Below are 144,179 nucleotides of genomic sequence, written 5' to 3' on the forward strand. Positions count from 1 at the left end.
ACACTATTTGTCAGTCACTCAACAGAGAGGGTGTCCCGCTGGCAGTGATTAGAAGATTGATCAGGGATGTGAACTAATACATGCCCACTGCCAATGTCAAAACACAGATGGCATGACTCAATTTGCAGGCTTCTAAAATAGATTGTGTTTAATCTTCTCTTATGGATGAGTCCGTCCAAATGACATCCAGGGGGGACGTGCAGCATCTATTTGTATTGATCTCCATTAATTGCTTTGACAGTGAAATATGAAATTAAACATGAGGCGATGTGTTATTCTGAAAAATAGCACTTATCTCCCTACAGTGCGGTCACAAAGGCAGGGGAAATGCATACGCACATGTGCACTCGTACACGGACACACAACATCTGTTTGGTATGCAGTGGCATCACAAAATGATCTTCCTGGTAGGCAGATGATTTGGCATCAGTGTGCTCAGGTTTTCATAACCTTTGGATGCCGCCCATCCTTGTCCTACAGAGAGCTGAGGACAAAGCTCTGCCCTATTAGAGATGAATAATGAGCCTGTTGGCAAAAGAGACGTTGCTAATGTTTTGTCCAAATATCTCAAATCTGTCCCCAATGATAATGTATTCTGTGGCAGTGCCAAATTGCTCTATATTTGGAGAGGTGATTTCATTGCAGATATGCCCTATACAATCCTTAGATTGGAAAAGGAAAAAGAAAATCCCCTCGCATTTGTAATGTCTGGCGGGTGTATGGGCATCATAATAAGAGCTTAGTTTGTTTTCCTGTAATTGATGCTTTGCCTGTGTGTCGGCATAGCTTTGTTTGTTTATGCTAATGGCTGTGATGACCTGTTGGTCCCCAATCTAGCAGGGAAATGGCAGCCAATGCTTTGGGGAGTGAGCCATTGATCCCTCTTCAGTGCCTCTTTCTTCACAGGTACTTGGGATTAACCGAGCCAGAGCAAGACAAAAGGAAAACGTTACAAAAGCAAGGAAGAAAACACTGAATTACTTCTTATGCATGTATAGCACATCAGCTTCAGGCCAATTGATGCTTGTACGACTCCTACCAGGCTGCCTGGTGCAAAAGTGCTCACTCTGCTTCCCTTATATCACGCTCTTGAGACTTGATGCTGCCTAAACAGCACAGCTGTAATTCCCCTAAGCAGTGCACTATGCAATAACTGTTATACATGAACACACAAACAAAGAGGTGGGCTGTTATTGATGTGCTTCTCCAGAGAACCTCATAATCTACTGTGTTGCTGTGGCCAGTTTTAGAAGTCTGGGTATATCCATGATAGAAATAGACTCACGGAAATACCAGGTCTGGTATCCAGGGTTGCATCAGAAAATCACTTTGTTGTAAATTGTTGAATAGTGACTAAGCTTATTTTAAGCCACGTTTTCAACAAGTATTTCCATTTCAAATGTTTGAGAGTTGTTCCATTACGTTTTCTATTTGCATTGCAATGACATTTTCATTATTTGTTAGGATGATTATTATGTTATTGATTATTAGTCTGTTGATTTCCATAAATTGCTTTGATAATTTGAGAACGTAAAATGATTCATGTACATGTAATATAATGTAATGTAAAACATACTTTTGTGTTCCATTAACAGGAAAACTATCATCTCATAAGTTGTTTCAACAACAAAGAACTATGTGATTATGAGTTGAAACTCTATATAACTGAATACAAAGATTACAGGCTTCGTTTGTTTTACTGTTTCATTGTGAGAGTGAATTCAGCAAACTCAAAACATAGATTCATGAAATAAATATTTTAAGATGTAAATAAATCCGATTCTTCTGATCATTTCTGCCTGCGGAAGGTTAAGTTCACATTATGTGATCAGAGGCACAAATGTCAGCTTCAGAGGAGTCAGCAAGGAGTTTCCTCTTTAGGACTATGACATTTTACAGTTTTTTTCATTTCAAACTTGAAAACACAACATGAGGAAAGTAAGAATAAGGGGACCAGGCTCACAAAGCCTTTCCCCGGGGTGGGTTATTGCTTGGGAACAGGAACACTCTCTCTTTCCACCGTCAGCTCTCGCTGCTGGATGCACACTTTTTGAAATGTCAGTTCTTTAGGGCCACATATCTAATTTTTGTTTCACTCAGTGTAAGTAAATAGGTCTGACTGTGAGTTTTTGTTCACAGATCCCTGGAGAGTGGCTTGCAGCACAGCAGAGAGACCTCTCATTGCAACCTCCCTCTAACATATTGATCAGGAATGGCTATTGGCGTTAGCCCTGTGAATAAAATGCTTCGCTGCTGAGTTCAATTCCCCACTGGGCAACTGAATAGAGACAAAACCCTTTTAGCTCTTTTTTTTTCTGGACTTCTATTTAGCTCGGATCTCGGGTCTAATGACATCGCCCTCAGGCACAGACGAAGAGAAAAAATTGGAAATGCCCCATTTGTTGACCGCACATTCTCACACTACTTCATATATACCAGTTTTTCTTCCTGCCACTCTTACGATTCTGCAGCAGACTGAGAAGAGATCACATGGAGATGCTTTATAAAAAAAAACCAAGGGCAGGTAAATAGTGTTGTTTTCAGGCGTTTCGCTCAAACTTGTTTGTTGACATCAAAGAGAGGAAGAGGCTTGACATGTCTAGATACATTATCCCGCTGAAAGCAACAATCCCCTTGACATTTGAAATAACTGGAACATGAAAAAAGACAATGTTTATACAGATTCAGAATACAGAATGTGCAGCGTTTTGTATCCACATAATAGGAACAAGCATTTCCTTTTTCTTTTTTTTGTGACTTCTACTATTGTATGAGGAGGGGAAAGGACCTCTCCATACCTCATTTCCAATTTAGAACACTTAAATACTCTTGTAAAAATGATTGCTTTTATAATGTCTGTCATTGTTTCATATGATTACACATAGGGAATCCATTCAGTGTTTTTTTTTTTTAACATCAGAACAGGCACTAACCTTTTGGTCCACCAAATTTTCATCATAGTGATCTGCTTTCCTTCATTTCATCGAGTTTTCCCTGAGCCTCAGAATAACTTTAGGTAGTCGAGTGATTTCCCATATATCATTTATTTATTTAGTAATTAATTTATTTGTGTATTAATCTATGAGCTATGTATTTAATATTAAATAATGCACAGTCCTCTTCATGAGCTTTATGATAAATGTAGGGCTTTCTCAGTGGTCCTTTGTTTTCTGTTTGGTTGGAATATAGGGCAGTACAGTTTGGGTGCTCTTGTCAGAGACAGTTTGTGTGCTGCTATTTCGTAACAGTTTTTTGCGGCAGCCCGGGTTTAAGAGACCTTTCCTGGGTAGTGTGTGGGCTCCCATCGTCCCCTTCATTGGCGAGGGAACATAAGAAGGGTCCAGACAGTTATGGAGGAGTGAGTGCTCAGAGGAAGAACGTTTGGGGCCGACTGAGCTCGACAGGAGACTGGGTTCACCTTCGCTATCTGGTGTCGCACAGCCGCTCTTGTCCTCCTGTAATTCCTCCTGCTCCTCCTCCTCCTCGTCATCATCACAGCACAATGCGTGGTACAGAATTTTGTCACTGAAGCGGACCCTTTCTCTTGTGCCAGAAGTACGAGAAGTCTTGTGGCTGTGAGTGGAGCTGCTCGCCTCCTCGCTGGATGAGTCTGGAGTAATAATGCGGGGCCCATTGGGGATGGGCAGGCCGCCGTTCATCTGGGAGTAGACAGAGGCAGTGGAGGGGGGCGGGGTGGGGGTCTGCGTCTGGGTGGGGATGGTCCCGCGGCCCATCTCCGTTCGCAGATCTCCTGGTTGCTCACCAGGAATGCGGCAAGCACCGCCAGCAGCCTCCAGGTAGCTGCAGAACTCCCAGCTATCAGAGAGCACATCTGCATTGAGGAAGTCCAGCCGGAAGGCCTCTCCCAACCCTCGCTCACTGCTGGACGTGCTGCTGGCTGTGGCCACCGTCCAGTCATCTGGCTCCAGGTCAAAGTCAAAGTCGGACGTTAGTTTATCGATCTGACCCACCACCTGCAATAGAAAAAGGTGGAAAAGCTGATGAGATACTGTATAGAGAAACCATTTTAGTACCAGAGAGAGATTACATACAGAACCAGATGCTTATCTACACATTTATTTTTAGCGACATGGCTCTATTGATGGAAATATTGGTCTGTTTGTCATGCTTTTCACCACTTGGGACCAGAAATATCAACTTCTGGATGGATTTGCAACAACATTAGGTACAAACTTTTGTTTTGCAGGTGTTATTTACCTCGCCTGGTAACGTGAAAACAGTTTCAAGTGGCCAAAAAAAAGAAGCAATTATTTCTCACAGTTTTGGTTTGATTTTTACATGAAAACACCATAAAACAGGTATTTTGGCAACACAATTGCATTACTAGTTCTTTAGAGCTGTTTTGCAATCAGTCAGTTCATGTTGTTCTACTATTACCTTTATAAACGGGTGCCAGTTACACAGCAAGATATGCAGCAATGCTCCCTGAAAGGCAGGGAGGAACAAGACGGCCAGCTTTGTTCATGCAAGATTTAAGATGCCAGCACAATCACTTCACAAATGCTTCATGATAAAGATAATATTTTAGACCTACAAAATACACAAGAGGTGTTTGTGAATGTAAATATAGCTAGTGTTTGTTTGCAAGAAAACTCTACATGGCCCCGTTAATGTTCACAGGGGGTTCATTATAACCTCCACCAGGGGGCTAATGTTTTCGTCTGGGTTTGGATTACAGAGAAACTACTGGCCTGATTTTTATGAACTTTGGTGAAATGGTGAAGCATGGGCCAAAGAATAACCAAGTCCTTTTTGAGTTTCACTATCGTCACATTAGGCATTGTATTACATTCAAGGGCTATTGAACATGAACATTGCTATTACTGTGTTGTTCAAGTGCTCTGAGACATGAACACAAGGCTTGTAAGTCTGATTTAACAAATGAATGCCAATTAACACACCCAAGTACTGAAGAATGAAATATATATTCAGTTAATTGGACCATCAAACAGTACGTGAATGCATCGATGAGTCTTGCGGTGGTCTACGCCCTCTAATGCTATACTCTAAGAAGCATTACATATTCAAATCTCATAGATATTTTGCCTTCTACTCTTATAGTATGCAAATAGACTCACACTGATGACAAAAGTTAAGAAAAGTATGAAAAAGAAATAGAAAAGTTTTAATTATAAATCTCCCTTTTAAAATAAATCTCTCTGACAGCTTACTGGGTACGCATTATCACATTTCCAGATGCTTTACATACGATATACGTGTCCCCTACGGGCAGTTTAACAAAGGCTCAGATTTAGTCACAGCTGCGAATAGATCTGTGTTTGCATTTACAGCTTGCCATTACAATAGTTTCCATCTTTAAATCTTTACTTGTTTGTTAATGGTTTGTATTTATTTCTGCCAAGGCCTCCTATGGACAGATGTTGTAAATTAGCTTTATGCTAAATCAAGACAAATGTAAATATCGACTGGAATGTTTGTTTCAGTGAAGATTTGTCAAAGATACTTCTAAAGCTCTGAGAGAGAAAGGAGACTTTTAGATGAATGGTGAAAGCAGTATTTCCTCAGCACAATGGCTCATTCATTTTGCCTTGATGTTGTACTGCAGCTACCAGGATGAATGAGCTGAACCTACACAGCTACACAGACGTATAGCTTTATGGCACAAACACTTAACCCAGTGCTTTTTATGCTTTTACATTTTAATTTCAGTGCTCTTGTAATGTCCATGTCTAACTAAATAAAATCCAAATGTCCCCTGCTGCATGGAAATGTACTTGGTAAAAGCATTTCATTCATGGTTAGTCAAAAATTAACCTCAATGCTTCAGTCATCAGCAGCCACAGCGGTGAGTGTTTGATGAATAGAAAGCACTTCAGTGAAATCACACTGGTTTGCTGACAACACCTAAAAACCAAGCCCTCTATACTTGACATTTTAGCACCTTCAATCAGCATGTTCTGCTCTCAACAACAATCTATTGCAAAATGCAAACACCCAGTGTTCGTGTGGCTTGTAAATGATACATTTCCCCAAACCATTCAGGAGGCTTGTCATAATAATTAAGTTATTGACTTAAAGCAAGATTTGGACAGGACCTCGATCATTTTTATGTTAACTTTCCGTCCGCAACTCCGGTGTGATTAAGGGTTCAAGTTTTTTTTATTACTTAAATCTAACATATAGTTGATATGTGGTTACTTTGCACTTTATGCCAACTCATTCCTAACCTTTAATAAACTGGATTAGCATTGTATATTCTTGGCACTTGAATAGAGAGTTTCTGTTATAATGAAATATTAATATAGTGTCATTACATCCATGGGATAAAATGACAATACAACCATTGATTATTGCAGTTATTTCACAGTCAATAGATCGTCCAACAAGAGTAGTTATTGTGACACGCTTAGCATTTAGCAATAAGGCCCAGAGAAAAGCAGAGAACATGTAGCTTTAATCTGAGATTTTTAGAACATAATTCTTTGTGTTTTGGACTCTGTAATTATTTGTTGTGTTGGCTCTTTTCTGGTTTTAATAACTGCTGGTGTATCCACAACACACATTATTATCTGTGCCTATAATTAAAGTCCTTATTCACTCTCCGTCTAACTTCAAAAGAGGAATTATGAGTTGCAGACTGTAAATGCAAACAAATGTTCACCAAAAGATCAAGTGTTCTCCACTGCAAACATGGTGTACTGGTCTGGGTGGATCTGAGCAGCAATCCCACTATCCAGTTCAGCTAAACTAATTGTCAATGAATAACTCCATGAAGCAGGGTGCCGATTATGAATGTTTACTCAAATTCAAAGAGTGAAACTGAAACACAAATGTAAATATATATATCAGTTACGAAACTGGATGCACTAAAAATACAAATACACAATATAACATATTGCAATAACTAAGTGCACAAAGGTTGGAGCTTTGCTGTATCACTCCACAGACAATAAACAGATAGGGAAAACATAGCTAGTGCCGTATAAAGTGGTACAAATCGACCATCCAATAACCAAAACAATGCTGTTGATGCGTAGCTAAGGACCTAACAAGCTGCAGTACTTACAAACATTGCGATTATACAGCTAGCAAGACGAGGATGGTGGAAGATATGATTTTTAGTGTTACGGTAGCTAAGTAGGCATTGGAATCACTTCCTGAATAGCCACTTCCGGTTTGACCGGAAGTACTAACAAATAAATGCGACTCGATAAAATAAAAGCCACAGCTTAAAAAAGAATAGGGTCCAGAACACTCCCCCCCCTGGGGTCTCTAACGAGCCCAGATAAAACCAAAAGTACTAGTCTTGTGGAGAAAGGAGGAGGACCACTTCGGTCACGGGACGGGAGAAGACTCTCTGGGTGCCTTCCTTGACGACTCTGATGTCCACTTTCCTCACGACCCCGTCCTGGCTTGGAAGAATCTCCATGACAATAGCCATAGGCCACTGGTTTCTCTTGGCTTGATTGTCCTTCATCAGGACGATGTCTCCTACTTGGAGGTTGGAGAGGATGGGGAGATGGATTCCGAAGAAAGGCTGGTCCGGAGAGCCATGTTGTGCTGCTTAATAAGGCCGCTGGGATAGACCTAGACCCGTGGTCAGCTGGGTTGTGGTCGGTAGGCACATGCCTCCATTGGTCTGGGGATGTGGTCTGTCGTATCCGTTGAACTCTGTTGTTCACGTAGACGAAGAACCGCCTTTCTTGATTGTGAATGTACCCAAGGACTACCTTGCTGTCTGAGTAGTATGTGATACGGTCGACCTCCAGGTCCATCTCTTCCACGATCAACTCTGCAATCTCGACTGCAAGCACTGCTGCGCACAATTCCAGTCTAGGGATAGAGAGGTCTGGTTGAGGCGCCAGCTTGGCTTTTCCAAAGACGAAACCGACCTCAGTCTGTCCCTCTTTAGTGGTGGCTCTCAGATAAGCAACTGCTGCGATGGCCGTAGTAGAGGCGTCCGCGAAGACACAAAGCTCCTTGAGGAGAGTACTAGAGGGAGAGAAAGATGTGTAGGTGCGGGGTATCTGGAGCACCTGTAGGTCTTTTAATGAGTCTCTCCACCTGGTCCACTCAGCTTCCCTGTTTCCGGGGAGGGGTGAGTCCCAGTCCTCGGCTTGCTTGGTGAGGTCTCTGAGGAGCAGCCTGCCTTGTATTGTGACAGGGGCTAAGAAGCCGAGGGGGTCATACAGGCTGTTTACCGTAGACAACACTCCTCTACGGGTGAATGGTTTGTTGTCGTCCATGGCCTGGAATGTGAAAGTGTCCGAAGCAATGTTCCAGGACACTCCGAGGCTGCGTTGTAGAGGGAGGTCATCGGTGAGGAGGTTGAGATCCTTGATATCCTTGGCACGATCTTCTGGAGGGAATGCTTCTAGCACAGCAGGTCTATTGGAGGCTATTTTATGCAGCCTGAGGTTGGACTCTGCAAGCATCATTCGAGCACGTCTGAGGACACTGATGGCCTCTGCTTCGGTAGGGAAGGACTTTAGTGCGTCGTCTACGTAGAACTCTCGTTCGATGAACCTTCTTGCGTCGCTGCCGAAGTTCTTTTCTTCTTCCTCGGCTGCTCTCCTCAGGCCGTAAATGGCGACGGCGGGGGATGGGCTGTTGCCGAAGACATGGACGCACATTCTGTAATCCACAATGTCACTGTCCGGGTCGTTGTTGTGGAACCACAGGAAGCGGAGGAAGTCCCTGTGGTCTTCACGCACCATGAAGCAGTGAAACATGTGCTGAATGTCGGCAGTGATGGCAACGGGTTCCTTCCGGAATCTCATGAGCACCCCTAAGAGGGTATTGTTGAGATCAGGGCCTGTGAGGAGTACGTCGTTGAGAGAGACTCCTTTGTAAGGTGCGCTGGAGTCAAACACCACACGGATCTGTCCTGGCTTCTTTGGGTGATATACTCCAAATGATGGGAGATACCAACACTCTTGGCCTTCCTGTAAAGGTGGAGCGATCTCTGCATGCTTGTTGGTAAGCATCTTCCCGACAAACTCTAGGTAGTGGGCTTTCATCTGTGGCTGCTTGCTTAGAGTGCGGCGGAGAGAGTTGAGACGGCTTTTGGCGTACTCCCTGTTGTTGGGCAGTCGTTTTCGTGGGGACTGGAAAGGAAGAGGTGCAACCCAACTTTTGGACTTGTCTTGTCGATACTCGTCGTCCATGATCTGCAGGAACCTCAGGTCATCCATTGAAGGAGCGCGCTTGTTGTCATTGGCTGTGTGAAGGAAGACTGACTGACCCAGGTTTTCTCCATCGAGTGTCTGTGTGCTGTCTGTGGTGTCCAACGCTGAGTAGTTGTGGGCGAACGTCTCTTTCACCTGGATTTTGCTGTTGCATCGGCTGAGGAAACTGGGCCGTCCACTTTCCAGAATGGAGGTTTTGAATGTTCCGACATGGGGCGGCTTGTGCGCTCCCCTGAGGCACACGTCGCCGACAACGACCCATCCAAGGTCCAGCTTTTGGGCGAATGGGGCGTCATGTGGACCGTTTATTTGGCTTCTTACTTTGTGTACTCTCAGAATGTCTCTACCGAGCAACAGGAGTATGTGTGCATCTGGAACCAGAGGTGGGATCTCATCTGCGATCCGTCTCAGGTGTCCGTGGTGTCGAGCAGCATTGGGGGTTGGGATCTCCGAACGGTTGTTTGGGATTTGGTTGCATTCGAGGAGTGTGGGGAGAGGGAAACTGACCTTCTCGTTGGCTGACTCCACAACATAACCACGGGCCTTTCTCCCAGCTGTCTCCTTGAGTCCTGAACATGTCCTGAGTGTGTATGGCGATGGACTACACGCCACGTTGAAGATGCTGAAGAACTCCGACGTCGCCAAGGAACGGTTGCTTTGCTCGTCCAAGATAGCGTACATCCTTCTAGACTCCTCCCTTCGTCCTTCGGGGAAGACATTGACGAGGCAGATCTTGGAACATGCCCTGAGACTCATTCCATCTCCGCATACTTCCGTGCACTTGGTGGTGACTTCCTGGTTGTCCGCTTGTTCTCCCTCCTCCCCGTTCTCTGAAGCGGGGGGAGACGACTTGGACTTCCAGGGAGCTAGTCCTGGGTGGAGTGCTGAGGTGTGGCGGTTGCTGCCGCATTCCTTGCAGTCTACCTCTGTGACGCAGTCCCTAGCTAGGTGGGCTGTGGAGGAGCAGCACTGGAAACATATGTGATTGTCTTTTAGGAACTGCTTGCGCTCTTCTAGGGTCTTCTCCCTGAAGCCTCTACATTTCCTCAGTGGGTGGGCTTTGTCATGGATGGGGCAGTGGTTCCCAGGGTCGATGTTTACAGGTTTCTCTGTGGGGGACACTTGCGTCTTGTGTACTGATATGGCTGTCTTCGTATGTCTGTCTAACCTCTCTTTCTTTTCGGTTGCTGTGCGGGAAGGTGGGAGGTTGAAGCTGGGATCTGTTTTAACTCTGGCTTCCCTGCGGATGAAGTCAGCAAACACAGTAAAGGGGGGGAAAGCCACATTGTTCTTTTCCTTGTATTTGGACCCAAATGAAGCCCATTTATCCTGGAGATTGAATGGAAGCTTGTCGACGATGGGAGCCACTCCTCTGGAGGTGTCTAGGTAAGACAGGCCAGGTAAGTAGCCGTCCATCTTCGCAGCTTCGAGTTCTAGGAGCAGATCGCCCAGGTCGCGGAGCTTGTGAGGGTCTTTGTACGTCACCTTCGGAAAGTCTTCCAGTTTATCAAACAGAGCCCTTTCAATTGCCTCTGGTGAGCCATAGTACTCTTCCAGCCTCTGCCAAGCCATCATCAATCCGACCTGGGGGTGCCTGATGTTGACTGCTTTGAGCCTTCTTGCCTGTTCTGAGGACTCCTTGCCAAGCCATTTGATGAGGAGATCAAGCTCTTCTCCTGCAGACAGGCCCAGACCTGTGGTGGCGCCGTAAAAGGTGGACTTCCATCCCCAGAAATTCTCTGGTTTGTCATCGAAATTGGTTAGCCCTGAGGTCACCAACTGGCTCCGTGCGAGATACCTGGCAAGGTCGTTGGTGATGGAGGTGTCAGGGTTGCTTTGGTTGACCGTTCTGCCCTGGTTGCCATGGCGATCGTCAAGGGGTCGCTGTCGACCTCTTCCATCCATCCCTCGATCGTTCTGCCAGAGCGCCTCTGTTTTCATAGGCAGGGGTGAGTAAAGCATGGGTGTAATAGGCTGCTTTATGTCGCTCGTAACTAGTGGTAACCCCTGATAAGATGAGGCATGTGGATTGTGTGAGTTAGACTTCAGGCTGAGTTGGTCCTGTACATAGTGTTCTGTACGCTGGAGTCGTGTCTGGGGTGAGAGAGAGTTAGAACCTCTACTGCGGTGTGACTGATGGTCTGAGTCTATCAAACCTGACTCCAGTATTTCTGCTTCTACCAGTGCAGCATCCATTTCCTTTTCTGCTTGTAGAGCCTCTAGGGTGGCGTCCAGGCGGACCTTCTCTAGTTCGAGGCGGGCCTTCTCTACTTTGAGTTCTATTTCCCTCTGAGCGTAGGCAAACTTGGAGCGTCCTGCTTCTGCCTTGGCTCGGGCTTTGATGGCGGTCTGGGTTGATGAAGAACTGCGTGATGCTTTTGAGGAACGAGACCGTATTGACTTGTGGTCCTCTTCTTGGAAACGTTCTTCAGGCACTGTGGTGTATGCATAGCCCCCTTCTGCCATGATGAGGCGAGATGTGTGTGTTCACTGAGGTTAAGACGTCAGGGGAGGGTGTCGTGGAGGCTTGCTCGGGGCCTGTATGACAGTCCTTCGGTCTTTTTTCCAGCCGTTCCTTTCTTACAGCTTGATGTTATGCTGTTTTTTCACTGTACTGGTCTGGGTGGATCTGAGCAGCAATCCCACTATCCAGTTCAGCTAAACTAATTGTCAATGAATAACTCCATGAAGCAGGGTGCCGATTATGAATGTTTACTCAAATTCAAAGAGTGAAACTGAAACACAAATGTAAATATATATATCAGTTACGAAACTGGATGCACTAAAAATACAAATACACAATATAACATATTGCAATAACTAAGTGCACAAAGGTTGGAGCTTTGCTGTATCACTCCACAGACAATAAACAGATAGGGAAAACATAGCTAGTGCCGTATAAAGTGGTACAAATCGACCATCCAATAACCAAAACAATGCTGTTGATGCGTAGCTAAGGACCTAACAAGCTGCAGTACTTACAAACATTGCGATTATACAGCTAGCAAGACGAGGATGGTGGAAGATATGATTTTTAGTGTTACGGTAGCTAAGTAGGCATTGGAATCACTTCCTGAATAGCCACTTCCGGTTTGACCGGAAGTACTAACAAATAAATGCGACTCGATAAAATAAAAGCCACAGCTTAAAAAAGAATAGGGTCCAGAACACATGGCAACTGACATCCGTGAGGGTGATGATCTTTTGCAAAGATCTCAAGATGATGATTTTAATCTGACAAAAATCTGCAAACAGGAACTTTAAATACACTGATTTATATCACAGGCGGCACATTTAGTAGAAAGAAACTGTGACGCATGGATGGATGCTGCTATTTTCCTTACTAGTGCGTTTTATTTCTTTAGAGGTACTTTATACTTTTAGGCATGTATATCTTGCTGCATATTCCTACACGCATGGCATTGGCAAATTTGTCAATGAGCTTCTCTGCAGATCTGCCAGTTGTGGCATCGTACAACTCACGAGTACCTGGACCATGCTTCTCTATTGGCAGACGGCCTGGAGGGAATTGGGCTCTATGAATCCTCTAATCCTTGAATTACTCATCATGTTTGCGGTGTGATTTGCTGACTTTGTTCTCATGGAGTTGTTAATGTAAAACGTTTCTCAGTACCAGAGGGGGCTGAAATCTTGAGTCAGGGACTTAATTTAATCAATGAGTTAATAAATGATCCTTCATGTACATTACAAGCGTGCAATGACACAAAAATATACTATTTGGTTGGTTACTGTAGCTGTCAAATACAGAAGGTCCTTTTTTAATACATTTCTTTAGATGTGTTTAAGAGAGTTGCATAAAACATTGTACTGTGACATTGGAAAGGGAATTATACGCACTTTCTGGTCGCTAAACATGGGCAAACATGTGGCTGTTTCTCTGCAGTGGATTGTGACCCTGCTTATTTTGCATTGTAATGCATTCCCGAGTAATAACGGTAAACTTCCTCTGCCGGTTATCCTGACCCCTGCCTGTAGTATGTAAGATAATTTAGCTTGATAAGCTTCTCAGCTCAAAGGGGTTCTGTCAAATCTTTCTAGGTCACAATGCAGTACACCTTCTATGCACCAATAATGAACACTCTATTTTTCTTGTCAAATAATGTCTGATGAAGGAGCTATGGAGTGAATTGGAGGAGCAGATTGCTTTAGCACAAAGGATGCATGGACACATGGTCATTGACTATCTGCCCTACAAGTGTAAAATGAATTAGTCAAAAATGGACAGTAACAGTCTATGTGTCTTTAATCACTTTACCTGGGATCATGTCCATCCCATACACCATCATCAGTGTAGAAGGTACCAAATGTGTCTTTGAGATTATCCCATGGTGTTTGTCATAGTGAAACTATGTAGTTACAGGCCATTTAAGAGTAGAGAATTAACCAAACATTGCACGAGTAAACATGATTAATCCGGTGCTCATTTCCTATGCAATTACCAGCTCATGTTTACTGCAGCAACTCTTCATGATCCTGTGCACGAGTTTAATCAGCCAGAGTAATTGAAAACACCTGTGTGGGTGGAAGACACACTCGACATGTTCAAACTGACTGATGTCTGCACACTGACTGACTGACAGTTTTGTATCATAGCCTCTTACAATGCCTGCAATGTAGGCCTATTTTATTTCTTAGTCAATACTAAATTATGGCAAAGTAACTTGGATTCTTCCTAGTTTATTTCCCCATTAAAATATTTAGTATAAGCGGCTTGAAGCTTGGTATAAACCTCTCGAGTTGTGCTGTGTATCCCCCTGTTGGCTTTATGACGCTAACACTCTACAAAGTTTATGATGCATCGATGGCCCATCCTTGTGACTGAAAATACTCCATTTGCAACACAGTTAAGCAGTAATGTATGGTATAAGCATGAGTATAAGTGCTGGGGATGTGAATTTATCTTAAGTCTTTAATTTTCTCTCGATGCCGCTGCTGACAACTTAACTTGCGTTCTTTACTGTAAATGGTGTCTAGTGGAAGCTACTAAAAACTATGAGATTGAATATAACCTTGTATGACTCACATATGTGAGTGTTAAGCACACAAATCATAGCTAATAACATTTTCCTTTCAATGTTTTAGAATAATTATGATCTTTCCACTGTAGAAGCACGGTTACCGCGTCGTAGCAGTACGTGGTGCTGTTACATTGTTCTTCTGTTTCTTTTTCACTGCACACTATCAGCCGGCAGCCGCGAGTCAACTGTGGTCACTGCACCTGATCAACAGCGAGTTCAGTCATTTCAGAGCTCTCAGAGGTGCTTTAAAAGACAGGCAGCATCAGGCAAGGGTTTATTACTGTACCTCAACACCTGTCTGAGATGATTGGGCCGGGTAATTGAGGGTCAGAGTGAAAGAGGGCACTTGAAGCCTTTTCTGTGACAGAAAGGTACAGTGATGGAAAAGACAGACAAGGATAATCTTACACTGAGTGATGGTCAGTAATGTAAAAAATCTCAGAAGAGCCTCTTCTCAGGCGGAGTAGTGATTTGGGAAATAGATTCCATACGGTCCACTATCATTACAAGAGTCCTTCTCTGTAATATTCAGATCCAACTGGTATCATGATTTATTTATTGCCGGTGTGGTAGCTGTTTCTTTTCCCCCAAGTCAGCGCCTGTGCTCTGTAGATGCTTTTTGAAAATATACTGGAACATCAGTACTGGAATACCTTATTCCACTATTAATGTTTAGTGTACAGGCTGAGGTCAAAATCAGCAAATGTGAACATGTGTGTGTAAAATTACCTCTGAGTAGGGGAATATTTACCACATGTTCTAATCACTCTGTTGATCTTTAAACAGATGTTTAAAAGGAATAGCTTGTTTTGATGTGCATTGATGGCTTTCTGTATCAAAAGATTTCTGTTTTCTGTCTAGTAAACAGATGGAGGTTGCCATCCTTTGCATGTCTTATGGACATAAAAGATGTAGAAGTGAATCTTTAACATGTTTTTCATGATCACACTTTAATGCGTGTCCCGTCTTACATATTCTAGTATTTATCAGCAAATCAAAAACAACTCAAAAATATGGTGAGAATGTTCCCTATACATATGTAAAAAATACATCAGGTGTGAGTTACCAAAATAAATGAGACATGACACCCTCACTGGGTTCATTTGAAATGCACGCTGTATGAGTGAATTTTCTGCGTATCGCTTCATTACGCTGTGTTCAAGTGGCCTCTCTCCATCTGTTCCTGCACCACCCGTTCTTCCAGGACTCATTTTCAGAGAAGACTGAGGGAAGTTTGCTGTTCTTCTTTTTAATTATGCATGGCTTTGCTTATCTTCCTGGGAAAATCTAAAATATGTTTAGTGGAGCCATGCAAACACATCTAAGTGTTATTTCTTTCTCAACATGTCATAATAGATTTCCAGCCCGCCCCTGCGCAGCACTTCCAAAGCCTAAAGCGGTTTATGCCAGTTAGGAAGTCTCAGCAATTATCAAAATAGCCTTGCATGCTGGTTTGTAAGTAAAACGTTTGCAAATATTGTTTTAATGCAGTTAGCTCCTGCAGTTTTGCAGTTTCTCCTTACCCCTAGCTTACTTCCCCTCAATCTAATTCCCCTCAAGAGTTGAAGAGGGAACCATCTTAACCACTTACTACATGGCGATATAGTTTATCGTATCCCCCAGAAGCTAATTTATCATCCCCGACCTACTCTGAGAGAACATATTTACAGGATTCACTAGAAAAATTGTCCTGTGACTCGTAAACTTGTGTGCAATCTCTTCCAGACACCACATTCACTATTGGATGAAACAGCACTTTGGGAGCATTTACAATTTCTCGTTATGAACTTAATATTACCCAGCAGTATGTGAACAACATGCACAACGGTGCAACATCCGAACAGTGCTGTTGGCCCGTTAGCTCAGGGCGGATTTGTGAATCAGGACGCTGACTAGCACGCACTGACCAGTGCAGATGTTTACTTGTAATCGCAACAAGGTCATGTACAATGACCATGTTAAGACTTATTTTGTTAATAAATGACGGTAGATGGATAGCAATCAGAGTACTATATTATGCTCCAGTAGTTTAGTTTTAGAGGTGATTTTGATTTGAGTTTCTTTCTGCCTTGTAAAAGGACTTGAATTACTAGATGTAAAAATGCAGATTTTTTGTGGACTATCACTTTAACATTGCTGTGCATTTCCTACAGCTGTGCCTAAAATCCCATTGGTCAAAATGTTTCTGCAGCAATGCCAGCAAGACTAATTCCTGTATGCAAATCATTAACATTGTGTGGTTGTGACTCTAATGCAGTTGACTCTGCAGAGGTCCAGTGGGTCCGTGGGCGGGACACATTACAGACGAGCAACGGGGACCTGATTTAGGTCAGGCCATCTTGATTGGTGAGATGTGTTGCGTGGTGTTGGCACAGGGATGAAGTGTCCTTTTGAAGTGTTCGCTGGAAGCATTTGGTGTAATTATCCTGTCATGAGAGGGGCTATAAGCCTGAGACTTCATTAGGCACATGCCCCCTGCTTTTTCATCTTTTCTCAAAAAACACTCATCTTTATGAAGGTCTTTAAAGTGCTAAACAACACTGTGATGAGCGTAGAGCCAATACCTCCTGACAACACACTAATCAAAAGCATCATTACAAACTTCACTGCATAATGGGCCTCATTTATCCCTCTGCAGCTTCAGAAGAGGTGGGCTTCTGCAGTCCTTGAGGTCTGGAAAATCAACCACTTTCTTAGCCAAATTTAGGTCATTTGACTGGGCAGACGCATCCACCTGCTGCATGGCAAATTTGGAAGGTTTATACTATTATGCCGGAGAGTTTATGGGTTGTACTATCAGTGAGGGAGCAAGATGGGAACTCTGTCTTCTAGCAACAGGGAGGCAGCAGATGCAGCATGCGTTGGTGCTGGCAGAGCACACTGATCATTTATTGAGGTTCTCCTTCATTGCTTCTATCCGTGTTGAGAGGCCTAGCTCCGGTAATGACCAGAAAAAGATGGTAGTGCCACGCTACGGGGCTCCTCAGTCTGTCTGCTTGCATGAGATAGCGCTCGGATTAGGCCCGAGCGCTATCAGGTCGCACTGGTCACACGTGAGGAAAAAGAGGTGTGCATGTGAGCGCAGCCAGGACACACTGACCTATTTTAATGACTCAGTAGAGTTTTCATTAACAACATGGTGTCTTCCTGTAAGAGGCCAGTGAAGGTTTAAAGTGATTACAGTTTGTCAGAGCACTGGAAATCTATGGTTAGATGGTAAACAAAGTTGACCTATACTGGAATAAGGGGAGAATCTCACCAGGAACACTACAAGCATCAGTATATCCTTGACCCTGACTCTTCACACTACCCCTTTGTCTACAGGCCAGCAAAAAAAGAAAGTACAGATCCATAGCTCTATAGATATCCCAATTTGCTGACTAATGCTACTTTATTTTTACAGTAGTTAAAGTAAATTGTTAACACAACAATACCTCAGGTAATTCTGAATACAGTGCACCCCATTCCACGGCATGGTATACAAATGTGTGAGCTGTCAGAGCCTGTTTGAATCAGATGCTGTGAATAGCTTTTAAGTTATTGGTGTTCCTGTTGTAATGGTTCTGTATACGACAGAAAATCATTTAAACTTCAAAGAAAGTAAGCAACACTTTGAATTGTGTTTTATGTTTGTCTCAACCACAGAAACTGAACCACTTTTAACCAATTTTCTACAAAAGGGCTAATTTAGTCCAAGGTCTACAGCCAAAATGATTTGACTCGTATACATTTAAGCTTACAAGATACTGAGACCAAAACATATTCATATATGGCCTTTTAAAAGTCTAATTGAAACAGCAAGCATCGATATACAGTATGTTGTCAACTTCAAATAGTTGTAATACAAAGAAAGAATACACAAATATGGAAGGACAGAGAGAGACAGCTAGGCAGCAAGTGAAAGACTGGCTGGCAAGAAAATTATCTTTCTCATGAGTTATTTTCTCTTTTAACTTACGCAGCTTTTTAGGATCTGATTGGCAGCTTTGTTCTCCCTTTTGGGTCCATAAGGAACATTCCTATCTTTAAAAAAATAGCCTTGATTTGAACCTTACTCAACCTTACTCAGCATTATCGTATGCAGTCACACACAGCCATCAATGCCTTCATCATAAGTAAGGATGAAGCTGCAAACTCCACATTCAGCAAAACGTTTTTTCCGCAGTAGCCCATTCCGTTCGGAGCACTTTCTATGGTTGTGTAAGAACCATGGTCCATGTCCAGTGTTACCATTCGACCTACGTACTCTGTTTTTGTTATTAAAAATATTTCCTGCCAAACTCTTGATATGCCTACTATCAATGTCTCTCTTCTAGGGCTAGAGACAGATGATATTGCCTAATGACAGTTTCCAGGCGGCTGCAATGGGTGTTTTACAATTCCAGGGGTGTAAATGGATTTACACACCCCCAAAAATCTAGAATAACACACCAAGGTGGCAAAAAAAAAAAAAAAATACCCCGAAGGCTTACAGTTTTTTATCAGAGGAGAACATGTTCTCACTGTTTTTCCTACAATATCTGGCAGTTAGATCTATCTGCTCTGTTTGTGGTGAGGAAAAAAAAAACAAGATGTGAATATACAGACTGTTGCCGGAGGATCAGATGTGTGGATGTGTAAAATTGGACAACTCTGCCATGCGGCTTAGTGTTAATCACTCAGGTATCCATGACAGCTGCCAGACTGTTTTCAGCTGTTGACAACATTACTGTCACCCATGTCAACAAGTCACAGTTTTTTTTGCGATCGTCTAAACACACTGTTTATAAGGAGGCACATGAAGTTTTTTTATTTCTTACAAAATGTGTGAATAACATCATGGTTGATTTCTTTATTGCCAGAATGTGTGTTGAGTGTCCATACTGTCACTCTGTCTGATGCAAGCTGCTATGTGAAGCAAGGAGGGCTGCTGATCCTGTCGCTGAAAGGTGTGAGCTTCTAGAAAACTCTCTGAATAAGATAGTCTAAAACAACCAGTATAAGGGTTTCAAAAGTCTCTTATACAGCAGTTTGATCTCCCAGTTAGGAAGCAATGACTTGATTAAAGTTGTAATCCTAAAGACTTGTCCCAATTTTGAGATCTTTGGTAACATCAAGCATGCTTAACTACTACTGTAAACACTCCGTAAGTAAGACACGCATGTGAAGGCGTAATTACTGAATGTAAATGCATGGCTATTGCTGAAAGAAACAAACCTATCATTTTTTGACATTTCGTGACAAAATGTTCACTTTGAAAATACAGTATAAAACTATCCAAACAATAGAGAACATGCGTTAATCCAAACACTGCACAGTAAGATATACAATTAGAGGGACAAGAACTAAAAGCATTAATGCCATTTTTTGGTCTGAAAGTGGAAAACAATTATCCCCACTTTCAATCATTTTAATGGAGCGAGAACAACTTTATACTTTCATTTGAAGGGAGAATTATCATTACCCCAATAACATCAGAAAGTCCAACTTCTTTTTAAAATAAATAATTTGAGGCATTATTTCAGTTTGATTCATAGTGAAACCTGAATAAACATATCCACACACATAGATACACATGCTAAGAAGTTTGCAGTGAATGAGTACATAGAATATACTAATAATTTGGAGATAGCTGTTAGCAATGCAGCAGAAATGCTGACATATACTGTCCATGACTACCCAAACCATTCAGCATACAGACCACATCTGCAGCTCTGCTTTATTTGCAGCAATGTATTACGCTGTAATAAATTCTGTTGGCATGTCCCCGCTTTTATTAAGAAATCAGCCATGAATCTGCTGTGCATGGCTGTAACTTTTTTATAACTGCACTGGTTAAGTGTGTAGCAGCTGTAGTCGTTCACATGCCGAACTCATACACACTGATCAAATAAGACATATCCATCAACAACATGCCAAGTGTAAATCCCTCACTAAAATGTAAATGAACTCTCCCTGCCTCTACCAGACAGAGCAGCTCAACAACATGCTCTGGACTCTTCTTTGTGTTGTAGCTCTCTGTATTAGCATGTTGAAAGTTAATGATGCTAACTTAGCTGGCACCTCGAAATATACACAGTATAAAATGATTGATCAACAGCCAATTTTAATTTCTAATATTTGTGCATGTTTCAAAAGATACATTTTTGCCTGTTTGTGGATTTCCATGGTACATACAGCATAGCGAGATTTCACAGGTTTAAACCAAGCCCATTGAGAAGTCACAATGAATAAGCTAGATATCACACATTTTCCCAAAATATTCCATCACGAACAGTCTGTCCTTAGTGAGAGAATGATACGATTTTTTTTTCCCTGACAGATTTAATAACCATTAAAGCGTAACATTGAAACAATAGAGAAGACTGGCTTAAATGTATTAATCAAAATGTTATAACTAGAATTTCCACCATAATTCACACCTACTATGTACTGGTATTCATTCCAATTGACTGTCATTGTCTTTAAAGCACTTCTACCATTTTTCATTTGGTCAAAAACGTTGGATTAGTTTTAATTGCTGCACACTGTTGTCGGGCCACGACTGTGGATGAAATGTTCGCGCTGTGAGAGCAGCAGCTAACCCCACTATTAATACAGGGCATGCAATCAATATGCCACTGGCATTTCTAGGTTTCCTTGGCCCGCAGCGCTTATCTTAATAGGAGTGTGCCCCCATTTTCTTTCATTGTATGAACCCATATATCATTACCCAACAAATATAGACGGATCTACCCTGCTGAAGTAAAAACATTGAGGCTCAGAGAAAAAACAACAAAAAATACCTTTTTGCAATTTAATTTATTCTAACCTTCCCTTTGCTGCTCATAGCATTGGTAGACCTCTGAAATGTATCCACAGATATTCAATTTTTGCTAAAGTTTCTGTGCATTTCCGACAAATGTTCTCCCAGTGTTTGCAGTCGAGTTGTTTTACTCATGAACCACATCATGTCAGTAGACAATGATGTGCTGTATGTTAAGTGCTTAACATACAGGTATCAAACATGTGTATGGACCAAAATTGTCATAGTTCCTCATGATATTGATATGATACACATTTACCACTGAAGGATAATGGCCTTGAAGAGATGCATCTATTCAAGGTTGCATAGCACATTGTGGTTTCATGAAATCTTAGCTGTTTGCAAAGCAACCAATATGGTTTTCAAGACAAACATTTCTTGCAAAGCGCATCAACTACATGTTTAATGGATGACACCGACCTGTTATCTCCATGTCACGAAAAACCCTGAGATTCGGAATTCCCCTTTTTTAATGATGTCGTGCTCACAAGCCTATACTTGCAGTTATGTAACAGGAGTGAAACCTGGCAGGGTTAACTGCTGTTATCGGCCAATCGGCACGTCCAGGATTTGATGGTCAGTGTTTTTTCTTGGATGTCTTTTCTCACGCTGTTGTTGCACTAAGTATTACTTGTGGCCACTCTGTTAGCTTGAACAGGTCTTTGCTGACCTCTCATCAACAAATCAGTTTCGCCCTCGGGCCTGTGACCATGACTCACTGTCTGGAGGAGTGAGCTGTTTAAAATAAGCAGTCTGGTTTATGTAATGGTGAGGGGTATTCTATAATGGAATCTATTTTACAGTGAGGTATTATACCAAGGCATTATTGACTATTAAAGTAGCACTACACCTATAAACAATTCTAAAAAAAGAGAACTGCTATTGCCTCATGAACACGCATGTATTTCAGTAAATATAAACTGTAAATCTGTGATGATAGAAACAATTATAAAATAATCCTATGATTTAATCCTTAGACTATCTCCCAAGGTACAGATGGGAGAGCAAAAGAGCTCGTAAGTAGTGAAGACTTCAAGAGATTAAAAAAAACCTGTAGCTGCTCTATTAAAAATAATTGGAGATTGAATTTGTGTACTTGTAAAATTTTTGTTTGAGCTTTTACACCCAAATGAGCTTTATCTGGTGTGGTGCTAGCAGTTATGAACCAGAAAATGTGCCCATATCTCCGTGAAATCACCCTGGCTTCTGTTACAGCGTTCACAATGTCGTACTCGCACTCACTCAGTGGAGCAGATCAAGGATTGCTCTCTTGATGACATAAAGAGAATCTTGACTTATATTTTTCTCATAATAGAATTGTTCATGTGCACATTAGGGCCGTCCCCAAAATCATGAGGTTTAGAGTCGTGCATTGATTCGACTCCCTTGCCCACTTAGTGTCAGTTCAGCGCACAAGCCACATTAAACTCCTAAATAAGCCTACCTTAGTCTCATGTTTTACCTAAAAGACCCAGGCTTTAAAGCTGTTTATATACATTGACATTTGCTTCCACACAGAGGTAAAGGTTTGTTTCCTGGTCATAGTTAAGTCATAACATCGTAATGCTCGGTAACTATAGACAGCAGTGGATTAGGTGGTAGCAGCATCTGGCTCAAAAGGAGTTTAGTCTTCTTCATCGACAGTCAGCACTGGAGCTGATCGTCCTGCTGTCTAGCCTTGCGCCTTTATCCTTTTTTACTGCAATCAAAGTTTGTTTTGTGCTTCGCTCATCTTGAGACTCAGTTTGTAAAGTTTACAGCCTGCAAATGAAGTCGGTCCTAAATGGGTGTGTATACAACGACACAGCTAAAAAGTGAAGTCATTCAACAGACAAAATGAGAATCAATTCAGAGTCTTCTCCACTGATTACTCGGATCATAGACTTTTAGGAGACTTACATTATGAAACTATGCTCTACAATGTCAGTGCAGAAAGAAAAAGTTAGTTTTTTAATGGATTAAGAGAACCTTATCCCATCTGCTAAAACCCAATTATCTATGTAAACAGTTTTAGATTACATCCAGGTAACTAAAGCCCCAAACATCTCTAACCTAGATGAACGTTATAATAATCAATCGTCTTATGACAAATTATGAATGTGTGGCAGTGTTTCGACAACAGAGACCCTGCTGTATGCCTGTGTTTGATTTATCTTATCTTGCTATTTTTGGGATGTATTGGTCTTCAACCTCAAATATAAAAACTTCAACGTCAAATCATAAGCACAGATCCAAACGGAAGCTACGGAAATGGAGGACACATCGTCAAAAAGCTCGCAAATATAGCCAGACTTCAAACGCATTCCAACACTATATTGAGTATGTGGTTGGTTTTCACTTGCCGATGAATGGGGGCGTGTACCTCTCGTGTCATTAAGCCTAGGGAGAAGAGGCAAACTTTGAAGTGTGTCTTTAAAACCACAACCAAGCTAACCTATCATCCTGCCTTAACGTTAAATGTTGAGTGTTTTGCGTTTTTTTTCTAACTGATCGTTCTGGATGCAGGAAATAATGAACATCAGACCAATGTGCAGTAATTTCTATCTGCAGTAAGAACCTGGTTTGCAAGTAATTATGACACATACTGTTAAGAGATGAGAAGCAAAGATCTTGAGTGACGGCATGCTCCCCCTCTTCCCCACGACCATGCTGAAGTAGGCCACAGATATTGACATGAATGACTCTCTTTCTTCTTTTTCTCAAAACAATTTGTCATTGCTTCCAGGGTTCTGCCATTTCTATCTGTGACAATCTGTAGGGCGGTCGCCTCAGAGAGTGACAAAAGCTGTCACAGTGCGTCACTTTCACTCTCTCTCGAGCAAGCGGCGGGACATCTTTGAGTCTGCAGCACCTTTATCAGATATGGCAGTTCCTAAAGCTCTGCCTATAACAGCAGGCAAGTTGGAGGAGAGGAGACGGCGACTTTACAGAGACCTATTTGCAAACAAAATCACTGGGAGACATTCCCCACAAGGCACCATCTGGCTGCCACACATACCTGCCCGCATCACTCCCTCACCATCACCAGTTTCTCTATTTATAGACTGCTCTCCTGGCCACCCACCCACACATTGCATCTTGTAAAACAGCAAACAGAATGTAGCAAACTGAAGAATCTCCTTCAGGCAATCAATCATCAGGGTGACAGATGTCAACACAACTCTCCGTAATGTGTGGATAACATCTTCCTAACAGTCTGCCGTCGCTAACAATAGAAATGAACAATCATCCGCCTCCTTGCCAGACCTTGCGGAGATAGCGATGCCGGCAATGACCTTCTTTGTCATTATCTGAACTCTGCGTATTTTAGCTTGCCTGTGTTAGAATAAGTAATCGGATGAGCTATGAAATACAATGAGGCCACCCAAATGTGAGGTAAAAACGTACTGCGACGACAGGTGGGAGCAGGTGGTGAGGGTACTGGCCGTGATCTAATCTGTGTGTATTGCAGGTTGATACAAGAGTAGTTTTTAACTGATGGAAAAACATCAACCATCATCAGACTTATCAATAAAGTAATTAGTGCCTCCTCTCTGAGGGGAGTCTGGAGAATTCTGATTGTAGGTATTATGTTATTGAACAAGTATTCCTCAGTGAGGGAGTGATATTGAGAGCCCTCATACAGAGTATGCAAGCTAGTCAGGCATTTGTTGAATTTTGATAAGGTCCGCAGTGACTGTATTTTAAATTATTTAAGAACTCCTTACAGCAAGTGTACTTCTTTGATTGCAGTGCTAAAATGTCACATGTAATTAAACTTATGCAAGCAAGGAGGAAAACACTGCCTCACTAATAGATGTTTTTTCTCTGCATCCCGACATAAGTTATCCCACATTTATTTGTGCATTTAACATATCCTCATTCCATTTATGCTCCAAGGTTTAATCCTTTTTAAAGCACGAGTACACTTTTGAAAAATTCTGCAGTAAAATACAGCCTTTGAATGTGAAATAAGCCATCAAAGTCCAGATGTGCAGGCAAGGCTCCCCATTAAGAAGCTGCAACAGCTTTTGTCTTTCTCTCCTCTTTTTTTTTGGGATGGATTTCATCCGTCATCTTGGAGCGAGAACAAATAGTCAATGCCCATGGATCACCTCCTATAATTACATATTGAAATATAACTCATAAGCTTAAAAACATATTGATTACTTGCCTGAAATATGCAGAGAATACATATATGATCCCCTCAGAGCAATACCGCAGCACATTTTTCTTCCAACAATTCTTTTGATTTGCATTCTAGTCTGTGTGTTCTTGATAATTATAGGCTGCAGGGGTGGCATGGAAACATGTTGGTGTGTGGAGAAGAACTACCTCACTTACACAAGTCCTTCTGGCAAGAGGAGCTTGGTAAACAAACTTCAACAAAGTGCTTTGTAACTAGGGCAGTGTGCAAGTGACATGTTTCTATTACTTTCTAGATTAATTTCTAATAGTTACATTTGCATAAAGGTTGGGGGTGTGTGGACGAAAGCTAACCACAAGATAACTGTCTTCTTCTTCAGTATGCATCAATCATAAAAAAAACGACCATGTTATTTAAATTCATAAGGACTTAACTAAAGCCCATTGTCCATTGTCTCTCCCGGTGACAGGGAAATACATGCAACTCCATAATAGATAAATCTAGATGGAGCCATAATAAACTCCATTCCAGCATTCATCATCCACCTATCAGATTTCCTCCCGTCTGCTCCATTCTGCTCTGCCATCTTGTTAGAAGAAGCAAAACACAGCGGGGTTCTCTACCTGCATTCCCCAGAAACATTAAAAGGAACAATTACCTCAGACAAATAAGCAATGTACAGTGAAGGTGAAGGACAGGAGAGGCAATTTTCCATACTTCTCGCCTCTCACTTCATCTCTTGTTTTCTCACTTTAAATTGCCAGTCCATAAACAGTGGGCCCATTGTACTGTGCTGTTGACACAAATTGGGAGGGCTGAAGAATGGAGATGTATTGTCCCATGTAAAGCATATTCATCTTTTGAAAATAGTTTGGCATTTATAGGGAAGAAAAAGTGTGAAGTCAGGCGCAGAATGTAATTAGCAGGTAGAGGTATGCTACGGACGCCGCATCCAGCCATCTGTGGGGAGCATTTGTGAAGATTTGTCTGACTGAGCTTTCCCTCGCTTCCTTGTCTTCACCTTGCATTTCTCCGTGACCCTCTTCGCTAAATCCCCACGTCCAATACCTATTGTAGCGCCTATTTGCAAGTCTGCGTAATGCAATAACCGGTGTTCACCAAGGCACCTAATGGCGCAAGCTGCTTGCTTTTTACACACTAATTCAAGGTTGTTGGAAACATTCGAAAAGGGGCCAAATTAATAATTCATGCCTCTGTGTCTATTCATAAATGTGGTGGCAACCTACAAGTACAAGTCCTTAGTTGGACACTGTTTTGACACCTTTCAGGGTTTCTCCCTCTCTCTCTGTCGCAGCCAAGCTTTGATTGATGACAACAAAAGGGGTGGTGAAATCTGAGGGCTGGATGGAGAGATAACTGACTGGCTGAGAATGACTCAGTCTGTAGCAGAGAGTCAGTCTGCGGCAGCCTGGAGGAAGAGAGCGAGACAGGAGTGCAAGAGCGCGAGGGAGCGGGGAAGGTATCAGGGGGTAAATGAGGCCTTGCAGTTTGGTAGTGAACATAGCTTCATCATCCTCGGCTCATGTTTGGGAGGCAAACATGACTGGGCTAATGTCGCTTTATTTCAGACGAAAAACACCACCGACAGTCAGAGTGATGTGGCCAAACACGCAGTGGGGGCCCTGCCAACAGCTTTCTATCTAATCAATTGACCGTGGGAGGACAGAAAACACGCACAAACAACGTGCATCTACGCAAGCACACACACACACACACACCCACAATACAAAAAAAAAACTGCAATTCAAGCGCACACACTCCCTTACACACAGCCATCTCATATATTCTGGCAGAGAGTCATACACCCACGCAAACACATGCATCAATCACTAGCTTTTTTCCCTCTCAAATAAAAAAAACAACGTCATACACACGTAACTGATACATATACACCACACACCAAATCAGTCTGTCTGCCTGTCTGGCTCTTGCTGCTTTGATCCTGATGGAAAACACTGATTCTGATTTCAGCTTGAAGAGTTCAGAGAGTTTTATTAATAGGCCCTCACTGAGCTTTAAAATGGGTACGGCAGCTCTGCATCTCTGACATTAGACATATACCCTCTCGTGTGACCTTGGCTTTTATGTGGTGAATCTACACGGATGCAAAAAAACAAAAACGTGATCAGGTCAGCCACGGCAGAGGAAAATGCCCCCTCGCCCTTTTGTGTCCGTCATTTGTGCTTCCATCTTTTTTTGTCACAAGGTGAAGGCTGCCAATGATGTCACAGTAGCAGCGAATGCACTGTGGACACTGGCATCGGGGGCTTTGGCGTGCGCTCCCTCTTTAAATAGCCCCAGATCTAATCTGCAGACAGCAGCAGAGTTCTGACAGATCCTGCCTCGGTGCCTCCTCCCACTAGGTGACACATTCTTTATTTATTTTTCCTCTCCTCCGCTCTGGTATTCACTCCGTGGAGCACAGGCCCCTCAAGCTATTGTCAGTTCCGTTCTCCTTCCATGTCTGAAAAACCACATGGATTTACAGAGTTTACTGTCAACCCCTCCCTTTTTCTGGGATCATGAATGTGACACAGTCTTCCATTTCCACTCTTTTATTTCGACGCCATCCAATCCTTTATGAAGACTTGGATGTCCTTCTTAGTATGGGGCACTGTCGCTGTGGCACCAGCTTTACTTTGTCAAAGCTTGACTTTCACATGACATCATAATGTCTTGACCTGTGTTCTAGCGCAATACAAGATCGTCACAGCAGTCACGACCATCATTAAGTCTTCCAGTAAATCCGAATGGTTTGAACCGTTTTAACCTTCATTGCTTTTCTGCTAAGACAGACAGGAAAATGGAGAACATACTCTGGAATAAACTGCCCTAAAAAAAAGAACAACTAATGAATCAAAGGCAGGTGACAATATAAGAGTGAAAAAGCCCAGGGAGGGGAAAAGGCTGAAATGAATGGGTTAACAAACCACCAGACCTACAGTATGGCATTTTTGTATCTGTAATGACAATTGTCACTATAACATTTAAACCAAATTGTGGACTTTCCCTGGCCAAGTTGTTCTTGTTCCTTAAACAAACCTCTCTTGTTTTGAACAGTTTTTAAGGGTGTCATCGTGCCAATTGGGTGGCCATACTTACGTGTCGTTCTGGTTTGGAGTCATGTTATAGTTTAACTTGGAGGCAAAACAAAATCAATTCTAATTTGAGATGGTAACAAATTGTGGAAAATCTCAACGTATTCATCCCTGTAAAACAACGATGACCGGAAGCAATGCATTAATACCACTTTTCTTATCTGATCTGTTTGGTAAACTTAATCTGCTGCCCCTCGATTGTAGTTGTACTCTTGGCCAACAAAAGAAAATGATTCTCATACAGATCAGCTCCAATGTGAAGATCATGAATGCTTCCGGATCCATTTAATCCTTTTACTTTGGGTTACAAAGCGATTATCATGTCAGAGCAATGAGTTATTTGCCTCATATCTTCAAACTTATGAAGTGTCTTGATACATTATCAGTTTAAGTTATAGTGCTCCTGAGATTCATTGAATCACCTTTGGCTCTATAACACTGGAGTCTTTTAATCGAGACATAAGTTCTATCTATATCATGATAAATGAGTGCAACTAAAAGTAGCTCTGACTTTGAGCAAAGAGGCTGATAACGATTAATGTTATTGTAAGAATTGACCAAATGATTGTTTCAAAGGATTTGGTCAGGCGCTGAACTTTAAATCCTGTGGTCAAATGCCTTATGATAGTTATTTTATTATGAAGGCTTCGGAACAAATGAGATGCCATAGTCTATAATGACAATGGGAAAACTTTGACCAAAATCAGGACACTTTATTTGCCCAAATTATTTTTTTTCTTACCCCAACAACAATGGCTATCATAAAACTATAGGCTACATCCCTTCTGAAACATATTAGTAACACCTCAGATGTCCTTTCAAAGTTTTACATTTTATTTCTCAGTATGCAACGTTTTTACCAGCCATTAACAAGGCTAGACATCCATTAATAATTCCTGTCAGGTTTCACCTCGTGACTTAAGTGTTTAGGCACAAGTTGGCACTGCAGTGCAATACTTCAAAGCCATGGGATAATCCCAAGGCAGTACTCTCATCATATGTTGGCTTGCATAGCCATTTCAATGTAAATACCGTGCATACCCACCCCTCCACACCATGCTGACAAGCCTGGAAATGAGCTCATACGTAATGTTGCACCACGTCTGTGCTCTGCATCCACTTTTCTTTAAGAGGCAGCAGCCGTGCGGACTTAGCTGGGATCAAGAAGGTGAAAACTAAAAATCTAGCTTTACTTTATGCAACGGTGTGATGACATGGCGAAATCCATTTCCATGATATCGTCTCTCGACCCTCCTCACTCCATGCACAATTAATTTGATACAAGCTAGGAGCGTACATTCTAGATGATTATGCTGTGTTCAGGACGACAGCGATGGATATTTTCATCTTCTCAGGACTCAAGAAGAGCAGGAGAAAGGGAAATTAGTGTTGTTGTATTATGTAGACGCTGGCACATTCTGCAGCATCGCAGTATTCATCAATTGAGGTTTATGTGTGCTGGATGGGTGGGTCAAAGTTATGAAAGTAAAAAAAATATCACTAAACATAATTTTAAGTTGTTTTTTTCCCGCAAAATAGATATTACATTTTAACGACGGCAGGTGTTCTTTCTGTGCATAGTTGTGTTTCTCCTGAGCAGTGAACCTGTGAGGCGAGACTCGGTAATGATCAAAATGTAAATGTAATCATAGCAAACCCCCCCCCCCCATCCACACCCAGAACACACGCACAATTAAAAGTGCAGTCGTTCAAGCTGGAAAGTGGCCAGCTGTTCTGGGTTAATAGATGGGTTTGGCCAGACGTCTGCGAGGTGACCGCTAGCTGGCAGTCGGCTGGATAAGGTTGCAGATTGTAAGTGGACCTGTACTTTGCTTCCCTCTGTGTGCAGTTGTCACTGGAGATGATGAAGCACCCTGAATCTTCCTCCTTCTCCGACTTTAGCACTTCTTCTTGCCTTTATGCTAACCTTCCTAACCCTTTCTTTCGCTCTCCAAGGCCAGCGCAAATGTAGCGTCACCCTGATTTTATACCCCAGGGTGAAGTATCTCTATTGACTCAGGGGAGTTCAAGGACTAGGAGAGCATGATGGAAAGAAAGACGTAAATAAGAGGGAAGAGACAGCACACTATGCCCTTTGACAACCTGTGCCACCTCTCTCAAAAATGACCCCACACAAACTGTGCTTACTTTGCACTGCCCTGCTTTAATTTTTCACTCACATGCCCTAAAACTGGATCCATCTAGCAATCATATCAGGCACAGGCCCTGACCTGCAAAGACCTGAAGTGGCTTGCTAAAATATGAACATAGCTCAAACTATTCACCCAGTGTGATTCTGCTATGTCTTATTTCAGTGCTGCTCTGCTTAGTGGTTTCATTTGGCATCTGCTCTCATTTTCTGAGAAAAAAGGAAGGGAGCAAGATGGGGGTTGGTGTGCTCGGTCAGCCACAAATGTTACTCTGGCTTTTCCTGTAATCTTTGGAGTAGAGCCGTGTTATTGATGTTAAACAGAAATTGGTCAGAAATGAGCATTAACAGTCTACTGGACATGCTCCCTCCATACGTAGTCAGTAAAGCTTCCCATTGAAGCACTTAATGGAGCATGAATTATCCATGTGTTGTTCTATGTATGTTATTCAAAATCAAAAATTGAAGCACAGTTTATTCGAATCACATTACTTTTGACAAACCGCTACCATCAGATCCCAAATAAAACGTATATATATTATCTCGGAAAAAGTTTATTAGCAATGTTTTGAGATGTTTTTATAAAAAGCTCCCCATATTCTGAAATACGATTGATTGAGAAAGACACAAAATGCTGATTTTCCATTTGCAACTCCGAGTCTTGAATTATGTATGTGAATACTGTACCTACTCAATAATTTATATAGTCAAACAAATGACTGATTGGGCCTCAAATGTATTCACTCTTTAATGCAAAATGGGAGGAAATCAGAGTATGTGAGCAGGGCAAGAATGATAGGTAGTGTTTGCAGAGCCGGTGATAGATCCCATCAAAAGGCACATGAAATATTCATTTAATGGGTCACACTTTATTTGGATAGTCCGGTGGTGAAAATCGGCATCCCATTAAGGGACTTTAATGTGTCACTAAATTGCCTAGGGTGTTTCAAATGCTGCTCATAATTGTGTGAGAAGTAGTCAATATATCTCTGGGCTACAGTTAAACTTATGGCTCGGGTACCTTCAGTAGTACACTGTCCCGAAAAGCTTTAATGCAGTAGAAAAAGCAGGAGGAATACAGGAGTCTCTTGCAGCTCTCTGTTCGGCTTCACACTGGCCTGATTAGTATTCTATCTGCAGCGTAGGACACTGGTCTAAATTTAACCAATAAAAAATAAGGAACTGGACTCGCCTTTCCAATTCTGAGAGAACAGAGCAAACCAGATCTGAACTGCTCCTATTCCTACTAGAGGACCGATGTTTGTGTGTTTACTTGCCTCTGGCCACAGTTCTGCCTCTTGAGCAAAAGTCCTGGGTCTGGGCTTGATTGGTTGCTTCTCATGACTGCTGGGAGGTTGCTTTAGGCCTGCACTTAAACCAGCGCAGTCCTAGATACTGTATTCCTGGGATCCAGCTCAGGAATGGCATATCAGTAATCCTAGCTCTCTTTAGTAGCATGGCATTGGAAAACAATTTTAATCAGCGGTTTGAATAAGCATGATAACCAACCTGTGTGTCAACAGCTGTCATGTGCATATATTATACTAAAATGCCTCCATCTGTAGCTGTACAATTACCAGTTGGCCCCTAATGATGGAATAAATAGGGGGAAATACAAGAAACGCTATGTGAAACATGGCAGCCAGCTTTTAGTTCCTCGTCTCTGTATTGTCACTCTGAAAATGTCATTAAGTGTCCTCAGATGGCAAAGGCAGATGTTCCTGCAATCACCGCAGTTCACCCAATTCATTAGCCTCCAGATACCCAGCACTGATCTCAAAAACCCACCGTTCTGCTCTGAGTAATGAAAGTGGCAATAAATGGAGAGCTTTGTGGGGAGCGGGAGAGAGTGAAAAAAGAAAGGGCATGCATCTATCAATTAAATGACAGGGGCAGAGAGTGTGGGGTGAATTAAGAGAATACGATGGCCTATTTTTCCTCTCTCATTGGAAATCATCAACACTAAATACAGCAATAGCAGAATGAAAAAAGGAAACCCAATAAAGCATAACATGAATGGAAAATACAGCCACTGGCTGTCACAAAAGTTTACAGTGGGTATGTCGTCAGAAATACTCTGCACTTCTCTGAAATGGAGTTGCTCAGGCTTGCTGTGCAGAACCTTTCATCAAATAAATGCTATTTCTAAATTAAACTGCATTTCTAGTTTGTTTGTTTCTTTATTGTCCTGAATATTGTGAGCATACCGCACCTTCCACAAAGTCCAACAGCAGGTCTGAGACATGAAACATTTCTGACAGTTATGTTGACGACGGTTTGAAAGGAGGGTAAGAAGTGGGTGGGTGGGCTGAATGACGATGTTGTTAGCGATGCCAGCTCTCTTTTTTTTCCTTCCTTCCTTCAAGCTTTTTTTGTCTTTAACGGCTCAATGGCCCTCAAAGATGATACCCCAGGCAAGCTCCAACTGTTTCCTGTCTCTTTCTTCCTTAGACTTAAAAAAAAAAAGATGATCAGGCTGAAATTATCCGACACTTTTAAAACTGTCAGCCCAAGATAAAGCTCATGCATATTGAGAGATGTATTTGAATAGCAAATTAAATCCAATTAAGGAATTGTCATGGTTCAGAGGTTTTAGTACCAAAAGTATTTGAAGTCGGTCATTCTAGGATAATATTGTGGTATTAAGATGTAGATTTGCAGACATTATTACAATGGAAAACTGTTTCAGGTTTCAAACATCATTTCAGTTTTTAGATGTTCAATGATATAGGGCTCATATGCACCAGATCCTGGGGTGCAAAACTCAATATATGACATTGTGATATGCTAAAAGATTTAGCAAGAACGTTTGTTGTCCCTTAAGGATATTCACTGCTATCTTAGGATCAGAAATCAATATCTTATGACTCTGCTAGCCTTGCTTAAGAAAACAACCACATATTTGTCAAGTGAAGGCAGCAGTTATTTGTCTTTGTTACCCCTCCTTCTATGTTTAAGCGCAAGAAAGTAGGTTTGAATTCATTACTGCAACGAAGGCAGGAAAAAGCTTGGCAAGTCACATGGCTTTGTTTGCTAAAACAAATGGGCTGAGAAGCAAGGGATTTATCTATTGTGCCAATAAAATTAAACTAATCAGATGACAAATACTTGTTTAACAAGAGGGAAAGCATGTCAGTAATGGGAAACACTACATCTCCAAATTTAACCAGCAAAGACAACCTGAATTAAAACATTGAAAAGTTGTGGCTTATGGGTTAGCTACTCTCTTCCTTTCACTCATACATATGCATGAAAGCAGGCAGGACTAGGCTGAGAACAGCATGATATTTAATTTTGCACAATGTATATCTAATTGGCTGACCACCAACAGCTATAGCCAGATTTAAATCCAACACAAAGTTTTTCCTGCACTCTTTCCACTTCCTGACCCTAACGGCAACAGCCCTGGAGCCCTTTGGAGGCGGGGCAAGAGGTTGGGCAAAAGCCGCGTCTACCTGAAGCGAGTAGAGGCCACACTCAACCTTTATCAATCTGTCAATCAGCTAGGCGCTGCCGCAACACATTTCTGAGCATCAATCCCCCGCTACCTCTCCAGCAGAATTTGGCATCGGAACAGTTTCCCCACTGCCAATGTTATGTCCATGCAATTAGACTAAGGGAGAGGTAATGGTGTCGCCCTCCTCCAGGTGTGTGGATGGGCTGCATCTGGTCCAGCAGAGGGGGTTGACCGAATGCAAGTGCCCAGAAGTGCTCTGTTCCAGTAGAGCCACAAAGCCTATACATGGACAAGTCGAAGACTATACTCTCATAAAAATGCAGTCTTTGTCCTTAAATTACTAAATGTAGGTGTGCTTAATGTCAAAAGTGGTTTATCTCAAGTTATTACTTTTCTATTAAATGCTTTGTCTGAATTTCTGAAACCATCATTAGGAACAGCGCTAACTAAGAAATGAAGCGCTGCGAGGATCAGATCCTTCTTTTAGAAGAATCAAAGAGGTGCATCATAATGGCAACTTAGTCTTGGATACTAAGCACTGGGGGACTTGCTTCCATGCAGAACAAGAGGGTACATTGATCTGAGCAAAGTGGTGTGATAAGTAGGGAAATTAGGTTTTCATTTACATAGACAATGTGGGGAAATATGGCTGTCGCCTTCAGGCTTGCCAAGAGTTTTTCTTAATTGATTTGGGAATTGTATTGTCTCACGGTGCATAATTCTCCATAAAGAGTCTACATGTCGCCTACCCGGGCTGCTCTGTTTGTTTTACTTTTGATTTTTACAGTCTTAATCCATACTTTTGACCATGTTGAATGACGACGATGATGATGATGATGATGACAATGTTACTCCACTATATCTTAATATTGCAAGTTAGAATAATGCTCTGATTATCATATTTAGGACATTTAAATATTATATAGGTTTCAAGGTTTCAAGGTTTCAAGGTTTTATTGGTCATATGCACAGCAGATACAGCGTATATGTTGGCAATGAAAATCTTATGTCGCGTGCTCCTCCAACAACTCCACATACATGGTGCAAAATATATATATATATATATATATATATATATATATATATATCACTGAGTAATAATGAAAATAAAGACAAGTTTAAATGAGTGGCTTGGATTGTGTATTGTTTGTCTAATGCAATTCCTTGAATCAAAAAACCCAAAACTTAAAAGAAGATTCCGGTCATCTTTTAGATCTTTGTAGAAGAGACTGGATTCCAGTTTGTGTTACTTTTTAATACAGTAAGAATTCATGTTTTGCTGATTCCAACATATATCTCAGTGGCTGTACTTACTTCAGCGCTTCCTGGTAAGATGCCTGAAGTCACCGTGAGATGAAAAACTGTTTTTCCATTTAGTATGCTAATTCTCCATGTAAAAAAACGTTTACATTACATTAAATGCCCCCAAAAGCGCTCTTTTTAAAAAATGCTCTTGTGGTTTTAAATCAAAATCCAATTTGAATACCAATTCGGTTATTGTATAAAAGTGCATCTCATTGTATGCTGAACCTTGAGCCCTCCATCCAGCAACAATATTTTCGTCTTTTAACTGATATTGCATGAGATTATAATTCTGCCATAATATTCTGTGTGAAATGAAAATACAGAACATAACATTTATTATGAAGCCCTCCAGTTCTTGTATTGTGAGTCTAAAGGCATTTGAAGTTTTTTGATGTTGGCTGTGCCCTTGATTTTCCTCTCCCTTTCTTCATTTGACCTAAGAATGTACTGAAAACACAGTTCCTTTTTTAAAGAGTGTGTGCCATCACCAATTTAGCTTCTCGCAGCCCATTTAATATCGCCTCCATTTAGGTCATAGCAGATGTCATTGACTAAATGTAGACCAAAGCTATTTTTGGTTGTTACAAATGACACTGCAAAGCAACAGTGACTCAAGACAGATGGATCTAACAATTCTTAGGGGTAAAGGACTACCGTCAGATAAAAATAAGAGAGCTCCAAAAAAAAACACCAGCATTCAGATGGAAAGAAAATACATCTTTTGTCCTCCTCCTTTGTGAAATCTTGCAAATATGCTTTGGCTAACAGCCACTCTTGACAGCTCCCAGTGCAGATGCAGGAATGACAGGTGTTAAATAGCTAGGTCCCGTTCTTCTATTGTTGTGCATCTGCGCCTGACTTGCAGCCATCGAATTATGCGATGAACTGCTGACCCTCTGGCTTGTGCACCCCGAAGAGAAACGCACTCCCTCCGGCCCTGTGCACACGGCTCCAGCTCTGAAAAAGAACTGTTGTCTGCAGGCCAAGTGATAAGCCTTTCTCTCCGCCCTGTCTGCTCTTTTTTCTTATTATTTCCCGGACTCCTCTTCTCTCCCCCTCTGCCTCCATGTCTTCCACTTTCTCTAAATCATCTCTTGATTCTCAGTCTCTAAATATTCCCCTCCCCGGTCACTGCTACAGACTGCAACGGACATTGGACATCAGCAGGGTTGTGTTATACCCTTGTCCTATTTGTTTTGTGCTGACAAAAGCCACCACACAAATCCAACAATGGATGACCTTAGTGTCTTCACCCTCACCTGACTCCAAAAGTCCTGACTGTGGGCAAACCACTCCATCAAGCTGCTCTCTTTGCCAACATGAACAGCTGATTCTAGGGGTTATAATTCTAGCCGTGACCTTGATAGACGCCATGGAGGTCATCAATGCAGCTCCACCTCTGCTCGACCTCTCCCTCCCTCTCATTCTAATCCATGTCAAAGGCTCTAAAACCAAAGTCATTAAATGTTAGGACAATTAGTCACGTAGTTTGCCTTTTTGCAGTTTACGATTGCACACAGAATTGGTTAAAGAAAAAACCTGAAGCTGCACACTGGGGTTGGTGATTTATGTGGTAGTGGCTGAACATTTAGCTCTGTGGGGGTCTTTGCATCATAAATTACTTTAAATCCCACATAAATTGCGTCACATTTTTTCACTGGACCACACACTATTGACGATAACACTGTTTACCATTACCCTTGAAACCATGCATTCACTACATCTAAAAAAACAGCTGAATGGATTTATAAAAATTAAAAAGTTTAGCTTAAAGAAATGGGAGCATTTCATATATTTTTCCAATACAATTTATTTTTTGTATTTCTATCAACCATCTCATTTCCGGTGAATAATCTGGCTCACTCAGAGCCACAAAACTATGAATCATGGTTGAGTCGAGGACTGTGGAGCAGCTTTACTTGTCAGACTCTTGAGCTATTTTATACTCTCCTTACCACACACAGAATGCAAAAATGAATTTGTGTGTGTGCACTACTATGCATCACTTCTGAATGTACGTGTGAGTCAGTGAGGACACATGCCTTGCATAATAGATTCACTAAAGAAATGACTGTGGTTACCGATCAACTATGTAACTATGTGGGCTCTATCAAATATATTGCATTGTTTCATTTTGTGTGAGTGATGGAAGCACTACTTACATTAAGTATTTCAATAAAACCATATTATTTCAATCAATCTTAAAGTGTATGACCTCACAGAGTTGTAAGCTTCAATGGCCAGGGTCAAGGTGACCACCACTTAAATCAATGGGATCTGTCTGGCTCTCTGTTTTGATCCTAATCTTGGAATTAATTAAATAAATCATGCATTTGACCTGTGATAATGCTTTAATTAGGGGATGAATTATTGCTGTGAGGATACCCTTTATTCTGTTGGTCTTTATTTATAGTAAACAGTTTATCTAGGAATGCCTTGAATCAAAAGAAACTGCACAGTAAAATGTGAAGTTGCTGCCACTAACATTGGCTTCTGTTACGAATTTTTCCCCAGGTTGCACTACAAACAAACACGTCTATTGAAATGGTTGGTACATCACAGTGTTGAAAACAAAGAAGACAGTCCAGCAGGTTATTAACCTTGGGAATTTACTAATGCATGTTCATCTGTGAATTCATCAGTAAATTCATTTTTTTTCCAATCTGCTTTATGCATAATCATAATTAGGATTTTTTTTCTCTAATCAGAACCTGCAGCTCACGGTCCGCATCAACCTGCAGTCCCATCCTCATTTAATATCCTTGAGAATAACAGCACACCCGCAAGTCTAATTATAATTTTCACCCTCGTAGACCTTGCTGTATCATCTACTTTGCATAGAAGTTAGAAATCTTTGGCTTCATCATCTTGGCCATAAACCGCAGATTGCACAGGTGACTGCGCAGATGACAAAAAATATAAATCATCCAAACAGTTTGTTGACATGTTTTTTCCCCGTCTGCTCTTAGCTGTGAGTCTGAATAATTAGCCTGTCCTCTCTGCTGTGCCTCTTTCATCTTGCCCTGCCCTGCGTTAGATGGTTGTCATGTTATCGACAATGACAGTGGTGGCAGCCATCCATGCTGTGCAACTGGCGGAGTGTGAGCTGCCAGAGGAAGGCCAGAGAAAATGAAATAGGGGGAACTTCCCAAAAACATGGCAGAGCTGTCTTTGAAAGCCCCCATATTGTAAAGGTGCTGCCCTTTTACCAAGAATCACAGTGACCATAGTGAAACATGTACAAACATTGTGACAAAGGTCACTTTTAAGCTGAGCAAAAGTGGAAACCCAACCACTGCTGAATTCTTACTGGAAGTATAACTCATTATCATGACCAACTTATTCACCTTCAGCCTTAACATTTGCTCCGCCAACATTAAGTGACATTAAACTAGCTCCATGCTGGAAAGGTGTGGATCCCCAATGAACTCCAACACCACCAAGCCAATTTAGAATCTACCAGCTGGCCACATTTTTTATTTTGACAAGGGTCAAATAAATGATGCAGAGAACCACTGAAATGAAAGATCCTACAAATATTGGACGCAGTCTTCTGATCTCAGTCAGCAACATGTTCTCTACATGCAAACAAGCTTAATGTTTAAACCTTAATGCATCTCGGTGTGTCACAGTGTTTGATATGACTTCCAATGAGATTGTTTAAAGTTGGTGATCCATTCGTCTATAAGAGCTGCCCATGATGACTCTTAAAGGATTCACTGCTGTCTGAAGATGAATACCTCAGCTCTGCAGTTCCCATGTTTCTTTAGCGCAAGAGTTTACATACCACACCTGAGCCTCACTTGAAGTCTGTATTCGTATTGTAGTTTGTAGCAGTCTCATTCATATTGAAATGTAATTGTTCATGAATAAATTTAAAGGAATAACTGATTATTTTAATAATACAGTTCTCTACAGACCCTCGATGCAGATTAACCATGACACCTTGGGCCAAGCTCAGACACCCTGCTTTGATATTCAGACGGACAGGTTTCTCATAAAATGAAGAAATTAATGACATTTAAATGTTAAATAGATCACAGTGCAGTTGGCATTAATTTGGTGGATTAGAAACAAATCCAAGTCGGATATTGTAATGTTTTGACATTTCTAGTCCTGTTACAAAGTGCATCACCTTTATATTAGCCTATTATCCCCTCCAGTAATCTGTGATCGCCAATCAGAGAAATTAGTGGACTTTCTGCCGTTTTTTGATAGTCAGTGTTGTATTCAAGACCCCCTAAACCAAGGGAAAGTCATGATCAGAATCAGAACGTATCGAGACAAATATAGGTTAGTTTGAAAGTTAAAACCTAGAACAGAGGTCTTATTTACAGTATAACCGTTGCCTGATTGGTTGTCTTAATGGATTCTTCTAACACAAACATTTGTGTGTACAATCACTGCATTCTACATGACTCCATCTCCAGTGCAATCTGTTCACCACACACTCTGCCTTCTCCTGTCACCTCGGCCGGCACAACTTTTCCACTTGCACAGATTGTGTAAATTAGCAAAGTCTGGAAATAAAACCAGTGATGGCTCTCGTACAGTCATTACACTCCTCATCCTCATTATACGGTAAGCCCCAGTGCAGGCAACATTTTCCATAACATAGCTTAAGTTAATAAATAAATGGTGTTCACGTATCACAATTTCATTTTCAAATGATGGCCCTCGGTAGGAGATGTCACTAATTTATGCGACCATTTGTGAAGCAATCAGTTTAATGCTGTAATTGTACAAATTCTGCAGTGACGTATAATGTGTAATGCTGTGTAATGGATTTTATTGGAAAGAACAAGGGAGGGAACAAATGTTTAGGAACAATCCCAGCCATCAGCATGTTGAATGTCTATGGTAGTGTAACTAATAATAAACTTGTATAATATAATAATAAACCTTAAGATGTGCATTGCATTGATCCTTTATGGTTGAAAGTGAATGTCAACGGCGGGATATGGAGCTGACCCATGAGCACTCGTAGATGCACACAAGGTTTTATAAATCAGAATGTTTTGGCTTTCTTACATAAACCCATTTGTACGTTTGGTGTTAAAACATTAGAAAACATATTGGCTCTCTTCCGTGAGCAATTTTGAAGATCAAATTTAATCGTGTTGCCGAACAGACTTCAGAATTTTAACCACTCAAATTTATACTAATTCTTTTCTGAGCACCTGTTGCAAATTGGAACTGTGTGCCTGTGTAAAAAAAACCCACATTTGCTTTGATTTGTGCCAGTAAAATAAACTGTGAAGAATGATGTGATTATTCTTCACTTCATTTTACTATGTTTTGAACATGTTATAATTAGCATAGCAAATTGTTTCAGGAGCCACATTTAGAGATAAATAGATAAAAGCTGTGAAAAGCCAAGTATCCATCTGGTTACCATCAATACAACTATAACCATCACATTGCCAAAGACATGGTGTTGGCATTTGGGAAGTAAAAACAATTTAGTAGCAATGCATCTCAGATCATGTAATAAACTTTTTAGGATAGAGAACATTTTAAGATTGTAATTTGCATGTTTGCTGTCTGGACTCTGATTCAATCAATAACATAAGTCTAAGTGAAGAAGACAGCACGACCTAGCCGATGTGGTGCCAAAATGTACAGACCTTGAACAATTAGTTTTCCATGGCAGCGTGTCCTTATTTTGTCCTCTGTTTGTGATGTTGTTTTTTCAGGACATAATGAAATCGTGCTTGGGGAAATGTGCTCAGTAATTATTTACCAGAGTCTAAACTGATGTATAATCTTACATAATCTCATCTAAATGTTTTCCAAAATCCTCCAACAAACCTGAGATGTTGCAAAGATGTTTCCTTCCTCATCATAACTGAAATACATTTTAAAGTGGCAAACTACAAGTCAGACTAAATTTGCAATGGCTTATTTGATTTAATTTTGACCCTAACCCTAATAACTGACAGTATCTTAAAATACACCTAGTGTTGGAATACTGTAACATCTCCTTTTAACACAATGCTATAAACACTGTTGTACTCCCCTTTTAGCTTGTTGAATTAATTAGCAAGTCAAGTAGCCAAACATCATCGTATTGTTCAAAAACTTTCCCTCAAAAAACTAAAGAAAACTATTAAATGCAAGCTTCAAATATGAGACACCTTGAATATTCATTATACTAAGAAACAACTTGTGCGGTATCTGCTTGACATTTTTTTATGGCCAGAGAACACAAACTAATGTGCTATCTCAGTTCAGCTTTTACTGCTGGTAAAACTGAACAATCTTATTCGAAACTGGGTTGATTTATGATGCATCACAGGCTATGGCTAAAAATAAAAAGCAGGACAAAAAAAGCTGCCTGATGATCCCTCAGTATAACACTCTTCCAAAGATTGTAGCTGGATTAGGCTGATACACTGTTGAGTGGCTTGGCCCACATTGCCCTGAGCACTTTCACAGGCAATGGAAATGAAGTTAAAAACAAAAGATCTTTTCACATTAATAATTTGTACTTCTCATTATTCCTTACTTGAATTTGTACTCTTAAAACATTCTTTCACACCAGGTGGAAGAGAGAGTCTTACGGCCTAATAGAGAGCACGCTGTCTCTCTGCGTACAGTATGCTTTGACACAATGAAATTATGTAGCTATTCTCGGAGGCTGCTTGTGCACTTCGATGGATGCCATTTTTCACACCATTAACTACAGCCTACTGGTTTTATTCACAGCACAGAGATAGGCCAAAACAATCCTAAACACGCCCACGAACGAGCACAATTGCAACAATTGATCTAAACTGTTCCACCCAGTCTGTCGCAATTCTGTGCAGCAGGAGGAACCATTATCTCCATCCACCCTTCATCTCTTTCCCTCTTTCTTTTCTCTCTCTCTCTCTTGGACACATTTTGTTTTTCTTGTCCGTGTCTTTAACTCCCCTTTTCATCCTATTCAGCTCTATCCTCGCCTAGGGACAAGCAAAAGGGTTTGTTGAATCACAAAATACAAACATGCATGGTTTAAAAAAGTAAAAATAAGTCACCGCTTTATCCGTAACTGGCGGCCCACAGTAGGCGTTTTAGTTGATAAAAATCAATGAGCAAGATGAGCGCAATTTTTGGAGTGTTTACCTCAGCAGAGGTATAACCTAAAGCCCTCATTACAGCGTATGCTGAGTGCGGAGTTCGCTCAGGGAGGCAGAGCTCAAAGGGCCAGATAATCCACTGGGTCTTACAGGCATGATGGGCTAGTCAATATGCTGGGCCTGCATCCTAAAGAAGCTGGAGCCCCACGGCAGAGCTAGGTGAAAAAGGCTCAGGGGAATGCTTTGCATGGCGCCGTTTTTATTCTCTCTACAGCTCTCAAGGTTAGATGCCGCTGAAGTCTTAACCCGTTTTTTTTACTGCTACCCCCCTCCTTTGATCCTGCTCTCCTTTCACTTCTCAATAATGCTTACATTTAATGTGATATGAGGACAGAGGGTGTTGTATGCTGTAGTGACTTCTATTCTTGATTCCAGGCTGTATATTGTAATTGATTCCATTACCATTGAGTTACATATGATAAAAAGGACATTTTCAATCTGGAATTGCTTAATTTGCCAGCTATTCTTGATAAGATCATCAAATAAATGTAACATATGTGTATCCCTTCCTTCATTACCTGTTCAGTGATAGGCCATCATATTTTAGTGATTCAATGGGGTCACCATGATCATTTTGTACTACCAGACATGAGCATGATGTGCCCAGGTCGGAAACCATTTAAAATCAGTTCAACCAGGACATGATCTGACATTTTCACTTCAAATCCCGAAGCAGTATTTCATCAGTGCTGAAAATAATTGAGCCTCTGATTCATTCCAAGTGGTTTTATGTGGAGCTCAGCTCAAGGCTGAAACACAGGTGTGGAGATGGCAGGGTGTTTTATGTTCAGCAAAGAATAGATAAGGCTTGAGGTGCCTTGTTCTTTTTGTTTTCCTGAGTAAAGAGAACTGCGCTGGAGGCATGTTTAATTTAGGAATTTAATTTCCACACACAAAAGAGGTCGGACAAGGAAGAACAAATTGACAGACAGCACAAGCGGGTACTTGTCATTTCTTCCAAATGGTTTTTAATGAGAAGAAACCCTTTGGCCCAGGTATGTCAGGTTGAAGAGTACTTTCCTGTGTGAGTGGTTAAGCTTTCACTTTGCCCATGGTGCGTTGTTTGTCTGCTAGGGCAGCTGGTGGACATGTTCACCGGTCGTATATTGGGCCAAGCCTGCCTCAATCAAAAGTAAATGGACTCTGTGATGGAGAACAGACTGGGCAGTCGTCAATGGGGACCACTGGGCTGTGGTCAACTGGCCAGTAAACCCACAGTACTGTGAAGCCAAGTCAAAATGGTTGCTTTGTGGGAAATGATCCACCAGGACACAGCTTTGTGACTGATTGTAATTTCTGATTGTAACCATTCATTTGGACAAACATAGAACCACAATCTCCTGCCAAGATTGTGTGGTATTCAGCCACATCAAGTCATTTTTAATTGTTGAATTAAACTGGATTTTTATTTACAATGAAATGACTTCAATATGCACACGCACAGAGGAGGCACTATGTATTGAATTTAACTTGTATTCCTCATATTTTTCCCAACTCTTTGGCTATAGAGTAATTTTTATTTGTTAAATCCTTGCTATAATTGCCCACGTTAATTATTCTAAAATATTCTATTGTTGTACATGCCTCGACAGTAAGCCATTTCCCCAAAAGGAGTTATCACATGTTCCAATGCCATGCCCTTAAACCTTCTGAAAAATACTCCCTAGTAATAGGATCAACTATTTCTTTCAATGGAGACTCTGTTTACCAGTGTCCTTTATAGTGTTCTATTCCCAAAGTCCTAGTCCTAGTGTTTACTGGAGTCTCATGGTGAACTGTTGAAGTATTCTTGCTAAGCAGTATTCTGCTCCCTGCCCTCCTCAGCAGTAGCATCAGCAGGGGGAAACACAGTGTGAGGAGAGGATATGGCCCCCGAAGAAAAAAAAAAAATGGCCCTTTGATTTTGCTTTTGGTCTCCCTTGGGCTCCCTCTGGGTTTTGGAACAGATTTGGTTCAGTGCTGAGCGTGGCAGCTCCAGCAGATAAGGGACCGTGGTTTCCCCCTCGATGTGGATGTGTCATAACTGGTTTCTGTCTCGACAAAGAGACACCGCTGGCTGGCTGATCAGGGGCCAGCTGTTTGATACCACACCAGGCTTTAACAATGGATTGTATAAGCATGGGACAGACATGAAGGAGCACCACATGGTAGCCTTTAAATCATTTGCATAACACTTTCCTATTATAGATTCAATTTTTAGCACAAATGCCTTTATTTACCAGGCAAACCACTGCTATCATGCTGCTATCTAGTATGGATGGATGGATGGAAATGTAATGGTCAAACCTTTTCCTTCAATGTGTTCCTGCAGATTTAATGCTGGGATAAGCTTGTCAAGCACAACGTTAACCGTAGAAACAAGAAAACCTGAAAGGTTCTCAATCTTGATGCTACTCACTGCTGATTTTCAGTGGATAGAACACATTAATGAAACACTTTCAAAAATCCATTATGTAGTTCTAAAACTGCACGGTGGCAAGTCTCATTAATAAAGGGTTTAGGACTTTATTCCTAAAAAGCTGACATTGGGAGGATGCAGCTTTCACCTGACGCCAGTGCTTTCCTGCTGCCTCCCTGCCCTGTGTTCAGGCCTGTAGCTGAGTCTAAACGGTAAGCCAGTCTCTGTTAGTACATTGAGCATGAGCATACAACTACAGCAAGGCTGACTGATGGAGGCCAGTGTCCTGCACATGCTGTACTCTGCTGTTCATAATTGCTCTTTGTCGAGCTTATATCCTCTCCTCTCTTTTGGAGCTTTAATTCCTGAGTCCTGATTGCCTTCTTGTGTTCATTTGTTTTGAGCTGTGCACAGACGTGCAGCATCGTCTGCTCGTGGTATGATTCTGCATAATAACTACATCCACATAATAACAGTCCATCATCCCCGTTTGGTTCCATATAGAGACGTGTAGCTCACTGCCAAAGCCCCTTCCCCCAAGTGCCTCTGCCTCTTCTCCCCAGTCTCTCTCTATTTTGTTTTGCGCTTCATTAAATTCTTTCAATTTACAAGTCTCTATCTTTCTAATAACCAACATGAGTGCACTCCAACATTTGCGTTTCCTTGCTTGCACTTTCTCCCATGGAAAAACTCAACGTCAGACATTTCAGAGGTTGCTTTGCATCTTTTTGGCGCAACTATTTTATTTTTGATTGCGCTCAAACTTCTAAGTCCAAGGTTGAAATGATACCGAAGTAAAGTATTTCTTACAAAGTTGCCACTACTGTCAGTATTATTATTACAAATAGAGTAGTTTATCAGTATATTACCTTCCAATGTCCTTCCGTTTAGATCCTTCTCATTTTACCTGTCATGAGGCCTGTAATGGGATTCACAAGCAAGACAGGCTGCATTTGACTGTAATGGGCTTTTGAAGGGAGCAATCTTGGAAAACTATGTGTAGTCCGTGGTGCATTTTTCTTTGACATGTAAAGGAGATTTATGCCAGAGACTGTGCTGTGGCAAGGACAAGCAACTGTGAAAGCATCACAGTACTTCAAAATAAAATGATCCCTCTAATAAAACAGCTTTATGTTTACATACTTCTTATAGATTCTTTTCAGATTATGACACTGTTGTAGAGACAGTGTATATTTAGTTATGTTTTCTTTTTGGCTCGCTCGGGGCTAGGTAGCCACATGCATGCTAAATGTCTTGATTTTATTCCACAGTATACACCAGCTGATTTAAGTGACCCATATATAAATTGTACTGCATGTTTGAAAGCTAATCATGGTTAATGGGTAAATGTGAGGTTGAAAAACAAATAATAAACTCTGCGAAGGTTTGACTGAAAAAACACAACCCTGACAGATTTACATAGGAATTACATTGGTATAGCTTTTTAATTTAAGATTCATTCATTGCTCGTTTCTCAGGCTCCCTGAAAATGACTGTTTGCTAAAATACAAATTGTAGCAATAAGCATCAGACCACGAGTTTATTAAAAGCAAGTGTTTCCTATTGCACTGTCCAAATGACTGATTGCCACATATTTGTCACAGAGGAAGACAAACGTGTAAAGGTAAGGTAACCACAGGGTTTGAGTAGACTGAGTAGAAAGAAGGACCAATGGATGTCCTCTTTTTTTAGGAACTAGTTTTTTTTAGGAGCCACATTGGGTTAGACTCAGTGGAGTGGAAAGTATTTCTAATAGGGAAGTTCTTGTTTGTTTCAGCCAAATGTTCTTAATTTATACCATCATGTTCAGTGTTTAATCACTTTGCTTATTGGTGCTTGTTAGTATCACTTATCCAGGACCACATTTGTGCAGAAGAAACTAGCAATTTCGGATGGTGTTTCCAATTGTGAAATCTGTTAAACTACCCTAGTTTGCTTTCTTTGGACTTCTAACAAACCAAGCAAAGCTACTTAATTTGCCAAATGTATTCAAACAATTTTTCTGTGTCACCTACTTTTTGGATGTGAGATTGCCCTTGGGCCTTGTTAAAATGTTCCTTGGGGCTTGAAATATTTATTCAATTAAAAACTGGTAGATTTTCCACAATAATTTAGTATTAAGTGATACAAGGTTTATTCCTGGCCCTTTTAATCACCTTAAATAAATCTGCAGAATTATCATTTCTTTAACGGCTGATGGAGAAGCCCATGAAGACCAGATTGAAAACCTTTTAAAATCACATTTTAATACATGTACAGGACTTAATGTTTTAAATGACTATTGCAATTTACAATGAGCAATCTGCAAATTAAATGTGGGCAGATTTAATGGCAGTTTGACTAATGGTGAAATTAGATGTTTGAACCGCTTTCAAATTCAGCATTTGACACAATGGCATTACACGTATATGTGATCTTGAGCTGTGAGAACAGTACTGTGAAGTAAGAATCATGACAGACCATTTCCCTAATTTCCAGGCAGCTACGTGCTTTGGAGTGTCAGCTCTAACTCCTCGGAGCACTGCAGTATCTCCAGCTACCCAAAGACCTTGTGGGTGATAATCAGTCATTACTGCTCCTTCACGGAGTTATTTATTTCACTACATTCACATCGCAATTCATCATTTATTTATGCGACAGTTGTTATCTATTATGTTGCTCCTTTCATGTGACCAAGAATGAGAGATTTTATGGAACATTAGGCTTCCATGCATCTGATGGTGCTACACTGATTCTGTTTCTTCATCTTCCTTTTGATTCCCTCTGCAATCTCATAGGTCAGTTAATTGCAGGATATTGATACCAGCATTATGACTGCCACTGCAGCTAATATGATTCCTTAGCCATTTCAATATGTGGGATTGTGCTCTCCCAATAAAAAATGACATTTGAGCCTCTGTGCCGAGCCCTCTCTAATGGGGTCTGGGATAAGAATGGTAATATGCGTTGGAGCTGGCAGAGGCACACGCCGTGTTTTTGTTTATAAATAGCTCCAGCCAGCATTATTCCACTTGCAGTTGTCCCATAATCATCAATCACTCGTGCACAGGCCGGCTTCTCCTGCTCACCAGAGGGAAGGTGCACTGTGAGCTGTGCCCTTGCACCTCCAACTGTGCAAGTACATAAAGTAGAGCATGGTGAGCGGGACAGAGCTGGGAGTCAGGGAGAAGAGGGAGTGCGGTGTGATGGAGTGAGTTATGGCAGCTTCACCCTGGCTGTTCAAAACCCTCCTCCTCCTTCAGGTCATTACATGCGCTAACATCCACCATTTCGCTTTTTCAACACATTTAGACACACACACACACACACACACACACACACACACACACACACACACACACACACACTCACACACTCCCTCTGCATCCCTGATCAGAAGCAGGTGGGAGGATTATCATGTGATAAGCTTGGACGATGTGGGATGGGTCAGACACAACTGTTTGCTCTGGTTTCATTTGTCTCTGTCTCTCAATCGGCCTTTATCTCTTTCTTTGGAGGAGCTTTGCAGGAAGAGCTCCCAGCTTTGAGGACACTGCAGGGGAAGATCCCAAAGAGATGATGGCCATTTTGTACTCTCACACGCTCACAAACATATGTACCCTGATTATCAGCCATCGCACACATGTCTGTTCAGTCCATTTACTTGTAAGAGCACATGCACACACACTCACATGCACGGTATCTTTCTTTACTGATCCTTTTTTCAACACACACAAAAATCTCCCAGTGTTACCATGGCAGTTGTAAAAATACAGTAGGAATCCAGCTGATCCTTAACAAAACGGTTATATAACTATTGCGGCGCTAAGTCTTGTATCTTATCTAAGCCTTTCTGTGTTTCATTACAGCCTGGCTTTGTTGCTTTTCAACAGCTCTTAACATTGACTGTACCTCCCACAAGACACCACTGAACACATGAAGGACATTTGTAATTGGCGATAAGCATTTGTTTGATTGTAGAAGCAAGACCGCCTCGCTGCGGTTTTAATCAACAGTATCCTCCTGCTCCAAAACAATGGGAAAAAAGTTAGATCTCATCACTTCAAAATCTTAATCAAAATCTCCATGCTTGGAAAAAATAATTTTACACTTAATTAAATGCAGCCTACTTGAGAAGCACACCCACCTGGCACCCACGTTCTCTCTCTGCCTCTGTCTCTTTCTCCCCCTGTTGTACGCTAAACTCCCCCCTCCCCCCTAAGGAGCATGATATGTGTAAACTGATTGTTAAACCTCACCTCCCGGAGTTCCTTGGCCACATCCTTGAGCTCTTTGAGAATGCCGTCCAGCTGGTCGATCACCATCTTCATGTGGCTGCGGATGCGTTCTCTCGGGCTGGGGGTCTCAGAGGTGTCCCGGGCCGGAGCTCTGCTGAGGGACATCCTTTATAGGGCGACGTGGGGCCAGTGGCCAACAGGCTGAGGGCGTGGGGGAGCCGAGTCGGGGTCCATGTCTTTGGCTACAAGGAGCCTCAGTGCTACTGATCCGAACAGGGGCCCCGGCCACGCAGGGAGACCTCAACATCTTAAAAGCACCTGGGCAGCCAAAACACCTTGCCTCGCCCGCACACCCGGCACAGGGTCACACATCCATGCCCTCTGGTAGACACTTCCAAAAACGAAGAGAAAATGAGCATGGGAAAAGTCCAGCGCTGTAAATCCATGGAAAAGAAACAGGCAAAACACATGTGCTGAAGCTGGTACGAAACTCTTACATAATGTTGTTGAGCAAACTCATCTCATGTGTCAGTGTGTACGTTTGAAATTGTTCCCGAGAAGATGCTATTTAAAACGCCTGACTATACAGGGAAGAGATTTTGTCCCTCTTCCACTTGTCCTGTACAAGCTTTCTTACTTGTGAAACACAGTGACATATTGGCAGGCTAACATACAAAAGTGAAAGCAGAAAATGGGTTCATATTAACCCTTTTATACAGAAAGCTTTCCAACAGAGATAGAAAAATAGAACTCCCAGCAGTGGCTCAATTTTCAAAATGATCGTGTTCTACATTATTGGTGGCCAGCAGGGACAAGATTTGCCTTCTAAATATAGTCCTTCAGCGAGGGCTACTGTCTGTTAGGAGAGAAAGGACAGATCCTCTTTGGAAAAAGGGGATATTCCTCTGTGCTGTGCGCCAGTTTCCCCCTCCAGGAAAAATGGAAAGATTTTCAGTAGAAACTCGCTTCAGAATAAACTTTGCTTCACATCCATTTTCTTTGCAGCTGATGACTTAATCAGGTTGTCCTTCAATTCTCGTCCATGAAAGGGAGGAAGGTAGGTGTGGGTATTTTTCACACAGCGTCCAATCTCCCCCGAAAGCAGAGCTTATTCCAGGTGGCGTGGGATCAAAATGAATTGATTTCCAAGCCAGCGGAACGTGACTTGTGATGACAATTTGTAGAGGGATAACAAAAAAATCATAGTGTCCATGAGACGCACTTACAAGGGGTTTGGAAGTCAAATAAGCACCTTCTCCTGGAATTCGGGTGGCAGCTTGTCTTATGCAACAGCGCTCTCCAAGTCCTCTCAGAAAACACTGACCCACAGCAGTCCACAGGGGTGTGCCCAAAAACCAAGGGAGCAGAAACAGAAAAGGATTCTCTTCTCTCCTTCAGTTGTTGCTAAGGGAACCCGGTCTGCCTCCTTGTGCTGTGATTGGATAATTATTTTACTTCTTATCCGTGTAGTGTATGTTTTCTCCGTGGACTCTCTTCAGAGAGGCAGAGAGCTCAGTGCCATCCAGCAGGAAGAGATAAATCCCATGAAAGCTTCCCAGAGGAGCCCCAGAGAACAAGCGGGGGGAAGAGCTTCTCGGCAAATCCAGGGCGATGCCACTGCCACGGGGTACGCTGGCCAATCACACATGGCACCTGGACAGACAGGAAGAAAAGCAATCACTTATTCTGTCATGTCTCATCCCCCCCCCCCCCCCCCCCATCCATTCGATTCCTCCCTCTTTTTCGAAGTCATAGCAACATAAGAAAAGCAATAGAGTGAAGGAGACTCAGAGATGGAGGGCAATTATCTGCGTTTGCTGCTGTCAAAATGCATCTCTAGGTTCAGCACCACTTCCACACACACACGCCAGAACACACACCTACTCACCTTTCCTGTGCATCACTTTGCTGTTGCTATGCCCAGCGCTCACTGTCCACGCATAGCAGGATCATTCACGCTACACACAACCTGCTGGTTCTTTAGCAGTCCCTCTGTCGCACACACTAACATCTTCTGTTCTCGTTCGCCTTGACGTTTTGTCTTCCTCTCATTCCTTTCAATCTCACACTGACTCTAACTCTATCTCTCTCACACAAACACACACACAGTTCTCTCCCTCTCTCCCCTACTTACTGTCTTGACAGAGAGAGAAGCTTCTATCAGCAGGGTTATTTCACTTTGAGGCTGTGGCTCATCAGAGGAGGAGTAGAAGTGGAGGATGAAGCTGTGGAGGAGGAGGACGCAGGAGGCATGAGATGGGAACGATGAATGGCCCTGATAGCACTCTGAGCAGGGAGAGAGGAGGCTGAAGAGGAGGGCTGAAGATGACTAAGAGCCGGAGCGGTGAGCAGAGCTCTTGCTTTGGATTGTGATGCCACCGCGGCCGCTACCATCACTCAGATAACTGTGCTGCCGAAAAGCACGCTACCCGTCATCCCCGTCAGCGTTCGCCTGCACCGGGAGGCAGCAGACTAAGCTGTAAAAAAGGAGCTATGTGATTCCTATGACAGCCTCTCCCTCTCTGCCTATCCTCTCTGTTTTCGTCTCTCTCTCCCCTCCCTCTGTCACTCTTGCTCTTTCCCTTTCTCCGTCCCCGTCTCTCTGCCCCTGCACCCTCACTGTGTCCTCGCTGACTGCCGGATGAAGGGAAGCTGATGCCAGAGTTTATCGTGGGGCTCAGGCTCCTGCCAGCACCACTCGGCTGTTCTGCTCGGCTCTGTGGAGGAGGGGCTGGGTGCTTTAAAGGCACAGTGTATCGCACAGTCCCCTCCTCTGCCTCGCTCCACTCCTGTCCTCTCCTCTCTGTCGGCGCCTACACTACCCCACTATCTCCTCACACTGCCTATCTAGCCTTTGTCACAGTTCTATCGAGGGTGTTATCTCTCTCTTAAATCAAGATGAAGTCTTCCTCTGCCTTCAGCCAAGCAGTCTCTGGGGAAAGGGTGTCCAAAAACCTCTGGCTGTTACATCATTAATATACAAAGCAGGTTGGTGTTTGATGACCTCATCTGACTGAGAGACAGAAATAGGGAGGGAGGGCCAGCCTGACTTTTTCTCTCCCCCGTCCTCTTCATCAGCATTTTCTTCAACACAACAGCCCTGCATAACCCCACCAGCGGCAATTACCCTAATATGAAATTACTTTTCTAAAGGAGATACTGTAACAGTAAAGCACATTCATAATGGCAACTTCTTGAGCAATGCACGCCTAATTCCAGAGGGTTTTGGCAGATAACTGAACTGAACAGCCAGGGGCTCCGAGCATTCCTTAGCATAATTTTAAAGAGAAATGCAGAGTGGATTCGAGTTAGGTGGATCGTCCATACTCATGAATTTGTTCTAGGGTCCTCTGTGATTTCTAGTAGCATCACAGACCTTTTTATGGTGCTAATTGGGCGAGTAGGCTGCAGTTTAATAAAGTCGCTTTATATGTTTTCTTTAATCTCTCTAACAGAAATCTACGTTTCACAAATACAATAAAGAAATGCTATTTTAGATGTTCACATTGTGGCATTTTAGGACATGATTTAATATTACTTCAGATTTTAAAGCACATAGTGACTTTGTGTGGTGTTGGGGCACTGAAATGGGATCTTGTGCTTTTCCTGCATTGCACATGGCTGCTGCAGTGGCAAGATGCTTCTCACAAACTGTTCCCTGAGAGAAACAGGTGTCCTTGAGCATGTTTCCTTTGTAGCTTCACTGCTTAGTCGCTCTGCACATACGGGAGGCTCCCTTCTTAGAACACAGTAACAGCTTGCAGCACAGTTTTTCCAATCCATCATTTAAAAAAAGAAAATGTGTATATCTTGGATATTCATGATGTATTTAATGGAGCTCTCCCTAAAACAAAACAAAAAGTGTGTACTAAATGACCTCTTAGTGGAAAGGCCCAGGTGTAAAGCACAGATAACTCTGTGGCAGTGAGGCCTTCATTGGTAGAGAATTGGATTATTTCCTCCCATAAAATATATATTTTATTAATGCTAAGGTCATTCCACCCTGTGAGTTTTACTGGGAGTCTGGAGCGAGTCCAACTATGTTATATTTCTGCCTTTGATTGATTGTGCCATGCAGTTTATAGACGTTTTATACAACTCAATTTTTAATAGCTGGCACATGCTCGAAAAGAAGCACAGGTATGTTCAAACACACAAAGCATAAGGTGGGCAATCGCAGGAAAACATATACAGTATATTGGTAATTTGTTGCCAAGGCAATAAATCCCAGGAGAGATTTTATTTGACGTGTATTGTTTACCTCCCAATAAGCTATCATACTCATATTTATTTGATGCAGCATGGATCAACGGCCTTTATTATTGTTCTTTTTTTGGCAACCTTCTCCACAGTTTCTGGGTTCACATCCACTGATGCAAGATGTGCACAGGATTTATTTTTTATAATAAAACAGAGAAGGGGCGAAAAACAACAATCAATACAGCTACTCTATATCCTCCCTCTTTCCTTACTGCACACACTTGTATCATTGCAAAGATGGGTAAGATAAATATTGGAGTATTTTGACTTATTCATGACCAGGCCGACATTGTCAATTGGATATATAATAGAACATCCTCGGATGCAGAAAACACCAAATACAATATGCATTATGTGTCACACTATGGAGACGATAAGCAAAATTAAAAAGGCTGGAAAAGTGCGTTGACATTGTGTGCTTAACCTCAAAAATACAAATCAGCTGAAAAGTCATGAGGTCAATAAATTCCAACATCACTGGATTTGACATACTCTAATGAGATTTGTTTTTGGTTCATTGGCATTGAAAAACAATAGTGGAGAGCCATGTTGGAGGTTTGTCTGACACCTAACCTATGCATTGTCCAGATGTCTGTTCTTATGCTTTTTTTTTGCTAGAACGGCTAAATTTAGGCTATTTTAGTCTGTCCTAGAAAGGAAAAAGCTAGCTTATTTCCCTGTTTTTAGCACTACGCTAAGTTAAATAGTTACTGGTGGTGGTTCTATGTTTACTATAGTGCTATCAATATTCAACAAGGTATCTAAAAAAGCTATGTAAAAGAAAAAGTGCATAGAGATGTGAGCTAACCTGTTATAAGGATTCTACTCTATAGGTATACGTCTTGTAAAAAGCAGTTTTTCATGTAATTGTTAAAGTTTCTGTGAGGGATCATATTCCCTCTACTCCCTCTACGAAGAGTATAGCACTCATCCTCCAGCAATACATCACCATTTCCTCTTCACTAATTAGCTCATTCAGTCCTCAATACCCTCGATTCCCCTCAGCGCTCTAAAAGCTGCAAACACACACTTTCTCCTGTCTTCTACAAGGGATTCTGCCCCTGTGTGCCTAAAAGCAAAACCATGTGACCAACATTTTTGTTCATTCTTTCGCACCCGTCCTCAAACTTCAAGGTGGAAATAATTTGCATAAATCTCTGACACTCATCCTCATCATATGCATAATTGATATATCTTTTATATCAAACCTATAACTGTCCATATCTGACTGACAAGAGCTGAGTAACTGTCAGTTTGAAGGTGACTCAGGGGGACAATGATTTGATGGAAGTGATGCTTGTTTTGCAAGGTTTTAAAATCTGAATTTTAAAACTGAATCAGAATGGAGAATCCACCAATAAAGAAACAATATTTCGACTTTAAGTATGTAGACACTATAACATTAGATGCTTGGTTTTTTTTTAATAGCATAAGGCTTCTTTAATAGTACAAACCCAACACCCTGACTACCATTACAATCTAATCAACTAATACATGGGCCAAGGATTGTCTCCCTTTGAATTTCAGCCAAAACTATTTGCATATTTAAAAACGTTGCCATTCACAACCCACTTTTGTTAAGAAATAATTTACATTTTTTGTTAAGCAAATACAAAAAAAACCTTTAATGAATTACATGCAGTATGCTTCTCCTCTCCTGGCCATTGTGTGGCACTGTGGTGCAGATGTGTCTCTTTTTTCTTTTCTGACTGAGGACTAAGATGGTGGACAGACAGAAAAGTTCTTCTTGGAATTGTACCAATGTGCTGAAATATTAATTGTGATGACTATTGTGTGAGGAATTCACACGATTACATGATGCAGAATCAAAGGAGGATTAATTGCAGTTTTCAATGCACATTCAACTCATGCTCATGAATAAGCAAGCAGGTCCTTGGCGGTTTATGTGTTGCATCATTTATTTAAATGTATGTATAGTGGAAATGTCTCCACTGATTGAATGAACTCTCACTTAGAGGCCACATCAAATCGCTGTCCTCATATTTCCGTCGCGGGATTTTTGGGATTTATGTTGGCTGAATCTGAATGATGATTTATAAACCAAAGGAATTGGAAGGCACATCTGGCATTTGCAATATGCATGGCCACACACCGTGCCCTGTTTACGATCTCCAGTTGTCCTTGATTTCACACAAACACTAAGGGACAGAAAGCTCAGAGGCCCATCCTGTCTTACAGCGACACCAGTCTCTCCTCTTGCCTGTCTGCTGACCTTTTGATATTTCAGTCCTATGCGTGTGTTGGTCTGTGAGTGTTTGCTTTTTTCTTTTTCTTCAGCAGTCATGCAGCATGCAGAGGAGCCGAGGCTGTCTCAGACCATAACACCCTGTGATGGATCAGCGCTCTTACACAATGAAATGAAGCTTAAGTGTTTGATTGATTTCTGATTTACTTTCCTCACCAGTGGTGGCATTATGGTCTATGGATACAGCTGCACTGGGGGTCCTGGTCTGAGAGGGCCTGTGGTGTCATTGTTCATACTGGTCATATTTAAGACAAGCTTTTAAGCAGTCTGCTTATTGTTCATCAATTTTTAAATTATGATGTAACTGGATAGCCTATGTGTGAATATAGCTTAGGCTAATAATACATGTCTTGTACTGTTTTGTTTGCATGTAATGGACATTAACACTATTAAAAATAGACATGCTCCGTGCCACCCAATGCATTTGAGCCTACTTCAAAATGAAAAGAAACTGCAAATGTGAGAAGGGAGTTTAATTTTCACAATGTTCGGTTAGAGATGCTCACAGTACTTGCTTTCCAAACAAGTTTTCAAACTGTACATTTACAGCAGAACAATTATTACTAAAGATTGAAGCAAGCTGTGAAATAAATAACGGCATTCACACAACTGAAACAGCAGTGATCTTTTCCAAATCAAAAAGAATCGAACATGACTCTTGGAGCATTCAGCAGGGCACAGGATACACTGAATTGGCTGAACAATTTAGTCTTCTGAGAGGTTATCACAGCAGGCGGTGGATAAAAAGGACATTGTTAAGAATGTTCAAGAGACTCTGGGTTGTTGTTGTTGTTGTTGTTGTTACGTATCTGTTTTTGTTAAGATGTAAGAAAAGCTGCTGTTTTGTTCTGCACTAAGGTATAGCTTTGTGCTCAAGTGTCACAATGCTGCAACATCAGAGATATTTTCCATTTTTAACTGACTTTGTTCTAACTCTTCTACCACATCCTTTAAATGTTTAGTCTTCAAACCCAACAAACTCGGTCTGCAGTGACTTCATTTTCAATGAGCCGTCCTCTAGAGCCACTATATGTAATAGACTTTATATATGCAGTAGTACCCCTCAAGACTTGTTAACAGACTCTGTGTGAAATTGAAGGACTTGCCTTTCAATGGTCACTTACACTAACTCTTCGCTGAATGTCTTTATTTTGCCGGCATCTATCATTTCCTAGCCAGTAACTCCAGAAATACAGCAAACCAGTCTGAATATAGGAACAAGATCTAGAGAGGTTAGTTAAAAAGATGTTGTGCTTGGTCCTGTAGCTGCTTTGCACTCTTCCAGTGGTTTTCCATCACAACAGTTTTAATGGAAAATCAGTATGAAGTGTTCAGCTCCCATCAACAACTAAACGTCATAAACATGCTTATTGAGCCGAACACATCACAGTGAAGGCAACACCACGGCTTGGTCCTGCGTACTGTGGGTCACTGTGGTTGTCTCCTGCTGTGAGGATGCAGTGGAAATAGTAATGAGCTTAGTATGGCAAGACATGCTGCAGCTTCCATTATAAATGTTCCCACTGCCCTAAGGATAGAAAGCCATATGCAGTGAGAAACTTGAAGGCATCAACCTTGTCCCATCAATAACTGCCACTGGTTGATGAATCACATGTTCATTTATTTATTGTTGTACTGGAAATCCATGTTGCTGTTACATTAACTCAAACATGTCAGTCCATCCGCACATTCACCCCCAACCCGTCTGTCGTCTATGTATTGTGGGACTTGAATCTAAATCACGACAGATTATTTTTCATGCATTGATGCCACTAAATCACCCAAAAATAATCTTTGTTTGATAAATTCAGGGTCTTTTAGAATTATCTGACACCTTAACGTTGGACCTATATTCTGTGATACTGGGTTGCTTTTGGACTACAATAAATACTGGTAATAATTTGATATGTCCAAATTGTTTACGCCACATTAATGGATTCAGTTTTTGTTACTGCATGAAATATTGTGACGTTTTTAATCCATAACACCGGTAGAAAATGGCTTTATCTTGCGCTGTGGAAGGTGTAAGGAAAGTGTACGTCATCCGATGTACAGTACATTGTCATGGCCCGGCTCTTTGCCACAACAAAAAACGGTGGCAAGCACAAAGTTATAAGAAAATATATTTATTATAGCAAACAAATCAAAGACCTACCATCATGAGGTGTGTTAGTCAGTAAGATCAGTAGTGTAGATGTGGATGTGTGAACATGGTATGATGCAGGGTGTTGCATGCCGAACTAAAACAAAAGGGAAACCTAAGCATAAACGAGGCTGCTCTCCCCAGAGTCCTTCAGCCAAAAGAGAGACCTGGCAAGACTCTGGTCCGGCCTTTAACTGCTCAGCCAGGTGCCTTCAATCAGCGCTAATGAAAGAAAGGGAACAATCATTAAAGGGACAGACACCATTACAGGGACAACAGGGACGCAGGGTCGTCACATCCCCCCCCTTAAAGTCGGTGTCCCTAGGACCACCGTAACACTAATTCCATCCCAAAAACAAAGATAAATACAAACAAAAGATATACGTACCACCTTTTTTCAACTAACTAGCTCAGTGGAGCACGTGACAGGGCATCAGCAATAACATTGTCTGATCCCTTAATATGCCTAACATCAAGGTTGTAAGCCTGAAGGAACAAAGACCACCTTGTCAATCTTTGGTTGGGACATTTCATAGAATGCAAGAAAGTCAGTGGATTGTGATCTGTGTAAACCAGAATTGGTCCTCCTGCTCCCACATAAACATTGAAATGTTGCAACGCCCAAATGAGTGACAGCGCCTCCTTCTCAATAACAGAGTAATGTTTCTGGTAACTGTTAAACTTCTTGGAGAAGAAGCTGATTGGTCTCACCACGCCTTGGTTATCACCCTGGAGCAAAACCGCACCCGCTCCCACCTGGCTTGCATCCACCTGGAGCATAAAAGGTCGATCAAAACATGGAGCAGCTAGTGCAGGAGAGGAACACAACAGAGATTTAATATCATCAAATGCTTTTTGACAATCAACTGACCAAGTGTATTTTACAGTAGACTTAAGAAGTTCTGTCAGGTGAAACACAGTAGTTGAAAAATGTTGACAGAAACTCCTGCAGTATCCCACCATACCCAGAAACCTTTGGAGTTCCTTTTTGGTTGTGGGCTGTGGATATTCAGCTCTGACCTTAGCCTGAACTGGGGCCACACAACCTTGTCCCACCACATGGCCAAGGTATGTCACTGTGGCTTTTGCAAATTCACATTTGGCCAAATGTCAGGTGTGCTTCAGCCAATCGTTCAAAAAGCATCTCGATGCGCTGAATATGCGAAGTCCAAGTATCACTGCAAATAACCAAATCATCTAGATACACAGTACAGCCCTTTAGGCCTGACACCACACGATTCATCAAACGTTGGAATGTAGCAGGAGCATTTTTTAACCCGAATGGCATTACTTTATACGAATAAAGTCCTGAGGGTGTGATAAATGCCAATATTTCTTGTGCAAGCTTGGACAAAGGAACCTGCCAATAACCTTTAAGCAAATCAAACTTGCTAACATACTTGGCTGATCCCACCTGATCTATACAATCGTTCATTCTTGGCAAAGGAAATGAGTCAGATTTAGTCACTGATTTCACTTTTCTCATGTCAGTACAGAATCCAGGTGTTCCATCCTGCTTTGGCACCAAAATGCATGGAGACGCCCAACTAGATGCTGATGGGACAGCGATTTTATTCTCCAACATGTAATTAATCTCAGCATCCAAACAATTGCGTTTAACTTTTGGCATGCGATAAAAATGTTGTTTAATAGGCCGAGCATCCCCAACATCAATGTCATGCTCAGCCCAGTCAGTTTGCGAAGGAATGTCTTTAAACAGACATAGATACTTCTGTACCAACGCTGAGAGTTCTTCACGCGTCGACTCTGGCAAATGAGAAAACAACCCGTCTAAATCACTTAGCGATTCAGAATTTCTCAAACGACCATACAGCAAACTATCATCAGGTTCATGCACTCTATCTCTCTGATGCAGCAAACTATCTGATGTCACAGCCCGAGCTGGATGCACTCTATCATTCACCACCTCTGTGTCTGTGTTACTTCACGCATGTGGTATGGTTTCAGAAGATTTGCATGACAAAGACGTTTGGCCTTCCTCCGTGCTGGTGTTGACAAAACATAATTTAGGTCAGACCTTTTTTCAATGACAGTGTATGGACCTGTATACTTAGCCTGAAATGGGGAACCAACAATAGGCATAAGTGATAACACTTGGTCACCTGGATTAAACTCCTGTTGAGCCAAACCACGGTCATACAACTCTTTGATTTTACTTTGAGACAGAGACAGCTTTTCTTGTACCATACTCAAAGCTACCAACAAACGATGTCTGAAGCCATTCACATAATCAATTAAGCGCCCTGGTGGCTCAGTGTCAACACAGCCATCTTTCAGCACTGCCAAGGGACCACGTACGGAATGTCCAAAGACCAACTCATTAGGGCTAAAACCTGTACTTTCCTGCACAGCCTCCCTTGCAGCCAACATTAACCAAAGGAGACCCTCTTCCCAGTCTCTATCCAGTTCCGTACAGTATGCACGAAGCAAGGATTTCAGAGTCTGGTGAAACCTTTCCAAGGCACCTTGGCTTTGTGCATGGTAAGCTGTTGATTGGTTCTTTTTAATCTTCAAAAGCTTCAACACTTGTCCAAACATGTGAGAAGAAAAATTTGAACCTTGATCACTCTGGACGACCTTAGGAATTCCAAATATCGAAATAAACTGTGACAAAGCCTTAACCACAGCTTTCGTTGTAATCGACCTCAAAGGATAGGCAGCTGGATACCTAGTGGTTTTACACATTACTGTGAGCAGATAATTGCAACCAGACCTTGAACATGGTAATGGGCCCACACAATCAACTATGAGATGAGCAAATGGTTCACTCACCGCCTGTATCGGCTGTAATGGTGCTGGCTTGATCTTCTGGTTTGGTTTCCCTGTTAACTGACACACATGGCATGTTTTAATGTACTCAGACACATCTCTTTTTAAATGTGGCCAGGTGTAGTGTTTAAGGATATTTAAATATGTTTTCCGAACACCAAAGTGTCCACACTCATGTGCAACTTTCAGGACAAGAGGACGAAACTTAGTTGGCACCACCAACTGGACAACGTGATCCAAAACACCATTATCATCCATAGGAATCCGTTTCCTAAACAACAAATCCTTATGCAAAAAGTATCCACTTGAGCCATTTTCTATCTCAGCAACCGGTAAAACACACTCAAAAATCTCTTTCAATGAAGAATCATTACCTTGCTCTTTTACCACTTCATCGTGTGTGAGTAATAACGGAAACTCAGACAAAGGTTGAACATCCACTTCCTCAGAGTTGTCCTCTGATGACAAGTCATGATCAGTTTTGGCCATAGCCCATGTGATCACGCAAGAGGACGTGACCTCTGGTACCACTGTAGAGTTATCCTCAGGCACAGACTCATTCAGACCACAGGTGACTGAAAGCGCCAGGGAAACATCAGTCCACACTCTGCTACCTGGCAAACCGTTGCCCAGAATGAAATGTATCCCCTCGATCGGCAAAGCCGGACGCACACCAATAGCCACTTCACCCTTGACAAGGTCACAGTTAAGATACAACTTATGAACGGGAACAGGGAGAACCTTTAACCCCATCCCACGACTCAGAACCGTGTCACCAGTGTCACTTTCCTCAGACAATGGCAAAATAGAGTCAACAATAAAGGAGTCAAAGGCACCTGTGTCTCTCAAGATTTTGATTGGAACTCTTACATCACTATTTTAGTAATGCCATCTCTGAGCATAGACAGGCGACATCCCTCCATATCTAGCTTGGCTTTCTCAGATTCTTGTCGAATTCTTTCCACTTCAATCTGTTTTTTAATTTCTAATTCATATTTAACTGTGTCATGTTCCAGCTGTAACATCAACATTTCTTTCTGCTGCTCAAAAGACAGTACACTCGACTGAACAGGAGGCTTTGAAAAAACCTCCCCTTTCTCTGCAGGCAAAACTTTAATCTCCATCAATCTCGATATTATAGAGTCCTTGATGTTTTCTTTCACCCTTTTGTCACCACCAATAGACACAGAAAACTGCTCAGCAATCAAGAGCAATTGATCCTTTGTGAAAGCACCAAGAGACTCCTGAGACTGAGCTTTAATGAATGCCTCTATGTCGGCCATGTTATTTCAAGATAACACACAGGAAGACAGCAACGCAACCTTTAAGCACCAAAACACACCAAAAAAACTAACAAGGATTGGATTGGAGTTTCCCCGCTGTCTACTGACCATCCCACTGACTAAGCTCCCCCCTAGTCTTCATGCGGCTACTTGTGGTGGGTATTTACGCACTGGAGACCGCTGGCACAGCAGAGCGACTAGCAGGCTAGTAACCCTGCTGAAACCACGGCCATGCTCCCAAGCTGAAGCTTCAACCACTTTCGCCGCAACACTACACACACCCAGCTCAACGACCCCAAGGGGACCGCCGCTACAACCTATCAGGGAAAACTCCACACCGCTCCACACACACACACACACAACGCACCAACAAACTTACATTTGTCAGGAAAGAACAGCTGATAACAGCGAATAATAACTGGCCAACGCTCTCTTCAAATATAATGCTTAAACAAAACAAAGCCTCGTAAAGTAATCCAATCAATCCAAACAACGATCTGAAATAAAGTGTCCTTACCACAAACGGCGTGTAATGAGTCGAAACAAAGGAGCCGGCCACACTGCTTGCACTCCCAACAAACTTTTACACACACACGCACCAACTCCTACTACGACTCCCACCTATCCGTCACCGCAGCAAAGACAACAAAAACAAAAATGGGCGAGCCCCCATTTGTCCTGGCCCGGCTCTTGGCCACAACAAAAAACGGTGGCAAGGACAAAGTTATAAGAAAATATATTTATTATAGCAAACAAATCAAAGACCTACCATCATGAGGTGTGTTAGTCAGTAAGATCAGTAGTGTAGATGTGGATGTGTGAACATGGTATGATGCAGGGTGTTGCATGCCGAACCAAAACAAAAGGGAAACCTAAGCATACACGAGGCTGATCTCCCCAGAGTCCTTCAGCCAAACGAGAGACCTGGCAAGACTCTGGCTCCGGCCTTTAACTGCTCAGCCAGGTGCCTTCAATCAGCGCTAATGAAAGAAAGGGAACAATCATTAAAGGGACAGACACCATTACAGGGACAACAGGGACGCAGGGTCGTCACAACATCATGTCAAAACGTAATTCAGCCTTTGATCAGGAAGATAAAGGGATGGCAGAGAAATTCAAAGCTTCAGGTCATTCAAAGCATCTTCAATATAAGGTTATGCAACCTATGTGTATAAATAATTCAGCAATGTAATTTAACATTACTTTGTGCGAGCTTTGTTGTTGGTTCAGGGGTAGACACTATCTTTCACTACTGACAAAACCTGTTAAATCCTGTAGACCCTATTCATTTAGATAACACAGTTGCATTATGTCAATACACAGCACCTAAACCAAACATCTTAGAGTTCTGCGAGTTTAGCTTATTCTTACTTGCACTTTCACAGACATCCAGGGAATAGTATTTCTGTGTATGTGAGACAAGAGTTGTTAATTTGCAGGTGTGAGTATTATTCCTGCTGAACAATAGAGCAAAGTTTATCTTATTCTGCATTTACATTAGCTGTGACAGTTTGCACCTCTCAAACTGGCTCAGCGCTTGAAATGGGATCAGGAAATATCACTCAAAAACGTTCTCAATATTCATGCAGATCAGGGAGATTTTTACAAATCCTCTCAAATAATGCTGGGGATGGGACATAAAGGTTCAAATTCACAGAAAGATTAAGACAAATATAATCCATAATAACATTTAATCCCATAGAGTTGTTTTGTTCTGTTCGTTCCTATTACCATGCATCAGTACTTGAACAGTCGGCCCAGATTTATCCATATCTTTCAATCTGCTCTTTCCCCACCTCCCCTGCGTGCTCACTTTGCTCAGGATGCCCTCTCTGTCTCCTTGTGAAATGCTAAGTAGTCGTCCCCCTTTAACCCTGCCCTTCTCTCAGAAGCTAAAGTATCTTTGGTGTGCCGTTTGCCAAGAGCTATAAACTTGTGTAATAGAATTGCAGAGGGGTTATCGGAGATAGCCGACTGTGCATCTCCCATCACTCCTCGCTCACCAGCCGCGTGCTAACAAGCCCGGCAGCATCATTGCAAATTCATAACGAGTCACACCAATGTGGGTCATCTCTGCTGCCTCCCCAGCTTCCCCGGTGCACCTCCTTCTCCCCCCTCTCCCTTTCCGTACTTTGTTTTTGCACACCTGTTGCCCATTGCACAAACATTATTCCTCTCAGCTGTGCCAGAGACTAAAGTAGATAAAATGTATCCCTCTCTGAGTCTACCTTACTCAAAGGAGAGTTAAACCATCAAAGTAAGAGCCTAATTAAAGAGAGCACTCTAAGGTAGGTTATCTTGGGAGGGGGGATATTTTGAAGAAAGCTTTTGAGAATTACTGCCATTTTCCTTGAGTCCAAATTGTTGGATGTGCTGTGCTAATTTCTGAATGTTGCCAATGCGCTCTGGCCTGGATTCTGACATTACCTCTAGAATGAAAATATACAACCTGCTGTTTTCTTGCTGACAGCGCCAAAAGAGCTGAAATAACCTGACATAACATTTATTACAGTTTAAAGGCCTTTTTTGTTAGTATTTCTACTTTTACAGAGCTGCTTTACAATGTGTGTAATGTAAATGTCAAGGATTTTTTTCTATGCATAGAGTATTTCAGTCTTAAAGCTGTCGCCCTATAAAAAGACATTCAATGTATAAAGTCTTTACTGTGTGCCTCTACAGTCTATTGGACGGCCTGGACACCAGTAAATGTACATTGTGAAAAATGTCAAATACTGTGCCAACATAACAATGCAAGACGACGAAGCCTAATTAATCTTTAATGTAATAACTGTAGTGTGTTTACAATAGTGAAGAGGGAAATGCTGTACATTAAATGTACGACAGGTTTGCTCATTACGTATGACTCCGCTGTGATACAGATCAACCCTTGAGACTGTTTTTCTAATCAGCATCAACAGAGTCCTCACAGTACATCAGACCCAACCTTCAGGTGCTGGCTAATGATGCCTTTTTAATTCCTCAAGAGGAGTCATTAGTTGATTTGGATATTTATAGGGTCTGAAGAGGAAGATGCATTAAGGCAGAGGAGGCAAGGATTGCTCAGATTAATGTGCCAGTAAAAATATGAATATGAAAATGTACTGTGATCCAGGGGCTGAATTATTCAGCTCGACCCTGATGCCTACTGCCACTCTTGTTTCATTGCCTAAGGCACCCCGAGTTCCTCTTTCAATGCCATGGTCCGGAATATAGCAGGAAACGCCAAAGGAAGACTACTACCCTCTAGTTTGCATTTGTAGAGTCGAGATATGGTGCAAAGACACAAATTACTTGAGAAAAAGGATCAGCCTCCTGTGATCTAAAACTTGCTTCCTCTAGGTCACGCCTCAGCCATGCTGTTGTCCAATCTGTTTTGTGATGGGTGTTTGTAATATTCAAATTTTGACGATACAAACTATCAGCTTCTGAATAATTAATATTTGGTCTGCAGTACAAAAATAGTCTTCTTCCCTCTCAGTGTAAATGTATTCTGTTTGTTGGATTAAAGCGAATTAAAGCTGGCGTCTGATATTTATTAAGCTAAAATCTATTGAACTTGTATTTTTTGGACAACAAACTTCAAGGGGAACCAGATGCACAAGATTTCATTTAGGAATCACAAGATGTACTGTATATATTTGTTCATGTTAGGGCTACTTACGCCAGGTCATAAAACCCGGCTTTGGAAAGTTTTATCCTAATTGTTGGATAGATGGCAATGCAAGATTGTACGTGGTTCCACTACTTTAGTTTGAAATATCTCAACAGCATTTAGATGTATAGCAATTAAAGATTTGAGAGGACATTTATGATCGCCAGAGGATTACATCTCCTGACTTTTCTTCAAGCATGATTAACAGGCAGTTGTGTTGACCTTTAGTAAAATGTCTCGCCAGCTGTTGTATGCATTGTCATAAATTTTGTGACAACCATCCATTGTTCCTAAAGGATACATACTTATGTAATTGGTGATACCCTGGTTTTATAACTCCACCATGAGGTCGACATTGTAGTTTTAAGCAGAACTTCTCAATTATCTGCTAACCTGCTAACACTGAACCAAGATGTTGAACATAGCAACCATTTAGCTCAAAGCACTGCTGTGTTTAAGTACAGCTTCACAGAGCCACTACTATCCCTGTAGACTAAGTGATGCTCATACACAAATAAGAAGAAAACAATATTTATCAGCTTGTTGATCAGTGCAATCATAATGAAACATGTCCACATTCCTATCCAAATCACGTTCGCCATACAGGTTAGTGCAACTCCAATCACGAGTTTCGGTACAGCAGATTCCAGGCCGAGCGAGGCCTCCGCCCTCAGATTCTCCCCGCTCTCATCAACACATCACATAGACAGAGTGCTGTGCCCCCCTATCCCGCCCACCCCTCGTCACTGACTCATCACAGCCTCTCAACATGTGTCAGGCTAGCCAGCGGCCTCCATCTGTCTCCCCTAGAGCCAGCCAGCCATGTCCATCCCAGAGAGCCTCACAGGCAGAGAAAAAGTAATTCCCAAGACAAAGTGCGTTATGCCATGCAGCCGTTCCCCTTGAAAATGAGAACTCCATTTGAGGAGCGGGGGTAGTTTAGCAGGCAGGCCTCTTGCCTGTGTGTCAGAGAGGCAGGGAAACATAGCCCCGGCCACGCAGTGGAGAGCTGCGTGGCTGTAGATAGTGAGAGGAGATTTGTCATCCTGAGCCACATGCTGACATGCTGTTGGGCTTCTTTAATATAGATGAACAAATGCACACATGCTGGAAGAAGTACATATGGACAAACATGCCTGCACGGACAAATGTAGTATGTGCATGTATAGTACATGTACATATCCACGCTGACATTATATGCTGTTATCAATGAATAATACATGTAATTTCCTTTTCATAAGTTATGCTTTTAACTTACTCGGCAACAAAATAAATCTACTAAAAATCATTTTCTATCATGTTGGGAAATTCACAGCTTGCATTTTTGGAAAACAAAGAGCTCTCACGCCATGCACCACCCATTTCTTCTACTGCAACGTCTCGTCCTCTGTCACACACATACAGAGCTCAAACACATATCTCAGCAGGTAACCAGAGCGAAGGAAACGACAAAAATATTAGTACCCACTGTGTGTTGTCTCTTGGGATTTGTGATGTAAAATGTATAAATGCATGGAGCAGACAGTAATGCCTCGGTCCACAGTGCTAATGAGAGCATGAATAACATGGACAGTGATAAGGAGCATTAGACGCGGGAGCATGTGGCGGCAGATAGTCGGCTAAACAGCGCTCTTCATGCTAAAGATGGCTTTGGTTATAGCAAGCTGTACATAAACAGATTTTATTTTCCTTTTTCTTGACAATGTGTAATGACTTTAATCAGCATTTGAATTTGTAGTTGACTTACAACTTTGTCCCAGAAACTGATCCAGAACTTGTTGTTTGTTGATAAAAGGATTACATCGATTCATCATCAAACTCTTGACCGTTATCAGGTTCTTTACAAAAACAACACTAGAGCCTCTGGATTGTGTATAGAGCTTGACGCATGTATAAACTGCATTGTTATTGCTATAGTGATAAAAAGTTAGCTACCCTTATATAGAAGCACTTTTCAAGGCCTTCACTCCTCAGCTATAACCTGAGCAAAGGTAAAAGCTTAAGTAAAGTATTTTTCCTGGAGAAAAGTATATAACAATTGGATTAGCCTGTGCCTAGAGCAGAGATTGTCGGGGGAGATATAGGGACAGTGGTTTGAAAAATGAGGAAAGTAGCGTTTTTTCTTCAGCAAGAAAAATATTATCAACACCTCTTGCACAATGACAGCAGTATAAAACACTCATGGAACCCTTATCGGGGTTGTGCTTAAAGTTAATCTTCTGGTGTTGATTTATTTTAAAAGGCAGATTTTTCATGAAAACTTTTGAGGCAACTGAGAAGGCATGGTAAGAGGTGACATTGCCTCATCCCACTGACAGCATGCTTACTTATAAATCATATTTCAAAGCGGAATATCAAATTCAATTACGTATTAAGATGTTTTGCGGAGCACAGCGAACACTGTCAAAGCTTCCAATTGGGGCAGGGAAAGCTGCTGTGTTTATCAGTGGTGGAAAGTAACTTAAGTTTTCTACTTGCACACTGTTTTGACATATGTGTAGCTTGAGTATTTTCATTCAAAGCATTTACAAGAAACATTTGTAATACAATTCCAATTTACATATTAAGTGTTATTGTACAAAAAGCGGTGTCGTAGTCTGTTTTTTTTTGTGTTGACATCATTGCACATGGGTATATTTTCACATCAGGGGTGTCAGTCACTATTGTTATGTGTGTGGCGTCTACCAGGGGCCGTGGTGGTCGTACATTCTGACCGCTGCAGGAAGGAAGGGCCTGTGTTATCTCTTCGTGAGACACTGCGGGTGCAGCAACCTGTCACTGAAGGAGCTGCACAGTGCAGACAGCGTGTCCTGGAGGGGGTGGGACACGTTGTCCAGCAGGGATGACAGTTTAAACTGCAACGTGTGCTTTTACTTTTAATTCTTGAGTTACATTTAGCTGATAATAATTGTGTCCTTTATATAATTCTAAAATGGGACATTGTGCAGAATGAGTACTTTTTGTACTTTAGGTATATTTTGATGCTAATAGTTTTCTACTTATACTCATGTATCTATTTGTAGTGGAGTATTTTAAGACTATTTGCACTTGTAAAGGATCTGAGTACTTCTTCCAACACAAAAACAAGGAGAAACATTGAGCAGTGCACACATGCACACAGGTCAATACACACTTTTTCCCAACACAAGCATTGCAGTATTAGCTTTGCCTGTATGTGAGATCTTAATTTCCCCTTTGAATGTAATACTTTCCTCTGATAGTAGCTAGGTTAAAGGGGCTCAAATGGGTGTTCCAGATTACTGCAAGAAATTTGGAGAGAATTTGTGGATATCCCTTTTAGTGTTGCATATTCACTGACCCCTTCTTTTTTACCAAATCTCAAATACCCATCACCTTGTCTCATTGAAATTCTCCCAGACATTACTGCTCACCGATTGGGGATCATTACATTTTAGTAGCAGCGCTCCCGGGTTTTCCGAAACTGGATCAAGCAGTAGATGTGGAAGCCCAAATCTTCTCACTTTGCTGCATATTTGACAGGCACTGCTTTCTTTCCTCTTCACACTCCTCTGTGTATTACAGCCTGCTCACTGATGATGCTGACATTTCTTTTGTTTTTTTTCTGTGGAGAGATTGGGCTATAAGGGAATCTTGCTGATACACAGGGTAAAACCAATTGTTCTTACATCTAATAATCCCAAGGAGGGACCATTTATTACAGTGCCCTGTGGATTTTATATATGTGTGGCATTAATCACAGACCTCTCTGGCTGAAGCTCCTCTGTTTAAAAATGTTTTATTGTATTGCTGAGGCGCTAAATGCATTGGCGTGTATACATTTCTGGGAGGTTCTTTGCCTTTTAAAATGTAGCTGTTTCTCGCTGTATCTCTGCATTCACAGGTGCATGCATTTGCACGTATATGAACTACTACATAAATTCACATTTCTGTTTTAGAGGAAAAGGAGAAAGAGGGGAATGAAGTGCTAGAGAGTTCCATTATATGTGGTGGTTGAAGGCAGCCTATGATGACTTGTAAGTCTATGAAGGCCACAGCTGTGAGGAATATCAATAGCACAGAGACAGCAGTGTGATTGTCTGTCTTGTGCATGTCTATGCATGAACTGAATCCCATTTACATGCATGTATTCCAATACCGCCACATCTGCTGGTATGTCTATCTGCATATGTGTGTGGAGGTATGGCCATGTGGATGCATACTTTGGTTGTGCTGCACTTTTCCTTCATTCTTTCTATGCCTCTTGTGGGCCAGGCTTCCCATGAAGACAACAGGGGTTCTAACAGGACGCAGTCACTCAATGCCATTGTCTGTCACTCAGCACTAGGACTCCTTCCATCTCCTCACTGCTCATATGCTGCCCTCTGCTCAGCTGTGACACTGACCGGCAAATGATGAGAAGCGACAGCCAAGGACAGCCCTGTGCTCAGCCCCAGCGTTGGAATTGAGTCACCATGCAAAGTAACAGCATAGCCCCAAACACACATATGCACACACACTGAGGCAGCAAGACATAAATGTCCTCGGACAGGCTTGTGTATGAGGGCCTGCACATTCAGAAACTTGCACAGGCAACCATGCTGTGAAATGAATGTCAGTGTTGGGTATATTTGTATACCCAATGAGTTGTAGCTGCAGAAAACTGCATCAGCATTTTCTTAAAAAGGTGTGCCTGAATGTGTATACATCAAGGACATTTTTGGGCAGGTTATTGAAAAAAATGTAACCCATCATTAATGTTGCTTTTCTCAGCACAGCCTCTGACATGTCGCCAAAGGAAACAGAAAGTAAGACGGTGTGGATTACACGATTGTGCAGCCAGCCTATATTCTGGAGGTATAGTATTTTCTGACCATCAATTTACTGCCTCAGTGACTTCACACACCACTCCAGAAATTCAGTGCTCGAGGTGGAGTAGTGTTTACATGCCCCCCTTCAAATGTAAACAACCCCAGGTGTTTCCCGGAATTTAGGTTCATATATTCACATCTCTACACTGAAAGCAAATAGACAAAGCCTTTATCATAATTCTATCAATGTCTATCATACTCCTACTACTGGTGTAATAAGTCATTTGTATACCCTTTTTACTAGTCATCTTTGAAAAAAGTGTAATATTACGTAATAAGTAATTTGATACTTCCCAAAACAGACATATCATATAGAGACTTTGCATGCTTCATGTTGGTATGTCTTTAACATCTGAATTGCAATTAATCATGTATTAACCAGTTAAAGCTGAGTTTTGCGGCTACCATTTTGAGGAAAATTAATCAAATCCATACAGTATAAAACAACTTTTCTTCTATCAATGCACAAATCACACTGTATAGGTCAACCTGCAACATGTACGAGGATATCAGCCACAAAGGACAGTGAGTACAATATGATTACAACTGAACTGCAATATCCATTTCAATGCAACAGGCTGCCTATAACATACCTATGTTTCACGGATAATGTATCCATCCATATTACAATATTCTTAATAAGGGCACCAGTTTGCTCTTTGGGAAAATGTGTACAGATACAATTGAAGTGCCATTTAAAGTGCAAGCCTTTGTATTAATTGAAATAAACAACAGGAGTGCTCTGCATTTATCTTAATGATGCATTATTGATCAAATACATCCCAGCCCATTACTTTGGACCAAAACACAAGGTGAGGCGTAACTCGCGAGTCTCCCAGGTGCTAAAGTGAAACTAATGCAACTACATCTTATTCATAAAGAGACAGTGTTATTGGTCCTTCGAAGGCAAGGTTGGTAATATTAAAAATGCATCATTGCAAAGAACCTCTCCTACATTGAAGCATGATGCATTGTTAACTAGGAAAGCATGCATTATCCAGAGGATAACACAGATCACATTTAGGCAATCTGGGGAAAGTGCAAACTCCACATTGGTACAATTGTGTGTTGGTAATGCTGGATGCAAGGTGGCATAGAAGACAATATAGTCAGCGAAATGCAGTAAAATTGCAAAATGAATAATGAATGCAGACTTTTGTTTCCGGTGGTTAATGGGGCTTTGACTTTTTAATTTTGCCTCCTCATTATCGTGTATCTCTGAAAGCCGGTACAAATTTAAAAAGCCAGGGGAATTGTTGAAACAGATTTGAACGGCAGAATTTGCAAAACCTTTGCATACACTTTAGAGGACAATTTAAGTGGAAGCTTTATGGGACATTTAATTTGAGCCGCGTGGGCTTTTCGGAAGATTCAATAAAAAGAGAAGACCTTTTACAGTAGAACAATGGTGCATTAATGGCTGCATTTGTCACTGACAGTTGAAATGAGAGAAAAACAAATGTGAAGCTTTGTTGTGAACTAAGACAACAGCCTTGAGAAGGTTTCCCCTCTACAGATGGCTATACTTGGATCTTGCTGAGACGCTGACACATCTAAACATGAAAAGAAGTGAGTCTGGGCTGACTTCAGAAACTTTGGTGAGCTCCAGCAGTGGCTAGCTCCCTGGGGCACAAAACAGATCGCGCCTCACACAAGCTGGATTGCGTGAGGCCAGTGAGATGCTTGGCCTTGGTACACAGGAGCTGAGGCCTTCAGGGCTGAAACACCAAGCAACAGACAATGATGTCCTCTATCAGTCTCTCTTCTCAAAGCCGATTAGAGTACCGGGGGCCTAGGAGAAGTGACTATATCATTCCTATCCATCTGGAGACGGCGCTTTCTCAGCCAAACCTCCAGACACAAACTGGCAGTGCGCTAAAATCACAGAGAGAGATGCAATTTAGGAAACTTTGCATTGCTGTATAGTGGTTCACCTTGGAGGAGAAGGGGTGGGGGTGCTTATTTCCTCAATAAATCAGTCTACATATTGACATATAAACATGATCTCAACAAAAGCATTGGCAGTTTTATTTTCCAGTAAACTATGTCTGAAAGCCGGTTATATGTTATTTAAGCGCTGTCAAAAAGAAGACGAATGTGCACAATCAGTGTGGTTCACTATTGAAGTAATAGCCAAGTTGTATATTGTCGAGTGGAGAAGTCATTTTTCACTGACACCTCCTCTTACCTGTCACTCACAGACACAGCCATTCTCCTCGAATAATACCAAATAGGAAAATGTCTAGAATGTTCTATCTTTATATCTGCAGTGTTTGATTGTTGGGGGAGGTTTTCAAACCAGTCTATCACTTTTCTTTGGCTTTTCAATAATACTATTGTAAACAAAGCTTCTGCAAAAAATAGAAAAAAAACAATCTGTAAATTGATATGGAATTTTTGTAGGCATATATCTTTACTTTATGTTTTAATATCTCGACAAAATAGATGTTTTTTGAACCAAATAACTTAACAAAAATACAAACAAACATAATAAAGTTATATTTTGACATCACTTGATTGATAGCTCCTCTACATTACACTTTTCAATAATAGCCTTCAGATGTTTAGTTATATTCAGTGGTGAATGCTATGTTGTATGTACTCTATAGTGATTAGAAACATTTGGTGAGTAAGTCTGACACTGAATACATCCATTATGACCTAAAATTATCCTTTTGGCTGCTGAGCTAATGTTAGCTGCTTTTCAGTCCAACTTTTTAGTTAAAAGGGATAAAGATATGGGATTTTCTCAACAATATATTTAAGAGATTCCAACTCTTATTATCTGCATCCATTAAACAATGGTCGGACTGAACCGCCTTCGCTTGTAAGCTAACTGTTGACTAGCTTGCTCAGTCAATGAAAAAGCTAAATGTAGCTTTCCACTGTACTGTTCAGGAATACGACTCAGCATTGCACACCATTTTCTTAAAAAGGTCAAATGAATCGGGAAAGTAAAGTGTGACTGCTTAGTTCAGTCGCTTACTGAAGTGCACCAAGTTTATTCAAAGATGTTATATTTATAACTGTCTGTAAACCATGTGTCTTTTGTGAAACATATGTTACTCCACCAAGGTAGTTGAACAGTGATTGATTCAACAAATCTAATAGATAGCATCCTCTATTTTGGACTCTCTGGCATTCCATCAATCCTATTTTCCATCCATTGTAAGACTGTTTGTGTCTGTCTGATATATCTATCTGAAAATAGCTCGTAGAATTGAAAGGACTGCAGCCTCTCCTGGTCTTTTGTTCCTTCTCATGTTGTTTTGAGAGCTCAGATGGAAAAGCAAAACCAGTCTGCTTTGTGAACTCTCCAATCAGGGTTGCAATATGTTGTTCTCTAATGGAGGCAAAAATGAAAACATACACACCTCAATAACTCTATCTGTATGCCTTGTTCTTTCGAACCTATGTCCCAATATATCTCTCAAATACACAAAAAAAAAACACTGTACTGTATATTCTCACAGTCAATGTATGGTGTAGGCATGTATGCATTTTTAAAATGCTGTAGTGCAATTTGATTAAGTTAGTTGATGAAGCATTTTAATTCTTGCACACGTACACATCAAGCATGAAATGTAATTGCAAGGAAGAAATATTGGCTCCAACTGGACATATATAATCCACAATGCCCTCAGGCTACATTTCCTTTCCAGTATCCCTACATTCATTTAAAGTTCAGGCAAGGTATAAAAAGTGTTCACCGCAGGAAGCAATGCCGCCAATTGTTCCAGGAAATGACCACTCGCTAGCGAGGGAACTGTCAACCTAATCAGACCTGGAAAAAAGCATAGCTCATCTGACGGACTGACAGCCAATGTCTAGGAAGGGTGTGCTGTCAAACCACCAATGCTTCACCAAGACACATACTCCAACACCCTGCACAATATTCAGCTGTGTGAATGCACAGCAAAGTTATTATAAAATGTTGGTAAGGTGTGCTCTTCCAAACAGGTTTTCGGACAGGCTCAAACTGACTGTGCTGTAGGCTGAACTTCTGTCCCCTGTGGTGCACCGCTCTAAATTCTCACAGTATTTATGTTGTCACCCAATCAGAATGAGCTTAAATCCTTTGCACCAATGTCAAAACACAGCCCTGCATCCATTTCTCTTCAGAGCCCTAAGACACAACATCAAGGTGACAACACCCGAGTCTAGAAACACCCGTCTCTGCCTGTAGCTTCACTAAGTGAGTCAGTGTTTTTCTTTTTCCTTACCTGACAAGGAGCAGTAGGGACATTTGTGCAACCAGTGAAACTAAAAAAAATGGCAATCATATAGCGGCATAATCACTGATTGATAATTTGATTACTTTTACAAATAGTGGCTTTTAATTGATTTAAACACGCTAACATATTTGTTTTAATGTGTTCCTCTAAAAGGGTTAGAAGTCAAGTCTACACAGCCCAATGAAGGGCTAACAGTTGTAAAATAATAGTTGTTTAATCTTCCACTTATCTTACAGTTGTGGTAAGGTCAGGTAAATAATTGTCGCTTGTATCCCAATGGGGATATGGCGAAGTACTGACATCATGGATTTCTACATTGCGTCAAAATTAGCTGTAAAAGCAGATTTACTACAAAGGTTGGTCTATCAGTATCATCAGCAAATCAACTCTTTAAGGATTTGTGAACATGTTTTATATATCTCCTCTTTCAAAATAAAAAGCTTGTAGCTTCAGCAGTCTCAGTTAGACACCACAAATATCTTTTCAGAAATTTCAACGAACAAAACCCCCATTGACAGATTACAATGCAACACAAAGGCTAGTTGAACTAGAATTCTCCAAGAAGTAGCTCTGCTCTGTTCTCCTTATTTTAAAAATATAAAACTTGTAATTGAATTTGTTACCATTATTGGGAAATAAATGTATCAGTCTAAGCCGTACAAAATTTCCCTCTGTGGTTGAGTAGAAGAGAAACAAAGAGCAGAATTCCAAGATTGTGAGTCTACACTTGATCGCCTTTGAGGAGCAGATATGTCTAGTCACATGCTGTGTAGATCCGTATAGTGTATTTTTTCCATTTGATCCAAGCTTCCAGAAACTGCCACCTTGCCACACATTCAACTACACTTACTGTTAATCAACTTTCCTTCAATGTTGAGAGAGTTTTACAGCAGCAGGAAACAATAAGTGGAAGAAGTAGAGTGCATGGCTCGCTAATGGGACCATTTCATTCCATTTAAAAGGGCAATATTCAGCCCAGCTGTTTAAATAAGCATTGCTAATGTACCTCCGGGGCTTGGCGATGGGCATTATCTACCAAACAGGGCTCCATCTGGCAGAGGCACTTTGCTTTTTATTTTTATTCCCTACTGTTTTTACTCAGGTTTGTTTTATAGGGAGCAGGGCAACCATACCACTAAAGCCCTGCTATGTAGTCTGAAGATCACCAGAGTTCTTCCTTTGATCACAGCAATTCCTGAGCCTGATATATACCGCTGCCCCAACTTTCCCTCTAAAACAAATGAGGACTAGCTTTACACTCATTGAAGCATATTTGTGTACACCAAAGCGATGCAAATTAGTGACTGGAAACAACAGGCAATTTCTCTTCAGAATGAAACTCCCCATTCAAAGCAAATTGTGGTTGCCAGCTCAGGAAACATGGAAGAGATTGCTCCCCCCTGAGCAAGGTATTTAAATGATGCTGCCACATCTGTGTTTTCTCAGCTACAGGGGGTAGATCTTCCTGCACACCAAGGAGCCAGAGGCTGGGATGATGAGCTTGTGAGGTCTGTGTTCAGCTTGGTCAGTTCCACTCTGGCTTCAATCACATTGTATGTTAGAGGAATTTAATTTGCATCACACGCCTCACCGGTCAAGTCTTCCATTTTATCAAAGCATTTTCTGAAGCATCACCCATTCTGACTTCTCTTAGTCTGGTCTGAAATGCACCTCGACATTTAGGCTTTAAGATGAACTCCAGGGGTGAAAACGATGCTGCGGCTATTTTGTTTTAAAAGTGAAATATCACTTTAAATTTTTTATGATTCAGTGCCCTGTATTTTGTGGCTCACCTCAGTTACACGGGAAGGCAGACGTGGTGTCAGAATTACTTAACCCACTGGAGATCGGATTTTGACCCAGTCTGTCAACCCAGTCAGAGGTATCCCTTCTCTCTCTTTGTCAGAGTCTGCCTATCACAGACAAGAGCCTGAGATGTGCCAGCGTCAACTATCCTAATTGGACATGAAATGCTATTAGCCCCCTAGCTACTGAGGTTCAAGTTTATTGGGTCCTGTCATTACAGATTTTCATCTCCTGATTGGGGATAGGTAAGCATGGATTATCATCACTGCTTGAGACAATGCTAAGTTCCACTTCCTGACAGCTGAAATCTGTGCACCTTGGTCCCATCCTGTGTTCCATTATGGTGATATATGAGGAAGGGCACGGCATAAACAATCTCTAATCCCCAGTCTCCTTCATGCCTTCATGAAGCACTCATCAAGCAAGGTACCAAGAGGGAAGCACTGTGGGGGATTGTTTCTTCTACAATCATTAGCTTGAAGATCCTCTGCAGAAGGTTTAAAGGCCAGAACCGTTCAGCTGTAGAAAACATGCAACACAGCACATGGACAATGTTGAGCAAATCCATGTTTTTGTGCCGGGGTCTCTGTTGTGATCTTTCCTGGCTATGATGAAGGTTTGGTTGTTGGTTTAGACCATCTCCATCTTTCTTTGCTGTACCTTTTTTCAGACAATCCCGCCCTATTTCAGATAACCAAATGGGCCTTGCTTGTTAATTTTGAGCTTCAACAGTGAACTAAACGACAAAGACGGCATTTTGTTAACAGACTCAATTCAAACCATTTGTTTATCACATACTAAACCTCACATCCGCTCTGGTGCAACGACATGGACTGGAGATGCTTATAGAATCTAATAAACACATTTTATTTACTGATTGTAGTGTTATAATAAACGTTTCTTTTTTGATTCAAAGACGTTTACGGACCCAAATCAACACTTTATAGCACTCTGTACTTGAATTAATCTGCAATAGGAAGGTAATCATCAGGAATTACATCAAATCTAAAAAGTAGCGTTTTCATCCCATCACATTTGGTCAGAGACAAAATATGATAACAATATAGACTAGATTACATACTTTTGGAAGAATCTGATTCACAGTACAGTATAAAGGTATGTTTATTTTTGATACATTCCTTGAAAGGCTGACTATGAAATTCTCATCACAGCAGTTAAAAAACAATATTGATATATATGAAGTATGACTTTATCAAAGTGCAAACCTCTTCAGAAAATTGAAACCAGGCATGAGATACTTGAATTTAAAACAGTAAACATGTTACTGCATGTTGAAGAAAAAGATCAAATTCATGTGTCCAGACCAGATTGGTGTTTTTTAACAAATGATAATTTACTTATGAAATATAAGATGAATGGAAAATCTGAACTCTGTGTCGTGATGTTGTTTAGCCCTAGCATTTGTTTTTTGGTTTTGTTTTTGGTTTGTTCTCCTTCGTCTTTACCCTCTGGCTGGTGTTGCCTTTCTCTGAGTTCATGTGAGCAGTGATGCATGGTGACCAGACGGAATAATTACCCAATTTCAGCTCCTTTTGGCAGGAGTACACATTGCTTTGCTGAATTCACAACCACCACCAACTAGACCAATCATATGGCAGATTAGGAAAAGCACGGGTTTAACTGTGGTGATATATTTTAAATGTACCTGATCTGTGGTCTCTTGATGTGTGTTTGTCACTGAAATACTTCACCATCACTCTGAGTGACAGGTGGCATAATCTCTTGACGGATAGGATAGTTCTGAGCCGGGATGTTGATGATTATGACTTTGTCTGTGTGTGTGAGAGTGGGTGCCTGTGTGTTGAGCGAGCGCTCCACTTGGGCATCACAGAGTGATGAGCCGTAGAAAGTATTAGACATGTAATCAGTGGGACTGTTCATCTCTCCATTTGGGGGAGTGAAATCCTGAGGGGCAAGTATGGAGTGTGGATACCCCCTGAGGGCCCGAAGCACGGCAGCCTCTCATGCCTGCCTCTCTAGGTCCTTGTAATGCTCACACCAGAGATGAACTGATGTAACAAGAAAGGCCCCAACAGAGTAGATTTTCTTTCATATCGCTCTCCTTCTGTCTGCATCTGCTCTGCACTGCAAACAATCTTGCACCGTCTTTTCTACCTCGCCCCTTAAGACTCGCTACCTATACCGGCTTGTCGCTCCTCACTTGCTTTTACAGCCCCTCCTCTTCCTGTCGGGCCATTTCATTATTCTGTTGTTGAATATACTGCAACCAATTGTGCCTAAGAAGTTGGCTTGCTATAATATGAAAATCTGACCTCATCTTGCTAAGGTCATGGGTAATAAACACCTGACAAGAGGTTGGCCGATGGATCTTCAAATTCTAATCTTCTCTTAGCATCACGGTGTTACTAGGGTCAGCTCGATTCCCCCTCCCAGTGGTCAGTTCGAGCCAGAAGACTGTGGAGCATTTTATTCCCTTACCTCCGCCTTCTTCCCTTCTCTAGCATCAGATTTATTGATATTGACCTTTTGCTGAAATTAAGCGTGTAGATCCCTGAGCAGCGAGAGCAAAGTTTAAACCAATTAAAGAGCACTTCACCAATCAGCAAGGCAAGGCTAGAGCTGTCTCACAGGCTGGCCTCGTGAAATTAAAATCATTTGCACTGTATCAAAACCTGTTCACAGGGCAAACGGTGCCTAAGTAATCTGATTAGTTGAGCCGTCTTAAAAAGAGCAAAGGACCTCCTCGGGTCACAAAATATTATGATAGAAATGACAATTAGGAACCCTGGCACATACAGTCCCCTCCAGGGATTTATACAAATAGTACAAAATGATTCCCGTGTTGATGTCTGAATGCAAAACAAATTTAATTACTTTAATCATGCTGTTTAAGTGTATGCGTGATTGTTTTCAATCTAATGTGTTCCAATTGACTTCTTACTTTTAGATGAACTGAGTGGATTGAGACACTGGAATCATTTACAGTGTAATAAGATATGAAACTAATGTATTTCTCTGATATTTTGTACGTTTCTATTCATGCGTGTTATACACATTTTCATTTGCACATAACACACCTGGATGGTAATGTGAGGACACAGTTTGAAATTATTTCATGAATGCTAATCGGGACATAGTTTATGAATAAACTAACAGAGCATTAAAATGCTAGAGAAACATGACTTTTGTCCTAACTGGATTTTTAAGAGGGTTTAATACTGTACATATGTACATTACAAAGACATTACGTATGGAATGTTTTATATGGCTGCAGAGCCATCATTGACAATTTAAATCCATAATCCCCAAATAAAAAAATTCCGTCAGTCACTTCCTACAGAAAATGTTGGATTTTCCCCTCTTGGTTTGGTGTGAGTCACTGACTGAAGTGAAGGAGCTCAAGTATGTCAAGGTCTTTTTTATTGTGTTCATAAGTGAGCGTAAAAGGAGTGTGAAATTGACAGTAGGATTGGTGTATCAAGTCTCACCTGCAGTCATAGGTATAACGTGTTAAAATGACATTCCTCTGCTCTGTGTCTGAACACACAGGTTGAGGAACCAAGTCATCTGTGCAGAGCTCAATAGTAAATAGTTGCTACGTTGAATTCAAAGGAGCCATACCATTTTAGGACACACAGGGGCAAGCCCAGAAGATACTGGCGTGGGACTTGCCATGATACCATAAGAGGTGTACGTATCTTGAAAGAGGTGGATGGATGGATACATTCACATTCATTTATCTGGTAGGATCCTTTTTCCAAACCATTGCTTAAATGAACAGCCAATGCCACAGTACATCAATGAGAACCTTTTAAGAATAACACCTGGCAATCGTGCCACATGGTTCTATTTTAACATTTTAACATCAAAGCCTAGCAAATCTTTTTTTTTTTGTCAGAGGGAGAGGTGTCATTCGTAGATTAACAGGTATTCTTGGCTCTCAAGTGATTTTGAGTACAAAGAAGAATTCTGTTGATTTAATTACTTTAGATTATGTGTGTAACCCCAATAGAAAACACAGGAGAACACTTTGGAGTGAGAATCCCCTTCTTACATTGATGGTAACTGTGTAGCACTCATTGGCAATTAATAATGAAGGCTTATAAACCTGAATGAGGGTATTCATGTTTTTTAGTGTTTGCCAAGCTAAATGGATTAGATGAACATTCAGCAGAAAAAAACTGAATTTCTCTCCAATGGATGTTTTGAAATATGCCTACAATTGATTAAAGTTCAACTTAAAACAATAAAGCTCGGACATGATTGTGTTAAGTAATTTAGTCTGCTTGGCAATTCAAGATTAGTCATTTAGTTCTCATAGCAGGCAGTATTTGAGTGTTACACCCCCCTATGACAACATAAAAGGCCACCTCTTCCAAAGGCACTAAAAGTGTGGTGCCCTCTAAACGTGGTGTCTCTTCCCTAGGTGGCACCCATGTTGCATCTTGGCTAGTAACCTGTTTTGTAAAAATTGAAGGCAGTGATGCTATTACAGTGTTGTATGCATAAGAAGACACCACCATTCACTTTTCCATTTTGTGGTTTGAGTGTTGGCTGAGAGCCTAGCATCCACTTACCAAAATAATTCTGTTAGTCCCCATTTTCACTGCTATGACAATCCTTGTTGTCTTTGAAGATGAGGCCAAGCTTCAGTGTCCTTCATGCATGTCAGTCCTTCCTCACACATCAATCTTGTCTTCATAATGGTATTACCCCTGCTGTGTTTTAAAAGGCTTTTGCCTCTTTTCTTAATATAGATCATCTTCTCTAATGGCTCTTGAACAGTAGGAGGACACTGGTCATTGACATCCGTTACCATCCGTAGGAAGTCTAGCACTTCACATAAAATGGACATGTATGCATTCAACTCTATATAGCCATCTTTGTTCATCTAAAGTAGGTGTATTTTAGGGAGTTTAAACTTGCCCATTCTGCTCTGAGGCACAGCTGCTCCCCAGGTGATGGCTGTGTGAGTGTGTGTTCTGCATACAAACAAGCCTGTCTGTCTAAGAGACATGGTGTACAGTTCAACACAGGGCCTTGCTACTGTCAGAACACAGAGGCGCCTTTCCCTGCAATATGCAAACAGAGAAAAGAACATGGAACTGTGTCTTAAGTGCATTTAGATTGCAAATGGGTACTGGGGTTGTAGTAAAGTCTTTTTGAGGGCCAGCAGGGGTGCCCTGCACAACAGTGCATCAGCAATGGGGCAAAGCTTTGCATCCCACCAGCCCTTGTCATCAGGCTTGCATGGCCTGGTTTATGTATGTGCATATTTATTACCATTTGCATTTATTCATGAGTTTATTTGTTCCCTTTCTTGTCATGATAAGCTGAGTTTTGGGGGTGGACTTGGCTGTAAATAATCCCCTGGAATTGGATCTTTTTAACCCACTTTATAGTAATGTGTTTTTTTTCAGAATAATATTCAAAATAGCATATTTGTTTGTATGTATTTTCTGGGTACTATTTTTATTTTGACAAAATGTTAGCAAATGTTTCTATATAGGGAACAGTTATGTGTATCTATCACTACCTGTTGAGACTGCTGATGTCCTTGACTTGACAAAGTTAAACTAAGTGTTCATGTCTGAGAATTTAAACTTGGAGTAACATATTTTTGAAAAGCCCAACCATGATACTCCATTACAGTAGTCTTGTGATGGGAACTTCAACAAAACAATGAAGCGGCCTGTCGGGAATTAGACTCCGTTCATAAGGCAAATCAACCGTCAGCCACTCATATTGACCCGATTACAGAAAAGCCTTCATGACCAAACTCAAGCATCAGTGGTAAACCTCCTACAGAAAGTAGAACTAGGAAATCATTACAAAAATGACACAGCTTATTCTTATAGGTTCTCCACAAATTGTTTTCACTGTTGATACTCTAACTAGGCATTATTATATCTCTTGTCTCGGTACAGCAATGTTCAGGTAAGGTAAAGAGCAAAATTGAAAATAAGTGGAATTGTACGACTGTTGGGAAATATTACCAAAGTGCAGGCGTACACTTCAGTATGAAAAGGCCATTAGTAGTCAATTTAAATGATAAAGAAACATTTTAAAAAGTTAAATCTGCACAATGATCATAGCACTAAACCAGGGAATTCAACATGACAGCAGTAGCAGCAGTGATGTGAAGTGACAGAGCTTCCCTTGCAGGTATAAACCATACTTCTGCAGACACATTTGTTCAATTGAATGATTGGCAGTCCGTCTATCCCACCAGTTACAAAATGCAAGATAATTGAACTTCGGTGCACCAGCACAAGCGTAGCTTAGTACAAAGTTTTAACTGTTAGACGTCTGCTGCTAACATTAGCTCACTAATCCTGTCCCAGTCAAACATCCTAAGCCCAGGATAGATGAGCAGACCCAGTAGGAAAGAAAAAAGGCGTATAACAGCACTGAATACTGCTCTTCAAAGTAGGAATTATTAGCAATGGAAAGAATTTGACTATTTGCCCACAATTCACAAAGTGTAGGCTGTTATCACAAAAGAGTTAAACTGCCCACACTTGTGTTCCCAAGGGACACAACAAACTGGGCTACTATGTGTGCCACTAGCCAACATTGAACAAAGAGGGCTTCTTGTAAATCCTCTTAAGACCTGAAATAGTGTTGTCTCCATATTTCAATGGACATTTACCACTGGATTTGTCCATGGCAACAGACATAATTGATTTCATTTGAATCTGAATTTCTTGTGTCAGACATATTAGCATGGTTGTTGCTAAATGCTAGCTAGAACAATAATTGTATTTAACAGGATTTGACAGTATTTCTCTTTTAAGTATTTTGTTTTCCCAGACATAAATGGTTCCCAGTAAATTAATCTAAATCACTTTGGTTGATGTTTTAGTTAACTCCCCATGATGATGTTTTTTTTGAGAAATACCTGCAAAACTAACATTCCCATCATAAGCAACTCGTATTTGTTTAAAGATTTGAGTAATGTTAGCAAGCTAAAACCCTAAACTGGGTTATTGTTAGCATTATTAGGACATACTGTAGGTTGTTGACAGCATTTAGCTCAGTGCTAGTACATCCAGAAAGAGATGCTTGCATGGCTGTAGACTTTTGTTATTGCAACATACAAGCAAGACATACTAAGACACTATAAATGATTTGCTTGGACTTTAGTTTGTTTTCCTTTAATAATTGTCAGTCAGGATAAAGTATGTCAGGCTATTGACTGCTTGTTATCAACTTAAGGGTGATGGATGTTTTTCTTTGATTTAGCCCTCAGGATACTTAAGGAACCTTGTAATCTCCTTTGTAAGAGGACACTGCCTATTTGATGTCGAAACAGGAGGCAGGTCAAAGCAACAACAAAAAAAGAAAGTAGAAATCATTCTTTCAGTAGTTCACATCAAATAAAGCAGATCAAAGTGAAACATTAAGAACAGAAATCCATCTCTGAAGTTTTCCCCACTGTAAGTGTGTGTGTGTGTGTGTGTGTGTGCGTGTGTGTGTGTGTGTGTGTGTGTGTGTTTGTTTCTGTTATTATCTCACTGGCAATGACAACGAAATATCAAACAGATATGTAATGTGGCTTTAAGATGTTTTTTTCTCTGTCACATGAAAGTGATCACATGTATGTGTTACCTTTTTCTTTATGACTTTTTTGGAATTTATTTGACTTATTTTTTCTTGTTTTTCTAAAAGTTATCTAACCAGCGGTACGTGTGAGTGTTGTGTTGTGTTGTGTAAGGTTGTCAAATATTTTTAAATTCACTCTTGGAACAATTTCCCCTTTATCCAAAACGCATGCGGCTTGGCGTCTATTGCAAACCAACGCAAAGTTGCGGGGTAATTCAGTTGGATGTTTACAACCTTCTCATATAACATTGATCGACGCTGCATGGCTGCACAGGAGGCTTAGTACACACTCTGTATGCTTGGCAGTGGAGAGCTTCTGACCTTCTATTGACAGTTCTTATACTGGGTGTCACCTTGTGGATCAATTCCCTCTCCACAGTAGAAAACTGAATGCCACCCCACCTCCGGGGAGCAGGCGTACACGGCATGTCAAAATTCCATATGGATGATGAGGGGGATGGAAATCTAATCATTCCCCCAATGCTCCGAATGAATCTGCCTGCAAAGCATTATTCCAATCAAAAACATAATCTCCTAAATGTTTGTATTCATCAACCCTGTCACCTCTGCTAATCCGCGCCTTTGCTTACTTCTCATTGGCATCCTGGACCTAAATGCCGCTTTCCACATGAAGTCATAAATATTTAACACCGCTGCTGACTCATAGGAGAATGATTTTCATGCCAGTACCTCACAAAAGATTTCCATTTTTTAACATGTAAATATGGCAGAGACAATTACAAAGCAACAACAAGAGGCTTTTATTCCATCAGTGATTCACAACCCTAATCCCTCCTCTCAGGCGATTTGTCCTCCCACTGGTAGAGATTGAAAATGTGACGTGTCTCGAGCTTATGGCCCAAACTGCCACAGCCTATTCATACAGTATTTGTTTGTTATTCTGTCCGACCTTTATTTTCCCTTGGCCCCGTGACAAATCGTGTTTAATATAAAATGTCTTGACTGATATACAAACCAATGTGCTTTGAATTTAGAGTCTACTAAACATTGCTTGCTTGTATATTCTTGTATAACATTTTCTTTGAGGGCAAATAAACAAAACTGCTCATTCTGAAAAAGAGGGAAAAGTTTCTGCTGAAAAATGAAAAGGGGGGTGTAGCAATGCTCGATGAGAATTGTGGTGAGAGAGTAATTTAAACCCACAGGAAGTGACTTTTCCAGCTAGAGGGGAAAGGTTAGATAGTGAGGCCATGCTGAGCCATCAGGCAATGACCTCTGCTCATTACTCCTGAGTAAGACAAGGTTCACTACCGTTTTCCAATTAGGGGCATAGGAGGTTGGATCCACGATGGATCACCAGAGGTAATGCTGCATGTGCTAACATCCAAGGAGTAATCATTGGTTATCTGAAGTGTGACAGTGGTCATCAGGTGCCATATAGGATAATTTGAGAAGTAAGTGTGCATTTTTCATTTTGATCCGGTGCGGTACACTCTAGTAAATCAACACCAGCATGTAGAATGTCGGTGGACATGGATTCAGATTTAAAGTGTGATATTAAGTCTATGGTGTCAAATTGTCAATTCAAGCCATTTGTAACCATACCGTTACAGCAGGGAAATGTGAAGCCAAACAAAAATGAAAGAAATACACTACATATTTGAAGCTACCGATCGGCCTGAATGTCTGTTATAAGGATATGGTTTCTTTTCCCTCCCTTAGTTTATTTTAATTAAACTATAACTCAATCTCAGTGTGATTACAGCAAAACAAAAGGCAAGTGCTGTAGTGAACTGCAGGAATTGATTTTATTTGACACATATTGACTTCTGTTGTTTCTTTATTTTGCGCCGGCAAATCCTACAAACTACAAGGCATTAGCTTGGAAGAACGCCTAAAGATATGGTTCAACAGCTGCAGGATGCTGCATCCTCATGCTTTTAGTGTATGTATTATGCAGCAAATCGTCTCTCAGTGATTGTATAATACAAGTAGTGCACTGTGTCATTGCTACATTGATGTTACTGCGTCAGGCACTGGATAACGGCTTACTCCTTGTAAAATAGCTTGCTTTGCTTGGTTTCAAATGACCTTGGTGCAGAAGGAATACAAGATGCATTTTAGTTTTTTAAAACAAAATTAGATATTCACTCCAACTTTGCTAAGAATCCACACATTTAAAACTAAAACTCACCATGTGATCCACTGACTGAGAAATTATAAAAATGAGCAGAACATCCCATCTTGATAGAACAATGCTGCAGTACAAAAACCAATTGCAAACGATCTGCCTACCTAAAAGCATATTTCATCTTACGGCAGAGGTTGAGAGAGAGGTTTTTTGTTAGTTTGAGTCCTTGGTATCACTCAGATAAACCTGTGCATGTTTTATAATGAAACAGTTAGGAAACTATTTTAGTTACATGCACATATTTTTGCTAAAAGTATTACAGTCGAGAAGAATAAAATGCAACCTGGATAATCCAGTATTTCAATGTCCCAAAAGGCAATGCAATATTCTGGAATTGCACATTGGGAGCCAAGGTGGATTGTCTTCCTCTTATATTATTGATGATACTATAGTCTACCCACTGACAGAGCAGGATGAACTGGTCTGCAATGAACCTTGCAAAAAGAGTCAATGGCTTTGCATCAATCCATCCAAAGTGAACTTCAACCGTTAACGATATATCAACCCAAGGTGAAGAGAAAGGAGATTAGATATGAATCAATGAATACCATAGCAGGAACCTCTTTCTACATTGGGGGGGCAACATTGGTGGGAGTTCCACTTTTAAGTGATCATCAATACATATGCATTGTTACAGCATGTTTTAGGTGGGTATCATATTTTGTCCAATTATTTTCTCTATATAGCTGCTATGGTGGTTATCCTTCTCCTCATTATCTCAGATCTTCACCAGACCTCGCCAGCTCTTCTTTTAAAAAGGCAGGGTGTCTCCCTGTCTCCCCTCCTCTCTGGACCACTTGTCTTAATTTAACCAAACATTGTGCAAGTGTGTTTCACATGCTTGTCCTTTTATAGGGGATTGGCTCATTCATTAGGAAGCAAAGCTTGTGGTTTTCTCCAACTAACGTGATTGACAGAACACCTCTTCTCTGCCTCTCTCTTTCCTCTCTCACCTGTCACAGCTCTGTTCATCCCACTGAGTGACATCTCACCAACTCTCTCTCTCCCTGGATCAAAGGATTAAGCCTGGAAGGACAGCAATTGCTCTGCTTTACCTCGGAGAAAATACCCTGAGAGGTAAATCACAAAGCAGATAGATTAAATGCTGATGTTCATAACAAGGGGATGCATTTCCAGCGAATCTGCATCAATTATAGTGCACACATTTGAATGTGCGGAGTGTATTTACAGTCATTGAGGACTTACTGTGACAGTGCTCTCTAAAGTTACATCATCATGCCATCAGAAAGAGTGATTCACATTTGCTAAAACAAAGTGCTTTAAGTGCTATTAAATAGAAACTATGGGGACTTTAAACCAACTGTAAACATCAATGTGTATAAATGTGCATAAACAAAAAACAGAAAAAACAAACCGAACAAAATGACCTCCTTGGGGGACTCAATCACCGAAAATGTAAATGTCTCCCCTTGAAAATGCCACTTCAACATAGTAATCAGTGCAAAAGTCAAATTCAAATATCTTTATTGGGATGAACGTGATGACAAACGGTATTGCTTTGTACATTTACAACATATTTACATGAATATACATTTGGAATGTTTTGTTATGTTCATGCATTTTGAACAGAAGCAAAAAAACATGTTTTCTTTGAAAGAAATCAAGGAAAACGTTCAACAAGAAAATTCAAGGTTTGAATTCCTTACACCTGAACCTTTTTGAAAAATTGGCTATAACGGATGTTTCAGTGTGTTTTGTTTGGAAAGTTAATGTCTATGTATTTTAATGATATGACAGCCTTTTTACCACCACTCAACACACATTTTAAAATTGTTCAGCAATTGAATTAGCCATCTAGTGTAAACTGGATATCCTGCTCCTAAAACCTCTGCCTGGCATACTGCTAGTGTATTTTGAAAGATGTATATTCCGTATTGATTATTAAGTTGATTCTGCACTGGGTGGCAGGGTCTTTCCAGTCCATATGACCATTGTCCCTACTGAGTGCGCTGAATTATGTTTCGTCTGTTGCAGCACTGTGCACATATTTCATCATGCATACCTCTCATATCATTCTCACAAGCTCACTAGAAAAAAAATCTGCGCCACGAAGGGAATTATATTTGCATATCACTGAATGGTGTCGTCAAGAATACATCCTCCGCTCTTGATCTTCAAGATCTTTGTTAGTCACCAATTTTTACAAGATCTGAGGCTCGTTGTGTTCTCATCTCAGCCACATCAAAACAGAGCAGTGAGAACACGAGCATGTACGGAGATCAAGACGTGCAGAACATGGTGCAATTATACAGGGACCTTTCATGGGATTGTTCAACCTCTTCTTCAATAACAGCTGTTTGTAGCCCAGACAAAAGACTGTGAATGTTTAATCTTCTGCGCTCATTTGGGGAATAGCAGTTTATGACGACAGACAGCAAAACTGCGTTAATGTTTGGTTTTAATGCATGACTCCGATAGCAGGTGGGTGAGCCGTGGTGCAGCAATGTGGTAATAGTGTGATACATGAGGTCTGGTGTAATACGTTAGAAAATATTTGGTTTCATATGTTTGTTGGCCTTAGCTTACCTTTCACTTTATGGTGGTTTTGTTTGTTTGTTTTCAGACCAAAACCCGGAGGCTGTATTTTCAGGAATAAGGCAACATTGCACATAATACCATGTTCTCTGTCCCAGGGTTTGCAACATTTATCAGCAAGAAAAAGCAAACACACGCTTAAAGTTGAAGTGGATGAATGATATCAAATGCTTGAAAGAAGGGGCATTTCTGTAAACTGCCCGAAACATTATGCCCCTGTTGACCAGCGTGTGTGTTCATGTGACACAGTGACACGCACACTGCATTATCGTGCTGGTGTGTCCTCCTTACAATGTTTGCAAGGAAGGTATAAAGCAAATCAAAATACAGCAAAAGTCAGCTTTTTTCTTTTCACTCAAACACCTCTTCATTTCGTCTGTGAATGCCTACATTTGTGTGGACTGATGAGATTGATTGTGTGAATAGTGAGCGCTCAGCAAAAGGTCTTGATGGACATGGAAAAAGGAAATTTCCAGTGACAGAGTACAGTAGATTAAAGATTAAGTGATGGAGCTCTGAATGGAGAGCTTGGACTTCTTGCTGGATTGCAAAAGCTTTAAATAGCGTCTGATATTTGAAAGAAACTCTTTTGTTCATGCGGGATCAAGAACACCTACAGCAATTCATTATGATAGGCTCTACAGAGAGGGGAGGCCTTGACAGCATTGCTCACTAGTATTATAATATGCAAGTACTGCATATTGAATGAACTCAAACAAAAATCAATTTTTCAGCCAAAAGTGCTGAGTTTTTCCCCAAAAAATAACGTGTTGACAGTTTATAGAGATTACTTTCATACATCAAAATATAAACACTGCCTGTTCTATACGATGAAATGGTTTTAAAATATGTGAAAAACTCTGAATACTTGCAGACTGTTTATAAGTAAGGAGAGTTTAATAACTGCACATCAGTTATTTACAGAGAAAACTTTAGTTTATTGGATTTGAAAGGAACATATGTCAGAACAGATGCCATTGTAAGACTAACCATATTATTGATGCTTCACTTTTTGCAGTTTTGCCAATCCTATGCCAAAATGGGATTTCCAATCACTTTTCACTGCGGTACATGTGACTATTAACTGTGCCGTTGGCAGCAGTTCTCCAACCGACCACCCACTGATTAACCACCCTAAAAATCAAATGTCAAAATACAGCTTTGCAATTGTAAGGCACAGCAGGTCTGTCAGGATCGTGTTTCAGGAGAACTGGATCTAGTGTTCAGTATTAGCATTTATTTTTAGGGTCATGGCTTTATCATGTTGTTTATTATATTTGGATTTATCCGAGACATATAGGCCATTGACATTTGTTTCTCAATATTGACAACCTTTTCTCATTAAATAGTAAAACATGTGCCATTGATTGTTGAATCCCATTTAATGGTTTGTATTGTGGCATTAATTATTCTGGATTATATAACACTGTAATCTTTTGTAATGGAATTTTGAATTAAAAGAAATGTTCTGCTAGGCCAACACGCATAAACCCTCATAATGGCTGTTGAATACCATGGGCATTGCCAGTGGAAGAATGGTTTGCATTTGTATTTTGAAATCTGAGGTGTAGTTGTGTCAATGTCCTTTTGAAAAGAAGAAAAGAGCAATATGAGAAGTCTTAGTATGTGTAAGCCTCAAGCTCTGCCTGCTGCAAATGCCTCTGGGTGAAATCCAGATGGTGTGTGACACACCTTACAGAATTCAAGATCAATGGAGTCCCATACTGTGTATTAAACTGTGATGAATCTGGGAGCAATGGGGAGGAGGGATTGGAGGTGTCCGGTGCCTTGCTCACGGGCACCACAGCAGGACCAAGGAGGTGAACTGGGACCTCTCCAAGTAGCAGTCTACTTTCCATATTTCAAGTCTGTTTGGGGACTTGAACCGGCGACCCTACGATTCCCAGTCCAAGCCCCTACTGACTGAGCCACTGCATCATCAAATGAATATTTGAAACAAAGAAAGCATATCCCTCCAGCTTCATGTAGCTTTATAGCAAATGTTAACATACATAGTTTAGGATTAACAACAACACAAACTAGCTAGCACACTGACATGTTCATTATGGCAAATCGATGGTGAAGCCTGTTTGTCTGGTTATGACAAATTGCAAATTAATAAATCATGGCCTCATAATTTATGCTGCCAGAACAAAGCTTCTAAATATTGTATTTCTCTTATACTGCAGTTTGGTGGCTGGCATGCCCATCAAACAGTAAATGACTTTGCATGGAAGTTGACAATAATAGTGTCCATTTTAATGTCCCACTGTAAGTAGGGTAATATTCAACATGAACTATATGTAACTGTAAAAGTGAGCTGAGGATAATTCCTCCATGCTGTAGATAATTGAACATAATGTGTTTAAATTGCCTGCAACTAATTCTGATTTCCAATAAATGTGATGGGACTAGAACAGTGGTAATGATTGTGATGGGCAGCCAGATTTCAATGAGCATTCATTTTAAAAAGCACAACGAGTTACCGGCCATTAGAGCACCTCATATGATCATTGGATATCTCTTGGTAGTGAAACACAGTTCAGCATCCCACTGAGCATTAGAGCATGGTTACCTTTGTCACAGCTTTGGCAATTGTTGTCTTCATTGCCACCACCAGTTACCCTCAGGTATTGGTATGGTGGCAAACAATGTGATTTCTTAGTAATAAAGTCAAACATGGTTTAACTGTTCAAAACCCAGGTTGTTGGTGTGTTGAGGATTATTGAGGTTATTTTTAAAAATGCATTTTCAAATGTCAATGTACATCTAATCCTCCTGAAACTCACAAACCACTGAGGGATCAGTTGTACTGCAATGAAAAGACGTGCAGTTAATTAAGGATCACAACGTTTTAAAAAATATATATTATTGCATAAAGAAAGAATAAGTAATCACTAACTGCTTTAGCATTCCTTTGGATTTTTCAATCAATCATACTTGTGAATGAGTTTAACTGATCTGCCTTTTATATATTTCAATTAGGGATTTTAAAAATAAAACTTTTGTGCTATAAAGAATTTGTGAAAGTTGGTCTCGAGTAAAACACTGTCTATTTTCCTTTTAGTCAGCCCTTCTCTTTCTTCCTCTCTCACTCTCCTTGTCACAGAGATGTTGAAGCAAAATGTTCTTAGAAACCTTTGATATAAGTTTCCCGTGGAAAATAAGGAGGTTATGCAAATAGGGATGACTGGCTGGTGAGAAAATGTGGCTTCATGCAGTGATAGGGATGTGACCTATCTGCTGTTCTGAGGATAGCTTCAAGGCCACACATAGTGGTGATTTTACTCAGCTCCCCACCAAATGTAGAAGTATAATGCATATTAAATGCAAAATATTTCTGTGTTCTGCCTTGGTATGTTATGTTAAAGGATTAAAGTTTGTTCAACCATTCTTGGCCATATGAATGGAATCGCTGTCAATCCTTTTGGTCCACATTATAACATATTGGATGGTATAAAATATAATTTGTATACACACCTTCATAAACTTAAGAGTGTGACACGAATGAAGTGGTAAGAAGGATGCAAAGTGAGCTCTGCAATAGAGGTGTAAGGAATGCTTGCAATAGGAGGTTTATAAATGATCGATTTGCAAAGGATGTTTTTTTCCAATATGGTGATTTCTTCTCATGGAAAACCTGAGTAATCTTTATGAAGGGGATATTGATCTTGTATTTATATCACTGGGAATATGTGAGCCAGCACACATAAATGTTAAGGGACTTTTTCTTTTAACAAGATAGAAGTGATGCTAAGCTAATTCTGTGGCTACTGCCGAGCAACAAGCATTGGTGGGGGTTGTTATTGTGACCATATTTTGGTTTACTGTTTGGTTCATGGCTGCCGTGGGCTGCAGTCGTACACGAGGGAGAGTGAGCAGCAGTTCCGCTTTAGTTGTTGTGTTGAAACTTAGCAGGCTGCATCGCCTTAGGTAAGGAAGCATGCTGGTTCATTTGCATTTCCTTAATATGCTTATTGGCATAACTATGCAGAAATCTGTGAAAGGCATAGACCGACAATATGAATGACTGCTTGGACTGATACAACTTTACTTAACTAGTATTCTTTATCTTATAAAGAGTTTTCAAATCAGGTGCAGCATTTTACATTTTGAACAAAAAATCCAGCTGTGTTTTGCCATAATGTTTTGACCTATTTTTCTCTTATCAAGACACTGTACTAATAGACTTCTGGCATGATGGATCATGGGATGAAAAGACTGTCAGATGACTAAAGATCTAATCTTTTTTTCCATGTATTATGTGAATTACGAATTAGCAAAGATAACAAGCATGCAGTGCCTTCGCTACAGCCTGATTGGTTCAAGCATTTTTAAAGGTTTCTGACTAAGTATGCTTAGTTTGATGATCTGATTTTTGACCTAGTTTAGAGGAAATTATACATAGGAATTAGAACAGTGAGGACAGCTTGGTATTGACTATTTACTACTCACCAACATCACCATTTTAATATCCCCTGCAGTAACATGCTATTTAAATGAGTTAGTTTCACATCAGCTTTTATCACAGGAAACCTTTGTTTCTTAATTGTCCCTTTCCGTTGGTGGTCTTTAATGTGATCTTAAAGTTCTGTCTATTAATGTCGAGTCTTTTTACACTGAACATGTCCAAGGCACTTTAGATGCAAAGCAATGCCAAGACCTTTTGGGGGATAAAATGAGAAAGGAGATTGGAATGGAGTCTGTCCCTTTCCCTGGGGACAGTAAATCCATGCGGAGCCTTCTTGTCTGGAGCTTTCTTTGAATACAATTGAAGTGTTCAGAGTGGTTTCATCTGGTCCCTAGTCTATATATATGACTCTTTCATATGCTTGTCTTTATTTAAATGAAGAATATGGGTAATGAAAAGTTTCTGAAGTATACATTAAACCATTTACATTTCCCTTTTTGAAGGACTGAAAACAATTGTGCTATTCAAAGGATCCTACTTAATGTTTTGTGTTGTACTGTTCACATTAGTAAAAAACTTCTTTGGTTTTCAAAAACAACACACACTTTGTCAAGGTGAAACACCTCTGTTATCTGTGTGTGGCAATATTTTTTTTTTAGGTTTTCCCAAAAGTCCAGGTTTTAACAAGAGTAAAATCTGAGCTAGCACCAGTACTTAGGCTTAGTGGTGGTAAGAGTGAAATGCTATTAGCATAGCAACATGCAGGTATCATGTTTACCATGTTCACCTTCTAAATTGAACTTGTGCCAATGAACATTATTTATAGTATGTATGTCAAAATCATTTTGAACTGACAATAGTGCTGGACAAAAGGTTAATGGATCTCCAAAATGATTGCCATTCGTCCTGATGAGTGTGATAGTGTGTGCCCTATTTGATTGCAATCCATTGCATTGGCAATCCAGACATTTTAATCAAAAGCACAGAACTGAGCCTCAAGATTGCGTCAGACCAATTACCAAACAGAGTAGTGTTCTTCATCATGAAAATTATGAGATTTAAAAAAAAAAAAATTTAAATCCATCTACAAGATCTAAAAAGAGTAACTGTGCGCTGTAAAGAAAGCACAACATCACCAAGGTCAGTGGGCTTCATCCACTGGGCATAATTGTTGTCTGTAAAATGCCATGGCAATCCATTCAAAAGTTGTTTGGCTTTTTTTATTCAGAAGCAAAAAGGTTGAGACATTGGCAGTTCTATCTATAAAACCGCTTGCATGACTAAAGACGCAATTTTGCGGCATGAATAATTGATCATGTATTAAAATTGTCCCATATAGTTTGGATGTCCAACAGAACTTGGAGATAGTTACTTTCTTTTGAGTGACTTCAGATCACTTTGTTACTCTTAATTCTGATATGCTTGCACATTTTCTAAAAACAATCCATCAATTGATTTTATGGTTTCTCTGCATCAGAGCCTCGAAAAGTAATTTCCCATACCGTGTCTAAAACCCCTCCAAAGAAGTAATTAGCCAGAGACCCCCAACACCACCCAATTATCTCATCAATTCACTTTCTAAAAGCAAGTGAGGACATAATTAGGCAAGTGTCTATATTGGTAAGATATTCTAACTTAAAGCTGTCAACGCCACAAGTGACGATGCAGTCCAGTGGACTTTTCACCCCTTCCTCTTTATGCTGGACCACCATCGCTTCTGTCTCACCCTAATGAAATTGCTTGCTAGATCCACTACTGTCCCCTCTGCTGCTCAAGTAAGCCTCGCTACCAGTACTGGAAATGCACTGGAAATCCCTGCAATTTCAACGGGGCTTTTGTTGCTGAATCTCAGGCGTCCATGACGTTTCTATTTGATTTTGTACTGAAGTGTAATGTGCGGAATCAGATGAGATAGAAAGCCTAAACAATTTAAAAGTAATTGACTCATGACTTGCATGCAAACGTGCCTGAGAGGCAGCACATCATCTCACGGATAGTCACATTTTTACAGACTAATATGATGATAAAATCAATACATGCTCACATTCAAGTGGATTTGCTCATAACTTGCACTCATGGTGAAGCGCTTTGGTGTATTCATAATCCAACTGCATAGCCATAATTATTGATTTGCATGTTGCACTCTGATTGATCTTTAATCAGTGTTCGTTTTATCTATCTTAATTCTCAGCTGATACACTATACATGTTTTAATTTGGGAATCATTTGAATGGTGAGTCCAAGGCTACATATATAAGAAGTGTGTAAGGGGAACTCAGACTAAACTAGACAGGGATGCTATAGGTTTGTTTGGATACTACACAATTCCAATGCTGATAAGACCTTTTGGTTGTAAGGACATATCTCTGTAGGACAGAAGAATAAAGGAACATTTAAAGCTCATTTCACTGGACTGTACAAAGCTCTAAGAGTTGACCCTTTCTCTCGGAGAAAAAGAGTGGAATACATGTTTGATATGTGCAAACTGTGTTAATGTTATTGTTCATCAATGTATTTAAGGAAAATAAATGTATGAACTGGAATTGATTTGAGTCTTTGAGTTGAATTGCTAAAGCAGATACCAGAGTTACCATCTCTGTTTGAGTCAGGGTTTACATTTTTTTTGTACTCAGCACATTTTCTGAGTGATATTCTTGCACAACCTTATGCAAAGTTGATCATTTCGATTTAGAAGAAACAACAAAAAGCTGAGCATAAAGTTTTATGTATAAGGTCCGGATTTCCAGTGAAACACACAGAGCCGTATTTTCAAAAGTTCAAATAGACTTTGTTTATGTATGTTTCTATCATGCTCTTAAAAAAACATGCCCATGGCTAATAGTCAAAGACACAATAGGGCTGATATTCTTACTCCACAGGACATCAGTAAGCAGACTAGAATGTCAACAGACGTGCAGTCCCATCTAAGTGATACACAATTTTCATTTATAGCAGACAGGGAATCAAAGAACCCACCCTTTCGAACTCTAAGTCAGTTACACAATGTCTTCTGCTGCCCCGACTACACTATCTGCGTGCCTTTCATCCCATCCTCTTGGAGAGGGACAGCGGATTCTCTTTCTTCTGCTCCTCGGCCTCTCTGTTTGATCTCTGTAATTCAGCTAATGAGGCTGGGCCTCTGGCAGGCATCTGGCACGCACACTAAAGGCAGCAGCACTAAGATGTGCCCCTAGATCTCAGTTAGCCGCATAGCGCCACCCCATCTGACTCAGCAGCCAACTCTGAAACATCCAGGGCCCCGTTGAACAAGGTGGAAGAATCACGCTTTAATTACCTGCCGCTGAAAAATCAGCAGAATTTTGAAATAATGGAATCTAGGTCAGCTTCATCTCAGCGGTAAAACTACATCGAGCTGTGAGTTGATCCTGTCAGGGCGATGCTAGCACATTTTTCTCTTAATTCATTTTCAGAGTGATAAATGCTATTTTTCCAGAGAAATAGAGGTCCGGGCAATTTATTTCACATGATGAAGTAGTACTGAAACGTTCTCTTGTAAATAATGATTACATCGATATTTTCAATACACAGTCAGTCGCTCTATCGGTCACGCCCATGTTATCAAAGAGCTGATGTCCCCATCCGTTCAACTTTGGCACATGTCAGCAGCAACCTACATTCTCTGAAAAAATTATTAGTTATTTGTAGTGGGGAATATGAAATGTGCCAGACAGATTTGTCTCTGGAGTGCTATGGGGGGCTGGGGAACATCTGAGTCAGCGGTCTTTTAGGCAAATGCAAACCTCTCAAAAATGCTAATCTTTGATTTCCTCCAGATTAGTGGGACTCAAACTGAGCTGTAGATGCAGAAACACAAGTAGCTGGCGGCCATCCTACTTCTGTGTCCTAAGCATCTGATTAAATGGAAACCTGATGCTGTGTCGTCTTATTGTTGGTTTTGAGAATGTACTGTGCTTGTCGATGTTACGGAATATGTTTTTACCAGCTTGTTTTATCACCAGTATTTGGTTGTATGTAAATGTGGAAATCCTGCATCACTTCTGATTAGAATCTGATGGTGGCAGATGGTGTAACACATGCAATCTGCACTGTGAATAAACAATGCACCTATGTCTTGAACAGTATTCAAAGAAATCCTGTTGGCACTATATCTGCATAGTTGGTGTTGGCAGTCTCCTCAAAGTGGCCCGCTTGAAAATAACTGCAATGTTGTTGCTCACAGCGACAGAAATAAAAAGTGTGTCCGTGACTGGGTAGAGGATGACGTGCTTATTGTTGCTATTAATGCCATGTCTGTTTGCTGTGGTAGCCATCTGACCTGAGGTTTGTTCACTCAAAGTGAAAGCTTCCAGCCTCTTTGGAGTGAGGGTACAGGAGCCGTGCCTTCTCTGTGCCCTGCATGAATGCCATGTCCTGGAGCCAGGAGCAGATGGCATGAAAAAACCCTGAACTGCCGAGAAAAACCAAAGGCATCCACCTGGGGCCTCGCAGGGTGGCATCATGGTGGAACAAACTCAATGTTCACACCACCAGGATCCAGCTCTGCCACAACTCGGGGCTTTTTGAGTTCTTGATTTATAGCACTTTTCTTTCTCCGCTGCAGATATCTAAAACCACAGGAATTGGGCAATATGATGCACACAAGTCAGCATATCTGTAATACCATAGTTCAACTGTTACCTCAAGATTTGAAACACTTAACATAGCCTTCACAGGCTCAGTGAACAACCAGGCCTCAACAATATTGCAATTTTCTCACATGAATTCTTTAAAAAGCACACACAGTTGGCAAGTTTTAATTAATGGAGTCATAATTTGTTTAATCCAAAATGACATGGTGGATTTTATTTACATATTTATTCAACTGAGGAAACATTATGTCAGAGCCCTCAGCACAAATGTCATCAAAAGTGGAAATTTGAAATTCCAATTCTCTGCATGAGAGACATCCCCGAAGGGAGTAACATGGGGAAAAAAACGAGTAAATAGTCTGGCAAAGCCTTTACTCAGCTGCCACTCTGAGGTGACATATCAATCTTGTTAGGTAGAGACGTCTCCCAGGTGTGTGATTGTGTAAATGCTCCCGAAGTACAGAACAGATAGAAAACATAAACTTGTTGTTGACAAAGAGGATGAACTACAGCTCAAGAAATCATCAGTGCTCAATGGTGCTTTCATATCATAAATACCATTGTTTATTGAATGCTTCTATAGTTTGCTTTAAAATGTTTAGTTTTGCACTTGGAACTTGGAACTTGGAACTTGGATATAAAGTATGAATAGATGATAAGGCATCTTTGTTTTGTTTAGTGCATGCAAAATTATGTCATCTCATGTCCTTTTGGGGATTTGTGAATATCATCACATTCACGTGGGGCCTTTTCAGGACTCTGGGAAAGGAGATACTTTCAGTTTCTATATCCAATTGAAATGCACAGAGATGTCCCCAGCTATCAAGTTGATACAATTGAACCTCCTGCACAAACTATGGCTCCTTCCAGAGACTTACACAGCCAAGCCCAATGGTTTAAGTCTGGCCACTCTCCCAGAGGGAGCTGCAGCTCTCTTAATCCAAGAGTCCACTTTATAGGTCTCACTACACTCATACAGTAGGTTGTTGTACTAGATTGCACTTTATAACCTGGAAACCATGTCCAGGCCAGTAAACATTTTACTGTATTTTAACACCAGTACTTTAGCAGTTTCATAGTTACTATATTGTGTTAGCCTCAGCTCAAAGCTTAGCACAGCCCAACTTTGCTGCTTTAGCATTATTACAAGCTTGTCCTTATACCCTTGCCTGACTGTCTCTGCAAATTTTTCTGATAGGCTCAATATTTCTGTACATTTATCATGCTCAGTGGTGACAGTCTCTTTAATGCAAATTCTGAAATTTAATTAGAAGAAACTGATGGGGTTCGGGGTGGCAGCAGAGGCAGCAGTTGTGGGTATGTAGGCGTGAAGACCCAACCATACATGGCTCCACAATAATGAGTTGAAGCTGGCCATCAGTGGGTGTGGTGTGAAAGTGCTGAGCAGGGAATGTGAAGGTGAGCCCCACAGGACTCATTTGAGAGGAACGCGGTGCTGAGAGCAGCTCAGAAACCACACAAAAAGAATCACAATTACACGTAATTACAGCTTGAGAAGTGTTGGCAAAGGGGCTCTTTATCTGGCTATATTGGCTCTGCACTCCACTGTGCCTCTAATTGCTACTCTCCCACATGTGCATATCACTTTTGGTGCCAGTTGCCGTATATTGTTGAGTCGTGCACAAGCCATACCTTCAGTGTACTCTACTGCTTTGAAAGTTAAGCAGCTTTGAAACTGAAAAGCTTTAAAAATTGTTTTGTTTGCTCAAAAGTGATTCTCACGGGGTGTCAATATTTGTCGTATTTTTACAAGAGGCATGTTCTGTTCAGCGTACCCACCTGTATCATTTGAGGTAGACCTAACATGAGTCCGACCCAGCTGCTTCACTTTGTATAAATCTACAATACAGCAGTATGTCTTTCCTCTGGCAAGCATTCATGCTAAAAATGTCCGCCCATACATATCCATAATGCACTTTAGACAAAGCCGTCCCCCACATGTTGAGTTTTGTTAAGCTCTGGGGTAAAAACAGTCCATATGCAGTGTGTGTGGTCGGTATATGTGTGTGTTCATGTGCAAATTGTTCACTCCAGGGCTCTTTAGTACATTTTGTCATGTAGCCATTACATGTTGTTGCTTTAGGAACCTTTGGCTCCTCTTGTTAGTATTTCATTTAATTCCTGATACTGCGTTGACCTGTTCAGTGTTTCTACGGCGCTCACAAACAACACATTTTCATCTTCTGCTTTGTGAAATACGTTGAGACAAATGTGTTAAATGGGTTTTATGAATAAATATAAGCTGACTGCTCCTCAATGGTGATTATTATGCGAAGCAGTGAAGTCTGTCACAGTGAATTCAGGTAATAGCCATGATAGCTTATGAGTTTCTCAGATAATCCTACACTTAATTATGAAGGTGAAATGTAAAACGGAGAGAACTTAAATATTTATCAATGTTAACTATTGAACTCTTGACATGACGCAGGAGACCCTTTTGACTTATAAATATATTCTTCGATAAATAAAACAATATTTTATTCACTCTATGGAGGTGCTTCAACATCATAGATTAAATGGCAGATGTGGAAGGTAAATAAGTATTTTTACACAATGTTGAGACTTGCACTTTAGTAAAGGACTATTTTCATATTATGCAACCTCATTCTACTCCAGTATAAAACCATGCACATTTCACCCAGCTACATCTATTACATCACTAGTTATTTAGTTTGCACATTTAGGGGAATTATATGTAATATAATCAACAAATAAAAGATGTTCTATGAGATTAAATTGACCTGGAATTTATTTAGAAGCTCACAGCAATATAAAGTAATTACATTAACCCTACATTCAGGAGCAGCAACAAAGACATAATGTATTAACACTTACAATAATACAATATACATTCCGCGTACATAGAACATCTTCAATGACTACATATTGATGCAGAATTTCTTCCAGCCACAGCACCTCATGCATGCTTCTTTTCACCACACTAGATTCCTTATGAGATTACTTTATTCCTCCAGCATGACATAATTCCATCAGCACGCTATCACAACACTTTGGGATGTTTAACAGTTCCCAAGCGACTGCCGTGTGATACTAGAGTGCATTGTTTGAAATATTTATTCAAGCCCATCTAGTGTGTGTGTGTGTGTGTGTGTGTGTGTGTGTGTGTGTGTGTGTGTGTGTGTGTGTGTGTGTCATATGTTACTATTATTGTACTTTCTTTATCCACTCTATTGATATCCAACTTATTGCTTTTCTTATTTATCAGATTTCTGTCCTCCTTGGTGTCGCTTTGTCATTGTTTTCCCTGTGTCTAATGTTACCCTGACCCATTTGCTCCCTTCACAAACAAATCCAATATTTGCAGATACGCTCCCTGACTCAGCCTCTGTAAATATGTTTTCAAAATCCCATTGATGTGTTTTTTTTTTTCTCTCCCTGTGCAAATGGAAGGCTTGTAATTAGATTGATTATGTTTAATACATCTAGACGGGATTTAAAACCCCCCTCCAAAACAAGTCTAGAAGTCATGAGGTATGGTAAAGAGTTTCCAATTTGTTGCCATTGATGCACACCTCAGAGACAATGTTTCTATCGAATTCAGACTTAACATTATGCATGCTGCAGTGTTGAATGAATAATTTGCGTGCCTTTGGTCTCGTTCCTCTTTTGATCTGAGGCGTTAGTGACATAAATCCATCTGTCGCTTGGTGGAAGAAAATGTAAATTGTGGAGCCCTTTGCATATCATGTCTAATTGGCTTCAGTCTATCAACAGCTCTGCCTTTTTGATTCATACGGTTTGTCTTGTTCTATCCTTTAAAAACCCTCTACCAGATTCCAAATGAATAACATAATGTAGTATATCCAATCAATGAAGTGCTATATCCACTATATATTACATTGTACTTTGTCTATAGTATTTACTTACCATAAAACTCAAGATAAAAAATGATCTTGTGTTACTTTTAGGATACTGCAGGAATATTTTAGCAAATACATTTTTTTTTAAAAAGCTGATCAAAATGGCAAAAGACATACCTTGACAGTTTTGTTGTTTATTGCTTTTTCTTAGTTTAGTAAGGATGTAAATTGTATTGCAGTTAATGGCCCAATATTCACTCTTTTTCAGCATTAGGATTTTGAAGTTCTGCAACTGCATTGAAAAGTCTTCTTTTTCAAGATTGTTGTGAATGAAACTTTGTCTCAGAGGGATACAGATAATTTTCTATGGAAATTGTGTAGCCAACATTTATACCTATAACATTACATCCAGTGAAGGGTCCAGACTGCCAGTAATAGAGCCACGGACTTACTGCTCAGAAAATTCACTGCCATGCAATCTGTGCCCTAAACACTCAGCTATTGGGTCGCCCACCAATGCGTGAGTGTAAAAGTTTCTGAACTGGGAAATAAAAAAAAGGAATTATTAAGTGTGACTCAAAACACTATTAGCAAACTGTTAGATGTTATGCATAATACACAGGCAAAGGCCAACCCACAGTCTCCTAATTTAATTTTAAATATGTGAAAATAATGTAATGTAAATGACAATAATACAGTCATAACATTGTAATTACTTCCTGTCTTGGTCTTTAAACGAGGCTGGATACACACTGTTCTTCAACAGAGGTCTCCTGCAAGCAGTTCCCCATCTCCTTTTCACTATCAGAGTGTTCAAGCAGGGGGAGCTGGGAAATATAATATTCCGCTTCATGGTTATGGAACAGACTAGGCCACTGCTGATGGTTTAGCAGTCTTTAATTGCATCAGGGAAAACCATGCTATGTACATTCTGTTCCTTTACTTCAATTTATCGAGCGTAATGTATATATTAGTGTAGGCCGGTGGGGAGTGAGTGCAACTACAGCTGTCAGCGTGACTGCAAGCTATGAGCGATTGGAGCTGGGGATCCCCACAGGTATAGAGATCTCATGTATCGGGCTGCATGTGTTATTGGTTAACCTCTACACCTTAGCACATGATACTTCCATTTGCCTGGGTCTACGGTTAATGACAAGCAATGGTTTTATATACAAAAAAAGAGGAAATTATTACCAATTTTGATAAAAGTTGCATCATCGACAGTGTCAATTTAATACGTGTAGAAATGAAGCGAATATTTCATAGCACCACTGGTTCTGCTCTATGTGAACATGCGTCATACCATCTTTTATCCACCGACAGCTGTGCTCTTATTCACTGTATTTCAAAATATACAGTTACAGAGTGAACTAAAGTGCACCCACACATCTTATTACAGCATTATGACCCTCAAATGGTTACATGCCTACTTTATTCAAGTGTTGCTTTGGAACTATTTATAACTTTCTACTTATTTACTTGGGTCTAGTGCAGAGTGAGAAACGGGGGAGGGGGCGCAATAGATTGTATTTTTAGCACCCAATTGTGTAGAGCTTTGATACTTGTTTTATGAAGTGTGCACAAATAGTTTGAGAGTGGCTACTGCTGAGTCTTGCCATTCACCTGGTTCTTCACACATGTAACACCAAGAGAACGGTTAGTTAATAGATGGGGGAGGGGGATACCAGATAGACCATCTACTGTCTACTGTAGCAACGGTACCAATTACGATGGGAGCAAAGTAGGAAGTTGTGTGGCAATATCATGAAGGAAGAAGGTCAGTTTGGATGGATAGTTTACTCGATCATTACCTTCCAGAAACAACATGCACAATACATCTTAATGGAGGGTTGAGAGCCTGCAGCTCTCCCACAGTCTCAGCATATGTTGTTGCATAAGTTCCCCAGTTTTACCCCAACTTACAGTGTCCAATTCCCTCTGGAATTCCGTCCCTCCTTGTCACAGATAGCTCTACAGTTGGCCTGAAGAACAGTGTAGACAGCCATCTGCTACATCTGTGATACATTGTGTTGCAATCTGCTTTTCAAGCCTATAGCAGACAACTTTAGTGAGCAACCAGGAGAACGATCACCTGCTTTTCCACCTGTTAACATGACCAACTGTAGCTGGTAAATAGGGCTGAACGATTAATTGCATTTGCGATAATATTGCGATATGACAAAACGAGATTTTCCAACCGCAAAGGCTGCGATTTGATTGGGCACGTGATCTGGTCACGTGACTTGTGAGCGAGCCGAGTGGAGTCGAGCGAAGCCGAGCAGGCATGGAAAGAAGTCAACGCTGCGCTTGAACCTGTTGCACAATGGCCTCAGGCTCGTCAGAAGAGTGCACGGCTGGAAGTTTGGTACCAAAGAGGGGCGGCACGTCAGTTGTGTGGAATTATTTTGGCTTTAAAAAGGAAGATGCTGGGCTGTGTCAGGTATTGTGCAGAACGTGCCTCGCTACTGTTGCTACCTCACGAGGTTCACGCTTGATTTATTGCTTGTGTTTGTTGAAAAATACATTAAAAGAGGACCTTGAAAAAATAATCGCATATTAAATCGCAATTGCAATATTGAGGAAACAAATCGCAATTAAATTATTTTCCAAAATCGTTCAGCCCTACTGGTAAAGCCCATTTCCTGCCTGGGATCTTGTATAAGAAAAGACACCTTGGTGTTCTGCTTTGATGAATGGGAATCTTATTTTCCTGTGTTTGTAGACTATTTTGTTGAAAATTGGAAATAAAAGTGTGAAGCACAAGATGGTGTTTTTCTTCACTCCCACTAGTAGAGGGTTAATTAACTACCTGGAGATGAATACAATGGTCCTAAAGAAACTTCCAATAGATAACTTGTCATGCACCTTCCAACACTTGTGAACGATCCTCAGTAGAAAAGCCTGGACTGATATCCACACCCTAAAAAAGATGCTCAGAACTTGATTTGAGTTTCTGTCGCTGTTGTTATTTTCAGTTTTTAAAACTCTTCCTTTGAACTTTCCATGCCAGGTCGCAGGGGTCTGGACTGCAGAAAAAGTTGATAGTACACAGTTAACAAAAAAAAACTGACAGACATTTGTGGTAACAATTTAAAGTCTCTATTGAATGTCTTTGACTTAGGAGAAGAAAACCAGATGGACAAATAGAGATGACCAAAAAGGCTGGGGCCAGCAATACAACTTCTTGTTACTGAAAGGTGGTCATCCTAACCTCTGACTCACTATCTGCAATGTCATTCATTTATTACGTTTCATTTTTTTTATGAATTATTTCAATTATGTATGTAGCTTTTGTACATTCAGGGTCATTATTCATGCTAAGATAGAAAAATCTGAATGATACAAATTAATAAGAGTGTTGTCACCCAGTAGCAGATGTTGTGGGCAGCTTGCAGGTGACTTGGTTAGCAGTATAAATATGTAACAGAGTAGCGCTTAAAATGGTAAGCCTATTCAGCAAAATGTCACTGAATTCTGTATATGTAATTGCTGTGTTCAAGTGCCACTGTGTACAATGGCTTTGTTGTTTGTGTATGAATGTGCTTTGACGGCCTTTTTTTTAAGTGGCCATAGAATGCATCTGTCTGGTATTTTAAATTGTTATCTGATGTCTACAAAGAAGGTATGCAACTTATACCCTATGATCCAAAAAATGTCCAGATGCGGTTTTACAGGCCCATTTACAACCCTATGATTTTGTCCTTGAATGGAACAAGCTGAATTGCCTTATTTGGGGGCTCATTTAAATAATTATGACGAGCTCTGCTCTGATTGGCTGGTTAACAAGGAGCAATCCATGGCTGCCTCAGAGCCCACAGAAATCAGTGAAGTTTGCGAAACTGTGAGAGATGAACCATGGAGGCTATTGGCATCCAACCTTACATGTTTGAGCGTTTATCGGAGGAGGAAACCGAGGAATTTGAAGAACAGCCAGTTGGTCGGAGATTGAAGAGCAACTTACGGAGTGGTAAGTGTTAGTGTTTCCAGTAGCTGGTGTATGCAGATGTTGGGGCTGGACTACCGTGTGTGACGTAACACACAGGGATTGTTGTAATTCGCCCGTTTTACCGCTGTGATATGCATATTCACGATTTGCATGTGAAAGAGGAAACATGGTGTTTGAGGTTCACGGTATGTGTCAGTTCAATGTACCGAACTCTCCTGATTCAACTATGCCAAGGTGAAAACAGTTTTCCATTCTATAGCACCTTTAAAATGTGCATATTAAAACAAATATGTATGTAATTCTAATCAGGCCTATGGAAAAGGCTAAATGAAGGTATACAAATCTGAAACGTTATCATAAATCTTTATTATTAAATGTTGTTTCATTTATATCCATTGTTCCATAAGAAGAGAAATAATGCAACAGAGTGTTGTGTGTTTACTCCCATAATGCTTTCTGCCTGTGTACATGCGGTCTACAGTTTGACATGTACTAGTAGCATAGGTTTGGAGAAATAATCAGATAAGAGCATAATGTGCTGTATGCATTTTATTTTAAATGTGTATATAGTGAATCCTATTAGTATCTGTAGTGGATGTAGTTTTATCATCCAATTTGCTACATTCTGCATCGACATTCCCTCAATAAATAGTTTATGATTTCTGGAATTGATGTGTGATATGAGCATGTCAACATAGAAAAGCAATAAAATTTGCCTTACGTGTCCTGCTCCGGTTGCATGACAACTAAAAGATAGTTCCTATGTACAGTATGTGCAAATTTGTGGGCTAACATGCACACTGTATATTTCATTACACTTGCATTAGCTGTAGATGACCTAGATCTACTCTAGGGAGCTGAATTTTTCATTGTGTCATATGGTCTACACGCATGGGGAGGAAATGCAGGCAAATGAGGAGACTAATAAGTGATTTTTACTCAGGCTAGTATGTTACTTCCTGAAAAAGTGAATGCAATAAGCCATACTGGGTATTCTCTCAGAGTAATCAGCATTTTGGATAGCACTGCGTTTAGATGGGCCATATTCTAGCACTGAGACAATCCTATTAATAAAACACTGTGCTGTTAGTGCGACGCAAACTGCTACAAGTAGTCTGGCTGCTATCCAGGCATGACTCAAGGTGACGGCAGCAACACAAAGGCACAAAGTTACTGTCCAGATCAATACAGGCATATTGGAGGCATAGGGCACATAGCCACTTGTTTAATGTGATACTCTATAATGAAACTAGAGGGAATAGTTACAGGAGGAGAAGCCAGAACAACAGCGCATGATGTTTGTGTGCCGCTCAGTCAAGAACAAAAGAGGCAGATCAGAATCACGTCTGTTCCCATCCTTCAGCCAGACATTAGATTCCCAGCAGACATAATCACTTCTCAAATACGTCATAAAAGGAGGGCTCAGTGGGCAGCAATAACAACCTGCGAAACACAAGGTGGCACACACACAAACTATCTCTCTCTCTCTGAACAACTCCAGAATAGAGATTGAAAGTGCAGATACACTTATATGCATTGTGTTAAGAGGTGACAATGAATGAATAGACACACACATAACAGGGAGTGTTGATGCATTTCCTGTGCTCTATGACAGTCTGGAAGCTTACAGAGAAATAAACTAAAATGTCACGAGAATGGTATCGCAGGTCAATGCTTGCGTCATGAAAAGAATTATAGTTCATATCTCAGGAGCTACTCTCGTGTTCCCCTTTGTATTCAGTTCTTGTTCCCTTTCTTTTATCTTTTAATGCAACCATTCGTCTCATTGTCTAACACTGTGGCAGCAAAAAAAAAATAAGACAGCATCCTATTTCCTCGCAAGGGTGAATAAATCATAGATCCCACTAAGGATCCTTCATCATGCCTTCGTCGAGTCCAATCTAAATGCATGTCTGTTAAATCAGTAATCAGAAATACTGTCTGTTTGTTCTTTAGTTAAACTAATTTACAGAAACAATCATTTCTTTTTGACAAAAGAAAGACTTTTTTTTCCAGCAGCACATGATTGACATGTTGGTTACTTGTTTTGCACTTGACTGCCAACGTGTGATGAGAGGCACAGTAGAGGTCATGTCTATAAGCGGGCTGTAGCCACCATGTGATTTTTGTGTTGAGGCTTTCCAGGCTTTGCACTTTCATGACCTGCCTGCTCAGGGTAGGTCAAAATACAATGGCCAAAACGTGTCCAATGTCATCAGTACACTGTACATGACATGTTGGGCGTTCAACCTTCATGACACAGAAAGCACAACCTACACCAGACTGAAATGAATGATTGGCCACTTCTGGCTGGAGGAAGCATCCCTTCCTTATAGACAAACGTTCCCACAATTCATCGGCAACGGTTTTTTTTTGCCATCCGCCAGACCATTTACTACATCAGACGTTTGTTCCCAGAGGACCAGAGAAGGAGGACTTTGTTATCTCTCCAAAGTTCTTTCAATATCAGTGACCCTCCACAACTTATTCAAAGTGATGCAGTGTTTTGCCTGTTTAACATAGATAATCCATCACAGTGAACATTATTCTGAAATCAAAGTTTGAGTATTGTTCCACTTTTTATCAAAGCTATGAAACAGAAAAAAAGTGCTTCCTCATTAAAATATTTAATACAAAGTTCCATGCACCAGCGGGGGGGGAGTAACTGAGTAGATTTACTCAAGTACTGTGCTTAAAAGTGTGAGGTACTTGGTACTGCATTTCCACCTCGTGTCACTTTGATCTAATGCTCCACAGCATGGGAGAGGGAAAGATTTTCTATTACAAATGAAGTATTCTGTGATGAAACTCTTTGTGAAGAGTAGAACACATTACTCAGCCGTCCTAATTCTGTCACTGGACACACTAATTAAAATCAGGCCAAACTAACTGTGCTAATTTAAAATGTTTAAAAGTGTACTTTTGGCATCACAACATTACATTATTTCATGAGAATGCCTCCATGTTTTGTTTTAAAAGGTGTGACATAAAGTTTGTGTGCATCACAAGCCAGTCACATCCGTAAAGCAGATGCATCATTTGTCAGACAGAGCATTGAATTGATAAACTGAATCAGCTGACTATTAGAACCTGTTAAGACCTAGAATTGACATGCATCATTTTTTATTGAACATTGAAACATTGCACACATCAAACATTACACGTGTGAGCGGACACCTAAAGTTAATGTTAATATTCAGATTTTCACCAAGTGTCTCACTCAAACTCTCACTCTTGTGCCACCGCTGCTGGTTGGGCTTTGTTTTTAACAGCCTGTTCCTCACTGCTGTTAGTGGGCCAGGTGATTTACTTTTGCTTTCACCTTTTCTAACTATTTTACTGTTACGTAATGATGGTATATGTTCCCATGTGCATTTTATTTCCTCCAAGTGTTTCTGGCATGAACAGTTAAACAATGACATGGCTTGTTGGTGGAATTCAGGTGAACTTAAAGGCAGCAGATTGTTTGTAAGTTGTGATTTCGGTAACATGATCTATTGCATCTTCTAAATGGATCTGTGATCATACAGGGCTTGGACACATGAATTAACATTATAGAACAATGGAAAATAAATCATTGCAAACCCGTGTGGATTTTCCTTTACGGCCTGACCTTCACTTTGAAGCTATGGATCGCATCAGTTATGAATGAGTAATTTTACCTGAAGAAGAAATCGAACAAGATAACAATCAAATAATAATAATTCAGGAGATATCTTTTATAGTTGCCAGATTCTTACATAAATACATTATTCATATTCTAGATGCCCTAGGAGCACAGCAGTTCTTTTTTTTTACTTATTCTGATTTTCTCTGACAATGGTGTGGGTGCATTTAACATCATGAGTCTTCTCACAGGCATGTGTGCCTCAAGGCAAAGATTATGTATGTTCATGTGCTTTACATCAAGCACATAGTGCGTGCCGAGAAACATCAGTGTGGATACATGTAAACCATGTCTCATTGAATTTGAACCTTTAATATTTTAAAGATGGAGTGCCTACTGAAATATTGAAATATAATTTAAGGAAAAGTAGAACTATGGTACCTTCTAGGCATAAAAGCAATTTTATTCATAAAGAAATTAGTTTTTTATTTTTACTTCCTCGGGCTGCAGCAATATAAGAGTGTGTTATTGCCTCGTAAGGGCCAAAAATTACATGTAAGAGGGCATACTACAAATAGAAGAAAAATATAAGCTAATTTAGCAAGTACCCAAATGTTAGGTTTATAGCCATAAAACCTGGGCTTATGGCAATTCTTTGTAGCATTATCAACATGTTAACGGTAAGAACAATTAAACTCTTACAGTATTTACTTAGGATTAGCAGAAGCTATACTTTCTTTGCTGGAATTAAATTAATATCAAATGTGTGAAAAACTGTAAAGCCCTGAGCCACATTGCGTACTTTTTAATAAACTCATTTTATAATCTGTTGCGGTGTTGTGAACAGCTACCGCTACACCACTAGTTACATTTAAAGTGGCTATAATCAGTATATTTGAAAACAATATAGATCACATGTATAATGACAGTGGTTTCCCTTTAACAAACAGAGATAGCAAGCTGGGGACAACAGTGGAGCAACCAGCAGCTAATGCTAAAGAGCCGGGTATTTCTTTCAGAATCTAGAGACTGAAAACGGAGCTAAAAGGAATGTGAATGTAGAGCCAAAGCATCCTACAATATTTGGCAACATGTGGAAACAGCAATATATGAAATCCCCCTCTTCGGCTAATACAAGAATTGTTGTGGTGGTTGTTTTTTATTTTTATTTTGAATTAAGCCACAGCTTATTTTAGGCTGCTGTGGATGAGTGGGCTGTCATTGCATGAGAAATCTCTTTCTTAACGCTTTTTGTGATTGACCTGGTGAATACAACAAAGAGGATTCTGTTATTTGTTTGTAATCGGGAATGAATAGGCTGACTGTAATATGTATGCTGTCTAGATGTCAAGGTATGAATCAAGAGAATGCTCTCAAACACAATGATTATTAAGTAGAAATGATACATTGGAGACACTGACGAAGCATTCCTCAGAACTGGATCGTTTGAAATTGAATAGTCAATCAAACTTAAGTTCAAATTCATGGTCAACGGCGGTTTCTGCTGGCTGTAGTATCTTGCCTTGCATACAGCAAGGGGCAAATATGGCTGGTTTAACTCATAAGCTATGACAATTTCTTTATTTTGTCTGTGCTTTGTTTTGGTTTTGATGTTTGCTGATTCTGATCTTGGAAGAACAACTTGGGAATCTTGTTTTATATCGAATTGTAAATCATTTCAACATAATTTCATAGGTTTAGATGCTGCAACACAAGATACCTCCTTATTTAAATACATTGGAATCAGGTTAAGGTCACTCTGTCCTAAATAAGATGATTTATATTCCAGATTATATTCCACTTATTGCATAAATAATGTGTTTCCTTCACACATTTAGCAAAAAGGTTGACTTTTGTCTCTTTTCTTTCTCATTTTCACTTATTTATTTAAGTCCTTTCTAAGTTACAGTTAAAAAGGAGTCAGTGTATTTAGAAGCAGTCTATAATCTATGTTTAACCCAGATGTTTGGTTTAGTACAATCAAAAAGGAGTGGGAAATCTATCACATTGAAACCAGTCTAATATGAAGGACTAATTGATCAAAACATTGTTCTAATTACAATAATTGTGGTGATCTGGGCTCATTACCCCCTTCTGGATGCGGGAATTTGTCCAATTGAGTGGTTGCTGACAGAGCCAGGCTTTGCCTTTCCAGACTTGTAATTTCTTGGTGCCACATGTACATCATTTGTCTTCGACAGAAATCCATTCTCAATAGAAGGCTTTCATTAAGTCATCCAATTATGAGCCTGTTTGTCAAGTACAAATGCCAGGGTGCTTTGGGAAGTCATTGAAGGGCACATTTTCCATGAGGCGTCAATATGCAGCTCTGTACATCCAATACTCTAAAAAAAGAAAATCTAATATCGCTCACCCTGAAGAGTATTACCTAAAATTAAAAATGTTGCATGATATTTGCATATAGTGTTAGTAAAAGTAGATTTATGCAATAAAGCAATTCCCAGTTGTTTCACTTGTATTCTTACTGCAGTTCTTGTTCTTGCTAGCTGATGCTTTTCCTTTTTTCCCTCACTCCAGTTACAAGTTGTACATTTTTAATTGACCCCCCCCCCAGGTCTACTCACATGTAAACAGTCAATTTGCACTGTGATGGGTTTCTACCTCACCTGATCAATACACCGATCCCAGCAGGGTCTCTGACACTGTCTGTCAGCAGGTCATCCTGTAGCAGTGATAACACAGCTTCGTTTTTCTCTCTGTGTAATGGAAAGGCCACATGCCAAAGAAGTAATTAGCCTGTTTGACAGTTAAATTTACGAAGGGAATGTGTTCAAGACAAGTCCTGCTGATGGAGGCGTTGTGTGAGTCCTAACCTCCTGCTGCATGAAGACAAAAATACTTAAATAGCTTGAAGAAATTTCCCACTTGCATTATTTGACAGAACAGTCCACTACCTCCCTTAACGCTAAGTAAGTATCACATGCTGTCCTTTGAACCAATTCACTTTCTTTATCATTTGTTTCTTTCAATAAAACTAGGAAAGTATACTACAATAGTGCAGATAATGATATATTAGTTTCCCCACATCCACAAAACCACACCCTTGGCCAGGTGAACAGTATGTGCAACAGCCTCCACTGCATCATGGGTCGATGTAATATATTACGCCTCTGAAACACAGGGGAGACAGCAAGCGCAGACGTGATGTGCATGCAGTGGAAGTTTGCAACAGAGAATGTCTTGAATTATTTAATACCAAACAAGGTCTGGGTGTGCACTGAGGATAACAGTTCATTTAGGTAATGCATGGTGAGTGCACTGTCAAATTTTCCCCTGGATACATTTTTACCACAACCAAAGGATGAAAAGAAAAAGCCACATTGTCTACTCCTGCCAATACCAAGTGTAAGAAAGAGGTATTTATTTAAATGTAGCCATATCAGACCTTCAACGTTTCCCTGATGGTCACATGTTTCAATGAATGGGGGTTAATTTGAACAGCAACATCATGATGAATGATGCAAATAACTTATATTTCTTTGGCCTTCTAGATGGAAGAAAGGGCTGTTTATGGAAAGGTGTACCTCGCATACAGCCTCAGGTGGAATACAGGATCCCTCATGTATGTGTGACTTGCTGAAAAAGCTATTTAGTACTATTCCTGTGCCATTTACATCTAGCAGGGCATCCCTAACTGAAATAAATTATGTTTTACTCCTTGTGCTACGCTTGCTCAGCTAGCCATGCTTTGCACCGTAAACAAGCCACCAGGCGCAATAAATCCAAGACTAAGATGTATTTCCTGCACAGACAGCAGAATCCTAATCTATCCTAATACGCAATCACGGGATATCAGCTTTGTGCTGTTCCCAGTGAATCACCACCCTGTACAGTACCAAGTAAAGATGCAGTGTGAATGAAACAGATAGGCGCGTGTATGTGTGTCGGCTTGAGCGGTGTCCCTGTTGGTTTTTGAGTGACAGTGGACACTGTTGCCCAGCGGAGATACGTTTGCTTTCGATGCTTTTTGCATTTAGGCCTTTCATGTAGAAGTACAGCCTACCCTGTGTGTGCGCTCAGTGTTGTCTCCGCTGAACGCCTGCTCCCAGTGTAACCACGTCTTCAACGCCTGCTGTAAAACACCAGGGGTTCCAAAAGTCATTTATGGTACAAATTTGCAATGTCTTGCATATTGTCTTGCTTCATAAGACAGCAGTCAACCCGCATTTTCCAAGTGTCAGTAAAATAATTCAACTCATTAGGCTTCCAAGCCTTATCAGTTGTTTATGGGATCACAAGAAACAGAACTTTATTGGTGGGTGATTCCCTCTGGCACTCCCTGCCTTTTATCTGGGCCTGTATCTCTGTATCTTGTGTTAAGCTTACTGTCATCAAGGAGCCCTTTCTCATCTCCATCCACAGTAGTTATCACTGTCCCTATTAACACAGAGCACCAGTGAAAAAAGCCAGCAGCCTCCAACTGATCTTATCAAGGTCATCCCCAAGATAGCGCCAAGGAAAATAAAACAGATAACAGATCTTCCATAACTTAATTAGCTTTTTATCACACAATGCAATTACAAAATTGTCAAGCCGTTGGTGTAAGAGGCCAGTAACACTTTCAAGGAACTAACAATAACAAAGCGGTCAATGCCACTGGGAGAGCGATGGCCCTTTTCGCCTCTTCAGCTAAAGGCTGTACATCAGTACTGAGGGTAAATCAGAGGGAGCAACGTGGTTTATTTAGCATCCGTTGAGTAATAGTAGCCCAATGCAGAACATACCATTCTGGGGCCAGAGCACCCACTGAGATGCTGATAAGAGAGATTAATGGTGTTGTCTGAGTGGCTGGCGTACGATCAGTGCTTGAGCAACCCAAATGTGTCTGCTATCTAAAGCATCTGTATCCCTGCGAAGCACTGAGCTGGATGAGGCAAAAGGACAAGATGTCACATGAATAAATAAAGCGACAAAAACAGGAGGGTAAAACAGCGCCGTGCCCGTACATTCTGGTCAATGCACAAAACCTGCATTAAGCCAACAGATGAGGATGAGACGGAGAGATGGGGCGAAGGGGTGAAAGAAAAGGTGTAAATGTATAAATAAATCAAAAGGTTAAGCAGAATAAACAGAGAGTTTGGGTCACAATCACACTGAATATGGAAATCTTTTTGTAAGTGTGCAAAAAATTTGCATGGAAATTGCATTTTGCTCCCATGCTCTGTTGTGTATTTGTGTGTATGTGGTGGGTACGGGGGTCTATTATCGGAGTTGTAATCTCAACACTGCAGAGAATCACGCTCTGGGTTGCAGATGTGATCTGTTTTTTCTCACATGGACCGTTAAAGTTTTACCAAGTGCGCCCCGTGCATTACATTGGAAAAAACATTGCCGAGCAGTGAGTGATGAAACGCTGTCATTTGAAGAAGAAATCGTACTTTGCAAGGTCTTTCTTGTACGTCATGTCATGTAATACTTTAACGGCAATAGTTGAATGTTAGAGAAGGAGCTTAGCTTCAAAGGAATAGTTGCAAAGCAAAATATGGAGAAAGGAAATGTGCACCTATGGTAATGAATTAGATATATTTATCATAATGCAGCCTCTCGTTCTACCGGTCACTATTACAATACTTGTAATGTGATATAAGTGTATTCCACCGTTCTAGGGTCTACATTTTAAAATAAAAAGGTAAGTAACAGGAACATCTCCATTGTTGAGAGAGAGAGAGAGAGAGAGAGAGAGAGAGAGAAAACACACGCTGGTTGGTCTCAGTGCCTGCACAACTGAGTTTCCTTGGTGACTAAAAAGTCCAAGCAAACCTAATAATTCCTCACACTGTGTGCTACACTGAGCTCCTATGATTTCCTCAGGGTTAGTAGCAAATGCTGACTGCTGGGAACACTGGCCAGCTAAACAACATCTGGGCTGGCTGGAGAGCCATTCCACCACAACAATGAATTTGAAAATGTCAGCAGAGTCAACTGAACTTGTCTCAGTCAGACTTTTTGGACCTACGTCACTAATTTCCCAAACACAGCATCCCACAGTTATTTGTTTTATGTGTTTAATCTCTGTTTTAATTATGCAGGTGTTATAGGCTCAGGGTCCAAGTCCCTTAGACAGATTATCCAAAGCGTAAAAAAGACCACTAGATTGTGTCCTCTCATTGTCCAACGTCCAAAAATGAGATGGGAGAATCCTTGTGTAAATGAAAATGTTAAAATGTTTGTCTGAGATGCTATTCATCTGTACTCTAAGCATTTGAGTTTCACACAGTAGCAAGATTGTGTCTCTAAGGCAACAAAGAAGGTTCACTAATTTATTGGTCGAGGTTGTTGGGGCTGAATACAGCTTGCCTGCAGACAGTCACAGCTGGAAAAAAAGTCCTCACATTCCTCTGCATTTTGGGGTGAACAAAAGAAATAAGCTGTTTTTATTTACAGAATCTTCCTGAAAAGGCTTAAAAACACTGTCCTCTTTAATTAGCGAATTAAAAGCCACACTATTTATTGAATGTAAAGGTCCAAAAAAGAGCCTGATTATCAAATTAACTTGTAGTTAATATTTTCAATATGATTAACGTACAGTATATTTTTTGCTGTATGGCTGAAGTGCAATCAGGCCGGCTAGCCTGCTTAACATAATGCTGATATCAATAAAATGGGAAATTCAATTGAACAAGTATGACAGGTACCAGGAGTTAGCATAACGCTAACAAAACACTTTATATGCCAATAAAAAAAAACTAATTCTGGAAACATATGCGCCCAAACGGCTCATTACAAATGCAACTAAATAATATCACAGGGGAGCTTCACATTGAACATGGTGACAGTTAAATTCAATATGCACCAACAGTATTTATTATAAACTGAGCTAGCTCTATCTGCCTCTGCTGTGGCACTCTGACTCTGTGACATTAGTCTGACTCACTAAATGTATACTGTGGGTATAAGAGTTATCATTTTCCTTACCTTACGCTTCCTATTCTGAAAAGGTAACTTTGTACACACGCCATGCTCTCACTCTGGTGGAGCACTGCTCAACGTGACGAAAATCAGAATCAAACTTATATTAGTTTTGACACATCAGAATAACTAAGGCTCTGATACCGAAATTATAAACATAACACAATGTGACCAATCATTGTTTTGTTTACCAGCTTTTATCTTTGGTGTGTCCGAATAAAGGCCCCTCCACCAATGAGGAAGTAATGTCTGTAGCCATGGAGACACACTGTCGTGGCCTGCAAGCAAGATGTGTGATCTGTGTTTACTGCTCGCCTCATTTGAGTGCACTATCTGTCAAGAGATTGAACTATTTAATTTCCCAACTAAAAACTATAAATGATGACAATGTCAACAACACTAAAAGGAAAATATGCAAACTTTAAAGTGACAATTTCCTTGATCTCAAATTGAAATTGATTGCTGTGTTTTCAAAAAATGTCCTGCATCATTTTATAAACATTTGACCAGATGTTTTGACATCCTAGCAATGTAAAAAGTTCAAATGAAAACCTCTGATTGAAGTCACGACAATGTAATATTACAAAATATACAGTTTGCATCCTGTCAATGCCATTGCAACAACAACAACAACAACAACAAATTCCATCAAAAACCCAAAATATGAAACAGGGCTTTTTGGCTTTTGTTTCTTTCCTGTTAGGTCATCAGGTTTGGTCAGAATAGGTCTTTTTATCTTTGCTGACCAGCCTTATATGTTGACATTTTTGTTACTTCAAGCTATCAGCTATCAATGGTGTGAATATGAATTGAATGGCTATGCTACTGTTGTTGCTACAAGAACATTCAAAACCAATGGACGCGCTGCATCTCGTTTAAAACACTATTTTAACACTGCACAAGTTATTCAAGCAGTGGGGAATATGACCATTACTTAACCTTGTCCTTGTACAACAAAGTGTTTACACATTTCTGATGTTTATTTTCTTGTATCCAAGTAGAGACAATTGCATAATTACCATGAGCACTGTCACCATCATATGAATGTGCCAGATTTAAGCCAGGCTAATATTAATCTGCACTCCCTGGCAGGTTGAATGCATTCAAGGAAAATATAAAAGAGCACAGAAAACAGCATGTAAGAATCATTAATAGCACAGACATCTATGTGCAATTGAAGGTTAACAAGTGAAAGGCATTAGCAGAGAGACATATGCACACATAGTCCAAGTTGACAATATATGGAATATGCTACACAGCCAGTTTTTGTGATGGACACATCAGGTATCAGTGGCTTAACTTGCTTAAAGAACCTGAGAGAATCACTGTTGCTCCGTGTAAAAGCCCCTTCTTGTTTCTGCCAGTATCTTGGATTCAAACCTTGCAACTGTTATAATTAAAGTGCTAGTTGTACTGATAAGAGACTGTCCCACTGGCAGGAGCTTGGACTTTGTCAAAGATTGATCTCCACTGTATGGAGACCTCCGACGGGACATTGGCAACCCTTGAATGCTCCTGATTGATCACACCCCAATGATAACAACACATTCTCTTCAGCGCGGTAACTTCCAGTAGTCATGGTGAGGTGTAGATTTAGTGTACATTAAAAGCTCAGCTATGTTCTTGAAAATCTGCATCCTGCTGTGTAGTAGATCATTCAAAGCCAGAAAACTGTATAATATCTATCACAGGGAGGTCTATAAGTGTCCTCATCAATACATTGGAGCTGTGCTGCACTCAAGATGGTTTACAATGGTGTTTAGATTATGTTTTAAGCATACTGTATGTGGTAGCCAAATCGGTGCCATATTTATCAGTCTCCTCCATGCTCTGTGCGTCCATTGAGGGGCCCTGATTACCCCAATGCATTATTCATAGTCAGTGCGTATTGGTTGACCGTGTGAAGAAACAGGGTGTAATTTAAAGGGCGGGGAACAGAAGCTTGGCCTGTCTTGGAGTGCAGCCTAAGGAGCGTGTTGAAATGAAACCACCCTTTCTGTGATCTGCCTCGCATTTATCAGCAGGATTGCTCTAATGGAGATGTCATTGGAGGAGGAGAGAATCTGTCTCACTGGGCTTCAGAAGAGGCACCATGATGGAGATGGAGAGCCATGTAAAGATTAGCCATATCTCCAAATGAGACCTCCAGTCATAGTAAAAGAGGGAAATTGTATTTCTTAATCTGTGTCCTATTTATCATATTACACTAATTGCTGTATTCAGGCCATACAGGCTGATGGCTTCACTTAGTAACTGATGCAGGATCAGTCATCCTGAATGTCCAATGTAGGTTTCAGGGCGATGACGATGACAAATTGATTTGTGATGGTGTTACAACCAATACTAACGGACTGATTGAACAGAGCAGTGAGACCATTACTGCTTGCCAGAACCTTCCTACGGTTGTACAGTGACCTTATAAGGTGTTTTTGCTTTAAATTGCCATCTCAGAACAAGAAAGTCCAACTTTTTCAAAGGCGAAAAGTAGCTAAAGCTCAGGAGGGTCAAGTGAGGGGCATCCACCTTGCATGACAGTGACAGAGGCATCTGTCAAGCGAGCACTGATGGGCCAAAGCTCAAATGGACTGCAATGTCTCATTTAGAAGTTGTGTGAATTCAAAGAAACTTAAGGGAAAGATTTAATCTCTTATCTTGGTGATAGAAGAAATATCACAGGTGTTACCAATAACCTTAGAGATGGCTATGTTCAATTCAAGTGTCTCAATAAGCCGGGACAAATTAATTAATTTAGGTACCTGTGCTATCTATGCTGTCACATCCAAATGTCTTGTGTAAAAAACACATATATTTTGTGTTGGATAGATCCAGTTAAGTTTAAACATGCATGCCTGCAAACACACTATCAGCTTCTAGTCCTGAATTTCCACTTCCACCAACTGGATAAAATATGTCCAGTAGAAATAAATACTTGTTAGCTAGAACACACAGCAGCCAAATTCACATGAATTAATCAGAGCAAACATTCGCAATGTGTTTATGCTGAATACACCTCAAGGCACGTAAGCATTAACTTGAGCACTTAGAAATACTGTTTGCTGCTTGATACAGCAAGACACATGGACACAAGCAAACACACATACACACACTCACAGACACTGTGTAAGTCTGAGCACATATACAGTAAGTGGACACATCCCTGAGGCAAGAGGTGATCATTGCAATGTGTGTGCAGTGTTTCACTGCATACAGAGTGCATTCAAAACATCCACTGCTACATAGGATTTAGATCAATGTTCTATGCTTTCACAGGTGGTTGCACTTATTACACTTTGGAGAACTTTTTTAATATTTCATGGTTGGTATAATGTGTGTATGTTTTATAGATCCATGATGGAAAAAACATACCTTACTATCCGTTATACATACCACAGTATTATAGTGCATCTCGTCAGGGTCTCAAAATGAATATTTCAATAACTTCTAACATACGTCTATGTCAACCAAGTCCTGAGTGAACTGTGTTCATTTGTAATCTGAGGGGAGCGCCCTTTGAAGACATTTTACAAAGGGTATCCGCATGTTTTTCTGCATCACGTCTTCTCTGTGGCCAACATAATAATTAACTGGATCGTTTTTTGTATAACTGTACATGAAACTTATATATCTCTTACAACTGAATCATAATCAATCATGGTATTATCATTCAGCAGCTGATATAAAGACTGACTAGTAAGGTGACAAACATGGATTAAAATACATTGTTGTTTCTATGTATGCATACTGCGTGCATAACAGTGTTCTTTTCTTTTAAAATTCACTGGCGGTATGAAATATCATGTTTTCTTTCTAGATGTCAGGCCATATTGCAAATAATAAATTAACTACATAACAAAAACAGATCTTTATACGTACAAATAAACCGCATGCACTAATGTTGCACGTTGTTCAACACGGGGCTTAAATTGGCCCAAATTCCTTGAATCCAGTTTCTAAAGCAAATAAGGTAAATACTGTCATTCAGATGCATCTTAAATGTGATGCTGTATTTAAAGGAGGAATGCAACCAAAGATGAACAAAAGCAGAGTTAGTGTATGTGCCGAGGATTTAGCCTAAAACCAACATTGACTAGGTTTTAACTAGATTAAAAAAGATTTGGAGCTCCATGACTCTGTGAATCTACATCGATAGAGACAGAGAGAAAGGAGAGAGTGTCTTTCTGTCTGTCTTGAAGTGGTTCACAGTAAAACAGTTGGATGAAAATGGTGTATCATTCAAGGGGAGCTGTGTTATCACGATTACAATGATATCCCGTTGTTAAGGTGAGAGAACAATCTTTGTTAAAAGACATCACACTGCATAAGAGCGTTACTTAAAACAGCATCATATACAGGAAATGTAAAATGAAGTGAACAGACAAGTCTTTCTCATTCTGCTAAAGCACATACAAATGAGAATATTTGATGGTGTGTTTGAAAAAGTAATCAGGACTAGTGCGTTCTTAATGCAGTCAAGGGCAACCTTGCATAACCAACAGACAGCTCAGTGACTGGTAAGGGGCAGGTGACAAAACTCTACATTGTCTAGTTGCAACTGGATGGTGAGCGGGATGAGCCAATTTATAAAAACAGGAGTCTGCATACAACATCAGACAGACTCTCACTGAGAGGTGCTTCAGAACAGGTGGATGCTTTATGCAGACACTTGCTGTCTTTTGCTTTATACTCCCACTTCTATGTCCTTGAAAGTTGGTCAATTGGATTGGAACCTTTATGGTAAATAATAAAGACAAGTACTCTTTGATTTTTAGTTTGTATATGAATTATTTTCCTTTTAAACTGTCATCACTCCCTGGAAGTTACAGTAGGCTTTTTATAATACTAACTGGTATTAAGAATGGTTAAAGCTGTTCATATTGTTTCCATTAACAATTATATATATATAAAAAAGTTTATTGTCTAAGATTTGTTATGTTGTGTCAAATTCAGCAGGGGAATTATCAGCAAAACTTTTGCCTCGTTTAGCTCATTGTTTTGCTGTACTGCTCACATTTACTCCTTGGTTCAATATCATTAAGTTAGATTAACCCTGTTTCCACAGCAGACAGCAAAACTGTTTGTATAAATCCACTGTTCATAATTTCGCAAGCAGAAAGAAAACAAAACTAGCAGCAAGCTGGTGAAGAGAGTTAATTATGTTAAGAGCCATTCTCTGAACATGGTGGGGACCAAAAAAAGAGCAAAAATAGTTATGCATACTGGACTAAAAATCATCAGGAGAGAAACATGTGTCTAAATAGAGGCTGATGCTGTGTCACTCACATCCACCTTTAATATTTAGCTACTTTAGTAACGTCTATGGTATTACTGTATGTGAAAAACTGCAAAGTTGTTAAATTAACGAGAAGAGATTACAGCAAGACATACACCAGTTTACTCTAAGATATTTTTAAACCACAGCTTTTGAGTTTAGTCTTTTATTTTATCCCTGTCTAAATGTGGTGGCATACAGCATTTGGTTTCTCTGTGTGTGCTTCTATGAATGATATCTGTGGGACTCAGCACACCACTGCTGTCCTGATTCTGACCCCCAGTCACCATCTGTCACAGCATCCCACCTATTCATCCCGTCCTCTGTTCTCTCTGACATTTTGGAGCATAGCCAGCAGGCTCGTTGGTGACTGTTCTGTACTGTGGTAATAAGTTAGTCATGGTACATCAGATAAGTATGTGCTGCTCTTGTCCAAAAGCTCACATCCCAGGCTCTATTTGAGGACAGAAGTTGGCAAATTCCATTTACATACATTTATAAGACTATGAAACAGAGACTGTTCATCATAGCTCCTGAATACATTATCTGCTTGAATAACTGTGACCATTGTGGTTCACAAGTTCAGAGTCTCGAGGTTTTCTGTTGGAATTAGCATTGTTGTATGGAGAAAGCACATGGAGGCTGCCCAAACACTCTTTGTTTCTGAGGTGCTGCATATTTGACCAATTGTCATGTTACACTTATGGATTTAGTTCTTGAAAAGGTTGCTTTACTGCTTTGTGGTGCTATGAGTTGATGAAGTGTGGCCATTGTATCTTAAAAGTATAAGCCTTGGAATGGGCAATATGACGACATTAGTATTCAACTCATTACAATTGGCCACGGTAATGGTTCTCATGTTTCACGATAACAGAACAATATTAAATGATACAATACCTATTATGATTTTGCAGTATATTCTCTTCATCACTTGCTTTCTTAATGCTTCACTAGTGTACTGGTGTGGATGTATATCCACTGGTGCACATGTATAGGTGGTGCACAAAATGTAGTCCTACATTCGGTATATCTTTGTTAAACTCTTTCCCTACATCGATGTTAATAAATGGGTTATTAAATAAAAATGGCTTTACCTGTTGGTTTATCCAGTCAATTTATCTCAGCATGCCCTTGTGGAAAATAGTTCTTACTGCCAATTTGTGGATCAATATGGTTTTTGCAACATGCGTCTCCAGTCTATAGAAATGTATGTGTACATGCTCTTACCTGCAGCTCTTTCTTTGCTCATAGACCATTTGAATTTTTTGGTACGTAGTTCATGGTACGTGAACTTTAATATTGCCCATTTCTAAAGTGGTCAAAAGTCACTGATTGACATTCCACTTCTAATAAACTCAGGCCTTTCGCTTAACGGAAGAGCTCATTGAAATTATTTCTTTCCTCAACTTTACTTCTTTGAATCTGCACTCTAGTGTATGTGGGCCGCTTAACCTTTTTTTTTTGTGCTAAAATCTTGGCAAACTTTGAAACAGATTTGCTGTGCACATCACTATGAGATTGTGACGGATTATAAAATTATGTTGCAGTACAGAGCCTGACGATTGCTTCTCAAGTCGTCCAACCTGACCTGAGAAGCAACTCCATAACTACCCATCACTGCCAAGCAAGACTTATGGCTTACAAGAACCTGAAGCGTACAAAATAGCGTCTCTAGCTTGGCAGAGCGTTGAAAATCTTGCTCATATCACAAAAACCAACAGCTGTTTGCAAAATCATCTGTTGAGGAAACCTTAGTGCCAATATTCAGTTTAAATACCACATGTTAATACCTCTCGTATTTAATGCTCACTGAACAGATGCCGGCTTCTTTTAATTAAGCAACCTCTGAGTTTTCATACTTCTAAGGGTGCTAATGCATCTGCTTCACAAACCTGTAACTACAAACGCTGAACATCCTATTTTCCACGTTGCTGAACTGGTTCTAATGATCAGCCGATAATGGCCTATAACCATATAACCAAGTCCTGAGGTGTTGAAGCCAGCAGTCAACGGGGTTAATCCAAATTGTACCGGCAAACTTTGTTATTCGACTTCAAAAGTTATATAATAAAGTATGCTTCTATATTCAATTCTACATTGGTGTGCCGTTGCTTTGATACATAAGGGAGATACTTTGGAATAACTTTAATGTCGATTGCATGACATTTTCTAAAGTTTAGGTTACTAAATGAGTTAGAAGTAAACAATTAGTGGACAGTTAATAATGACGATTGTCTGCTCAAGGATCTTTGCCAGAAGCAATGTGAGAAAAAAGAAAATGCGTGAAGTACCTAGAGCTAATGGCATTTTGAGTCCTGGCAAGGCAGCACTGCCGGCCCCTGTGGTCCGTGACATTGTTTGCTAGGTTTAATTAAGTCACAGCCCTTCTTGATGGAGTTACTTAAAGTCATGAGCCCCTGTTGACTTTGGAATGGCTGAGTAAAGCACATTTGTGTTGTTGCTTTGATTGTTTTTGGTCATTAAAAGATCAGGACCCTTGAGAAGTTTAACGAAAAGGGTACAGGCCATTCCACTGCATCCAAACAGGAGGGTTGAATCTGCTGTATTAATGGACGCTAGGTCCTAGCTCAGCTTTGTGTGCAGCAAAACATTTTCAGGGGTTAAAAAGTATTACATACAGTATTTTACATCAAATGTGAATTATCTAAGTTTTAGTGTCAGTGAGGTTTGTATTTCCTGAGCTCCTCAGCATTTCAACACCCTCCCAAGCTGAACAAACCAATATTTTTTTGCAAAAGAAGTAAGCATTTTATCGAGCCTTGACCATTAGTTTGTCTCTGGTCAGGGGATGACATAACATTTTCATATCACAACTTTCAGGGCCTTGTACTATATTATTCCGGACATTTAAAATATTCTTAAAACAATTAAAAATGATACTAAATAAAATTCCAAATAAATGAAACGTACCTTACATTTTGTAACAAATGAATATGAGGTAGGACACAAATCAGTTTTGCATGATCATTATTACATTGTTTTTGGTTTGGATTTTTTAAAAATATTTTAGATAGGGTATTAAGATAACATAAGGTCCCAATGTGTAAATAAGCAGCGACATTTTTAGAGTTTGTTCTTTCTTGCATGATCATTTCTACATTTTCTAAAGACAATATATGTTTTGTTTTTCACAGGTATACCCATTGACATCATGGCATCAATTATCAAATCGGTAGCACTGAATATTAATTTCCTCCTCTCTGGCTCTCTTATAGCCCAAGATGATAGCTGCCTCTTCAGGACCGGAACAGGGCAAATAGGGAAGTAAAGCCTTTAGGCAGACGGATAGACCACTTGTGTCTCAGTTTCTTGGCCCCGGGTCAGAACCTCCTGCACAGCTCCTTAGCTACACAAGAAAGCCACCACGCTTACTCATGCAAATCTGCCTAGATAATGGTATTAATGGTGCACCGACAGGCTCTGCAGTTTCTGTACCACTATGATAACCCTGAAATCTGTGAGCACCAACATAGCGGTGGTGATGAGATATTTAGTAAAGGTTTAAGATAAATGTCCTTGTTAAAACCAGTTGAGACACAAAGAGGCCATGACATTGTATCCTGTAGGTAACAGTGTCTGGATACCTTGGTATGTCTTTAATACAGTTACTGTGGAGCGATCAGGCAGCCATAAGTCTCTGCGCATTCAAACAAATAGAGAAGTACATTGGTGGGAACGAGCATTATTCTTTTCTTGTTTTTCTCACATGCTCCCTCAATCTCACTCAGCCTATATGCTCTGTTAAAGCCAAGGCCAGTTTGGCTTCATTTGCAGCACAAGCCTCTTAATCCCCGCAGCCTCCAGTGTAGAAAAGGACATGAAGAGCATATGGAGGGGCTCTGATCCTTATTAGTACATGGCACACACTGCTGAAAAAAATCAGCTAATTTTAGAATGCTGGACTTTTTTAAAGTATTTTTCTCTGCTCACATCATGGCCCATAAAGCCTTCTTTCCTTTTTGGGTAAAATCTTCCTTCGTTGAACAACTTGTCAAGGGGTAACAGTGCTATAACAATATGTGTACCTCACATTTCCATTTCTTAAAGTTAAGATTTAACCGTCATTTTTTCAGAGAAAGGTTTGGTGTGTAGTTTCTCGTGCAAAAATGCCCTACTTTACGCTCACTGCTCATTCTTGTGTTGGAGTTGCCCACTAAGACCACAGTCTTCAACTGCAGGTCTCTAAATAGCTCCGCTTAAGCTGTTTGGGCTAGGAAGAGGGGATTATTCATTCACATTGAAAGCCAAGATCTTAGTGCTGGAGCAGATTTTTGACCCAGCAACCCACTAGTCGCACATTTACTGCCAACCGTTTGGGCCGTGATTTGACTTCCTCTGGCATATAACTCCAGAAATCTCAAACAAAAGACCATACGGGTTTGTGAAGCGTTCTCAAAAATTACTCCGTCATCTGGAATAAAAGTTATTCCACTTTGTCTGAGTGGATGTGATGCAGCAGCCCAAACACCATCTAATTTTCCATGTACTGGCAACGTCAAATATTTAGCTATTAATGTTACATTTGTACCAAAAGTGGTTCAACCTTAACTTCACCTCACTGCTCAAAATAATGAAAAATGATTTACTGTTCTGGCTAAAAGCCCCTGTACTTATCATTGACTGAATATCTACAAAGGACCATAGTACTGTTAATCTGTTTGCAATGATCACAGTCAGTGGGCATGGTTTTTCGTTTGTCAGTTTGTTTCCTTTTTTTTGAAGCCATCAGCAGGACATCCATGGTCAGAGGCAGTATGTTTTTGGGTTGTTCGTCCGGAGATCTGTCCATCCGTCCGTCCCATTCTCATGAACGAGATATGTCACGATCGCCTCGAATTGAGCTCAAATTGAGCACATAAATAGGCTTGTAATCAAAGACGAAAAGATTAGATTTGGTCAAATGTCAACGTCACTGACCAGGTGATGTTACCGAACATGGTTCAGACATCAGCCAAGAATTCATACATTAATTATGACAATTTGACACAAATGACTTACAGGACAAATTGATTAATGATTACATTTTGAACAGACATTTAAACTGCAACTTGACAGACTGGCGGAGACTTACAACCATGGGGATTTAACTAATAGTTCAAGAACCATAAGATTACTACAACATTTGGTACCAACATTAATGTACCCCTCAGCATGAACACAGGTGATCTCCTGATATATAGTGCTATTGTCGGGGCAAACATACTGTGTCCTGAACTTTTGGACAAAATATTCACAAGATTACTTAGGAGCAATTGTGAACTTGCTATCATGTTAAAGTAAGATGGCCATCATGTTCCATACCTAAACTGCAACAGTATTGTCAGTGTGCGCATGTTGGCCTGTTGGTGTTAGCATTAAACTCAAAGCACAACCGTTTCTAAGTTCCCCTCGAGCACTGTGAGGCTTCTTCCCTTGCCTGCCATAAACCTTATCTTAAAACAAACACAGATGCATCAATACACTCAAGACAATACTTAAATTAGTTCAATTTGTCTTCTATCCACGTGGATATAGTATGGAATGTGTGCAAGTCACTTTCGATAAAAGCGTCTAATAGGGGCATGCAACGTAAAGTACTATAAATGACTAAATGGTGTGTCTAGCAATCGTTTCACTTAGATGGCAACATCAGATGTGCTGGCTATTATACCAAACTATATTCACACTCAATATGTCACAGATTGTTTTAACAAAGTAGATGCATCACTAGGCATGTCATCGCTATCCAGATCCAAGATTCAATTTGATTTAGATTTTAAGGTCATAATTATATGCGGTTGACGGTTATGCCATTGTTATAGACTAGGTTTGTAAAGACCAACACCCCCTTATGTTGTTGGGAATGTACACTATGGCCATATGGTCAAAGTCTTTCACAAAAAGACAACACAGCGTCTTTTAGCTTCAGGCTTTCGGTAAGCTGCTTTGTCTTGTTGTGAGTATTGTATCTGTTTTTTCTTAGGACGCGCACAAGTAGGCAGGGGCTGAAAGACAAAAAAAAACACTGGGAGAATCACTAATCCTGCTTCTGAATCCGATGATCGAAATCGAAAGCTCATTCGATTTTGAATTAGAATCGTGACACCCCTGTACATGACACAACTTGGAAAAGGAAAAAGGAGAGCAAGGGCAAAACTCCTGATCCTGCATTTTCATTCAGAGCACTCTTACCCTAACACCCTTCTGCCTCCGTTTCTAATCCACAGCTTTATTTTGTTGTTTATCTGTATTTTTATTTATTTATCATGAACAAGATCTTGTCTCATGCATTCATAATTTCTGCACCCTCAGAACTTCCTAACGGGGGTAATGTTTTGTTTTTTTTTCAGTGGTGTGATCATTTGCATAACTAATCTGGTATTTACATTCATCAATTGCTTCATTAATTAGGTCAGTGATCAAAGAAGCGTTTCTCTATCACTCGGGAGGGGAAGGAAAAAATGGTGGCACTCTGCTACAGCTCTGTGCAGTAACAAAAAGCAAAAAAAAACAGGGAGTTTGGGTTGAGATCTAACGCCTAATTTCTTATGGAGAGCCTGCTGAGAGATACTGCACTCTTATGTAACTCAGCAACATCATTATGAAGACAGTCAGAGACGGCAGAGAGCCTCCATCTTTAGCCACTACCAGAACAGTCAGATCGCCCACGCCATCTACTGGAGGATAGGTGGAGGATTTTTTTAACCACCCTTAATGAACACCCAAGGGAAAAGGCCAGGGGCCGAAGAACACTAACAGCCCTTTCAGGGACTGGATTCGAAGCTTTTGAACGCTGATGACATGTATGATCCACCCTCAGCCGGTATCATTAGTCATGTGAGACAAATCCAGGCTCTGGGAATCGCAGTGCTGTTCTCTCGCTCTCCTGATCCTTTGTCTGCGGTGATGTGCAATTTGTCTACCTTCTGCATTCATCTGACCTTCCTCTTGACAGGGCATCGTCTAAAAGACAGGTTTGTGTGTGCTGGGAATTTGTGGTATCTTGCTGACACACACAATGTAACCATCAAGCAGTGCCAAAGTCCCTGTTCCACTTCTCCAATCTCTCATCTGCTGGCAGTACTACATCATAATCTGTGAACACCAAGCATAAGGCAGGAAAGGTACACAAATAGAAACCGCTGAACCATCGGTTTTATATATGAGTAAAAAAAGACCAGAATTTTGAATTATACACAGAGTGGGAAAAGGCATGATGAATTTGATAGGCCTGACTGGATTGAAAAATGAGTGTTGCCTTGCTTTAATTGCACATATTGAGGTTTTCGCGCCTCACTGAGTTAAGCATCTTATTATTTCATGAGTCCACTCATTCTGTACAACCTGCTTTAGATAAACGTTCTGCAAACAAGGACTATATATATATTTTGTGTTTAGGATTTAAATCACCTAAAGAACTGCACTAACCATACGAATTCAAGCACTGCGGTATTTACCAAATTAGGTCAACAGGAACCTAAATAGTTCATCATTTTAGTTTTCTTTTTCTTTATCATCAACGTATTTGATTTGAACCATTACCCTAATGCCCAAAAACCTATAATACTAATTAAACTATGGTTTTGTTTAGACATTTCTGACAACGCTCTGTGCACAACCATCCCCTAATTTGTTGTTGTGTATCGGATAAATCAAAACTCCCTAAAGAAGACAGTTCATCCCGGGACACTGGCAGTGATGTTGAAGATCTGGATTTGATGAGAAGATGGGATGAAGAGGATGCTGACGATTTGGATTTGATGAGGACAGGGGATGAAGATGAGGTGTGGTCTTTGGATTAGCTCTCCTGGGCACTGGATGTGATGACTGCAGGTGGTTGGGGTAGAGGCGAGCAGCAGCATGAACACCTGAAATCTCAGCTGACTGCAAGAGATAGGAGAACAATTGTAAAGCTTAACTGCAGCACGATGAGTGGCTGCTGGAGATTGTGGTGAAATGTGATTGGTTAAAAGACAGCGCCAATGAGCAGATTTGAACAGTGAATGAATGCATGTCCAGTCTCCCTGAAGGAACTTGAGCTGAGCTTCATAGAGTTATATTTGCGTTTGATGGCCTAGCCTGCTGTCAGGTATGGCACCCTGACCTTTTCTAAAAACAGGAAAGGCTTTGCAGATTCTTCTGTCGTCGTCAACCAAAGGGTTTCAAAACTTTGCAGCAAAAGGTTGGTGAGATAAAGCTAATTCCCCATGGATTTAGGTTTTACAGCTGAGCTTGTATGCACATATTGACCAATATGGAACAGAAAGAACAGCCTCTTTCTAGGTATTTTACGACATGTAAAACAACAAATACATATATGAGAATTATATGTTATGTTCATTTCATATTGCAGCATCTTTCAGCAAAATCTGCTTCGACTAATGTAAGATTTAATGTAAGCGACGAGTGCAAAAGTAATTTTAACACAAATATCCACTAAGGTCCAAAAATCACTCTATGAGAGAGGAAGATTCAATTCCATTAAATTGCACTTCAATATTAATCTATGAATATTTTGATTGAATAAATTGAAGATGTAGTAGCAAGGTAAAAAAAGCCAGATGAAAAATATCTCCCAGCTGGTCTCCAGTTCTTGGGTTGCTATGTTGTTTGGAGACACTTGAGAAAAACCAAAACCTGTATTTTGAGGTGTGAAAATGTTAACGTAAAAGCAAGACACGACAAATCACAGATCGGGCAGCATTGTCGGTTGCCACAGATTTAGTGATGGCTCTGTCCCAACTACAGGTTACAGCCTCCAATTCTCTGGAGTGCTGCTGAACTGTAATTGCCTGCTGTTGCTCTTATCAAACTCCAGCCACTTTCATGTCACGCATCCTTTCGTTGCCCTACTCCAACCCCTTGGAACCTGTTTTAGAGTAAACAGAAATTACACAAACAATGTCTTTTTGTCTTTTCTTACCCTAGGAAGGAGTCTGCTAGGCACACACACTTCATGTCTGAATGCTGCTTGGTGCAACGATGCTTTTCTTAGTATTGCCCAGCGAGCACCTTCAGTGATGCAAGAGTAGGGTAGCATTAGGTATTATTTCAAATCATGCAGTGAGTCATACAGTTAGACTAATGAGAGACTGAGGAAAATGTATTTGCAATTGATGTTATCTGAGCCTTTTTGATATAATCACTTCTAATTAACAGTGATCTGTGAAACAAAGTGACGTTTGCTCATTTGGAAATGTTGCTTTGTGCTTATTACTACCAATTTGGTTTTTTTTGTTCCTCTTACACGAGCTTCCATTGGAAGATAAAGGGAGTCTGTCTGATTCTTTCTCTACAGTGAATTGGTTTTGCTGTCTGGTGCCAATTTGTTAAGACACTTACACAGTGACAGCACCATTCTTAATGGCAGCCAATCCCCCTCGGGGTATTGTAGGTACGGGCTTTCAATTGTATTGTCGGTTGTCTGATAGTCTTTGCTAGATTAGACTTTTCCAGACAGAACATTGTGCTGTGTGTGATTTCAAACAAATGCTGCGGATTATATGTAGGGATTCATACATTACACACGTACTGTTGAAATGAATGACAGAGAGACGAAGAGAGGGAAGGTGAGGTAGAATAGGGGGAAGACGATAAAGCAGAAATGAAAGTGTGTATGGGGGGGGGGGGTGCAGAGGGCCAGGGGAGTAAATAAGAGTGGATGACAGCGATGCACCTCACTGTAATAAGTAAACACATCACAACCCCATGTGATTTATTGCCGGGCCGGGATGACATTTTCAGCTGCAGGACAAGAAGCCAGGGTGCTGTTCTTTGTGGTGTTTTTTTTTTTTTTTTTTAATGCAGAGGACAAACTTGCATTCTTATTCTCGCATTTCCCCTCTGAAGAAAGGGCAGTCTGCTTATCTGCTGAGATGAGGAGAACCCAGACGCTTCAGCTGAAAGGAGGGAGAGGTACGGTATTGGAAAACAGGGGTGGGAGGTTGCAGCTTGATAAAGACCCAAGAAGTGCACCATGACAAGAATAATAAGTCTTTCCTACCATTGATAGCTTTGTATGTATTTTTGAATCTGGTTAAGGATTCCCACCTGATGCAGCGCACAATGGCAATGCAAACTAAATCTAACATTGCACCTAACACTTGCAGTTTATTTACTTTTAAAATGGAAATCTTTTGGAAATCAGGTCCACAGTTTGTACCGATATGTATCATCAAGCCATCAGGCCCTGCCTTGCAGTTCTGGAGCTGTCTGTGCTTAAATAGAAGCTCTGAATTGGGCATTGAATAAACACCAAATAATTAATCCTGATGCGAATCAAAGGAGCTGTTCGAGTTACTTTGAAAAAGTTGGCATTGCTTGAAAAAAAGGAAGAGAAAAACTACTGAAACAGCTTTTTAATTCAGCCCCATAACAAGAGAAGAAAGGTCTGGCAAAGCAGATCCCAAGTCAGCATTCCAGGGCTATTATGCCTGCCAAGGGTAGCTCATACACGATAAAAACTACAACAGAAAGGTGTTGACAAGTGCTAAAGTCGTCCGCTGTCCCCATGCTGAAGAGTTTACATACAGTAATATGCTGTAAACTATATTTAGTAGCTTACACATAAAATCAGAGGGTGCGGTGACTGTAAAAAGCCTCAGTGTGTACAGTCACCCCAACACCCTAAAGAGCCACATTAGGCCCGATGCTATCAGCCCATCTCAGCGATGTGCTTATCTTTCACCAACAAAAGCTAAATGTGAGTGTATTATTCTCACACACAGTGCAATTTATTGTGTCAACAATAGATAAGACTGTTGCATTTTTGTGATTTTAGAGTGAGAATAATGCTAGTTATTCTATCGCTTATTTGAGATTATCTTGTTGATAACAAAGCCGATTTTCCTGTCCGTGACAACAGTTGACTCAAACAAGATGAATAAATGTGTGAAAGGATTATGAGGGGATGTGCTTTGGCAGGTCTCAGGTTATCATCCTGGGAACCTGTTAAAGCTGCTAGATGTCATTCTGCTCATCATTGAAATGATTGTTTTTCAAACGTATTTTCCATGTCATCTCTGGAAGATGTGAGGTGAGCAATTGGGTTTTAACATTAATATTCCCGGAAAGTGACCCACAAGGGGGCAGTCACCTGTTGATATCCTTGTCAGTTTAGATGTGGCTGTAAGACAAAAAGTTGAGGTGCATTTCACTAAACAAGAAATGGGTAGAAGCAACACATAAAACATGTCCTTTCTCCATGGATGGAGGCTTTTTGCAAAGTGCTGTAATAATACGACTTGTCACATATTGGAAAAATCATACGTGAACATCATACTTGTTTACTTTATTGCAATTTGTAACTTCTCATACACTTTTTAGACTACCTTACTGATATCCTTCTGCAAGCATTTTCACTGAAACAGGAATACAGTTGAATTTCAGTTAGTGAAAATGTAGAGGGATTCTACACAGTGGAAAACAAGAATAGAAAGAGGAAACATGACCCCACGTCTTCATCTCTATCAGGTCATGTGCTTAGGTTTGTCTGCCAACATCCATCCGCCTACAATGTGATCATCAGGAAATGCCTGGGAAGTGTTTTAACCTGCCCATCTTAATCCCAAATGCCAGAACACTAAATCAGACAGCCCAGAGCAAATATTCCTGTTGTTTTTTGGCTTGGCCTCCGCAGTGGGTTTGCACAGCACTCTTTCTTTCCTCTGAGGCACTTTGGTATTGACCCCGCATACCAGCATACATTACTGAAATACTCTGCCTGTGTTTGTGAAATATTTATCACACACCTCAGCTCGCTTGCAACTATAGTGCTCTAGAGCAAGGCACCAGCCCTTTCAGTGGAGCCGCACAGGGGCCAACGGTATAAGAGTGTCTTTGGACTGCAGCTCTTAGGTATGACTGCATGTGACTGTGAAGCAGGGCGTTATTGCAACAGAGCACAGCCACAGCAAGAGCCCTCCCAGGGTAAATAAAGGTTTTAAATAAAAACACACTTACACATTGGCCTCTGAGTGCAGTGTATGAAACAGAGATGTTTTTTTTGAGACTTCCCAGCATCTATTAAGTTCAAATTGATTCCATATGTTAGTGTTTTTCAGTTTTAAATCAATTTGAAATTAGATTTGCTTTATCCAGTAGTCATTTCCCTGCACACAGTAGATAAGTTGTGACCTGTGTTTGTGGTTAAGTTTATTTTTTTGTCGTATAATTCTGAATAATAAACCAAAGGCTCCATCAGCCCCTCTGGGGAGTGGCAGTGTAAGAATCAGTTTTTTTTCCAAAAGGTGTGATGAGAATTCCCACACTAAACCCCTGTCTTTAAGCCAGAAGAGGTTTTAAAAGGGGAATTTCAGGAAGATGCTCCACATTCAACACCTTACCGAAATGATGAAGATGCTCCACATTTCTGAGAATATTCTCTAGTTTTTTTTACTTGTGATATCTTGGATTTTATCTTTCAGGAGAAAAGAGAGACAGCCCTAGCCTCAAAGCTGACCATTGGTGTGAAATGTTCGAGTGTATAAAGTGCAATCAGTACTGAAGGCTTCGGCTCAAAATGAATAATGATATCTGGGCAAGGAGGCTAGTTCTTCTTTTAGAAACACAGCCTCTCAGAGGAGATAAGGGCAAAGAAAATAGTTGTTTCGCTCTTCTCTTATCACTGAGAACTGCATAATGTAATCTGACTCAATGGCGTATCGGATCAATCACTGTCCGGGTGAGGAGGGAGGGGGAGAGAGAGAAAGGGGTGGAGAGATTTTACACATGTAGGAAAACTAAACTCTTGTTTGTTGAAGCAACAACATACTTCCAAGGTTTTTTTTTTTTTTTAGACCAATATATATGCCATTTGACATGAGACACATAAAACCTAGCGATTAAACTTATGCACTTGAAACGTTCATGCATGGTTTCAAGTAGCTTTGTATGGAATTAATACAATTGGGATGTTTGCAAGACTAGTGGTAATCAACAAAATACAAATACCTACGTTATCCTTAGAACGTTGAAGGAATTGTACATACTAAAGTATTGTAAATGGACTTGCATTTATATCACACACACTTGCAAGCAATTTTATGGGTTCTGTGTAGTATTTCCCCCTGTGCTTAAGCTTATACTAGATTAAATCAGAGTTAAGGCTAATTTCAGTATTCAGTTGAGATCTTGTATGATTTTGATGATGGTTCATAGAAAATGGTTACTGGATAAAAAAACCTGCTTTCCTGTAATGTTTATTAACGAGTTACATTCAGATAAAAACTAATACCTTGGGTAAAACTAGAAAAAAAATCACCACGATACAATGTGTTCACCATGCTGTTTTCTTATAGTTAGCTAGCTGTAGCTGATCAAATCTGACAGAAACATTAACTTCAGCCAGCTAAATTAACAATTGCTGCTAGAAATTAGAAGCTTGAGATAGGTCTATCACTATCTGAAATCACACACCAATTAAAAAAAAATGACATAGATTTTCCAGTGGTTCATCTGCTCTTAGCAGAGGTGTTGCATCACAGTAATGGCATGGTAGCATTGCCCTCTAAGAGAACATTCACTCCACCCCTTCACAAATCCATTGAATGCAGGCGTTTCCATTATTTTGTTAATTATTGTGACTGTTGGTGTGTTAGAGTGTGCCTGCCTTTGTATCTGTACAGAGGAGGGGCTTTGATGACTCTTTCTCCTTGAACAATATCAAACGGAGGTGTGAGATGATTTCAAATGTAGCCTGATGTCTGTCTCTTTGCTCTGTATACCAGCTCAGCCAGCATCTGATTACCAGTTCCTTGTTGTTTTGTCTAGAAAAAGTAACAAAGACGGAAGGAGTTGAATTGATAGAAAGAGAGAGAGAACAGACGAATGGTAGTTCTCTGGGATGTGGAGACACCAGCACACAACACATCTGTGGAGACGGCACTCAGGGGACCAGCTGTGGATATCTGGAGCTAATTGAATAGGCTGCTCTAACAAATTTGCAGGCTCCTCTTTCTTTGGAAAACACATGACAATGGAATTCTCCCTCTTGCATCATTTTCCCCCACACACACCAGCTTACCCATTCTGACTTTGTTTTCCATCGTTTCCTCTTTGCTCGATATCTCCCAGCAGTCATCATGGTGCATAGCGTGTGAAAGAGGTGCCCACAGACTAGCAGTAGGCGCTTACTATGCCAGTCACTTCCTTCCATCTCCATGTCCCTGAGAGACCTAATTGATATTCCAAAGCGGAGTTGAAGCTGCATCTCAGGCTCACCTTAGTCATTAGTGAGCCCCACAGGGCTGTTTGCATTATAATCTCTGATTTAGATTGTGTGTTGCCTCTGTGTCCTTCCCTCGAGGTTGAGCTGTGTGTGCAAAAGGCCACCGTCGTAGGGGATCCGAGCTCAAATTAGCCCCCGCCTCTGAAGTTTGCAGTCGAGGCGAGGGTGACAGGTCGTGAACTCACACTTTAACAGGCAGATCAGATGAGCAGATTAATAACCCCCCTGAGTTCTGTCACAATGTGTGAGGGAGTGCACACCACCACCGTAAGGTCCATCAGGACATTTGTATAATAAAGAGAGGAAAGTGCTCTTCAAATCAGGCCTATTTATGGAGGGAGCATGAGAGGAATGACAAAGCTTTGGGATGTACAAATGCATACTGAAGTATCTGTGTATAGATTCCTGAGCCAGCTATGTGTATGTGAATGCACATCTGGGCTTTGCACAATGGCATGTTGTTTTAATTAGCCTGCTACACTCTGGTTGATTTTTCCTCAGTGTAACATACCCATCAGTATCAAACAAGTGCAGATATATCTCCCACAGCTCTTGGTTCCCTTGGCTAAATTCAGGGTTTAACATCAATCACATCACCCCCCCACCCCCCAACGTTTCAACGCTGTGGGGAGTGCAGCTTTTGTCAAAGAGATGTACCTTTTAGGCAATTATCTCTTTGTGTCCTCCCGCCTCCATCCTTACAACAGGATTGCGACTATTAGGTCAAAATCATCCTGATACTAAATAATCCTTCCTCTTGGCACATTGTCTTATAGAATGCATGTGAAAGGGATGACATAATTACAGCTGCAATAGGTAATGTGTCTTTCTTCAGGCTAATATGTTGCCTATTCAAAGCAAATAGGAGAGACTTAAGACTTGTTATTTGATCTTCCAAGTATTACATTACGTCGTACATTTACTCCTCTTTGATGATCCAATTGATTACCAGAAGAAACTAATTGAAGCAGCGTTACTCTGTCCAAAACAATCCCACTGGGAACAATCAAGAAAACCTTGGCACTTACATCTTGACAGTAATATGTAGGGAGGGAATTGGAGGCCTGTTTTAATTGATATGACGGGAGAATACCATATAAAACATAAGGGCTTTTATCCTTCCCCTGCAAACATATGTTGCTGTAATGTGTACTATGAATGAAGTGGTATCATCCAACAAGATCTATTTAGCTGCAGGCTGTGACTCGTAAGATTGAGCTTTAGCCATTACATAAATTCACAGCAATCAGTCAAGACCTCATAACTGAGCCCAAAACTGACATTACAAATATGCTCCAAGAAAAAGAGAAATTCCAAGATGAAGTAAACTCTGCCGCAGTGCACTTAGGGTGAACAAAATAATCCTTCCTTTAGTGTCTCTTTTAGAAGGAAGATCACAAGGTTCATTTTGATGTTGTGTGCTAAGAAGGAAGAAATTTTGAAATAATTTCATGATTGAAGGCATTTTTATCGGTTCTGCCTCCTGGGATCTGATACTGAGCCAAGAACAGAGTGCAGGTGCCTGATGACTCTCCTTGAATGAAAATGAAATTAATGGAAAGCAGGTGGGCACTTCAAAGACTCACTGCTCCAGCGGTATGGCCAAATGTTGCTCTCATCGCCAACATCAGCTGTTGTCTCTTCCATGGCGAAGTGGAAGTTAGCATTGTGAATGGAAGTAATTACTTCACATTAGAGACAGGGCAGAGTAACACAGCAGAAAGACGAGATATGATGTGTTCCTCTGGTGTTAAGAGTTATCGTAGTGTCAAACTACAGACACGGTTTGAGGTTTAGTCTTTTGCTACCATGTTTATTTTTTTCATATGTATTTATATTGGTGTAAGTCATTGTCACTGTCGGCTTTACTGCACTCATAAACTCCTTTTACTGCAGCCATGTTTGAATAATTTAACTTAACACTTACATCGCCGAACAAGTGAATGCTCTTAAACAACAAAGGCAATTATACCTTATGTTTGGATTTAATAATATTTTTTTAAAATCCCTTACATGACCCAAAAAATCTTTGCAAAATAGCTGGAAATGTTACACAGAAAATGCAGCCGAAGCAGTCTTTTAATGTTTCTCCAGCAGATTACAGATGGGAAGGAAAGCTTTAGGACAACAAACCACTGAACGTGTCAAATTCCAAACCGACTTCAGGAAGCGGTTTATCATCATGTCTGACATTGAATACACAAACCCGGCCATTACTGAAGTCTCAGTTTTTAACAATATTTGCTGCTTCGTTGTTCTCCATACTTAAACCCAAATGCAGGATGTATTGAGTTTGTACAGGGTATGAGCTATTCTGTTCTAGGGCAACCAACTTAAATCCTGCAGTTTTTTCTGTTAGATCTTCCTCTATCTTTTATTACAAGACAATTCCCTTTTGGAAGGAGGAGGGATCAAATAAGCTTTATAAATATATATTGCAAAATGCAACTATTGCATCATCTGACAGCTGCGAAGTTCAAGATGTTTTTCTATTAAAAAAAAGAAGCTTTTTCTCAGTAATTATGATATCTTGTCTCTTTATTTGATTTTGTGTTGTCAGCTGTCAAAGATTACAATGAAGTCTGCACTGTGCAAAACCTGTTTCCATAGAGAACAGGCATCTCTTTTGACGGATTAGAGATGCATCTTGCCTTATTAAAAACATTTTTAACACGAGTTTAAAAAAAAAAACGTGTCAGTGTGATCACAAGATTATGTTTGGTCTTTGTTTTCAGGCAAGACTCATACAATTGTTTTTTGCAAACATATTATGATGGTTTCTACTTTTTGTCCCTTATATTGAATCCAAAAAGATTCTACAGTTGAAAACCCAGATAAATTGGTTTTAACATCACACAGGAGAACTTCTATCTCTACCTACATTGACTAAAAAGATGAATGTAGTTCTAAGAATATAAGAGCCTCCCTATCTTTGATTCTGCAGCTAAAGGTTGCTCTCAGCAGGATACCTACTCCCTGGGCTTTCCTTCTGTGCTGCATAGTCACTCAGATCAATGTGTTCTTTCACCAAACTTCACAGAGTACAAGGTGTTTCCAGCAGAAAGGAGACACACACAGCAGTCTCACAAAAACAACCAACCTTGCCTCACAACTTAGACTAATCTCTGTGGAATGTTTCAGTGAAAGTATTTCAAGGCATTTTGAGGCTCTCTGTTGGTCTGCCTCTTTAAAATAGCAATTTCTGCCCTTTCGAGGGGAATCCCCTGGGATCAATCTGTAATTAAGAGCGAAAACCTCAAGCTTAATACAGCGGGGAGAAAAAAAAAAGGTTTAAAGGGATGTAAAACAAATGCAGGAGTACGGGGTGAAAAGCAAGACTGATCTGAAACACAGGAAGAATCGTGCTTTTAAAAGCACTAAACAAAGTGAGACAAACTCAGAAGAATTTCACACTGTCGTTTCTCAAGGAATTTCTCCATTTAGTGTCACTTTCTCATAAGGTATCACTGTTAAAAGTTAAACACCACTTGGAAAGATGTTCTTCAAAGCCCTGTTTCTTTGAAATATTACAGATTGTGGTGTACTGATACTTCTATGATGATGGCTACTTGTGTTTTACAGTGTGAGGTAAAAATGATCTTTAGTCTATTGTAAACAGGTCCACAAATGAGTCATTCCATTGCAGAGAAGACAGGTCACATCTGTAGACCCATATATGTGATATACGTATAGTAATGATGTCATATCCATTTTGATGCACTCTGCTACACTCTCACAGCCAGCCACTTTCCCTGAAGACTCCTCACTACATTCCATTGTGCAGGAACGATCATGATGTAGCTTCTCTTGTGGAATTTGCCTGTTTGTGGGAGAGGGCGCAAACTGAAATCAGCATGTGTGCATCATGTTGTTTTTCTGGATCCTGTTTCAGAGAGGCAATTTGAATGTTGACTGCTACAGCCATGCAGGAATGTTGTTCTTTCTTTGGTCCATGGCACATCGTGGCCATTGCACATGTGAGCCTATGCCAAGGAAAATACCTTGCAAACTGCTGACTTTGATAACAGGGGGTAATCTGATTCTGTCTGCTTACCCCCACTCTATCGAGGCAGGCAGTAAGCAAGCTGTTTCAAATTCCCAATAATTGTGTTTTCTAATGACTTTTCTCTCAGAACATTTGTGTAAATGAGGTTCTCCAATTGGAGAAGTGCTTTGATTCACACACTAAAGCACAGTTGTTTGTAGTGTTTGCATGTATGCTTGTCTTTTGTTCATTCGGTGTACTACGATCAGCAAGGGGAACGACGGGTGGAAAGAGGTGGTGGTGATGTAATTGACTCCACTTTGATATTCCATAAATAAGTATAAACAGAAAACATGTCCACTGTAACTGCTCATTTGGTGCAAATGTCACATTACTGTAGAGTAATATCGCTTTATAGAATGTTTAACAGTTTAATGAAGTCTAAAATATCTCTTTTCTATTGTAAGAAACTGCTACTTTGGTTCTCTGTGACATAATGCATGCCCGTGTTCCCATCTGCGCATGGTTATTATACTTTTTAAAGGTCTTAATGCAAAGAATGAACATAATAAGACTTTGAAACACCTTTTCAAATATATGTCATGTTGTCCCTACCTATGTGCACACTGTACATAATGAGAAGAGAGAGCAAAGCCCTTGTAAGTGAGATGTGTTACATGTCTGAATGCCTTTGCAGGCGGTAATGTTTACTCTGGAAGCTTCATGGAGCCCCGGCTGCTGCAGGCCAGGAAACATCACTAGCACTAGGGCCATGTGGGACCTCTCCTTAAAAAAGTTTGAGATTTTTTTCACAGCCCATTGTAAGCAATCAGGCAAATAGAAGCTTGCAGTCGTGCGGTGCACAGTCACTTCTTTCTAGGAGGCAGAGAGCAATGCTCAGTCTACTGACAGGAGAGCCAGCAGACCGACAAGAAGTCAGGACATATTCTCATAGCAGAAACAGACGGTAACACCAGCAGTGGGTTTTCTGAAGCCCACTTTTGCTCTCCTGGGTGTGATTGCTCCTGAATGCACATTCAAACTCTTCTACTGCTGGCACTGAAGACCTGCAGATGCACTCAAACACAAGTTTACTATTCAACCCTGCCTCTGTCTCAAGACTCCCACAAAAGCTGTACCTGCGGGAAGAGGATACACATGTTTTATTGACAGAGCTACAGGTGGTTTGAGTTTGAGCTGTTGGGTTTTTTTCCTGTGTGGAGAGCTGAGGCGTCTTTAGAGCCAGTATGTTGCCTATTGTTGTGGCATGTTTGGTATTCATCCTGTTGGGCTTGAGTCATGCTCAGGTTGCCACACAGACTCAGGGGGAGAGCCAGAGTCGTGGCCAGGGGCAGGATAGCTCTGCCAACCCTTGGAGGCAGGTGATTCAGTGGGAGAACAATGGACGACTGTTTAGCCTGCTGAACAGTGGAGCCGAATATGTACCTGCAGGGGCCCAGGAAAGAGGTCCCAGGGTGGTTGTTGCAGACACTCAGCCACGCTCTTCACGTAGACCTCAGGGAGGCAATGTCCGCCGACAAGCTCCATCAAGAGGATCTTCTGAGACCATCCGTGGCCAGGCAAGGCATCCATTTGGCTTTGGGCAAGTTCCTGATAACTGGAGACAAACTGCAGGCAGCACAGGGGGTGGCCAGTTCCAAGGTTCCACTGGCACTCGCTTCAGGCCATCCACAGGCTCTTCATCGTCATCATCATCATCAACCTTTTCTTCATCTTCTTATAATGTACCATCCTACCCACAGAACCCGTTTCCTCAACAACCTCCTTTCCAACAAGTACCTTATGACCCTAGTTTTGTAGAAGCGCCAGTCAGGAGCTACGAGCCACCTTTTCAGCCCGTTGCCGGTGGTGGATATGCCGGTGGTGGATATGCCGGTGGAGGATATGGCGGGGGAGGATATGTCGGTGGAGCGTATGGTGCTGGAGGGTATGGTCCTGGTCCCGGGTACACTGGAGGAGGGTATGCTGGTGGTCAGCCGCCAGTGCTCCCAGGCTCTCCTTCTGATTTTTCTGACGATGGCTACCGCTACTACCAGCCTTATGGTTATGGGCCAAATCCTTTGGCTCCCGTGGCTCCTGTGGCTCCTGTGGCTCCTGTGGTGCCTGCACGTGCAGCCCAACCACCGTTTGCAGATGGTCTGGACCACAGATACACCCACAGTATCTTCAATGGGGAGACTGGTCAGGCTGTCCCTGCCGTTCCTGCTGTCCCTGTCCCTGAAATCAACCAGGCAGTTCCTGTGATAGTGGACAGGACAGGAGCAGCTGGTCAACCACAAATCAGAAGCCCTCAGTATGAGCAGTTTCCTCCATTTGGAAGACCCCAGCCTCCTGTCCCACAGCCCATTCCCCGAGCCAGAAGTTCTCCCAACTCTGGCATCGAGAACCCCAACGTAAATGTCGGGAGTGTGTACCGGCCAGAACAGAGAGGTATGGTAAGCTTTATGGTTAGGGTTTTGTGAACTAACACCATGTATTTATTTTTTTCAAAATGTTGCAGATATCACTAGAGGCTGTGAAATATGGAAGGCAGATTTTGAACAATGTGTTTGAAGTAAAGTCTCTCCCAAAGGTATTTCTGGATTTTTTTTATCAGATGAATGTCTGTTGCTGACACATGAATCTGAAATGTGGAAAGGGTAACCCTAACCCCAACTGAGGGGAATAAAAACCTTACATTTCCCTCAAGCAAACAATCCAGTTTTTTTCCAGTATTCTTCTTACATTTAAACAGATATCTCGAGCAATCAGAACGAAACAGCTGCTTAAAATTCTGCCTGCTTTTCAGTTTACAAACACAGCAAATTGGACACAAGGTTCATCTTTTCCCACTTGTATGGTTATTGAAACCAGGTGTTGAGCAAGCCCTGCCAGTGTACAAAGAGCACACACAAGAACCACTGTGTTTTTCTGTGGAGAGTACTGTGCTTCACAAAAGTTGACTCGTTGGAGTTGGGTAACGGTGGTGGTGACCTCATTGGGGGTCTGGTGACAGGGGGTGTTGGTGGGCCCTGGCTGCATCCTGGGCTTGAGGACATGAGAGGGAAAACTAGGGAGGGGGATACAGTACTTCACCACTCCCTGAGGGGGAGGGGGAACATGGAAAGTCCCTGTAATTGGGTCCATTGCTTCATCATAATCCAAGAAATACTTAGTCATAATTCTTAGGGCAAGAGTGAGTGACGATAGTGCTTTCACTTATAAAGCATATATTTACATTAACTTTTGAGGAGCTATGGAGAAGAACGTTTCTCTTAAGCTCATTGTTAATGCTGAGGAATGAATTGCTCAGCTAAATGCAAACAACATGTGAAGTGTGTCTATGTTCTGACTGCCAGAAGTTATGTATGGTCACAGCTGGGAGAAATAAGTACCTCCAAAAGGCTCCAACTCTTGATGATGCAGATTTACTTTACTTTACATTATACTACTCAATATTCTGCTTTACTGTGCAGCAGTTTCTATGAGCCACTATAAAGCTTGTAGCAATTTCTACAGTACAGAAAGCATGTGTGCAGACACCTTAATGAGACAGTAATCATTGTGAGAAATATGCAGCTATTGATAGCTGTTGAATAGCTCACCTTTATATGGCACTGCTTTATGGAATGTGATTTGGGCTTTTACAGTTGAATCATTGACTTCTGTGATATACAAGTTTAAAATTCCCTAGAGTCCCTACACACAGGCATATATTAACCAAATGTATTCATTTATTTTAAAATGTATTCAAAGCCTTTTTAAAGCCACTGTTGTGTCGTAACTTGGGAAGTGAAGGACACAGAAACACTATACTATGTGTCAGACATTGTCCACCATTCCTATCAGGCAAACTGATGAAGTTTTAGAACATATTCAAGGGGATGAATCCGATCAATTCACAAGAATAGTTTACTCAGGGTTAGTTGTACTTTAGCCCAGTCGCTGCTGGAGGGAATCTGACTGTTTGCACACCTTGAGTGAAGTTTTAAAAGCTGAGATATTGCTTTGGTTTTGTAAAAAGATATGATCCTAAATATGGGATGAAAAACGTAGCATATTGTCAACACCAAGTGTCTTTTCATCCCCCACTCCCATGCTCTCATATTCCCTGACAAAGCCACACACAGGCATAGGTGAGAGGGTTTAGACATACGATTGGTTCAATACGGCAGAGCTGTAGGTTATTTCACACATTATCTTTACCATGATATCTTCAAATAAGTTACAAGTATACAGTATATTACAGTATACAAGTTTTATCATGTTACTGTTGCTGACATTAATCTGTAATATGTCAACTATCCACCAAAGGTAATAATCATCAACATAGATAAGATGTAATTGCAAGACAGAAACTACCAGGCAAAAATGTCTGTGATATACTCTATATTTAATTATTGAACGCTGTTGTGATTTTCATTTTAAAATGACCTCAATGAATTTCAAGTACTCTAATCCATCAGTCCCCTGCAGCTAACGGCCAATAGCTTAAAGCAGGAGTGTCTGGAGAGGGAGCCCTCATGTCTTTTATTATGCTTTATTAGATGGTATAAAAAGCACTGGAAGATTCAGTTTCCTTTCTCCGTGCCCCACTTAGAGTGTAATGTGTGGCTTTGTCACATGCTGTCGAGAGCTGATCAGCTTTGGCTTCTCAATACACGTTATCCCTCTGAAAAAGACCCAATTTCCACATTTCAAAAGATTAGGAGGCAGAGAACAAAGCCTTCCTAGGGTGAGGAGAAAAAAACGAGGCTGTGAGTGCTCTCAGAAAACCTCTGCGTTATACACTGGACTTACAGGATTTATATGGTCGACCACAGGAAGCTTCCTCCTGTCTTTGACTTCTGCCTTCGAGAGAGCTGTCATATAGGATGTTTACACAATACCCGCAAAGGCAAAGCCTTT

At 40.7% G+C, this 144,179-nt stretch overlaps 2 protein-coding genes across 4 annotated transcripts in view; one reads left to right on the forward strand and one right to left on the reverse strand.

The window, feature by feature from the left end:
- Positions 1-2,534: 2,534 nt before the first annotated feature.
- Positions 2,535-51,520, reverse strand: insyn1 (inhibitory synaptic factor 1). 3 transcript variants are annotated; one of them, XM_063882527.1, is made up of 4 exons: positions 51,020-51,520; positions 50,112-50,538; positions 48,907-49,319; positions 2,535-3,974 (listed from the first exon to the last, which is right to left on the reverse strand). In XM_063882527.1, the coding sequence occupies exons 3-4, from the start codon at positions 49,048-49,050 to the stop codon at positions 3,153-3,155; spliced, it is 966 nt and encodes a 321-aa protein (XP_063738597.1). In that variant the 5' UTR covers positions 49,051-49,319; positions 50,112-50,538; positions 51,020-51,520; the 3' UTR covers positions 2,535-3,152. The 3 variants fall into 3 exon arrangements, with proteins under 3 accessions (XP_063738597.1, XP_063738595.1, XP_063738596.1); XM_063882525.1 differs by having other exon boundaries at positions 48,907-50,538; XM_063882526.1 differs by lacking the exon at positions 51,020-51,520 and adding an exon at positions 50,774-50,990 and having other exon boundaries at positions 48,907-50,538.
- Positions 51,521-140,121: 88,601 nt separating this feature from the next.
- loxl1 (lysyl oxidase-like 1) overlaps positions 140,122-144,179 on the forward strand; it is a 16,307-nt gene continuing 12,249 nt past the window's right edge. Inside the window, exon 1 of the mRNA XM_063882106.1 lies at positions 140,122-141,722. Within this exon, the coding sequence (XP_063738176.1) occupies positions 140,519-141,722 (1,204 nt within the window). The 5' untranslated portion in view covers positions 140,122-140,518. The remainder of the gene's footprint in view (positions 141,723-144,179) is intronic.

This window comes from Eleginops maclovinus, chromosome 4 (assembly GCF_036324505.1).
Source record: "Eleginops maclovinus isolate JMC-PN-2008 ecotype Puerto Natales chromosome 4, JC_Emac_rtc_rv5, whole genome shotgun sequence".
In the NCBI taxonomy this organism is placed as follows: domain Eukaryota; kingdom Metazoa; phylum Chordata; class Actinopteri; order Perciformes; family Eleginopidae; genus Eleginops; species Eleginops maclovinus.

Excerpts from the sequence above, each read along its gene's own strand:
- insyn1 (XM_063882527.1), bottom strand. The coding sequence starts at position 49,050 with ATGTCCCTCAGCAGAGCTCCGGCCCGGGACACCTCTGAGACCCCCAGC. Across the intron at positions 3,975-48,906 it reads TGGCCAAGGAACTCCGGGAG|GTGGTGGGTCAGATCGATAA; the intron begins GTGAGGTTTAAC and ends TTTCTATTGCAG.